Source organism: Oncorhynchus clarkii, chromosome 4 (assembly GCF_045791955.1).
Source record: "Oncorhynchus clarkii lewisi isolate Uvic-CL-2024 chromosome 4, UVic_Ocla_1.0, whole genome shotgun sequence".
Taxonomy (NCBI): domain Eukaryota; kingdom Metazoa; phylum Chordata; class Actinopteri; order Salmoniformes; family Salmonidae; genus Oncorhynchus; species Oncorhynchus clarkii.
The window spans coordinates 9,489,406-9,618,443 of record NC_092150.1 but is presented as its reverse complement, the minus strand read 5'-3'; the positions used below and the strand labels follow the sequence as shown (position 1 = coordinate 9,618,443).

General features: G+C 43.3%; 2 protein-coding genes and 1 long non-coding RNA gene across 3 annotated transcripts in view; all 3 read left to right on the top strand.

Annotated features, from left to right (window-relative positions):
- Nucleotides 1-29,125: 29,125 nt before the first annotated feature.
- On the top strand, nucleotides 29,126-75,278 carry LOC139407554 (uncharacterized). The gene is made up of 4 exons (XR_011634108.1): nucleotides 29,126-29,209; nucleotides 32,391-32,413; nucleotides 40,021-40,131; nucleotides 74,889-75,278. It is a non-coding gene; the product is annotated as an uncharacterized lncRNA (long non-coding RNA).
- Nucleotides 75,279-76,896: 1,618 nt separating this feature from the next.
- On the top strand, nucleotides 76,897-105,467 carry LOC139406426 (very-long-chain 3-oxoacyl-CoA reductase-A-like). The gene is made up of 11 exons (XM_071148985.1): nucleotides 76,897-77,201; nucleotides 88,621-88,667; nucleotides 89,800-89,875; nucleotides 92,403-92,510; nucleotides 94,404-94,468; nucleotides 94,853-94,897; nucleotides 95,525-95,559; nucleotides 96,529-96,610; nucleotides 97,752-97,817; nucleotides 99,933-100,082; nucleotides 103,845-105,467. Exons 1-11 carry the CDS (start codon nucleotides 77,024-77,026, stop codon nucleotides 103,998-104,000), a joined length of 1,008 nt encoding a protein of 335 aa, XP_071005086.1. The 5' UTR covers nucleotides 76,897-77,023; the 3' UTR covers nucleotides 104,001-105,467.
- Nucleotides 105,468-124,792: 19,325 nt separating this feature from the next.
- Nucleotides 124,793-129,038, top strand: part of LOC139407488 (alpha-ketoglutarate-dependent dioxygenase alkB homolog 3-like) — a 60,279-nt gene continuing 56,033 nt past the window's right edge. The window contains exons 1-2 of the mRNA XM_071151284.1: nucleotides 124,793-124,857; nucleotides 128,534-128,631. Of these exons, the coding sequence (XP_071007385.1) occupies nucleotides 124,793-124,857; nucleotides 128,534-128,631 (163 nt within the window). The remainder of the gene's footprint in view (nucleotides 124,858-128,533; nucleotides 128,632-129,038) is intronic.

Sequence of the window (129,038 nt, the reverse complement as noted above, 5' to 3'; positions counted from 1 at the left end):
CCCTTTCTTTCCCTCCAGCTCCCCCAGCGTCGGGACTGAGTGGGGAGAACTGCTTTGAAGTAGGGAGAGTAGAATCTGGCGCCCAATAATTGAAGGAGCTAAAAATAGCGGCTGCCTTGTTAAGAAAGCTCCTTTATTTTACACACCCGGATGGAGTGCCGACTCTCTAGCTCACGCATCGCACACATGCTGGCTCGGTTCGACACGCGCTCACAGTGGGAGCTACAGGTCTGCATGTGGGGACACGTGTGTTGGAGGAGGAGGAGGGGGGCGGTTCTTTCTCTCCCTCTCAAAATTCAGAATCGGGTGGTAGTTTCAATTCCTCACCTCTTTATCTGAATAGTTCGTTTTTCAGTGAATCGGAAGACGACTTGTAGGAAATGCCCGACAACGAACTGATGAACATCAATACCAAGGTGGTTTATTGTGTTCATATTGTCAAGGTGTGGTTTCTATTTTTTAGATTTCTCAATTGAGCTAATTACTTAATATCAAATGTATTATCTTATCAATCATAGCCTCCTGAATGAAGAACTTTCTTGTGATTGAAATCAAACTAGTGTTGGCCACCAGCTAGCTCTCTATTTTACATGCTGTATCAATTAGCCTGAGGACAAGATCAATTAGCCTGAGGACGAGGTTAAGATCAATTAGGCTGAGGATGAGGTTAAGATCAATTAGCCTGAGGACGAGGTTAAGATCAATTAGCCTGAGGACGAGGTTAAGATCAATTAGCCTGAGGAAGAGGTTAAGATCCATTAGCCTGAGGAAGATGTTAAGATCAATTAGCCTGAGGAAGAGGTTAAGATCCATTAGCCTGAGGAGGAGCTTAAGGTCAAACTCACATAAGCAATTTACAATAATGATATCAATCTGAAAGTAAATTCTGAATGTGTTCTCACAACACACACAGCATACTCTTTAAGTGTTCATAGATTCCTAGTCTGCGGTTATTTCTTATTGGGGAACGTTAATTGTAGTAGCAAGGCAAGGGTGCATCCCAAATGTCCCTCTCTTCCCCATTAAGTAGGAAGGGATAGGGTTCCATCCAGGATGCGGCCATCAACATCCGGGCTGCTGCCATCAACATCCGGGCTGCGGCCATGAACATCCGGGCTGCGGCCATGAACATCCGGGCTGTGGCCATCAACATCCGGGCTGCGGCCATCAACATCTGGGCTGCGGCCATGAACATCCGGGATGCGGCCATCAACATCCGGGCTGCGGCCATCAACATCTGGGCTGCGGCCATGAACATCCGGGCTGCTGCCATCAACATCCGGGCTGCGGCCATGAACATCCGGGATGCGGCCATCAGCATCCGGGCTGCGGCCATCAACATCCGGGCTGCGGCCATCAACATCCGGGCTGCTGCCATCAACATCCGGGCTGCGGCCATCAACATCCGGGATGCGGCCATCAACATCCGGGCTGCGGCCATCAACATCCGGGCTGCGGCCATCAACATCTGGGCTGCGGCCATCAACATCCGGGCTGCGGCCATCAACATCCGGGCTGCGGCCATCAACATCCGGGCTGCTGTTGGCCTTTTGACATTTTTATAAAGTATCTCAGAGTAGCTGTGCTGATGCTGCTATGCTGCTCCTAGATCGGCACTCTAAATGTATTCAAATGGACCCTGAAATCCTCCACTAGAGGGCAACACAGACCAGCATTTTGTCCCCCCCTGCCCCTGAACTCCTGCAATAATAATTTAAGTTTTTTGATTCTCTTTGCATTGCAGAATGCATTCTATCCGGGTATGAGAAGCTTTGAGACTTGGGACGCATTCAGTTCGTGAAATGTTTTGCTCCTTTTCACAACGGTGTAAATAGAACATCACATTTTCCGCAAACTATGCTTACCATTCTTCAGCATTCTATAAGGTATGTTTTCTTACGTTTTGTGATCTATATGAGGGTGACCATTTGAAATCACACCACATGTCCACAACATCCCTCTGAACCATAATGACACATGTCCACTACACAACCACTCTCTGGAGCCATCATAAGGACACTTAACAGTTTCTCTTCTATTAAACGTTGCGGCCCATTGAACATGGCCCTGCTAGTCAGGTTGAGAGAATCCCTTTCTCTTCAACCCAGAATGTAAAAATTGTTCCTGGAGTCAGAACATCATAACCACCATGGCTGACATTCCCATTACATGGTTCTAATGAACTGTAGATCTGAGATAAGTGAATACATCTTATTAAATGATTAGGGCTTGGGACTATGGCGACCTATTGAGGTCAACATGACTACCATGACATGGATGGAAACAATACAAAGAGGGGTGTGTATCTGATTGGATGAGTTTGCATTTGTCTCAGGCCGGGCTCCAGAGGGAGGTGGTGTGATAATGGTGTCTCCGGAGGGAGGTTGGTGTGATTATGGGGGGTCCAGAGGGAGGTTGGTGTGATAATGGTGTCTCCAGAGAGAGGTTGGTGTAATTATGGGGGGGTCCAGAGGGAGGTTGGTGTGATTACAGGGGGGTCCAGAGGGAGGTTGGTGTGATTACAGGGTGTCCAGAGGGAGGTTGGTGTGATTATGGTGGGGTCCAGAGGGAGGTTGGTGTGATTACAGGGGGGTCCAGAGGGAGGTTGGTGTGATTACATGGGGGTCCAGAGGGAGATTGGTGTGATTACAGGGGGGTCCAGAGGGAGGTTGGTGTGATTACAGGGGGGTCCAGAGGGAGGTTGGTGTGATTATGGGGGGGGGGGGGGGGTCCAGAGGGAGATTGGTGTGATTATGGGGGGGTCCAGAAGGAGGTTGGTGTGATTATGGGGGGGTCCAGAGGGAGGTTGGTGTGATTATGGGGGGGGGTCCAGAGGGAGATTGGTGTGATTATGGGGGGGTCCAGAGGGAGGTTGGTGTGATTATGGGGGGGTCCAGAGGGAGGTTGGTGTGATTATGGGGGGGGTCCAGAGGGAGGTTGGTGTGATTATGGGGGGGTCTAGAGGGAGGTTGGTGTGATTATGGGGGGGTCCAGAGGGAGGTTGGTGTGATTATGGGGGGGTCCAGAGGGAGGCTGGTGTGATTATGGTGGGGTCCAGAGGGAGGTTGGTGTGATTATGGGGGGGGGGTCCAGAGGGAGGTTGGTGTGATTATGGTGGGGTCCAGAGGGAGGTTGGTGTGATTATGGGGGGGTCTAGAGGGAGGTTGGTGTGATTATGGGGGGGTCCAGAGGGAGGTTGGTGTGATTATGGGGGGGTCCAGAGGGAGGCTGGTGTGATTATGGTGGGGGTCCAGAGGGAGGTTGGTGTGATTATGGGGGGGGGGGGGGGGTCCAAAGGGAGGTTGGTGTGATTATGGTGGGGTCCAGAGGGAGGTTGATGTGATTATGGGGGGGGTCCAGAGGGAGGCTGGTGTGATTATGGGGGGGGTCCAGAGGGAGGCTGGTGTGATTATGGGGGGGTCCCGAGGGAGGTTGGTGTGATTATGGTGGGGTCCAGAGGGAGGTTGGTGTGATTATGGGGGGGTCCCGAGGGAGGTTGGTGTGATTATGGTGGGGTCCAGAGGGAGGTTGGTGTGATTATGGGGGGGGGTCCAGAGGGAGGCTGGTGTGATTATGGGGGGGTCCAGAGGGAGATTGGTGTGATTATGGGGGGGGGGTCCAGAGGGAGGCTGGTGTGATTATGAGGGGGTCCAGAGGGAGGCTGGTGTGATAATGGTAATAGTGTTTATATCCTATTAATGCCAGTCATCCAGGTCCTGAGGCAGTAAAGAATAGAAGGAACCATGAGTTCTGGATGCAAGAGTGGGCCTATATTCCTCCACAGCGATGTGAGCGACTGATCAACAACTACTGGAAGTGTTTGGTTGGAGTCATTGCAGCTAAAGGTGGCACAACCAGTTGTTTGTATTTTTGTATTTATTAAAGATCCCCATTAGTTGTTGCCATGGCAGCAGCTACTATTCCTGGGGTCCAGTAACATTAAGACAGTTATATACAATTTAAAATATTACATGACATTTCATAACACTTTACCCAATTTCGAGTGTATGGTGGCAATTACTTTTTCCCCATAGGGCCATTGCGAGTTGAAGATCTGATAACATTTAGTATTTAAAAGAAAAAATGCAAAATTAGAACAAATACTTTTTCACGGCACTTTATGTATCTACTAACATCCGTCCGTATATGCAAGCATTTCTCCTTCCCATGCAGTAGGGGGTGACATGTTCTTAGCTAAACCTCCCCCCTGATTTATCGTGACCAGGTATTTCCCAAACCCACCATCCGCGGAGCCTGACACCAAAACACACACTGCCGAAAATAACCAGGAAGTGGAGGTGGAGCGCGTAGCAGCAGCACCGGGAATAGAATAGAAGAATAAACATCAGAAAGACTGAGCGTTGAAACGGTTCCTCAGTGAGTAGTCGACTTGAGCAGGAGAGCTAGGTGATTCAACAACAAAAAACATGAAACTCAATGAGCATTCAATAAATGGTTTACATATGTGACTATTGATGGTGGTAGTGTATACTAGAACCCTTATAGAGCCTATTGCTCCCCACTCTGGCTACCTGGGGTTGTATGTATCTAGCATATCAAAGTAGATCTAGGATCAGTTTGGCGCTTTTAAATCACAATGAATAAGATTGCATGGACAACGTGGCCCTGATCCCAGATCAGCACTCATACTCTGAAACGCTTTATGGATACAGCGCTGGTCGTGTACCAATAGTACCCCGTCTCTAAAGCCTTGTGTTCTGATCTTATAGGCATCCAACCCCCTCATTTCGAATCCAAGTCTTTATCCTTACAGAACTGGTCCCCAAATCTCTTCTCGGGAAATGTTGTTGTAGTCCTGAACAAACTCACCTGAACGTAGTCAAGGGCTTGCTTGACAAGTTGAATCAGGTGTGCTAGCTCTGGAATACATCAAATACATGGAGTGGTTAGCGGGTCCCTGATTAGAGGGAAACTTGAATATCCTTATGTTTTAAGGCTCCAGATAAATGTATTTTTTAATAAGACCTCGCCATGGTTTTACAAGGACTGAGAGGGGATTTTATACAATTCAGCACCATGGGATAGCGGCATACAGATAATTACTTGATTCCGAGTGATTGATACATAAGTGATTAACTTATCGATGCAGCAGTTTGCTATGCAAACGAAACAGACACCAGGGCAAGAACGTACCTACACGGAGAAAAAAATGCATCCATTATGAACAAAAACTTTGTATTCTTCCTTTTACTAAAGAAAAGCAACGCCCGCCCCCTCATGTACAATGCTGGGAATAGTAACAGCACGGCGATGAGTGCTATATATAGCAGCCAGTAAGCGCCAGAATGTCAACTTCAGCAGGAGTGCGAGGAAGTAGCTGCTACACGTGTGTGACAGTACTGAATAAACGCAGCTCGCTATAAACAGCAACCTCGCCATAAATTATACATCGAAAAAGATTTGCTGTTGTTACAAATTCAATCGCACGTGAGATTGAGCTCAGAAGACAAACACACAACATGGCGTAAATGTTGCAGCCCTATGCCAATCTATATAAAAGGGATTTATTTGTGTTTATTTGGTTATTTCTGACAAAAAAGGCTCGGTTATATCGTTTTAGTTGTTGTTTTGATGTTATAGCTGATCGACGATTGATATAGCCTATACTGTATGGAATATACACTGAGTACACTAAATATTAGGAACACCTGCCCTCAGAAGAGCTTTAAATCGTCGGCTTGGACTCTACAAGGTATTGAAAGCGTTCCACAAGGATGCTGGCCCATGTTGACTCCAATGCTTCCCAAAGTTGTGTCAAGTTGGCTGGATGTCCTTTGGGGGGTGGACCATTCTTGATACACATGGGAAACTGTTGAGTGTGAAAAATCCAGCAGTGTTGCAGTTCTTGACACAAACCGTGCGTCTGGCACCTACTACCATACCCCATTCAAAGGCACTTAAATATTTTGTCTTGCCCATTCACCCACTGAATAGCACAACCCATGTCTCAATTGTCTCAAGGCTTAAAAATCATTCTTTATCCTGTCTCCACCCCTTCATCTACAGTGATTGAAGTGAATTTAACAAATGACATCAATAAGGGATCATAGTTTTCACCTGGATTCACCTGGTCAGTCTATGTCATGGAAAGAGCAAGTGTTCTTAAATGTTTTGTATACTCAGTGTGTATATAAAGAATTTGGGTTTGAAAGCGATATGGGGGTTGTAGTGTATTTTTATCACCTGCAACATGCAGAAATAGCCAATAAAAATAGACTTCAGTTCTCAACCGAAGACGTTTGTGCAGCGAACCGTGTCTTTATTTGTGATGGGAGGAAGACGTAAAGCCTCGTTATGTAATGTAGCATGTGAACGCGGCGAGAGACAACCAGTTGGAGGGGGTTTAGGGGGAGAGAAGAGTAGACCACCATGATATGTGGTCTATGCATAAAGCGCACCATAAACGAATAACAAGGGAACACGGTGTACTTTTGTGTCCCCGAAGATGTGTGTGTTTGGTAAAGTACAAAATGTACTCAACGTCAGAAGAACAAGTTTATTCCGAAATTCATTCGTCTAGTCATTCGGGGAACTCGGGAGGAATTCTGTGAATGACTGGGTGAAGGGATGAATGAATGAACCCAATATGAGCGCACGCGTGTTTGTGTGTGTGCGCGCAATCCTTGTCAATGGGTGCGAGTTGCAGTCAGCTACAGCTGCACGTTTGCGGGGGCGATATTGCACATAAAGGTTTCGGTTAAAATAAGAAGAAAAAATAAAACATCCACCCACTCCAAACACACCCACGCACAAACTTTGTTCAAACGGGTGTTGCACAGTGGGTAAATGTGACAATGGCAGGACACCCGTCCGTTGATAAATATTCACCGCCTCTATTCATGCACACTCTTGTCTTGAGGTGGTTATTGTGCAGCAGCTCTGAACCACGTGATGCCGAGGGGTGGGTGGGGGGATGCTATAAATAGCTCATATAGCTCTGCTTCCATTGACATCATTTAGGCAGGAGAGATGGAAAATAAACAGGGAGGGAGGGAAGGGATCCTTAATCTGAGGTTGAAATTCAAACAAACCCCCACCATTAATCTCTTCCACTCCCCACATCCCATCCATGCCTTCCACCCCCCGCCCCATCCAGCTCTCAATAGTAAACAACCAAAATCCTGTCGATTTCCTAGAACGACTATGCGTCGCCCGATACGAGATGGAATGGAAACCCGAAGGCAGATGGGAGGGACGGCAAACAAATTCAAATGATCCCTGAATACACACACAGGCACATGTGGGAGACGAGGGGGCCAACCACAAGGCAAATGTTTTGGAGAGCGTAATAATAGAAATGGAAAATGAAACCATGTATTATTGACATGTTTAAAATCCTGCCGGTTTTAGATAGCGGCCGTATTCTAATTTCTTCATCAAGTCATATATGCTTCCGTTATGATGGAGGGAGAGTTTAAACAGGCGGAGAGAGGCGGAGATGGAGAGGAGGCGGGTGGAGTTGAGGTGACTTGTGTGTTTATGTTTTCATAAAGGAGGACAGCACTCTGTTTCCATGGTCGGTGGTTCTTAGTCACCTCCGGAATCGTTCTCTCCAGGCAGCCTTGGCTCTGACCCCTGAGTGCTGCTGCATGACTCCTGATTGTTCCCGATGACGTCTTATGATCCATCTCTGGAAAGGCAAGGACGCCGACGACGACCCATTTGCTTTATGCCGAGAACACCCATATAGGCCTGTCACCCTTGACAATTTTATTGTACATTTCATGATTTATGCAAGTAAATATAAACCTTGCTTATCATGTCTGACATTTGTGTTATTACATCATATGATTCTCCATTTTTGATTCGACTATAGGTCGCCAATAAACCGCCTAGCCTATTAGTTCATCGTTTACTTGACAATATCATTGCGAAAGAAATACTATCATAAAACAGGCTAAGGAAAATCTAATTCACCCCCCATGATTTCATCTCAACAAATTGAGCAACTGCCCCTCAAAAACTACTTATCTAGTAGAAAATGAACTATGTGGCATCGATAAGAGTCAGAAACATCCATTCTACCATCAAAAGTGACTACAAAGTGTAAATAGGATAATTTTGGCCATAAAGTCAGTCTTGTCTACAACTGAGTTTTGTGAGACATTTGGTCGTGACTACATCACAATGTAAATTAAGGTTGGGTTTGTTTCAATCCTGCTCATATGCCCACAGCTGACATCCCACACGTTCGCATAATCATTCATTCGCGACAGAGATCATTATGACTGTGGTAAATTCGGGTGGACTGGATGTCGACAGGGATAGTTAGAGACCATCTGTAAATTACACAATGTACATGGGACAATATGTTAAGATTCCAATACTGCCAAATTTAAATAACTTAAAAACCTCAAACCAACTATAAATTGTAGAAATGTATATACAAATATTTGAAATTATTTAATGAGACAAAAAAAAGTGTGCAACATGAAAATGTCAAATTTACATTGTGTACAACACAATCTCACACTCAATTAGTGCAAATATGTACAAAAACTATTTCAGTAGATTTTGTGCGTTTTTATGTGGTTTAATTCTTCTGAAAATACACACATTTTGTGTGATTTAATTAATAGGAAAATACATTTTGGAAGGTAAAACTTCGGAACAATCTTTTGAAAGTTATTGGGGCAATGCATTTTGGGCAATGGTGTTCTACACTGCCTTTTTTGTGTCTGACATTTATTTATATATATATAATTTATATATATTTATATATAAAAACGTGTTAACAACCTAATATTATTAATCAACCAGGTTGTCACCGAAATACTTATAATAGTAGCGTTTTTATTACATTTTTATTAATGCCAATGTGGTTTTCTATGCTTGTTTTCACTTAATTCTTTGGGATACTGGTGTCAGATTTTTATGAGGGTTGCCAGATTGGTGTAAGAAGCTGTATTTGTCTGTTTTTTGTTGTTGTGGTTTTGATTAAGTTATTTGATTGGGGAATGGGGATACATTTCATGATGGGAAATTAATTCATCAATACATTAGGGGAAACAGAAGACCAGCAAAACACATATATTTTTGGTTTAAATCCCCCTGGTGCAACTGCATGGTATTTGCCACTAAAACGAGTCTGGACTATGATCAATTATGACACATCTATAACAAGTCTGGACTATGATCAATTAAGACATCTATAACGAGTCTGGACTATGATCAATTATGACATATCTGTTACGAGTCTGGACTATGATCAATTAAGACATATCTATAACAAGTCTGGACTATGATCAATTAAGACATATCTATAACAAGTCTGGACTATGATCAATTAAGACATATCTATAACGAGTCTGGAATATGATCAATTAAGACATATCTATAACGAGTCTGACTATGATCAATTAAGACATATCTATAACGAGTCTGGACTATGATCAATTAAGACATATCTGTTACGAGTCTGGACTATGATCAATTATGACATATCTATAACAAGCCTGGACTACGATCAATTAAGACATCTATAACGAGTCTGGACTATGATCAATTAAGACATATCTGTTACGAGTCTGGACTATGATCAATTATGACATATCTATAACAAGTCTGGACTATGATCAATTAAGACATCTATAACGAGTCTGGACTATGATCAATTAAGACATATCTATAACGAGTCTGGAATATGATCAATTATGACATATCTATAACGAGTCTGGACTATGATCAATTAAGACATCTATAACGAGTCTGGACTATGATCAATTAAGACATATCTATAACGAGTCTGGAATATGATCAATTAAGACATATCTATAACGAGTCTGACTATGATCAATTAAGACATATCTATAACGAGTCTGGACTATGATCAATTAAGACATATCTGTTACGAGTCTGGACTATGATCAATTAAGACATATCTATAACAAGTCTGGACTATGATCAATTAAGACATATCTATAACAAGTCTGGACTATGATCAATTAAGACATATCTATAACAAGTCTGGACTATGATCAATTAAAAAATATCTATTACGAGTCTGGACTATGATCAATTAAGACATATCTATAATGAGTCTGGACTATGATCAATTAAGACATCTATAACGAGTCTGGACTATGATCAATTAAGACATATCTATAACGAGTCTGACTATGATCAATTAAGACATATCTATAACGAGTCTGGACTATGATCAATTAAGACATAAAAAATATCTCTTAAAATATCTATTACGAGTCTGGACTATGATCAATTATGACATATCTATAACGAGTCTGGACTATGACCAATTAAGACATCTATAACGAGTCTGGACTATGATCAATTAAGACATATCTATAACGAGTCTGACTATGATCAATTAAGACATATCTATAACAAGTCTGGACTATGATCAATTCAGACATATCTATAACAAGTCTGGACTACGATCAATTAAGACATCTACAATGAGTATGACTATGATAAATTAAGACATATCTATAACGAGTCTGGACTATGATCAATTAAGACATAAAAAATATCTCTTAAAATATCTATTACGAGTCTGGACTATGATCAATTATGACATATCTATAACGAGTCTGGACTATGACCAATTAAGACATATCTATAACGAGTCTGGACTATGATCAATTAAGACATATCTGTTACGAGTCTGGACTATGATCAATTATGACATATCTATAACAAGCCTGGACTACGATCAATTAAGACATCTATAACGAGTCTGGACTATGATCAATTAAGACATATCTGTTACGAGTCTGGACTATGATCAATTATGACATATCTATAACAAGTCTGGACTATGATCAATTAAGACATCTATAACGAGTCTGGACTATGATCAATTAAGACATATCTATAACGAGTCTGGAATATGATCAATTATGACATATCTATAACGAGTCTGGACTATGATCAATTAAGACATCTATAACGAGTCTGGACTATGATCAATTAAGACATATCTATAACGAGTCTGGAATATGATCAATTAAGACATATCTATAACGAGTCTGACTATGATCAATTAAGACATATCTATAACGAGTCTGGACTATGATCAATTAAGACATATCTGTTACGAGTCTGGACTATGATCAATTAAGACATATCTATAACAAGTCTGGACTATGATCAATTAAGACATATCTATAACAAGTCTGGACTATGATCAATTAAGACATATCTATAACAAGTCTGGACTATGATCAATTAAAAAATATCTATTACGAGTCTGGACTATGATCAATTAAGACATATCTATAATGAGTCTGGACTATGATCAATTAAGACATCTATAACGAGTCTGGACTATGATCAATTAAGACATATCTATAACGAGTCTGACTATGATCAATTAAGACATATCTATAACGAGTCTGGACTATGATCAATTAAGACATAAAAAATATCTCTTAAAATATCTATTACGAGTCTGGACTATGATCAATTATGACATATCTATAACGAGTCTGGACTATGACCAATTAAGACATCTATAACGAGTCTGGACTATGATCAATTAAGACATATCTATAACGAGTCTGACTATGATCAATTAAGACATATCTATAACAAGTCTGGACTATGATCAATTCAGACATATCTATAACAAGTCTGGACTACGATCAATTAAGACATCTACAATGAGTATGACTATGATAAATTAAGACATATCTATAACGAGTCTGGACTATGATCAATTAAGACATAAAAAATATCTCTTAAAATATCTATTACGAGTCTGGACTATGATCAATTATGACATATCTATAACGAGTCTGGACTATGACCAATTAAGACATCTATAACGAGTCTGGACTATGATCAATTAAGACATATCTATAACGAGTCTGGAATATGATCAATTAAGACATATCTATAACGAGTCTGACTATGATCAATTAAGACATATCTATAACGAGTCTGACTATGCTCAATTGAGACATATCTATAACGAGTCTGGACTATGATCAATTAAGACATATCTATAACGAGTCTGGACTACGATCAATTAAGACATTTCAATGCAGTTAAACAGGTTCATGTAAAATAATGAATTATGTTGTCTTACACTCATGGCTTTTCCAAGGTCGTTTCATGATGATTAATACGGTCGTGTCAATCATGTTATATACTTAGGCTATTGTGACAAGGCATATGCCAGCATTGTAGCCCTACTGCCTCTGCCCAGAGGCCTACTCGGCTTTCATGACAACTACCATTTGAGCTCACGTTGCCATGTATGAGCCCTGGTTAGAGTCCCTGTTGCAGCTTTTACTTTCTTCCGCTACAGTGGTGGCAGCGTTGGGATTACGTCCATCTCACGTCTAGTCATCCGATCTAGTGGTGGGAAGCATTCTGTTCTTCAACATTGTGTTGGGTGTAATTACATTTATATATCTAGTGAACAATGGATAAGCAACAATGGGCGTGACGGATAGACAGTTGTCAGGTGTGATCAAGCCTTACATCAAAGTAGCCTGAAGCTGAATGGAAAGTGTTATGCCCTGACCAGTTATTCAGAAGGAAATCCTCTTGTGACGGTCTTAAGTTAACTTACCAGTGTGGACCCAAAACAAAACACATTCTACACATTTACAAATTACCTGTTTAAAGTGCTATTACAACCATGGTGTTCTGTTGTTTTACGGAAGTTTATATATCTAATAACCTGACAATGATCCACATCATATGGGTAGACAAATCATGTGTGTTATGCAGCCAAACACAACTATCCTTTTTATAGGATGCATACCAGTAAATGAATCACTATTGAATCCATCCGGTTCTGATTTAATGTGATGTATGGAGGATTTTCTACGGCCTAGAATCAAGGCCTTTTCCAGTCATGAAGGACAAAGCTAGGCCTCTCTTGGTTTTCACTGGTGAAGACTGAACTCAAGATAGAGGTTATATGTCAGACTCTCCTATACTACTTGGCCCAACATGTTATACCCCAGAGGTTCTAAATAAACCCTTTTTGTCACACCCTTATCTGTCACCTGTCTTTGTGCTTGTCTAAACCGCCCTTCCAGGTGTCGTCTATCGTCCCCATTATCCCCAGTGTATTCATACCTGTGTTCTCTGTTTGTCTGTTGCCAGTTTGTCTTGTCTTGTCAAGCCTACCAGCGTTTTTTCCCGTACTTTTCTCTAGTCCCTGTTTTCTAGTTTTTCTGTTTTTTACCATTCTGCCTGCCCTGACCCTGAGCCTGCCTGCCGATCTGTACCTTGTGACAGTGCGCTGGATTACTGATCTCTGCATGCCCTGACCCTGAGCCTGCCTGGGGTTCTGCACCTTTCGGATTCTGCTCTGGATTACTGACCTCTGCCTGCCCTTGACCTGTTGTTTGCCTGCTCCCTGTTTTTATAATAAACTTTTGTTACTTCAAACTGTCTGCATCTGGGTCTTCTCCTGAGCCGTGATACCTTTTAAGGTGATATAACTTGTATCATTATTATAGGGCTGTGTGGCTTCAAACGAATGGCTTCAAACGGAGCATTTCTCACCATTTATTTACATAGAGCAATTTCCTATTTTATAACAGGTAGTGTCCATTTATTTACAGTAGTGTGTTGATTAATTAATGCTTTAATCAGTGGAAATACAGCATATGCATAAAAATGGCACATTTTCCAAAAGATATATCAAGTTTTATGACTATTTAACCATGTCAAGCATTACTGAAACATGCAAACTGCAAACACTTAACCCGTTAACTAGTTACAAATATTTTATAAAATCAAGAGTTGACTATAACAGGAGTACAAACAAAGTATTTGTGTGCGTGTGTGTGTATTATCGTGTGTAATAATAATAATAATAATAATTTCCCATCATAAAAAGTTATCCCCATTCCCCAATCAAATACCTTCCTCAATATCCCCAAAAAATATTATATATTTTTTTTCATCTCCAATCTGGCAACCCTCATAAAATTCGACATAGGCTTGGATACAATGCAATATGAAAGACATTGTTAATGTAGGCTCCACGAAATATGAAATGTGTTATGAAGAAAATCATGTAGACCTGGTGTTGCCTACACGAATAAAGGGCATTTCTGACTACAAGTGCACCAGTATCCCAAAGTATTAAGTGTAAACAAGCATAGAAAACAGTATTGGCATTAATTAAAAATACAACAACATAAGGATACTATTATTACAATTATGTTGGTGACTACCTGGTTGATTAACAATATTGGGTTGTTAACGCGTTTTTTTTAAATATATATATAAATAAATGTGGGACACACAAAAAAAGGCAGTGTAGAACACCATTGCCCATCATGCATTGCTCTAACAACGTTCAAAAGATTGTTCCGAAGTCTGCCCCGCCAAAAAAGTTATTTTCCAATTAATGAAGTCGCACAAAAATGTGTTGTATTTTCACTCTAATTAAGCCACACAAAAATACCTTTTGTACATATTTGAATGAATTGAGTGTGAGATTGTGTTGTTATATTGACAGTCCCTAACTAGCCCCTGAGATAGACTATCCAAAGTCAAACCAATTTTGTCACGGTTGCACACTAACTGGCTGAAGTTACTTGGCGTAAAAGTTTGTCTAACTCTTCCCACCTGCGAACACACACAATAGACACCCACATCAAACCACACCCAGAAACAAACTCACGTTTGGATTCAGTTATGGCCACTAGCATTTCTTAATGAAACAAATATTAAAGGTGTCCAAATCAGGAAGTTCAGTCGCCATTTAAGTCATGGCGCTATCATATTCCATTGAAGCACACCTAGCCTACTCTTCCCTCTTAACTTTTCAGAACAATAGAGTGTCCGCGTCATTCACATAGCCTTTCCCCTCAGACATAATGCTAGAGTAACCCATAGGCTATAGCCTATTGAGACTTTTTAATATGTTGAACGATTCTCTTAGCAACTCCGAGAAATGTCTTCTGCAGGTCATGTGTAAAGGGTGACGCTTACCGTCACCAAGGTTATTAGTCATGGTTCCGTTGTGGTGAAGTCTTTTTACTATTCTCAGCAGGGCCCAACAAAACGAAGTACCAGTGGTGTGTTTGGAGACACTCCTGAGGTGAGGTGTATGAGTGCATCCAAAATAGCATCCTATTCCATATATTTATGCACTAAGTTAGACCAGGCTCTGGTCAAAAGTAGTGCTCTATATAGGGTTCTATAGGGTTCTATAGGGCTCTGGTCAAAAGTAGTGCTCTATATAGGGTTCTATAGGGTTCTATAGGGCTCTGGTCAAAAGTAGTGCTCTCTATAGGGTTCTATAGGGTTCTATAGGGCTCTGGTCAAAAGTAGTGCTCTATATAGGGTTCTATAGGGTTCTATAGGGCTCTGGTCAAAAGTAGTGCTCTATATAGGGTTCTATAGGGTTCTATAGGGCTCTGGTCAAAAGTAGTGCTCTATATAGGGTTCTATAGGGTTCTATAGGGCTCTGGTCAAAAGTAGTGCTCTATATAGGGTTCTATAGGGTTCTATAGGGCTCTGGTCAAAAGTAGTGCTCTATATAGGGTTCTATAAGGTTCTATAGGGCTAAAAGCCGAGAGGTTAAACGTCATTAAGAATACTTTACTTTAAATTACATGAATTCCTTTTAAACATTCATGTCCCCAGGTTTCATTCTAGTTCCAATGTTTGTTCCAGGGACATTCTCAGAACGTTGTGTAATGGTCCCCTTCAGGTTTCATTCTAGTTCCTGGTTTGTTCAAGGGAAGTTCTCAGAACGTTGTGTAATGGTCCCCTTCAGGTTTCATTCTAGTTCCTGGTTTGTTCCAGGGAAGTTCTCAGAACGTTGTGTCATGGTCCCCTTCAGGTTTCATTCTAGTTCCTGGTTTGTTCCAGGGAAGTTCTCAGAATGTTGTGTCATTGGTCCCCTTCAGGTTTCATTCTAGTTCCCGATTTGCTGCAGGGACGTTCTCAGAAAGCTGTGTCATGGTCCCCTAGAGGTTTTTGTCTAGTTGCAGTGAAAATTTGGGACATTTACAACGAGTTACTGTATTTTTTATGTTAAATGACAGTATGCTGATTACTTGGGACTGAACCTCACTTCGGGATTTGAACTCACTACATCTTGGTTACTAGCTACCTGAAGTTCTTGCCGAGCCTCCAGGTCTATGGACATAACAGAGATTGGCTATATATTTCTTGCCAAGAATACATTTTTTCACTTTGCCTTAAGTTGCAGTAAAAATAAAGTAACTAATATACAACAACTTAAAAGTGTTATTTAAAAAAAAAAGAGATATATTCTGATTTCAATTACTGTTAAATCTTTTGTGTTGTGAACCAAATATGTTATGTCCTGCTGCAGGGCAGCTACACCACCAGATATGTGAGTGTAAAAGATATACAGACTTATGGGCTAGAATGCATTTCTGCACTTTGCTAAAAGCCACCCACAATCAAGTAAATAATTGTACAATAATCACCACCGACATTACATCAACATAAAGCTAGCAGTTCTCAAGGACACTTGACGTAGAGTATACAATAATTGTTTGAACTTGCAACCTCCTGATTGGGAGTCCATCAATATTTCCGCAGTGCCACCAAGTTTATGATTGTTGCTTGGAACATGTATGTTACTAACACACTTTCAGGCCGTCATTGTAAATAAGAATTTGTTCTTAACTGACTTGCCTAGTTAAAAAAAAAAATAACTACAGTGCCTTCGGGAAAGTATTCAATTTCCATATTTTTTAATTTATTAAAATAAACGTTTTACTCATCAATCTACACACAATAATGACAAAGCAAAAACAGGTTTTTAGAAATGTTTGCTAATTTATAACAAATAAAACAACATAAGTATTCAGACCCTTTATTCAGTACTTTGTTGAAGCACCTTTGGCAGCAATTACAACCTCGAGTCTACTTGGGTATGACTCTACAAGCTTGGCACACCTGTATTTGGGGAGTTTCTCACATTCTTCTCTGCAGATCCTCTCAAGCTCTGTCAGGTTATATGGGGAGCGTCGCTGCACAACTATTTTCAGGTCTCTCCAAAGAGGTTAAATCGGGTTCAAGTCTGGGCTCTGGCTAGGGCACTCAAGGACATTCAGAGACTGGAGCAGGTTTTCACCAAGGATCTGTCTGTACTTTTTTCCGTTCATCTTTCTCTCGATCCTGACTAGTCTCCAAGTCCCTGACGCTGAAAAACATCCCTACAGCATGATGCTTTCACCACCTTGCTTCACCGTAGGGATGGTGCCAGATTTCCTCCAAATGTGACGTTTGGTATTCAGGCCAAAGAGTTCAATCTTGGTTTCATCAGACCAGGGAATCTTGTTTCTCAAAAGGCACATAAAGGACTCTCAGACCAAGAGAAACAAGAGTCACACACACACACACACACACACACACACACACACACACACACACACACACACACACACACACACACCAACTGATTAATGGACTGCTGAATGTATATGTTTTCTCTTGCTTTGTTTGCTCTTTTCCATATAATGTCTATAATATAGAAAATAATATAGGAAAGGGCTGAAAATAGCCCATATTAATACACTGCTCAAAAAAATAAAGGGAACACTTAAACAACACAATATAACTCCAAGTCAATCACACTTCTGTGAAATCAAACTGTCCACTTAGGAAGCAACACTGATTGACAATACATTTCACATGCTGTTGTGCAAATGGAATAGACAACAGGTGGAAATTATAGGCAATTAGCAATACCCCCCCAATAAAGGAGTGGTTCTGCAGGTGATAACCACAGACTACTTCTCAGTTCCTATGCTTCCTAGCTGATGTTTTGGTCACTTTTGAATGCTGGCGGTGCTTTCACTCTAGTGGTAGCATGAGACGGAGTCTACAACCCACACAAGTGGCTCAGGTAGTGCAGCTCATCCAGGATGGCACATCAGTGTGAGCTGTGGCAAGAAGGTTTGCTGTGTCTGTCAGCGTAGTGTCCAGAGCATGGAGGCGCTACCAGGAGACAGGCCAGTACATCAGGAGACGTGGAGGAGGCCGTAAGAGGGCAACAACCCAGCAGCAGGACCACTACCTCCGCCTTTGTACAAGGAGGAGCAGGAGGAGCACTGCCAGAGCCCTGCAAAATGACCTCCAGCAGGCCACAAATGTGCATGTGTCTGCTCAAACGGTCAGAAACAGACTCCATGAGGGTGGTATGAGGGCCCGACGTCCACAGGTGGGGGTTGTGCTTATAGCCCAACACCGTGCTGGACGTTTGGCATTTGCCAGAGAACACCAAGATTGGCAAATTCGCCACTGGCGCCCTGTGCTCTTCACAGATGAAAGCAGGTTCACACTGAGCACATGTGACACACGTGACAGTCTGGAGACGCCGTGGAGAACGTTCTGCTGCCTGCAACATCCTCCAGCATGACCGGTTTGGCGATGGGTCAGTCATGGTGTGGGGTGGCATTTCTTTGGGGGGCCGCACAACCCTCCATGTGCTCCATATGCAAGACAATGCTAGACCTCATGTGGCTGGAGTGTGTCAGCAGTTCCTGCAAGAGGAAGGCATTGATGCTATGGACTGGCCCGCCCGTTCCCCAGACCTGAATCCAATTGAGCACATCTGGGACATCATGTCTCGCTCCATCCACCAACGCGGAAATTGCACCACAGGCTGTCCAGGAGTTGGCGGATGCTTTAGTCCAGGTCTGGGAGGAGATCCCTCAAAGAACATCCGCCACCTCATCAGGAGCATGCCTAGGCGTTGTAGGGAGGTCATACAGGCACGTGGAGGCCACACACACTACTGAGCCTCATTTTGACTTGTTTTAAGGACATTACATCAAAGTTGGATCAGCCTGTAGTGTGGTTTTCCACTTTAATTTTGAGTGTGACTCCAAATCCAGACCTCCACGGGTTGATAAATTTGATTTCCATTGATAATTTTTGTGTGATTTTGTTGTCAGCACATTCAACTATGTAAAGAAAAAAGTATTTAATAAGAATATTTCATTCATTCAGATCTAGGATGTGTTATTTTAGTGTTCCCTTTATTTTTTTGAGCAGTGTATATTTAGCCTTAGAAATAAGGTTCATGAAATCAATAACTTTCTACATCAGATAACATTCATATATTAGCCATTTCTGAGACTCACTTAGATAATTCATTTGATGATGCAGAAGTAGCAATACAAGGATATATCATCTATAGAAGAGACAGGAATGCTAATGGGGGAGATGTAGCTGTATACAGTGGGGAGAACAAGTATTTGATACACTGACGTTTTTGCAGGTTTTCCTACTTACAAAGCATGTAGAGGTCTGTCATTTTTATCATAGGTACACTTCAACTGTGAGAGACGGAATCTAAAACAAAAATCCAGAAAATCACATTGTATGATTTTTAAGTAATTAATTTGCATTTTATTGCGTGACATAAGTATTTGATACATCAGAAAAGCAAAACTTAATATTTGGTACAGAAACCTTTGTTTGCAATTACAGAGATCATACGTTTCCTGTAGTTCTTGACCAGGTTTGCACACACTGCAGCAGGGATTTTGGCCCACTCCTCCATACAGGCCTTCTCCAGATCCTTCAGGTTTCAGGGCTGTCGCTGGGCAATACGGACTTTCAGCTCCCTCCAAAGATTTTCTATTGGGTTCAGGTCTGGAGACTGGCTAGGCCACTCCAGGACCTTGAGATGCTTCTTATGGAGCCACTCCTTAGTTGCCCTGGCTGTGTGTTTTGGGTCATTGTCTAGCTGGAATACCCAGCCACGACCCATCTTCAATGCTCTTACTGAGGGAAGGAGGTTGTTGGCCAAGATCTCGTGATCTCCTCCATCCTCCCCTCAATACGGTGGAGTCGTCCTGTCCCCTTTGCAGAAAAGCATCCCCAAAGAATGATGTTTCCACCTCCATGCTTCACAGATGGGATGGTGTTCTTGGGGTTGTACTCATCCTTCTTCTTCCTCCAAACACGGCGAGGGGAGTTTAGACCAAAAAGCTCTATTTTTGTCTCATCAGACCACCTTCTCCCATTCCTCCTCTGGATCATCCAGATGGTCCTTGGCAAACTTCAGACGGGCCTAGACATGCGCTGGCTTGAGCAGGGGGACCTTGCGTGCGCTGCAGATTTTAATCCATGACGGCGTAGTGTGTTACTAATGGTTTTCTTTGAGACTGTGGTCCCAGCTCTCTTCAGGTCATTGACCAGGTCCTGCCGTGTGGTTCTGGGCAGATCCCTCACCTTCCTCATGATCATTGATGCCCCACGAGGTGAGATCTTGCATGGAGCCCCAGATCGAGGGTGATTGACTGTCATCTTGAACTTCTTCCATTTTCTAATAATTGCGCCAACAGATAGGTCTGCTGTTAGAACCAGTAAAGGCCGCTTTACCACTCTTGGGTAGTGGAATTACTTTGGCTTCCCTCCAGGCCTGAGGACAAAGACTTTCCTCTAGGCTCAGATTAAAAATATTACAGATAGGAGTGGCTATAGAGTCAGCTACCATCCTCAGTAACTTTCCATCTAAATTGTCAATGCCAGGAGGTTTGTCATTATTGATCAATAACAATAATTTTCCACGTCTCCCACACTAACTTGACAAAATTCAAACTTGCAATGCTTTTCTTTCATTATTAGTTTTTTTATGCATGAATATAATCGCTCACTGTTCATTGTTGGCATTTCCTGCCTAAGTTTGCCCACTTTGCCAATGAAATAATCATTAAAATAATTGCCGACATCAAATGGTTTTGTGATGAATAAGCCATCTGATTCGATGAAAGATGGAGTTGAATTTGTCTTTCTGCCCATCATTTAAATTACTACAAAGTTTTTTTCCATCATTCTTTATATCATTGAATTTGGTTTCATAATACAGTCTCTTCTTCTTTTTGTTGAGTTGAGTCACATAATTTCTCAATTTGCAGTAAGTCAGCCAGTCAGATGTACAGCCAGACTTATTAGCCACTCCTTTTGCCCCATCTCTTTCAACCATACAGTTTTTTAATTCCTCATCAATCCATGGAGCCTTAACAGTTCTAACAGTCAGTTTCTTAATGTTTATGCCAATGCAAGCTGAGCAACTCCTTTGACACTATTCTGCAAGAGAATGGGTCGGTAATGAGCTGCACTGTAAAGAGGTTATTGTCCATTTTCCAGAATGTGTCATTTTTTACTGGAAACTACTTATTAAAGGTCAAAACAACTTACTGGCAAAACGTTGCCTGACACTAGCAATCCGTGACAGTAACCTACTGTGCCTTCACTGACGTTTTGTTGACAACATGCACATCACTTGCTGATTGGCAGCATACTGTAGCAGCATCAGCCTATCAGAAGATTGCAGGAGTGGCTTATTTGAGGTGGGGCTTTTTTGGTGTCCCATGAGAGGGAATGTCATCCAAGTTAACCTACTCTGTTGTAATTCTGTCCATAAACATTAAGCAGGAAATAATATAGCAGGAAATCCAGGGTTATGGAATCCAAGAGGTTGTGAGTTCAAATCCCAAGTGTGCTAATGGATGTTGAAGGTCAATTCCATTTAACTTCCAGTCAATTCAGAAAGTGCACCCAATTCCACATTTTCCAGTATTGAAAATCATTTGAATTTCTGTGTACTTCCTGAAAACAGTTTGTTGTTGTACATACTGTGGAAACAACTATTCATGTATTTCTACAACTGAACTGTATGTTTACGGTAAATATACTGTACAACAAACTGTTTTCAGGAAGTACACAGAAATTCCAATTATTTTCAATACTGGAAAATGATTGAGACAGTAGATCTAGCTGGTCTGTCTTAATATAATAGAGACAGTAGCTCTAGCTGGTATGTCGTAATATAATAGAGAATAGATCTAGCTGGTATGTCTTAATATAATAGAGACAGTAGCTCTAGCTGGTATGTCGTAATATAATAGAGAATAGATATAGCTGGTATGTCATACAATAGTAGAGACATTCGATCTAGCTGGTCTGTCTTAATATAATGGAGAATAGATCTAGCTGGTATGTCATACAATAGTAGAGACATTAGATCTAGCTGGTCTGTCATAACATAATAGAGAATAGATCTAGCTGGTCTGTCATACAATAGTAGAGACATTAGATCTAGCTGGTCTGTCATACAATAGTAGAGACATTAGATCTAGCTGGTCTGTCATACAATAGTAGAGACATTAGATCTAGCTGGTCTGTCATACAATAGTAGAGACATTAGATCTAGCTGGTCTGTCATACAATAGTAGAGACATTAGATCTAGCTGGTCTGTCATACAATAGTAGAGACATTAGATCTAGCTGGTCTGTCATACAATGGTAGAGACATTAGATCTAGCTGGTCTGTCATACAATAGTAGAGACATTAGATCTAGCTGGTCTGTCATACAATAGTAGAGACATTAGATCTAGCTGGTCTGTCATACAATAGTAGAGACATTAGATCTAGCTTGTCTGTCATACAATAGTAGAGACATTAGATGTAGCTGGTATGTCATACAATAGTAGAGACATTAGATCTAGCTGGTCTGTCATACAATAGTAGAGACATTAGATCTAGCTGGTCTGTCATACAATAGTAGAGACATTAGATCTAGCTGGTCTGTCATACAATAGTAGAGACATTAGATCTAGCTGGTCTGTCATACAATAGTAGAGACATTAGATCTAGCTGGTCTGTCATACAATAGTAGAGACATTAGATCTAGCTGGTCTGTCATACAATAGTAGAGACATTAGATCTAGCTGGTCTGTCATACAATAGTAGAGACATTAGATCTAGCTGGTCTGTCATACAATAGTAGAGACATTAGATCTAGCTGGTCTGTCATACAATAGTAGAGACATTAGATCTAGCTGGTCTGTCAGCTGGTCTGCTGACATTAGATCTAGCTGGTCTGTACAATGGTAGAGACATTAGATCTAGCTGGTCTGTCATAGAGACATTAGATCTAGCTGGTCTGTCATACAATAGAGACATTAGATCTAGCTGGTCTGTCATACAATAGTAGAGACATTAGATCTAGCTGGTCTGTCATACAATAGTAGAGACATTAGATCTAGCTGGTCTGTCATACAATAGTAGAGACATTAGATCTAGCTGGTCTGTCATACAATAGTAGAGACATTAGATCTAGCTGGTCTGTCATACAATAGTAGAGACATTAGATCTAGCTGGTCTGTCATACAATAGTAGAGACATTAGATCTAGCTGGTCTGTCATACAATAGTAGAGACATTAGATCTAGCTGGTATGTCATACAATAGTAGAGACATTAGATCTAGCTGGTCTGTCATACAATAGTAGAGACATTAGATCTAGCTGGTCTGTCATACAACAGTAGAGGCAGTAGACATATTCAATCAATCCCTATACCAGTCTGCTGTTCCCACATGCTTCAAGAGGGCCACCATTGTTCCTGTTCCCAAGAAAGCTAAGGTAACTGAGCTAAATGACTACCGCCCCGTAGCACTCACATCCGTCATCATGAAGTGCTTTGAGAGACTAGTCAAGGACCATATCACCTCCACCCTACCTGACACCCTAGACCCACTCCAATTTGCTTACCGCCCAAATAGGTCCACAGACGATGCAATCTCAACCACACTGCACACTGCCCTAACCCATCTGGACAAGAGGAATACCTATGTGAGAATGCTGTTCATCGACTACAGCTCGGCATTCAACACCATAGTACCCTCCAAGCTCGTCATCAAGCTCGAGACCCTGGGTCTCGACCCCGCCCTGTGCAACTGGGTACTGGACTTCCTGACGGGCCGCCCCCAGGTGGTGAGGGTAGGCAACAACATCTCCTCCCCGCTGATCCTCAACACTGGGGCCCCACAAGGTTGCGTTCTGAGCCCTCTCCTGTACTCCCTGTTCACCCACGACTGCGTGGCCACGCACGCCTCCAACTCAATCATCAAGTTTGCGGAAGACACAACAGTGGTAGGCTTGATTACCAACAACGATGAGACGGCCTACAGGGAGGAGGTGAGGGCCCTCGGAGTGTGGTGTCAGGAAAACAACCTCACACTCAACGTCAACAAAACTAAGGAGATGATTGTGGACTTCAGGAAACAGCAGAGGGAACACCCCCCTATCCACATCGATGGAACAGTAGTGGAGAGGGTAGCAAGTTTTAAGTTCCTCGGCATACACATCACAGACAAACTGAATTGGTCCACTCACACAGACAGCATCGTGAAGAAGGCGCAGCAGCGCCTCTTCAACCTCAGGAGGCTGAAGAAATTCGGCTTGTCACCAAAAGCACTCACAAACTTCTACAGATGCACAATCGAGAGCATCCTGGCGGGCTGTATCACCGCCTGGTATGGCAACTGCACCGCCCTCAACCGTAAGGCTCTCCAGAGGGTAGTGAGGTCTGCACAACGCATCACCGGGGGCAAACTACCTGCCCTCCAGGACACCTACACCACCCGATGTCACAGGAAGGCCATAAAGATCATCAAGGACATCAACCACCCGAGCCACTGCCTGTTCACCCCGCTATCATCCAGAAGGCGAGGTCAGTACAGGTGCATCAAAGCTGGGACCGAGAGACTGAAAAACAGCTTCTATCTCAAGGCCATCAGACTGTTAAACAGCCACCACTAACACTGAGTGGCTGCTGCCAACACACTGACACTGACTCAACTCCAGCCACTTTAATAATGGGAATTGATGGGAAATGATGTAAATATATCACTAGCCACTTTAAACAATGCTACCTTATATAAATGTTACTTACCCTACATTATTCATCTCATATGCATACGTATATACTGTACTCTATATCATCGACGGTATCCTTATGTAATACATGTATCACTAGCCACTTTATACTATACTATGCCACTTTGTTTACATACTCATCTCATTTGTACATACTGTACCCGATACCATCTACTGTATCTTGCCTATGCTGCTCTGTACCATCACTCATTCATATATCCTTATGTACATATTCTTTATCCCCTTACACTGTGTACAAGACAGTAGTTTTGGAATTGTTAGTTAGATTACTTGTTATTACTGCATTGTCGGAACTAGAAGCACAAGCATTTCGCTACACTCGCATTAACATCTGCTAACCATGTGTATGTGACAAATAAAATTTGATTTGATTTGATTTAGATGTAGCCAATTCCACATTTTCCAGTATTGAAAATAATTTGAATTTCTGTGTACTTCCTGAATACAGTTTGTTGTTGTACAGTATATTTACCGTAAACATACAGTTCAGTTGTAGAAAAACATTAATAGTTGTTTCCACTCTTTTCACTGCAACTCAGTAGCCAATAACTTACCTTAAAATTACAGGATTTCAAAAATCTGTTTTTGCCATAAGTGCATCTAAACAAGTATCCTGTAAGTTTAAATGCAATTGCAAGTGAGGCGTGCAAAGTTCATTTGCAGGATGGGCAAAAAAGTACCCAAGTGCATTGCTATACACAGTAAATATATAGGGAAACACTATTACTGCAGAAACATACTGTACATTTTCAAAAAATTCTGCCAAATTAAAAGCAATGGCTAACAGTGTAGTTTTATTTTGTCACGTACTGAACCACATGATTTTACATGTGGAAAATCACGATTTCGTACTATGTGAAAAAAAAATGTGTTTTTGAACACTTCTTGTGACATTTCTATATTTTTGGACCACTACACATGTGACATTTCACATGTAAATTCATGTGAAAACGTGTTTTTTGGAATACTTTATGTGACATTTCACATGTGAACATGTGTTTTTGGAACACTTCATGTGACATTTCGCATGTGAACGTGTTTTTGGAACACTTCATGTGACATTTCACATGTGAACATGTGTTTTTGGAACACTTCATGTGACATTTCACATGTGAACGTGTTTTTGGAACACTTCATGTGACATTTCACATGTGAACATGTGTTTTTGGAACACTTCATGTGACATTTCACATGTGAACATGTGTTTTTGGAACACTTCATGTGACATTTCACATGTGAACATGTGTTTTTGGAACACTTCATGTGACATTTCACATGTGAACATGTGTTTTTGGAACACTTCATGTGACATTTCACATGTGAACGTGTTTTTGGAACACTTCACATGTAAAAAATGGTGTTCCTGAAACTTCACATAGAATGCGTTTACACTGTTCAGCGGAAGTATGGCCCATCCTGGGATTCGAAATCCCAACCTCTGGATTTGCGGAACACTGACATTTTTTGCTGAACCACAAAGTCTGTAACATTCTCATATACATTTGTATGTGAGGCTGGGCTGACATTTGTTCACTTAGCAGAAGAGTGACATCTTTATTTAGTTATTCTGACTATTCCTTCATCATTGATTTAATTGAATTATTTCAGCAATTTTAGGCTTTTCTGTATAGTTGTCTAATGCTGGTATGTTATATTATTCTTATTTAATATTACCCCTGAATCATTATTATAAATATAGTATTTTTTCCTGAGCGCAAAAGTCCAAAGTGTGGGAATATTGGCGAAATCAGCTATTGACACAGACGTGGTGGTATGCGGTGACACAAAAGGTTGTCAGTTAAAATCCCAGGTAAGGAAACGTTTGAATAATAATGACTGTATAAATAAACTCATAATATAGTCGTATATGTCAAAGTGGATTAAATATGTACATTGAAAACGCTATGCTAGAAGTGCTGTGTGTGTCAAAAACGCCTGATTTCACATGTGAAAATCCACATCACCCGGAGTGTTCCAAAAACACATGGTTCCACACGTGCAAATGCTACACGTGAAATCATGTGATTTTGCACATGTGAATTCATATTGTTTTTCCATAAGGGGTTGCAAAATTCCATTAACTTTCGCATAATTCCCAGGTTTTGCATGGGATTTTGGGGAAGTTGTCGAAATTGTGCAACCTTAGGGCAAACTAAGACAGAATCTTTGTCCGATTTCTACACAGGGGGCTTTCCAGGTATAAGCAGCAGTCTGGCTGAGATTATGATTCGTGACCAAGTACAAGACTCTGCCTCACCCACATTATCTGAGAGTGAACAACACAATGACACCTGTTGGCGAATAATTGGCAGAAGTTATATCTATAATGTATATAATCTCAATGAAAAGCTTTATGTGAATTAATTCGGTAGTTTGTTTTAGATTTTACAGTCCATCAACAAAGGCTGTCCTACTGAACGTTAAGGTAATGTAACACCCAAATTAGCTCTCGTAAAGGCAAAAGCCTGTAGCATGTCAGTCTTTGAGGCTTCGTGTTCTTGTTCTGTATGTGGCAATTGCACTGTTCTGGGTTTGTGTAGCCTTGCAGAAAGAAGGGTTAAATGCGGAGGTTTTTCAACATACTCTCTCCAGTCAGCTGGAGATGTGCGCTATTTTTAGACCAGGAGAGAGAGAGAGAGAGAGAGAGAGAGAGAGAGAGGGGAGAGGAGAGAGAGAGAGAGGAGATAGAGAGAGAGAAAGAGAGAGAGAGGGGAGAGAGAGAGCTGCCTTTAGTCTGATCGAAGTCATTTATTTTTCATATTTTCGCTCTTCCACAGCTCCACACACAGTAACCCCTCAAAATCAACTGTGGACCTCGAAGCCAGTTACACTGCGTTTTTTCATTGTTCCCCTCTAATTAATTATCAGGTTGAACAGAAAACCAGGAAGCTCCGGACCTCTATTTTCAAAGCAGGGCGTCTGGTAGTATTCGAATGGTCTGGTTTAGGGGGATGTTCTATCGTTCCAATGTTGACCTCCCAACATTTACCCCCTTTCTCTCTCTATCACCCATACCCACCCCTTTCGCCCCACCCTCTCCCGTTGAATTAATTTGATACTATTTTAGAAAGTCTGTGTTTCTAAGGGATACCTAATGACGCAATGACGTCAATGCAGGTCAATAGCACACGGGTGAAATGAACTGGCGGGCTGAGAATAGCCGTGTGCCTGTGGCTGCGCGCGAACTCCTCTAGCTGTCTCCCAATGCCCGGGAACGAGTCTCCGCGTTAAAGCTGTTCGTTTGCACACGGTATAGCCTACTCATTGTAAGAAGGACTGCCTATTGATAATATTCACTACACACAAAACGCTCGTGCTTTTAATGAATTGTTATTGTTGGAGATCCCGTTGCATCCTCGCTGTGTGAAGAGCTGGTCGTCTGACACTCTATGAATGGAGCGGGACAAGTCCCTGTCTCGCTCTGCTTCACAATATCACCGTACACGGTTCATTCACACTTTCCTACTTCCCCCATCTCCAAGTCATTCACATATGTCGCGGTGCGCATCGTAGGAACCACACCAATAATGTTCACCCCAGAGAGAACTGAAACGACGAGCACGGCGTGACCCCCTCCGTCCGTCCTGACGCAAGAGGTGCGTACTGTTCCACTTTGGCTCCTAGAGTTATTTCCCTTTCTTGGTCTCAAAAAGCATCTAATTTAAGACGAATCCCTTTTGTAGGCTACTCGAGCACAGCCAGACAAGACTTCTTAGACAGGTAAGTGCTTTATTTTGTGCCAGCGGGAATCATGACATCTCCAGAGGTGCCACAAGTTGTCTCTTTCAACCCTGGCAATCAGGGTAGGCAGACATGATAAGACTTTAGTTCAGCATAATCTTGAAGCATGCTATTTTATGTAGCCTTAGGACCGAAACATGACCGATATTTTAGCCCATTGCCCTAATGTCTGAGGCATCTGAACACATGCATATGTACAATCGTTATTGTTATAATTTAGGCAATGACAACTAACACTGTGGCTATATGAACGGTGCATATTATTTGGTTAGAGTTACTGTTAGTCCTGCAATTTGGGAGAGATCCAACAATAAACACAGGGAGTTGTAGACAGTGCGGGCTAAGCTAATGCGTAGGCGTATTCACGTGCTGGGGTTCCGTCGCTTAGCCCGGTACTCTGCTGGGATGCCTAGTAACAGCTCTCTGAGAGAGAGAGAGAGAGAGATAGAGAGAGAGGGAGGGGGGGTAGGGATATATATATATATATATATATAGAGAGAGAGAGAGAGAGAGAGAGAGAGAGAGAGAGAGAGAGAGAGAGAGAGAGAGAGAGAGAGAGAGAGAGAGAGAGAGAGAGACAGACAGAGAGAGAGAGAGACAGAGAGAGAGACAGAGAGAGAGGGAGGGGGGTAGGGATATATATATATATATCTATATATATTTATATATATAGAGAGAGAGAGCATGGATGGCACATAGCCTATAGCTGTCCATGGCAGCTCCGCACGTGGCGCGTAATAGACAAAGCTGTAACATTGATTCACGAGCTAAGAGGTAAGCACTTTTTTTGTAGGCTACACTGTTATACTTTGATAATGTGTTCATGTGGGAGTTGCGGCAGCGAGAACTTCTTGTATATTCCGCTGATGTACGTAATCCGAATGACATCGACTGAGTTATTTGAACGTTTAGCCTACCTTCGTAGTTTCGTAGTTTTGGTGACCCTCTTTCCCTTGTCATAGCGTGTGACATTAGGTCTTCAAGAGCAATTATTTCGCTAGGCTGTATGCGTGTCCTAAAGGCACTGTATGGGTGTTGTTATGACGACAAAATAAACAACGACGTTGCAATTGGTCACTATAGGCTATAGGTCTACTCGTTTTTATGGACTCGCATGAGATAAGTAAGCATACATTTTGCGTCTATTAACGTCTCAGCACCATGGACAGCGTCACCTTGCGGCTAATCTAACCACGGTCGGGCAATATTCTACTGCGCCCCTCGTAACTTTTCAGCACCATGGACAGCGCCACTGTGCTGCCAATCTCACCACGTTTTTTTTTTACGCAGTGCTTTTTATTTGCCCCCTTCTGAACTTTACATCACCATTGAGTTCTGATAACTTCAGGAAGATGGCGGATATAAAGCGTGATATTGAAATATCTGGGAGGGCGTTTTCAACATTTGAAGTAAAATATACTTCTCAACATAAAAACAGGGACATTATATAGGCTAGGCAAAGGAATAAAATAGTGTATGCTATGGCAACTAGTTTGGCTTTACATCTGGGCTGGCGCATTGATCTAATATTTTTAGAGTAATTTCCGATGCACTGTACATTATTCAAAGAGTACAGTATCTAAACGGAGGCGCTAGCCTGCATCTACTTTTACCCTCTAGGTTCTGTTTAGCCTACCATTGGAAACGTAGATCGTTTTCAGGGCACGCCTTATGTAGTTATGTTCGAGTCGGGGAGACACTAGCTCGTTAAAACAAATGCTCCAGCTGATATTTTCATTAATCCGAGAGAAATCTCCATTGAAAGCAGTGGAAGACGATGCTCCAGGGTGGATTGGAGGGAGAGAACTCGGGCTGAATGTGGCGACACCGTGCGGCGATCTTGGTGCTCTTCACTGATAGTCCCGCTCATTGATATTTGTTGCTGGTTCACTGATTGAAAGATTGCAGCTGCAGCAAAGGTGGATGAGAGAGAGAGAGAGTAGAGAGAGAGAGGGAGAAAGAGAGAGCAGAGAGAGAGAGAGAGAGAGAGAGAGAGAGAGAGAGTAGAGAGAGAGAGAGAGAGAGAGAGAGAGAGAGAGAGAGAGAGAGAATAGAGAGAGAGTAGAGAGAGAGAGAGAGAATAGAGAGAGAGCGAGAGAGAGAGAGAGAGAGAGAGAGAGAGAGAAGGGTGTGGGCGGGTAAGGGGTGGAGAGAGGGAGAGGAGGGATGGAAGAGATGAGGGAAGAAGGCAAGGGGTAACCTCAAGCAACAATACAAATGGTGCTAGAGTAGTGTTGTAGTAGGTAGCCTAGCGGTTAAGAGCGTTGGACCAGTAACCTAAAGGTCGTTGTTTAGAATCCCAGAATTGACTACATGAAAAAACTGGTCCTGTAAAAAAGTAGTATCCAAGGCTTTTCAACAGTTTATAGGGAGCAAAACAGGAGGTGCCCCAACGTTTATGATCCTACGGTTTCTGTCAATATCTAGTTATGAATGGAACTTCTATAGCTTTCTAAAAGCCCCAGCTCACTTCCACCCCGCCCTTGGTGTCAGGAGCTGCCCCAACTTGCTCTCCGCTGCAGAGTGGAAGCTGCAGCAGACAGCGGAAATACAGTGTACTATTCATCATAATACAAGCCAATACGCATTATAAATAGCATCAACCACTGCGACGGACGCAACCTTTTTTTCCCTCTGAGATGACTTTTTGCACACACACACACACACACACACACACCGGTATCTCGTGACTTTTCACGCTGGTGCATGCTGGCAAGAGGTTAGGGTGAACCCGGGAAAGGAGAGTAGGGGGATGGAGATTGGGGAGGGGGTTAAGGATACGAGAGAGACTATTTAGAGCTAGGGTGTGTGCACAGGTTGTATCTGGCGTGTTGGTGCGCTTGTGCTTGCTCTGCCAGTTTTGCTCTCACTGTGAGTCGATTCCGCTGGTGAGCGAGTCTAGCGCGTGGGTACGGACAGCGAGCGTATAGAGATTGTATTGTTATTGTCACCAGCTCAGATAGAATGCTTGCCTAGCAAATACACGGATGGGAACCAAGCCTCAAGACTACAGTTCATACCAATCTAGTGGACGAGAAACGCGCTTGAGACACAGGGGCGGGGGAGATGGAGAAAATTGTTAATTCGTACTATAGCGCCATATGAGACGCATAGGCTACATGGCCGTTTCTAGCCTCTCCACCCGCCTCTCCACCCTTAATATTACCCAGCCATTTTATTTCCAAAGCAAATTAAAAGATGGACAGACAGCAAATGTCGAGGCGGCGTCTTTAATCAGGCGCTATAGGCTGTAAAGTGGGGAGAATCTAAACGTGACGTCAATGCCTAGTAACTGACGCAGCCCCTCCACAAAAAATAGGGCTTTTTTCTTTTTTCGTCAGCAAGCTTATTTTTTTCCGATAAAAAGCCTAAACCACCGGGATAACGTGGGGTTCTCCATGTTATGTGAAGGGACCTGATATATTTATTATGTATAGGCCTATTTTCTGAATTGCAAATCAACCAACTGCTGTGTAGTGAATTCTTCAGCGAAAGTTGCATGGAGACAGGCGCGAGAAGGCGCCAGAAGAGCTGAGCGAGAGCACGCGAAATCAAATATACATAATAACAATAATATATGACAAGTACGAATGAGAGCGATACGGAGAGGCAGCTCTTGTGCAGAGTTGGTAGATGAGAATGTATGTAGCCTTCATTACATGCGCTCCACGTAACGTTCCTGAGCGATGCCTTTGTGAGTGTTTTTTTCCCGACTTACTGCGACCTAAAAATAGCACCATGGTTTGATCGCGCGCCAGAAATAGACAGAGGGTCTCACTTGTATAAAAAGGAAGCCGATCCTGAGAAAACTTGGACGTGCCATATTAAGGCTATTTATGAAGCATAGACTGAATATTTGTTTATACCCAATGTGTTATTCCATGTGTCAGTAGAGCATGTTTATGAATGCATTGTAAATTTGTTTTTTTTCTTCTCATTCCCTCGGTTCTGCAAGTGGTCCCTGGCCCCTGCTATATGGTAAGTGAGACTTTGAATGTGCGATGTTTTTAATTCAATGTACTTTCTCAGTTTGTCATTTTTGCTCTGTTGCTTGTCTGTTGAGTCTTGTCGTGCTTCCCACCCCATTTAGCTCACAACGTAGTAACCGAAAAAGACTATAGTTCCTGGTCTTATTTTTATCGGTTTTGACAACATTCAAATGAAACCATGCAGCCTTTCTCTGCAGGAAAGGGAATCACCCCACTGGTAAAATAGCAAGTTCAATCTCCTTTGTCTGTTGTTGGCGCTGTTGCGTCTCTTTTCACATCTCTTTCCTCCCGCCAAAAAAACATAAGCTTGCGAGGGAAAATCCTTCTCTGATGAGCCTAATCTGCGCTAATTTCCCCCTTTTTTTTAAGAGGATGCATAAAGACAGGAATGGAGGAGGAGGAGAAGGCGGAGGAGAGGAAGAAAGGAGACGAGCAACGATGAAAAGTGGGAGCTGCAGCCTGAAACGTTGTACCGACTTGGGGAAACCCAGAGCTGTCCAACAGTAATGGTGCTGAAAATAACATCGAATGGCACCAGGGGGGTTCCGTACATCACCAAACCTTAGGCGCGCGTGTTCGGAAACGAAACCAATGGGATTTCAATGAATGAAAACGTTTGCTCTTTCGCGGAGCCTGATCGGAGGCTGAGTCCTTTCCCTCAGGATCAATAGCCTACATGAAACTCCCGATTGTCGTTAGCTTTGAATGAGTTCGCCAGTAGCAGGTAGACTGTAGCAGCAGAGCGTAACATAGGCTATATACAGGGTTGGGTAGGTTACTTTCTAAGTGTAATCCGTTACAGTTACTAGTCACCTATCCCACATTGTAATCAGTAATGTAACTTTGGGATTCCCCAAACTCGGGAATGTAATCTGATTACTTTTACTTGTATTACTTTCCCTTTAACAGGCATTAGAAGAAAACAACAAGGATCCATCAAACGCATTTGGTGTGTGTTCTCTGATTTGTGGTCAGACTAGCTCAGGTGGAACAAATTTAAACTTGCGTCTTTTTTGAATGCTGAATTGAATGTCTTTGAGAAAAACAGAAAGGTGTCATGTATTTTTCCGCAAACATCCTTTCTGAATTGAAAAATAATCCATGTTTTTCAAAGTATCTGTAATCTGATTGCAATATTTTTTTGCTGGTAACGTAACTGATTACAGTTACAGTATTTTGTTGTTGTTGTTGTAATTAGCTTACATGTTGCCTAACTATTGCTACATATCATAGAGTAACATAGTCTTCTTCCCGCCAGCGTCGTTTGGACAGTTTAAACAGATAATGTGTAGGGCTAAAACAGGGAGGCGAGAGGCGGGTAGACTTGGATTACCCTTCTGCACACGTCATGCATTGCCATCTTCAGTGTATCAAGCTATCTATAGGCTATACCGTATGATATGACCGCATACCCATCTTCTGAAGCATCCCCAAAACATTTGTTTCTTCATTCTTAAACAATGTGATCGTCACCATCCACGTTTCATTGAAAAAATAGTCTACCGTTTGCTGCTTTTGGGCAATGCTGCTTTTCAATCCCATATGCATGACTTTATGACAAAGTGAAGACGAACCTCGTTTTTTATTTGAATTAGGGAGCGATTCTAGAGGTCGTGATTTGAGGGCCATAGACCGTACCGCCAAATTCCTGTTTTGGTTAGACTTCTCTCCACAGTAACGTTATACTGTAGATGTGGTAAAGAGGGGGGTCGATATTGATGGTTTGACAACAAGATATTGGGCTGCCAAATGGGCAAGGAATCACCCATACAATTATGAAAGTGTCGAAGCAATCACAGCCAATTTAGCAACGATGTAGGGCCCATAGATTAAAGTAGCCTAAGCAATGTGTCGCATGTCAAAATATTGAATCGAGTTCAACCAACGCTCGTATCTGCCTGCAGTTTCGTTCACGTCACACAATAATCATGCTCACTCACTCATAGCTACAGTCCTCGCACGACTTTTGTCCGATAGCCTATATATAGCATTATTTTCGCCGCGGGAGAAGAGTTTGCAGTACACGACATCTACAGTGTCATATCATGGAAAAATACATCGTCAATGACTGGCTCGTGTTGTGATAGAGTGTGTAACCATTCACCTGTTATATTACTTCCACCTTTCAAAAAACCTTCGCAATTACTCATCCTTTATCCAAAGTCAGCACCAGATATAGAGACACATCTCCTTCCTTCAATAATTAAATGTCGGGCCGTGTAATTTCAGTGGAAACCACGGATTCTCGAGTCGTGACAGCTAAACTGAGTAATGTGCGCGTTGGGTGCGTCAGGAGAGGCAGTCACTGTGCAGTGCAGACGGAGGGAGAGAATCGTGACTGACTGGACAGACGGTCGCAAATGAAAATAGCACCCATTAAAAATACCCAGCAGGGACTGGGCAACGTTTTTGATACATTTTCATTGATGTCCCCCTGAATACTACCTCGTTCCTGTACCCTGCATGCTTTACTAATCGTGGCACCAACTTGATGCAGGAGAAGAGAGTTTCAGGGATAGTGGGGCGGTGGGGAGGAAGAGGAGAAGGAGGGAAGGAGAGGGGGGGGGGGTCTTGGTTTGGGATAAAACGAGACACACATTGGGGAGGGAAGACCCATACATAGAGCGTGACCCAGACTACTACTCGGTACAGTAACTTTCCTTGTTCCAAGAGGAACAAGTACACAGGGAAAAAAACAAAAACAAATTGATGGGGTCTAAAAACAGAGAGACATGGGACTGTGAGAAAATAACTTCAAGGGTAAGTAGAGTTTTGCTATTCTGTAACTTTCCCGATTCATCTAAATGTATTAAGTCCATTAAAGATTGTTTAACCATTAGTGTGTGCAGAGTTGAAGAATTGGGCTAGGTGACTATTGTTATTATTGACGTATTATTATATCATTCTGGTGTTTTGTTCCGACTCTTCTTCTTCTTCTTCTTCTTCTTCTTCTTCTTCTTCTTCTTCTTCTTCTTCTTCTTCTTCTTCTTCTTCTTCTTCTCCTTCTGTGTTGGAGCCTTCATTGTCATTCTGGATAGCACTTGCTATAATTCTGAATCTTTAACATGTGGTACTGACAGCAAGTGTGTTTTGAGAGACCCCCGTGTCCTCACTATCAGTGGTACCATCCAGTGAACCCTCGCTGGTCATACAATAGAATCACTTCAGATGCTTGTCGTGTTGTTGTTATCGCGTGGAGGGCGCTGCAGCGCTTTCCCACGCCTGGTTCACATGCGTTCTGTGGCGCCACATTCATATGAACGTTTCAAAATGGTTCGTGTCTAGTCTATATGCATGCAATTGTATTAACATATGAAGGGTTGTCACTTGGGATGCAGTAAGGATTTTAATAGCTAACCTGTTGTGATGTATTTTTCCATCATTTTAAACCGGATATAATTAATTGTGATCTGATTTGTGTATGCCAACTCGCATTAGCCGTAGGTAAGATGCAATCCATGCACGAATCGAGAATCAATCGATCAATCGATATAAAATCCACCCAGATGTTCTTTGTATAAAAACCTTATTCGGTCGCATTTATCAAGTCTCTTTCACCAGCTAGGACACAATTTGGTTTCCCCTTTCTTTTTCTTTTTTTTTTTCTTTTTTAAAAAGGGGGGTCCCTATATGAGCGAGACACCGATTGGTCGATGACGAGTTTTCGTTTGCTCCAATAAGATCCCTCACTGCTCTCTATTTATTGCGAGCAGATTACTTCTTGCTCCCTCCTTACACAGACCGCTCGAGCGGCTACAGCGAGCTAGTTCTCCACTAGGCGACATCACGAACGAGGGGAATATATATATATATATATAGAGAGAGAGAGAGAGAGAGAGAGAGAGAGAGAGAGAGAGAGAGAGAGAGAGAGAGAGAGAGAGAGAGAGAGAGAGAGAGAGAGAGAGAGAGAGAGAGAGAGAGAGAGAGAAGAAAATAAATAAAAACAGTGCTCCTTCTGATACTCAGCGCCTAAACGACCAAACTGGCTTCAACAATTGTGCATTTGGACCAAATGATATTCGAGAGAGAGAGGGACTGGGGGTGAGAAGGGAGAATAAGGGAGAAGTGGGAGAAATGAAACTACGGAGAAGGAATGAGATTCAGGACCATGGACAGCGGTAGAATGCAGTAGCGTTGGCATTTTGATGTAGCTTCGCATGGAACACCCTCCCCCCTCCCGCCTCGCCTCATAGTGTGTGATTCAGTTGGAGTCACACAGTTGCCTAGGGTTGCTGATGGCTGGATGCACCCAATCCGGGACGGGAGATAAGCGAGGAAGCGACCTTTTTTGATGTCGCTTGCTTAAGACTCACGGACTCTCGACAGGATGTAGAGACAGAAGCCGATCTGATCTGTCCTTCGCGAATCTTTTTGCGGTCTGGGCTTGCTGTACATAACTATCAAGCTGGGAAGCCCTTACCCCAAAAAGCATTGGCGGAGGGCGCATTCGCCGAGTCACATCGCAAGACGTCTTGCAAGCACGCTTCGTGAATTTTTTTTCAACAAAATCTATTTTTAGTCTCTTTTTTCCCCGCTTTTGCTTTTTCACATGATCATTTTTTTGTTGCTATAATTATTGTTCATATTATGTTCATACTTATTTTTATTCGGATTATTGTTATCATTGTTAGTGGGCCTACTTTATATAATTGTTACGTGTTAATTGTACTTGGTTTGTTATTTGATTTTATCGTTAGCCTAAGGTCCCATTTCCAAACTTCGGTGTGCCTCCCAACCCGGGGATACTTAAAAGATTTCTCAGCTCCAGAGTTTCTGAAAATGTTTTTGACTCAACTTGGAGTAATGTGATGTCAATCAGTTCATAGCACCACACCCCCCAGATCCACACCATCAGTACATACTATAGTCCCCTCAGTGGTACGCAGAACGCCCTGCTGAGAAATAAGGCTGCGGCATCCCGAATGATACCCTATTCATTATAGTGCACTATTAACTATACTATTGCTGCCTCACAATAGTGACCGTGCAGCGATAGAGAGAGAGAGAGAGAGAGAGTGTGTGTGTGTGTGTGTGTGTGTGTGTGTGAGAGAGAGAGAGAGAGAGAGAGAAAGAGCTGTGCTGTGTGCAGCCGTGCTCTAATATGAGCGGATAGACTGAGATGTTTTTTTATTTCACCCTGCCGACTCTTTCTCTCTTTCACACACACACACACACACACACACACACACACACACACACACACACACACACACACACACACATACGCGTGTTTCCCCCCAATATTTTGATATGTAGCCTATTCCCCCTCGAGCATCGCCCGCCGCTGCCCCTTTCATCAAGCCTAAAGCATGGAGCACATCCTTACATCTGTGGGCCATATAAGTTAACGTGGAAGCCCAATTTGAATTGATTGATCAGTTGACAAACTCCGACACATTCCTCAAATTTACTTCCAACAGCATGGAGCATCTTTCCCATGCATCACACTTGTGCACATGCGCAAAACCATGAAAACAAAACTCGCAGTTTTTTACTCCTTGTCCAGTTCGATAGAGTAAAATACTGCTATAATGACACAACTCAATTTACACCCGAAAAACAAAGTTAAAAAGCATACACCGGAAGATTTATTATACTCTATTCTCCCTGAGTCTAGGGTTTCCCCGACCATTATGCCTCAGCTCAACCGTTTCAGGGGCAATTACATGAATGTGGGAATAGTATTTAATTGTTTCATTCAAAATAGTTTGCTACTAATCCGTACAGTCAAGTGTTGGCTATTTATAAGAATGATGTAATGGCATTGCAAGACATCCAGAACTCATATCAATAGGCCTACTTCTAGTCTGCGGTGAATGACACCACATATCCTTGGCCTCGTCAAATGACAAGACTTGTAACAACATGCATACAAACTCAACTGAAGCTTCGAGTGTAACTTTATAATGTATAAAATGTGGGAATTATCCCGAGAGGTCAAAGGTTGTTTTCCTATTTATTATGAGAAAGAAACAACGAACTCACCAGTGGCACTCCCGTTCAGTACCATGGACAGTGTCACATGTTCACCAATCTGACGACACTCTGTTCTTCCTCGGCCCTATTTCAGTGCCGTCACACTCTGTCAATCTGCAGCTCAAGTTAGTCACTAAATAAACATAAATGGGGCTTCATGCCACCCATGCTCGAGCCTTTATTTGGCTAGCTCTTGGCATAGGTTTGTTTTCTTATGGTGAAAAGTATTTGAGACAGTAGTGTACGCATATAAAGAGCATACAATAGTTTACACTTGACAGTGGATATTGTCCTACTGAGATAAAACAATAGTTTACACTTGACAGTAGAGATAGTCCTACTGAGATAAAACAATAGTTTACACTTGACAGTGGATATTGTCCTACTGAGATAAAACAATAGTTTACACTTGACAGTGGATATTGTCCTACTGAGATAAAACAATAGTTTACATTTGACAGTAGATATTGTCCTACTGAGATAAAACAATAGTTTACACTTGACAGTAGATATTGTCCTACTGGGATAAAAACAATAGTTTACACTTGACAGTAGAGATTGTCCTACTGAGACAAAAACAATAGTTTACACTTGACAGTAGAGATTGTCCTACTGAGATAAAAACAATAGTTTACACTTGACAGTGGATATTGTCCTACTGAGATAAAACAATAGTTTACACTTGACAGTGGATATTGTCCTACTGAGATAAAACAATAGTTTACACTTGACAGTAGAGATTGTCCTACTGAGATAAAACAATAGTTTACACTTGACAGTGGATATTGTCCTACTGAGATAAAACAATAGTTTACACTTGACAGTGGAGATAGTCCTACTGAGATATAACAATAGTTTACACTTGACAGTGGAGATTTTCCTACTGCGATAAAACAATAGTTTACACTTGACAGTAGATATTGTCCTACTGAGATAAAACAATAGTTTACACTTGACAGTAGAGATTGTCCTACTGAGATAAAAACAATAGTTTACACTTGACAGTGGAGATTTTGCTACTGAGATAAAAGTCAACTTCTTGCTTTGAACCAACCTTGATCAAACCAGAGTTGGTTGTCTCTTATTGGACACACAACCACTGTTTTTCATGGTGTTGTATAGTTGTTGTAATGTGCATTTCGGATAGGTAGCCTACATACTTCCTAATTACTATTTTGGTATTTGAACGCCACTGCATGCATTAAATGCCAATACCATTGGCTAAATATAAACGTCATGTTTTGTAGTTTGTGTGCGTGGAGCAATATGGATAGACAGCGATGCATTGAGTAGCCATGGCCTAACTAGGCATATCTGTGTTCTCTAATAATTGTTAAACTGTCTCGGAAAATATTTGAGCTATATGTAGGAAACAGCCAAGGCAACGTTTACCTGTTTTAGAATCTCTCGAAGCAGTCACTAAATTAGTGTGAATTTAAGACGTTTCACTGCATGTGCATTGTTGACGTATGGCCTTCATGCAATCTCCACATTCTTTCAAAGCCTCTGTATTTGTGCGCACGGGACTACCCTCTTCCACTCAGTTGTTTTATATTTCAATGACAATGCTCTATCAATCTAACAGAACTAATGATACGACTGTTTTTCCGTTTTCTGTAGGTGAGAGCCTGACTTGACGAAGAAGGGTTCTGGCGTTCGTTCCCTACGCCATGTTACACCCTGGCCAGAAACGTCGACTCTCTTGGGATTTCATCATCTCCATTGAGAAAGGTAGCCAGCCTATAGGCCTATCACCCCTGGACCATTAAAATCACCACCTCTTTGTCTGTTCTCGTGTTCAGCGCAAGGTAACAGCTAACCCGAGAGTGTTAACAGAGGCTATGACAGAGGCCACTAGAACGATGACATCAGAAAATCACTTCCCTTTGAAATAGCATTTTGTCGGGGCGTTATCACGTGAACAGAAGTTGACCGTCAATGAATGTTAAACAATGGTAAATCATCGCAGTCCTTTGTTATACATATAGGCTATGGACACGTAATGTCATTAAACATGAATAACTTTTTAGATTTAAGATACAACAAATACAATTGTTCTTTGTCGAGGTTTGACACCGTCCATGTGTATATTTAAGCCCATGGTGTCATCCGTGCATGTGTGTGAAGGGTGTCTAGGCTATGCCTTATTTTACTGATCTGTGATAGCGTGTGAGAACGTCTGGTGTAGGCATACATATAGTGTAGTTAACAAACGGGCCTGTCTGTCATTTTGTATTTATTTAACCTTTATTTAACCAGGTAGACCAGTTGAGAACAAGTTCTCATTTACAACTGCGACCGTGCCAAGATAAAGTAAAGCAGTGCGACAAAAACAAAAACACAGATTCTGAAAGATGTTTTGGTGGTTAATGTGTTACTAATGTGTTATAAATCATGGAAACAAAATCTATATCTCTGAGCTAGTACCAAACAACGTTCATAGACCTATTATGTCATATTTTCTGCAATTAGTGAATAACCCGGAAATAAGCAGTGGAAGGAGGGCTAATGAGGGATCCATGAGCAGAGCCGTGACGTCACATGACAAATTATTCCCGCTGGGATTGTTTACTAAAACTAGTCAAGTTTAGGTCTGGAATGCTGTGAATTAGTGGTATAACCTGTGTCTCTCTGGACATGGCTTTTCAAGGTGTCCTTCATAATATACAAGGTAATAGTGAGATTTTTATGACTACACCGTAAAACATTTCCTGTCATTTTTACAGTCAATTACTGGCAGCACAAAAAGCCAGTAAATTACTGTAGATTTACAGGACCTTAAATGTAACACAAATTTACAGCATATTACTGGAACACCTGATTACAGTAACATGCTGTATTTCTAGAATTTACAGTGCATTTACTGGAAGCACAGTGGTTGGTAAACTGATGCAGGTGTACAGTGCCGGTAACTAGTGCCAACAACGGCAGTATTTCTGTCACATGTATTTGATGTAGGTCTTAAGCACCGTAGTTAGTAAACTGTTTGCAGGATACTTTCAATAACTAGTTTGTAATTTATATTTAACTGGCCTGAACTACAATTCATGTAGCCTATTTTGTAACAGTTTAATTTTTCACATTAATTTTTTGGGGTCATTTAGCAAATGCTCTTGTACAGAGCGACTTACAGTCAGTCCTGTGCATTCAGGTTGATAAAAAACACACATTTCACAGTCACAGCAAGGAAAACGTTTATGTGACCGCTACTGGGAATGTTGTTGTAGTTGAACATACAATGGTCTTCAAAATGACTTGTATTTGTAACTAAATACCTTTTATATGTTTCTTTTCCTGTCTCTGGCTAGTGTAAATTACATTACTGTAAAATTTACAGCAACATGCCACCAGCTTCCTGTAAGGTACTGTAAAATGCTGGGCAATGACATAGTACAATATTGTAAAATTAGCTTACTACACTCATTTAAAGTAAATGCTACTGAAGTCATGTTGGTATTTCACTGTAATTACATAGGACTAGTGCAAGCAGGTTGGCTGCCTGGTATTTGTATATTACAGTATATTTCAGAATATTTGGCATTTGTATCACCTACACGTCTAGAGGCCTAAACAAAAGCATCCGAAAATATCAAAAGTACATGGCTAAAAACTCAAAGACTTGCTGCCACTCTGATCTGTTCTGTATATACATTTAATTGTTAGGGAACCACTACCACATATCACCTAATATAACCAGTATAGCCTTTTACAAGGCATGCCTCAAAATGTGTTAATGAGCCACGACAATACCATGCACCCACAAAAGGTTTTTGGCGCTCCAAAATTACAGGAATTTACTGTATTCTATGGGGGTAGTACTGAATTACAGTAAATGACAGGCAGCACAGTAGCCAGCAAATTACTGTAGATTTACAGGAAAAGGTTTTTTCAGATTCCAAAAATACAGTATGGTACTGTATTCTGTGGGGTGGTAATGAATTGCAGTAAATTACTGCCAGAGCAGTAGCCAAATACTGTACATTTACAGGACAAATATATATAAACAAAAAAAGTATGGTAATGTATTCTGTGGGGCACAACGGGTGCAACAAATATAGCCTTTTACAATGCCGCCCACAGCATTTTCCCACAATGCACCATAATTCACAGTATGCTGCTGTAAATATACGGCAATTGCATAATATATTGCTCCTTTTTTTTACAGCAATTTGTTACAGTGTACAGTATTTCTCATTCTGGGTGCATTTTCTATTGCCTCTGTGAGATATGTGTAGTTTAAGGAAACAGTATGTATGTTTTTAGGAAACAGGAAACAGTATGTATGGCTTTAGGAAACAGGTTATAGTATATATGGTTTTAGGAAACAGGAAACAGTATGTATGGTTTTAGGAAACAGTATGTATGGTTTTAGGAAACAGGATACAGTATGTATGGTTTTAGGAAACAGGAAACAGTATGTATGGTTTTAGGAAACAGGAAACAATATGTACTGCGCCTTCAGAAAGTGTTCAAACCCCTTGACTTATGCCACATTTTGTTGTGTTACAGCCTGTAAGGCTGCTCTGGATAAGAGAGTCTGGTAAATGACTAGCATGTAAACATGTAGCACGTAAATTCAAAATGGATTAAAAATATATATATCTCACCCATCTACACACAATACCCCATAATGACAAAGTGAAAACATGTTTTTAGAAATTGTAGCAAATGTATTGAAAAGGAAAATCTGGAAATATCTAATTGACAGAAGTATTCACACCCCTGAGTCTGTACATGTTAGAATCACCTTTGGCAGTGATTACATCTGTGAGTAGTTCTGGGTAAGACTAAGAGTTTTGCCCACCTGGATTGTACAATATTTGCACATTATTCTTTTAAAAATTCTTCAAGCTTGTCAAGTTGGTTGTTGATAATTGCTAGACAGCCATTTTCAAGTCTTGCCATAGATTTTCAAGACGATTTAAGTCAAAACCGTAACTAAGTCACGTAGGAACATTCAATGCCGTCTTGGTATGCAACTCCAGTGTTTATTTGGTCTTGCGTTTTAGGTTATTGTCCTGCTGAAAGGTGAATTTCTCTCCCAGTGTTTGTTGGAAAGCTGACTGAACCAGAATTTATTTTAGGATTTTGATTGTACTCTATTCCATTAGATGCAGCCACCACCATGCTTGAAAATATGAAGAGTGGTACTCAGTGATGTATTGTGTTGGATTTGCCCCAAACATAACGCTTTGTATTCAGGACATAAAGTTATTTTCTTTGCCACATTTTTTGCAGTATTACTTTATTGCAAACAGGATGCATGTTTTGGAATATTTGTATTCTGTACAGGCTTCCTTCTTTTCACTCTGTAATTTAAGTTAAGGTATTGTGGAGTAACTACAATGTTGTTGATCCATCCGTTTCTCCTATCACAGCCATTATACTAACTGCTTTAAAGTCACCATTGGCTTCATGGTGTAATCCCTGAGCGGTTTCCTTCCTCTCCAGCAATTGAGTCAGGAAGGATGCCTGTATCTTTGTAGTATCTTCGTAGTGACTGGGTGTGTTGATATACAATCCAACGTGTAAGGGATATTTTTTTCTTCTCATCTACCAATAGGTGCCCTTCTTTGCGAGGCATTGGAAAACCACCCTGGTCTTTGTGGTTGAATCTGTGTTTGAAATTTACTGCTCGACTGAGGGACCTTACAGATAATTGTATGTGTGAGGTACAGAGATGAGGTAGTCATCTTAAACACAATTATTGAACACAGAGTGAGTACATGCAACTTATGAAATTTGTTAAGCAATTGTCTAATCCTGAACTTATTTAGGCTTGCTATAACAAATGGGTTGAATACTTATTGACTCAAGACATTTCAGTTTATCATTTTTAATTCATTTGTAAACATTTCTAAAAACACAATTCCACTTTGACATTATGGGGTCAAAGGCCAGTGACACAACCTTGACATTTGATCTGTTTTAAACTGGGGCAGCAGGTAAGCCAGGTAGCCTCGTGGTTAGAGTTTTGGATCAGTAACCGAAAGGTTGTTGGATTGAATCCCTGAGCTGACAATATACAAACCTTTACAAAACTTCACTCACAAAAAATATGCCTCCGTAGTTTTCTTTTGACCTTTACCACAATAAACCAGAACATGTAGGAAAAAAACAATTTCTAAAAATGTTCTTGAATTAATCAGTTCATGTACTGTAGCATTTTCTATCTATGACATAAAGGACCACTTTCTACATATACAACTGTATAGGACTCAACATCTAGAAATTCCTGTTTATGTCCTCAAGATGCCTGATTTGTATGCCTAAAGGGGTAAGGGGACTGTCTGGCCCTCTAAACAGAGATAAGAACGGGGACTATTTTCTTGAATGGAAGAACGTCATCACTCACTTCTGTCGTGACTCATATCATCACAAAGCTTTTTTCTCTCATTTCAAATGTCTTTGTTTATTTTTAAGGGAAAAGTGTTCTGCTCATATACGAACATAAGGCTGGTGGACACACGCAGACACACACACACACACACACACAAACACACACGCAGACACACACACACACAAACACACACGCAGACACACACACACACACACACACACACACACACACACACACACACACACACACACACACACACACACACACACACACACACACACACACACACACACACACACACACACAGACAGACACACACAGACACACACACACATGATGGAAGCACACAGAAACACGCACACACACACACACACACACACACACACACGCACGCACGCACGCACACACACACACACACACACACACACACACACACACACACACACACACACACACACACACACACACACACACACACCAGGATTGGGGTCCTCAAAATTGAAATCAGTCAATTCAGAAAGTAAACTTAAATTCCAATTAAATAATTTAGTATTATATTTTCAATGATTTCTCAATGAACCGAAAAGGACCAGCTACTTACAGTTTTTTACAGTCACTTTGGCACTAATTTCAGAACCTTGTGGTCATTTTTCAAAATTCTAGGCGCAAAACTCAAAACAGTCCTCACTTGTAACACAGCTGTCCAATGTTCAAAACATTGCATTGTACATTCATATCTTCAAAGAAACCTTGCACTTGCAGAATCATTGGTTCAAATAACAAATGTATCATGAAATACCATAGGAACATTCATTTAAGTCCCCCACACACAAGATACAAGTAGTTTCACTGTGTAGTTGTTCGTACAATCATTAAATATTGTAGTACTGTCACATCTGCTCCTGCCACACCCTCTAGTGCTCACCCGGTGTCTCCTTGATCTGCCACCACTCCCCTAGTGCTCTCTCTCTCCCTCTCCCTCTCCCTCTCTGTGTGTGTGTGTGTGTGTGTGATTGTGTGGGCGGAGACAGGTGTGCTGGAGTCAGAGCAGATTCCCACCAGCTGCAACCTGTTCCATAATCAAGACCTCTTCGAATACTCAGTCCTGCCACTTCCACACTGCCAGATCATAATCTCTGTCCAGTCAGTCCATGGTTCTAGCCGTTTGTTCCTGTTGTTCCTGGTTTCCCTTGCTCAACGCTGTTTTCCGCTCCGCTACAGTTATGCCCGCTCTGACTCTGGTCCCTGTCTCCAGTCTGACTTCTCGTCAGTCCTGCTACTTTGTCCTGGATTCCCCACTCTACACTCCCTTAGATTCTCCTCCGGATCTGCTTACCCTGTCCCCCCACCTTTCGCTACCGCCTCAGATTCCGCACCTGGTTTCCAGCAACCCGCCCGAGCTTCCCCTGGCCTGCACTCAATCTTCCCCCCCGTGTTTCAATAAATACATTGGTTACCTCAACCCAGTCTCCTCGTCTGAGTCTGCTCTTGGGTTCACCTGTTCCGCTCCGCGCGACAGTACGATCTGGCTAAAGACATGAACCCAGCAGACTCAGATCCTCTCCACCAAACCCTCGCCGGTCAAGACTCCCTGCTCGAGCAACATGACCAAGCCCTGAAAACCCTTCTGGAGCACATCAAGGAGTTTTCACAGAGCCTGTCTGACCTACAGGGCCGACCCTTTGCCCAGAGCTCACAACCAGACCCTAGTTTGCCTCCTCTGCTCTGTGAGCCATTCCTTCCGGCCCCTGAGCGTTACGACGGCAACCTTTGAGCTTGCAGAGCCTTTTTGTTACAATGTTCGCTGGTATACGAACAACAGCCCTACGCTTATAACTATCAAACGGGCCAAGATTCCTTCCTGATTGGCAGCCTCTGTGGAGCAGCGCTTTCTTGGGCCATGGCTGTGGGGGATATACTGTTGAGCCAAGCGCCGGTTCATCTTCCTCCAGACCCTTGCAAGACGGCCCTCTTGTATGGCAAAGCCAGGCCTTTTCTCTACCTGCCATCATCGACTTGGGTGCCGATGAGAGTTTCCTGGACCGAGGTGTTGTTACCCAGTTGGGTCTGGACACTGTTCCACTCGATTCACCCATCGATGCCAACGCTCTCAATGGACAGCTCCTCGCCCATGTCAGTGAGAGAACCGTGCCGGTCATCCTGCGTCTCTCTGGGAATCACCAGGAAAGGATCAGTCTCCACATAATCGACTGCCCTAGATTTCCCCTGGTTCTTGGCCATCCTTGGTTCAATCTGCACAACCCACAGATTGACTAGCCCTCTGGAAAGGTCACCACCTGGAGTACATTTTGTCACTCTAATTGTCTACATTCTGCCCTTCCCCATGCCTTGTCTGTGCCCCAGTCCATTCCAGAACCCCCGGACCTGTCATCAGTTCCTCCAGAGTATCACGATCTAGCTCTTGTGTTCAGCAAGCACCACACCCTGGCTCTCTGCCGCCTCATCGGCCGTATGACTGCGCTATTGACCTCCAGCCTGAAGCTCCTTTCCCCTGTAGCCGGTTGTTTAACCTCTCTCGACCCCGAGCAGGAGACTATGGAAGAGTGCATCCATGATTCCCTGGCTGCAGAACTGGCCTACTTTCTCTCCGGGAGGGGCTGGTTTTTTCTTTGTCAAATAAAAGATGGGTCACTGAGCCGTGCATAGACTTCCGTTGGCTGAATAGTATCACTGTTAGTTACAAGTACCCCTTGCCACTAATCAGTTCTGCTTTTGCCCCCCTCCATGGTGCCACGGTGTTCACTAAACTGGACCTCCGGAATGCCTACCACCTTGTCCGCATTTAGAGAGGGGGACGAGTAGAAAACGGCATTCAACACACCACTTGGACACTGAGTATTTGGCCATGCCGTTTGGTCTCACTAATGCTCCTGCTGTTTTGCAGAGCCTGGTTAATGACGTTCTGAGGGATGTGATTGGACAATTTTTTGTCTATGTGTTACATAATTTCACAAGGACAGTTACGGATGGACCCTGCCAAGGCCAGGGCAGTCGCCTGTGTCCTCGAATCTGAAGCAGGTACAGCGTTTCCTGGGGTTTGCCAATTTTTACAGATGTTTCATCCGCGACTACAGCCATTTGGCAGCCCCTCTCACCTCCACCTTCATTCCACTGGTCCCCTGAGGCAGTGGCAGCGTTCCGGGGATTGAAGCGTCGCTTCACTTCCGCTCTGATCCTCACCCAGCCAGACCCAGAACTCCAGTTTGTCGTCGATGTGGACGCCTTCGACACTGGGGTAGGTGCTGTTCTGTCTCAACGTTCCCCCTGTGATGTGAAGCTCCACCCATGTGCTTTCTTGTCCAACAAGCTCTCACCTGCAGAAATAAATGTTGTCATAGGTAACCGGGAACTTCTGGCTGTGAAGCTGGCTCTTGAAGCGCGGCGTTCCTGGTCGGAGGGCTCGGTTCTCCCCTTCATCGTGTGGACGGACCATCCTACATCCAGACGTCTGAACTCCTGGCAGACCAGGTGGGCCATGTTCTTTGGAATATTCAACTTCACACTCACTTATCGCCTCGGATCGAAGAATAACAAGCCTGACGCCCTCTCCCTTCAGTTTCCCCGTTGACAACACAGGTTCCGACACAGAGACCATTATGCCATCCACCTGCATCATTGCCCGCTGTCTCCTGGGAGATCGAGTCCTGTATTCGCCAGGCTCAGCAGAACGAGCCTAACCCAGGTAACGGTCCTAGAAAGGCTCTGTTTGTTCCAGATTCAGTTCGCTCTGAAGTTCTTCAGTGGGCCCATTCTACTCACCTCACCTGTCGCCCTGGCATGAACCGGACTGTCGCCTTCTGAAATTACTGCTATGGGGTATTGTGTGTAGATTACTGAGGATGTTTTTTAATAATTTAATACATTTTAGAATAAGGCTGTAACGTAACAAAATGTGGGAAAAGTCGAGGGATCTGAGTACTTTTCGATGGCACTGTACGGTGTTTGTTCTCTGGAGAGTCACAATGGGAATCTAATCAGAAGCTCATGGCCCAATTCATGTCTGTCTTATGCTGAGCTGAGGCAATGGCCTCTCTTTGTGCAAACTGTTCCTCTTTATGGTCCTGTGTAAATGGTTGTTCACATTCATTGTTAATTTTCAAATGCATATTCATGTTCCTGTCTACTCACTGTTACCTCATGATTATAGCCAGTCTCATGATAATAGCCAGTCTCATGATTATAGCCAGTCTCATGATAACAGCCAGTCTCATGATTATAGCCAGTCTCATGATAACAGCCAGTCTCATGATTATAGCCAGTCTCATGATAACAGCCAGTCTCATGATTATAGCCAGTCTCATGATAACAGCCAGTCTCATGATTATATCCAGTCTCATGATAATAGCCAGTCTCATGATAACAGCCAGTCTCATGATTATAGCCGGTCTCATGATTATAGCCAGTCTCCTGATGAAAGCCAGTCTTATGATAACAGTCAGTCTCATGATAACAGTCAGTCTCATGATTATAGCCAGTCTCATGATTATAACCAGTCTCAGGATTATAGCCAGTCTCATGATAACAGCCAGTCTCATGATTATAGCCAGTCTCATGATAAAAGCCAGTCTTATGATAACAGTCAGTCTCATGATAACAGTCAGTCTCGTGATAATATCCAGTCTTATGATAACAGCCAGTCTCATGATTATAGCAAGTATCATGATAACAGCCAGTCTCATGATTATAGCCAGTCTCATGATAACAGCCAGTCTCATGATTATAGGCAGTCTCGTGATTATAGCCAGTCTCATGATAACAGCCAGTCTCATGATTATAGCCAGTCTCATGATAAAAGCCAGTCTCATTATAACAGTCAGTCTCGTGATTATAGCCAGTCTCATGATTATAGCCAGTCTCATGATAAAAGCCAGTCTCATGATTATAGCCAGTCTCATGATAACAGCCAGTCTCATGATTATAGCCAGTCTCATGATAACAGCCAGTCTCATGATTATATCCAGTCTCATGATAATAGCCAGTCTCATGATAATAGCCAGTCTCATGATTATAGCCAGTCTCATGATTATAGCCAGTCTCATGATAAAAGCCAGTCTCATGATTATAGCCAGTCTCATGATAACAGCCAGTCGCATGATTATATCCAGTCTCGTGATTATAGCCAGTCTCATGATAACAGCCAGTCTCATGATTATAGCCCGTCTCATGATAACAGCCAGTCTCATGATTATAGCCAGTCTCATGATAACAGCCAGTCTCATGATTATAGCCAGTCTCATGATAACAGCCACTCCTCAGTAGGATAACAGCCAGTCTCATGATTATAGCCAGTCTCATGATATCAGCCAGTCTTATGATAACAGCCAGTCTCATGATAACAGTCAGTCTCGTGATAATAGCCAGTCTTATGATGACAGCCAGTCTCATGATTATAGCCAGTCTCATGATAACAGCCAGTCTCATGATTATAGGCAGTCTCGTGATTATAGCCAGTCTCATGATAACAGCCAGTCTCATGATTATAGCCAGTCTCATGATAAAAGCCAGTCTCATTATAACAGTCAGTCTCGTGATTATAGCCAGTCTCATGATTATAGCCAGTCTCATGATAAAAGCCAGTCTCATGATTATAGCCAGTCTCATGATAACAGCCAGTCTCATGATTATAGCCAGTCTCATGATTATATCCAGTCTCATGATAATAGCCAGTCTCATGATAATAGCCAGTCTCATGATTATAGCCAGTCTCATGATTATAGCCAGTCTCATGATAAAAGCCAGTCTCATGATTATAGCCAGTCTCATGATAACAGCCAGTCGCATGATTATATCCAGTCTCGTGATTATAGCCAGTCTCATGATAACAGCCAGTCTCATGATTATAGCCCGTCTCATGATAACAGCCAGTCTCATGATTATAGCCAGTCTCATGATAACAGCCAGTCTCATGATTATAGCCAGTCTCATGATAACAGCCACTCCTCAGTAGGATAACAGCCAGTCTCATGATTATAGCCAGTCTCATGATATCAGCCAGTCTTATGATAACAGCCAGTCTCATGATAACAGTCATCTCATGATAACAGCCAGTCTCGTGATGATAGCCAGTCTCATGATAACAGTCGTCTCATGATAACGGTATGATTATTTTCACTGTACTACAGGTGTATATATTGATACATTAATGAACCTACAGCACTGTGTTATGAGCCTGGTGTTCTGTCTTATTAGAGCTGGTCACAGCACTGTGTTATGAGCATGGTGTTCTATCTTATTAGAGCTGGTCACAGCACTGTGTTATGAGCCTGGTGTTCTGTCTTATTAGAGCTGGTCACAGCACTGTGTTATGAGCCTGGTGTTCAATCTAATTAGAACTGGTTACAAGTTGTTTCTCTTTGTGTTGCTGTAACTTCTCACCCTGTTTTCTCTCCCTTTCTCCCCTTCCTCCCTCTCTTTTTGTCTGTCGTTCTCTATCTGTCCTCCTCTCTTTCTCTCACTCTCACCTTTTCTTTCTCCATCACTGTCTTGTTCTCTCTCTCACTCTGTCACTGTCTCGTTATCTCTCTCACTCTCTTTCAGTCTCTCATTCTCTCTTTCTCTCAGTCTCTTTCACTGTCTCATTCTCTCGCTCACTCTCTCACTCTCGTTCTCTCTCTCACTCTTTCCGTGTCTCATTCTCTCTCACTCTCTTTCAGTCTCATTCTCTCTTTCAGTCTCTCATTCTCTCTTTCTCTCAGTCTCTTTCACTGTCTCATTCTCTCTCTCAATTTCTTTCACTCTCGTTCTCTCTTTCTCTCAGTCTCTTTCACTGTCTCATTCTCTCTCTCACTCTCTTTCACTCTCGTTCTCTCTCTCACTCTTTCCGTGTCTCATTCTCTCTCACTCTCTTTCAGTCTCATTCTCTCTCTCATTCTTTTTCACTGTCTCATTCTCTTTCACTCTCTTTCAGTCTCTCATTCTCTCTCATTCCCTTTCACTGTCTCGTTCTCTCTCATTCTTTCACTGTCTCATTCTCTCTCTCACTCTCTTTCAGTCTCTCATTCTCTCTCTCACTTTCTTTCAGTCTCTCATGCTCTCTCGTTCTCTGTCACTGTCTCATTCTCTCTTTCACTCTCTTTCAGTCTCTCATGCTCTCTCATTCTTTGTCACTGTCTCATTCTCTCTTGCACTCTCTTTCAGTCTCTCATTCACTCTCTTTCAGTCTCTCATTCTCTCTTTCACTCTCTTTCAGTCTCTCATTCTTTCTTTCTCTGTCTTTTGTTCTTTTCTCCCCATTTCTTTCTCCTTCTCATTCTGTCTGTCAATCCCTCTATATATTTTGTATCTTTTCTCTTGTAAGAGGGAGTCCTGAGTGACGTCCTAAATTGAATGACTCACTAAATGACGCTATGACGCCCTACTGTCCCTCCTCTTCCAACATTTCAAATACTTACAAAGGGTCCAACTATATTAAGCACTTTCCCTCAAATGTTGCCGCCCTGAAAGGCCCAAACAGAAGTCATTTTATTTCTTCTGTCCCATACCTTGGAACTTAACGTACTTTAAATGATTCCACAGTGTAGGTTCCAACCCTGTGTAGTACAACTGTGTTGGCTGGCTGCTATCCAGTATTCAACTATGTTCAAATGGTTGTTTCTTGTACTCTTACAATACAGCACGGGCAGCCCAGACTATCCCTGTTACACTGTCACCTGATTGATTAGATATGAAAGGACTCATTCCCTTCCTGTATGTGGCCAACCTACACTGAACCTTGGCTGTGGTCATTAGGCACCAAATGGAAGAAAGTGTACTGAAACGCAGCAGGGACTACCTGGTGTGTATTCAAGAGTAATACACCGTAGCAAAATGTTTTGCAACGGAAATTGTTTTGCAAGGAAAACTACAGTTTCTATTGGAAAAATGTTGGTTCCGTTTGGTTCCTAGTGAATAACACCCCTGGATTTGTCCAATAACAAACGCACATTTTTTGTTTTCCGTTGCTTAAAGTTTCCAAACATTTTCCATACTGTTCCCTAATAAAACACTACCCAAATGAACACCTTGGGAGTGTCATGTCTCATATCCTGCTGTAGATTTTGTGACTAGTTATCATGACAGGACACTTAACTTCACACTACACCTTGTCCACGACACACTTTGCTCCACTAAATATGTCACGTAGATGCATCTTATCCATGCATACAGTACATTTGGAAACTATTCAGACCCCTTCACTTTTTCAATATTTTGCTACGTTACAGCCTTATTCTAAAATTGATTAAATATTTTTTCCCCTCATCAATCAACACACAATAGCCCATAATTACAAAGCGAAAACAGTTTTTTTGATTTTTTTATGCTAATTTTTACAAATAAAAACAGAAATACCTTATTTACATTAGTATTCAGACGTTTTGCTATGAGACTTGAGAATTTAGCTCAGGTGCATCCTGTTCCCATTTATCATCCTTGAGCTGTTTCTACAACTTGATGGGTACCAACACATTTCTGCAGCATTGAAGGTCCCCAAGAACACAGTGGCCTCCATCCTTCTTAAATGGAAAAAGTTTGGAACCACCAAGACTTCCTAGAGCTGGATGCCCGGCCAAACTGAGCAATCGGGGGAGAAGTGCCTTGGTCAGAGAGGTGACAAAGAACCCGATGGTCACTCTGGCAGAGCTCCAGAGTTCCTCTGTGGAGATGGGAGAACCTTCCAGAAGGACAACCATCTCTGCAGCACTCCACCAATCAGGCCTTTATGGTAGAGTGGCCAGACGGAAGCCACTCCTCAGTAAAAAGCACATGACAGCCTGCTTGGAGTTTGCCAAAAGGCACCTAAAGGACTCTCAGACCATGAGAAACAATATTCACTGGTCTGGTGAAACCAAGATTGAACTCTTTAGCCTGAATGCCAACCGTCACGTCTGGAGGAAACTAGGCACCACTCATCACCTGGCCAACACCATTCCTATGGTGAAGCATGCTTGTGGCAGCATCATGCTGTTGGGATGTTTTTCATGGGCAGCGACTGGGAGGCTAGTGGTACACCTCTATGTTTAATTTTATCCGAGCTGGTCACAGCACTGTGTTATGAGCCTGGTGTTCTATCTTATTAGAGCTGGTCACAGCACTGTGTTATGAGCCTGGTGTTCTGTCTTATTAGAGCAGGTCACAGCACTGTGTTATGAGCCTGGTGTTCTATCTAATTAGAACTGGTCACAGCACTGTGTTATGAGCCTGGTGTTCTATCTTATTAGAGCTGGTCACAGCACTGTGTTATGAGCCTGGTGTTCTATCTTATTAGAGCTGGTCACAGCACTGTGTTATGAGCCTGGTGTTCTGTCTTATTAGAGCTGGTCACAGCACTGTGTTATGAGCCTGGTGTTCTATCTTATTAGAGCTGGTCACAGCACTGCGTTATGAGCCTGGTGTTCTGTCTTATTAGAGCTAGTCACAGCACTGTGTTATGAGCCTGGTGTTCTGTCTTATTAGAGCTGGTCACAGCACTGTGTTATGAGCCTGGTGTCTGACACACACACACACACTTCACACATTGTCCGTGCTGTCTCTGTGGTTGCTCTGACATCACCAAGTCTCTCTCTCACACACACACACACACACACACACACACACACACACACACACACACACACACACACACACACACACACACACACACACACACACACACACACACACACACACACACACACACACACACACACACACACTCACACACACACACAAACTCTTGACTTTCACACACACACGCATGCTCGCACACACAAATCAAATCTAATCACATTTTATTATTCACATGCACTGAATAAAACAGGTGTAGAACTTTCCCGTGAAATGCTTAATTACAAACCCTTAACCAACAACGCAGTTCAGGAAATGCGTAGGTATTAAACAGTTAATAGCAGCAGTGTAAAGGAGGGGGTGGGGGGTCGATGTAAATAGTCATGGTGGCCATTTGATTAATTGTTCAGCAGTATTATGGCTTTGGGTTAGAAGCCATTTAAGGAGCCCTTTGGATCTAGACTTGGTGCTCCGGTACCGCTTGCCTTGCAACTGTAGAACCTTTTGAGGATCCTGGGACCCATGCCAAATCTTTTCCGTCTCCTGGGGGGGAAAGGTGTTGTTGTGACCTCTTCACGACTGTCTTGGTGTGTTTGGACCATGATAGATCATTGGTGATGTTGACACCAAGGAACTTGAAACACTCATCCCGGGTTAGGGCATCTACTTTGTGCATGACACAAGTCATTTTTCCAACAATTGTTTACAGACACATTATTTCACTTATAATTCACTGTATCACAATTTCAGTGGGTCAGAAGTGTACATACACTAAGTTGACTGTGCCTTTAAACAGCTTGGAAAATTCCAGAAAATGATGTTATGGTTTTAGAAGCTTCTGATAGGCTAATTGACATAATTTGAGTCAATTGGAGGTGTACCTGTGGATGTATTTCAAGGCCTACCTTCAAACTCAGTGCCTCTTTGCTTGACATCATGGAAAATCAAAAGAAATCAGCCAAGACCTCAGAAAGGAAATTGTAGACCTCCACAAGTCTGGTTCATCCTTGGGAGCAATTTCCAAATGCCTGAAAGTATCACGTTCATCTGTACAAATATAAACACCATGGGACCACGCAGCCGTCATACTGCTCAGGAAGGAGACGTGTTCTGTCTCCTAGAGATGAACATACTTTTGGGGGATAAGTGAAAATCAATCCCAGAACAACAGCAAAGAACCATGTGAAGATGCTGGAGGAAACAGGTACAAAAGTATCTATATCCACAGTAAAACTAGTCCTACATCGACATAACCTAAAAGGCTGCTCAGCAAAGAAAAAGCCACTGCTCCAAAACCGGCATAAAAAAGCCAGACTACGGTTTGCAACTGCACATGGGGACAAAGATCATACTTTTTGGAGAAACGTCCTCTGGTCTGATGAAACAAAAATAGAACTGTTTGGCCATAATGACCATCATTATGTTTGGAGAAAAAAAGGGGAGGCTTGCAAGCCGAATAACACCATCCCAACCATGAAGCTTGGGGGTGGCAGCATCATGTTGTGGGGGTGCTTTGCTGCAAGAGGGACTGGTGCACTTCACAAAATAGATGGCATCATGAGTCAGGAAAATTATGTGGATATATTGAAGCAACATCTCAAGACATCAGTCAGGAAGTTAAGTTTGAGGTGAGAAATTGCTGTTCTGATGCCCAGAAGCTCTTTTTCGGTCATAAGTTGCAAACATTGTGAAAAAAAATATAAAAATAGCACAGTTGGTTAGAAGACCGTAAAACGGCAGCCATCCTTTCCGGCACCGTCATTATTCTCCAGTATGCCAAGAATTAGTCTATTTCAGCCACAACCGTTGCTGACAGGTGTATAACATCGAGCAAACAGCCATGCAATCTCCATAGACAAACATTGGCAGTAGAATGGCCTTACTGAAGAGCTCAGTGACTTTCAACGTGGCACCGTCATAGAATACCACCTTTCCAACAAGTCATTTTATCAAATTTATGCCCTGCTAGAGCTTCCTCGGTCAACTGTCAGTGCTGTTATTGTGAAATGGAAATGTCTAGGAGCAACAACGGATCAGCCGCAAAGTGGTAGACCACACAAGCTCACAGTGCTGAAGTGTGGAGAAAATCCTCTGTCCTCGGTTGCAACACTCACTACCGAGTTCCAAACTGCCTCTGGAAGCAACGTCGGCACAAAAATTGTTAGTTGGGAGCTTCATGAAATGAGTTTCCATGGCCGAGCAGCCGCACACAAGCCTAAGATCACCATGCGCAATGCCAGGCTGCTAGAGAGGTGTAAAGCTCGCAGCCATTGGACTCTGGAGCAGTGGAAACGTGTTCTCTGGAATGACAAATCACGCTTCACCATCTGACTGTCCGACAAACTAATCTGGGTTTGGCGGATGCCAGGAGAATGCTACCTGCCCGAATACATAGTACCAACTGTAAAGTTTGGTGGAAGAGGAATAATGGTCTGGGGCTGTTTTTCATGGTTCGGGCTAGGGGCCTTAGTTCCAGTGAACGGAATTCTTAACGCTACTTAATAAAATTACATTTTAGACAATTCTGTACTTCCAACTTTGTGGCAACAGTTTGGGGAAGTCACTTTCCTGTTTCAGAATGACAATGCCCCAGTGCACAAAGCGAGCTCCATACAGAAATAGTCTGTCAAGATCCCCATCGAACAAGTTTGGGACGAATTGGGACGCGGACTGAGAGCCAGGCCTAATCGCCCAACATCAGTACCCAACCTCACTAATGCTCTTGTGGCTGAAGTCCCCGCGGCAATGTTCCAACATCTAGTGGAAAGTGTTCCCAGAAGAGCGGAGGCTGTTATAGCAGCAAGGGGATGGGGGACCAACTCCATATTAATGCCCATGATTATGGACAACAAGCAGGTGTCCACATACTTTTGGTCATGTAGTGTAAATTGATTTGAAACTTCATACTTATGACGACGACTCTCAGGTTCACACGTTGACCCCACTCTATAGAACACACTTTCACTCTATAGAACACACTTTCACTCTATAGAACACACTTTCTCTCTATAGAACACACTTTCACTCTATAGAACACACTTTCTCTCTATAGAACACACTTTCACTCTATAGAACACACTTTCACTCTATAGAACACACTTTCTCTCTATAGAACACACTTTCACTCTATATAACACACTTTCACTCTATAGAACACACTTTCACTCTATAGAACACACTTTCTCTATAGAACACACTTTCTCTCTATAGAACACACTTTCACTCTATAGAACACACTTTCACTCTATAGAACACACTTTCTCTCTATAGAACACACTTTCACTCTATATAACACACTTTCACTCTATAGAACACACACACTCTATAGAACACACTTTCTCTCTATAGAACACACTTTCACTCTATATAACACACTTTCACTCTATAGAACACACCTTCTCTCTATAGAACACACTTTCACTCTATAGAACACACACACACTCTATAGAACACAGTTTCACTCTATAGAACACACCTTCTCTCTATAGAACACACTTTCTCCCTATAGAACACACTTTCACTCTATAGAACACACACACACTCTATAGAACACACACACACTCTATAGAACACACACACACTCGATAGAACACACACACACTCGATAGAACACACTTTCACTCTATAGAACACACTTTCACTCTATAGAACACACTTTCTCTCTATAGAACACACTTTCTCTCTATAGAACACACTTTCACTCTATAGAACACACTTTCACTCTATAGAACACACTTTCTCTCTATATAACACACTTTCACTCTATATAACACACTTTCACTCTATAGAACACACACACTCTATAGAACACACTTTCTCTCTATAGAACACACTTTCACTCTATATAACACACTTTCACTCTATAGAACACACCTTCTCTCTATAGAACACACTTTCACTCTATAGAACACACTTTCACTCTATAGAACACACTTTCACTCTATAGAACACACTTTCACTCTATATAACACACTTTCACTCTATAGAACACACCTTCTCTCTATAGAACACACTTTCACTCTATAGAACACACTTTCTCTCTCTTGGACACACACAAACACACACACGCACACACACACAAACACACACACACACACACACACATACTGAATTTGTCAAATAGAATAAAATAGAATGTATGATTCATGTATTTATTCATTATGATTTTATTATAGTTAAGTACTCATTGCTGCGGAAATAAATGTCTATCAAAACAAAATCACTAAATGATATCTAACTTATCTATCTTTAATCTTTCTGAAAAGATGACTGTACTGAAAAACAGCATTTAAAAGAGTTCTTAAATGAAAGAATAACATTGTTTTATCACCTTTTTGTTTTTTCAACTTTTAACAATATTAGTGATGAACAGAAGATACTTTTATAAGTTTGTTTAGACTGTAGATGTGTAATTTGTTCGAGTTTTAAATATTATAATATTTTCATTTTCCAAAATAGATTTTAAAAAATGGACTCATGCAATTGACTTACTTTTATCACACGAAGAAAGGAGTTTTGTTGTATTCCAATAATGTTTTGTGGCCTCATTTGAGAGGGAATATGTCTTTACATTACAGTAAATTCAGACAACAAGATTGTATGATATGGAAAATGAACAATAAGCTGTTTCCTCTTATTCGGAAATATGTTAGATGAAAATAAACACTTATTTGTTAAAGGACTGAGACATTTTTATCTTACTACATAATTTCATTGGATACAATAAATAGAAACTTGCGCAGATTAAATCAGTTTGTAATTGTTAAATAGTAGAAGGGATCAAATTCATGACTTACCATTGAGGCTGAAATTAGCAACATATCAAATATCTATTGAGACAATTGTTCTGACAGAAAATAAAAAATTGCAGAATTCTGTGTAAATTATGTAGAATGAAATGTCAGAATATTCGTCATTCCATTGTATCTTTGTTTTAAATCAAGGTCAAGCGTTCTCTGCTGCTAGCTGCTCGACATTGTTACAATGGAAATAAATTCCAATAGACTGTAGATACAGCATTACATAACATGACATTAGTCAATAGTTGAAGATAACAAACTGTGGTTAGTTTACTGTTACTTATTCTATCGCCACCAAAAAAAAACAGACAGGTTCTGTTGAAGCAACAGGAAGAATGAATTAACCGGGCAGGTGAGGTAATATAGAGCTAGAATATGATGGGTGGAGTAAGAGTGATGCAGGATATACATGGTCTTACTTCCTCCTGGATTGTGTGTGTGTGTGTGTGTGTGTGTGTGTGTGTGTGTGTGTGTGTGTGTGTGTGTGTGTGAAGGTGTGTAAAAGCAGTATATTGTTAGTTTATTATTCCACCACTAAGGAATCAACATAATTTCAAGTAAATTTCTGTTTTTACAAACCAACATATACAAAGATGCAACCAGATGAAAATAGAGAAATTAGATGGAAATAAACAGACAGAGATTAATACAGACTAATACAGATAGAGACTAATACAGACTAATACAGATAGAGACATACATACTAATACAGATAGAGAGTAACACAGACTAATATAGATATAGACGAATACAGATAGAGACTAGTACATATAGAGAGTAGCACAGACTAATACAGATAGAGACTAACACAGAATAATACAGACTACTACAGATAGAGACTAATACAGATAGAGACGAATACAGACAATTACAGATAGAGACTAATACAGCTAGAGACTAATACAGACTATTACAGATGGAGACGGATACAGACTAATACAGATAGAGACGAATACAGATAAATATGTATACAGATAGAGACGAATACAGACTATTACAGATAGAGACTAATACAGCTAGAGACTAATACAGACTATTACAGATGGAGATGAATACAGATAGAGACGAATACAGACTATTACAGATAAAGATGAGTACAGATAGAGATGAATACAGACTAATACAGATAGAGACGAGTACAGACTAATATAGATAGAGACGAATACAGACTAATACAGATAAAGACGAATACAGATAGAGACGAATACAGACGAATACAGATAGAGACAAATACAGACAAATACAGATAGAGACGAATACAGACTAATACAGACATAGACGAATACAGATAGAGACGAATACAGACAAATACAGATAGAGACGAATACAGACGAATACAGATAGAGACAAATACAGACTAATACAGATAGAGACGAATACAGATAGAGACGAATACAGACTATTACAGATAGAGACTAATACAGATAAATATGAATACAGATAGAGACGAATACAGACTATTACAGATAGAGACTAATACAGCTAGAGACTAATACAGACTAATACAGATTGAGACTAATACAGATAAATATGAATACAGATAGAGACGAATACAGATAGAGACGAATACAGATAGAGACGAATACAGACTATTACAGATAAAGATGAGTACAGATAGAGATGAATACAGACTAATACAGATAGAGATGAATACAGACTAATACAGATAGAGACATACATACTAATACAGATAGAGACGAATACAGACTAATACAGATAGAGACGAATGCAGATTTAGATTTAGAGTGGTAAAGAAATCAAATAAAGACAGTAGATGTAAAGGATGTTGAACCTGTTTCTCGGGATACATGGTGTACTCAACTATTTCAACTTTTTGACCCATTCCAAATAATTTCTTTATCTACCAATTTGTGCACAGCTTTTCATCGATTTTAACTGTTACGTTACTTTCCCAAAGACTTTCAGGCATTTAAAACATTCTAAATCGTTACTTTGTAGGCCTATAACAGATTGCTACAGGTTTTAAGTTTGATTTTAGTCAAAGACAGAGCAAGATCCCATGAATGTCAATGGACCCTCAGAAAAGTCCTGTTTTTTGGTGTTGTTGTTGTTGTACCTTTTAGCGGAGACGTGAAATATTCTGACAGGATGCCGTGTCTGGACACCAGCTTGTATAAAAACAAAAGGAGACGTCTTTTTTTTTAGGGAAATTGGAGCTGTAAACAGTTTTAATGAACGGTGGTGCCTGCGTGTGTGTGTGTGTGTGTGTGTGTGTGTGTGTGTGTGTGTGTGTGTGTGTGTGTGTGTGTGTGTGTGTGTGTGTGTGTGTGTGTGTGTGTGTGTGTGTGTGTGTGTGTGTGTGTGTTTCCACCAGACGGATGTGGTCGCTCGTAAACAAATGACAGAGAATGTCTGTGCAGTCACTGGGTTGTGAGTGTGTCTGCAACATTCAATAATACTTTTGAGAAACTTGAAGCCTTGTTGCTTTGGTTTGAAAAACGACATAGGATAGTATAGTATGTTAAAAAAAAGAAGTGATAAAATATCACGTATGTCACTAATATAGGACGTTTTAATCCAATCTCACTGCACCTGATGTTGTGCTGTGGGTTACCCACTTCAACAGTGCCCTTCTTGTTGAAACATGCTAGCGTACACCCCGTGTTATTTAAGAAATATGTTACCTTCAACAGTGTTATCTTGTGATCAAGACATCAATGTCTTGTGATTATTGGTGTCGTAATAATGTTAGCTAACGGGTTAGCAATTAGCATGTTTGACATTTCAGTGGAGTTAGGGGGTGTCCCTTTGTTGGGAGGAAAATTAGCTAGCCATTTGTGTGTGCGTTTATGTATTTGTGTTTTTGAGTGTGTACTCTTACATACACATTCAAAAACTGTGAACAGTCTGTCCAGAGATGCCTGTGGGCTGGTGAGACTGTAACACCCAACATCAAGAGTCCCAGCCCAAAAGGGAGCACTACTCCTCCTACCAGAAACACAATGGTGCTCTGTTAATTACTGTCTACCCATGTAATATGTGCTCTGTTAATTACTGTCTACCCATGGAACATGTGCTCTGTTATTTACTGTCCACCCATGGAACATGTGTTCTGTTATTTACTGTCCACCCATGGAACATGTGCTCTGTTATTTACTGTCTACCCATGGAACATGTGCTCTGTTAATTACTGTCTACCTATGTAACATGTGCTCTGTTATTTACTGTCCACCCATGGAACATGTGCTCTGTTATTTACTGTCTACCCATGGAACATGTGCTCTGTTATTTACTGTCCACCCATGGAACATGTGTTCTGTTATTTACTGTCCACCCATGGAACATGTGCTCTGTTAATTACTGTCCTCCCATGGAACATGTGCTCTGTTATTTACTGTCTACCCATGGAACATGTGCTCTGTTATTTACTGTCTACCCATGGAACATGTGCTCTGTTAATTACTGTCCACCCATGGAACATGTGCTCTGTTATTTACTGTCCACCCATGGAACATGTGCTCTGTTAATTACTGTCCACCCATGTAGCATGTGCTCTGTTAATTACTGTCCACCCATGTAGCATGTGCTCTGTTAATTACTGTCCACCCATGTAGCATGTGCTCTGTTAATTACTGTCCACCCATGTAGCATGTGCTCTGTTATTTACTGTCCACCCATGTAGCATGTGCTCTGTTATTTACTGTCCACCCATGTAGCATGTGCTCCTTTAATTACTGTCCACCCATGTAGCATGTGCTCAGCTCAGGGCAATGGCAGAGTTCCTAAAGCAATGTGAACAGAGTGTGACAACACCATGTGTGGGCCCTAACTAGGGTTTGAAAATTCTGGTAACTTTCTAGATTTCCTGCTCATTCCCTCCTGATTCAGAGAATCTTCCAACTGGGGTTTCTGGGAAACCTGGGGAACCCTAGGCCTACCGAAACGCTGTTGTTTCTTTCCTTATCTTCAGTATTTTACTTCATTTGATTTCAGGCATCAATCCCAATTATACTAAAGTATCTCCAATTCCCAAAATATTTTTCATATAATTGTTAATGGTAAGAGTGCTTTAAGACAACCAGCAACACCCAAATGGTTTTGGAGAAATTGTTTAACAAATCGGATGCTCTGTTTGTGTATATTTTAAAGACCCAAACTGCTTGAATGGCGAGATGCGCACGTGTGTGTGTGTGTGTGTGTTTGTGTCTCTGTGTGTGTGTGTGTGTGTGTGTGTGTGTGTGTGTGTGTGTGTGTGTGTGTGTGTGTGTGTGTGTGTGTGTGTGTCTGTGTGTGTGTGTGTGTGTGTGTTTGTGTGTGTGTTTGTGTCTGTGTGTGTGTCTGTGTGTCTGTGTGTGTGTGTCTGTGAGTGTGTTTGTGTGTGTTGTGTGTGTGTGTGTGTGTGTGTGTGTGTGTGTGTGTGTGTGTGTGTGTGTGTGTGTGTGTGTGTGTGTGTGTGTGTGTGTGTGTGTGTCTGTGTGTGTGTGTGTGTGTGTGTGTGTGTGTGTGTGTGTGTGTGTGTGTGTGTGTGTGTGTGTGTGTGTTTGTGTCTGTGTGTGCGCACACAATATCATTTGCTGCACATGTGAGTTTTACAGTGTGTTTGTCCCTTTGTCCTCATAGCAATAGTAGTGTGTTGCTCCCATTGTTATGAGCAGAGTCTCGTAGCGTCTGTGTCTTCATTACTCCCATTGTTATGAGCAGAGTCTCGTAGCGTCTGTGTCTTCATTACTCCCATTGTTATGAGCAGAGTCTCATGGCGTCTGTGTCTCCATTACTCCCATTGTTATGAGCAGAGTCTCATGGCGTCTGTGTCTCCATTACTCCCATTGTTATGAGCAGAGTCTCATGGCGTCTGTGTCTTCATTACTCCCATTGTTATGAGCAGAGTCTCGTAGCGTCTGTGTCTCCATTACTCACATTGTTATGAGCAGAGTCTCATGACGTCTGTGTCTTCATTACTCCCATTGTTATGAGCAGAGTCTCATGGCGTCTGTGTCTCCATTACTCCCATTGTTATGAGCAGAGTCATTGTTATCGTAGCGTCTGTGTCTTCATTACTCCCATTGTTATGAGCAGAGTCTCATGGCGTCTGTGTCTCCATTACTCCCATTGTTATGAGCAGAGTCTCGTAGCGTCTGTGTCTTCATTACTCCCATTGTTATGGGCAGAGTCTCATGGCGTCTGTGTCTTCATTACTCCCATTGTTATGAGCAGAGTCTCGTAGCGTCTGTGTCTTCATTACTCCCATTGTTATGAGCAGAGTCTCATGACGTCTGTGTCTTCATTACTCCCATTGTTATGAGCAGAGTCTCATGGCGTCTGTGTCTCCATTACTCCCATTGTTATGAGCAGAGTCTCGTAGCTTCTGTGTCTTCATTACTCCCATTGTTATGAGCAGAGTCTCATGGCGTCTGTGTCTCCATTACTCCCATTGTTATGAGCAGAGTCTCGTAGCGTCTGTGTCTTCATTACTCCCATTGTTATGAGCAGAGTCTCGTAGCGTCTGTGTCTTCATTACTCCCATTGTTATGAGCAGAGTCTCATGGCGTCTGTGTCTCCATTACTCCCATTGTTATGAGCAGAGTCTCATGGCGTCTGTGTCTCCATTACTCCCATTGTTATGAGCAGAGTCTCATGGCGTCTGTGTCTTCATTACTCCCATTGTTATGAGCAGAGTCTCGTAGCGTCTGTGTCTTCATTACTCACATTGTTATGAGCAGAGTCTCATGACGTCTGTGTCTTCATTACTCCCATTGTTATGAGCAGAGTCTCATGGCGTCTGTGTCTCCATTACTCCCATTGTTATGAGCAGAGTCTCGTAGCGTCTGTGTCTTCATTACTCCCATTGTTATGAGCAGAGTCTCATGGCGTCTGTGTCTCCATTACTCCCATTGTTATGAGCAGAGTCTCGTAGCGTCTGTGTCTTCATTACTCCCATTGTTATGAGCAGAGTCTCATGGCGTCTGTGTCTTCATTTCTCCCATTGTTATGAGCAGAGTCTCGTAGCGTCTGTGTCTTCATTACTCCCATTGTTATGAGCAGAGTCTCATGACGTCTGTGTCTTCATTACTCCCATTGTTATGAGCAGAGTCTCATGGCGTCTGTGTCTCCATTACTCCCATTGTTATGAGCAGAGTCTCGTAGCTTCTGTGTCTTCATTACTCCCATTGTTATGAGCAGAGTCTCATGGCGTCTGTGTCTCCATTACTCCCATTGTTATGAGCAGAGTCTCGTAGCGTCTGTGTCTTCATTACTCCCATTGTTATGAGCAGAGTCTCATGGTGTCTGTGTCTCCATTACTCCCATTGTTATGAGCAGAGTCTCATGGCGTCTGTGTCTTCATTACTCCCATTGTTATGAGCAGAGTCTCATGACGTCTGTGTCTCCATTACTCCCATTGTTATGATTAGAGTCTCGTAGCGTCTGTGTCTCCATTACTCCCATTGTTATGAGCAGAGTCTCATGACGTCTGTGTATTTCTCTTGTTTTCAGAGGAGATTTATTAAAGGATGTTGTGAATGGTGAGTGTTGAAACGGAGAGATTTGTACATCCTGGGAGAAGAAGAGGAGAGGAAGAGGAAGATGGAGGAAAGAAATGGATTAAGAGTACGAAACAACTGGGGAGGGGGGGGGGGGGGCTCAAATTGAAGGAGAATAATCCAGAAGTTCAATAGAGGAGGTATCAGGAGGTATCAACCAGAGAGGAGGTATCAGGAGGTATCAGGATATATCAGGAGGTATCAACCAGAGAGGAGGTATCAGGAGGTATCAGAAGTTATCAGGAGGTATCAGAAGTTATCAGGAGGTATCAGGAGGTATCAGGAGGTATCAGGAGTTATCAGGAGATATCAGGAGGTATCAGGAGGTATCAACCAGAGAGGAGGTATCAGGAGTTATCAGGAGGTATCAACCAGAGAGGAGGTATCAGGAGGTATCAACCAGAGAAGAGGTATCAGGAGGTATCAGGAGGTATCAACCAGAGAAGAGGTATCAGGAGGTATCAACCAGAGAGGAGTTATCAGGAGGTATCAGGAGTTATCAGGAGGTATCAGGAGATATCAACCAGAGAGGAGGTATTGGGAGGTATCAGGAGGTATCAACCAGATATCAACCAGAGAGGAGGTATTGGGAGGTATCAGGAGGTATCAGGAGTTATCAGGAGGTATCAGGAGATATCAACCAGAGAGGAGGTATTGGGAGGTATCAGGAGGTATCAACCAGAGAGGAGGTATCAGGAGGTATCAGGAGTTATCAGGAGGTATCAACCAGAGAGGAGGTATCAGGAGGTATCAACCAGAAAGGAGGGATCAGGAGGTATCAGCCAGAGAGGAGGTATCAGGAGGTATCAACCAGAGAAGAGGTATCGGGAGGTATCAGGAGTTATCAGGAGGTATCAGGAGTTATCAGGAGGTAACCAGAGGGGAGGTATTGGGAGGTATCAGGAGGTATCAACCAGAGAGGGGATATCAGGAGGTATCAACCAGAGAGGAGATTTCTCGAGTTATCAGGAGGTAACAACCAGAGAGGAGTTATCAGGAGTTATCAGGAGGTATCAACCAGAGAGGGGATATCAGGAGGTATCAACCAGAGAGGAGATTTCTCGAGTTATCAGGAGGTAACAACCAGAGAGGAGTTATCAGGAGGTATCAGGAGGTATCAACCAGAGAGGAGTTATCAGGAGGTATCAACCAGAGAGGAGGTATCAGGAGGTATCAACCAGAGAGGAGGTATCAGGAGTTATCAGGAGGTATCAGGAGGTATCAACCAGAGAGGAGGTATCAGGAGTTATCAGGAGGTATCAGGAGGTATCAACCAGAGAGGAGGTATCAGGAGTTATCAACCAGAGAGGAGGTATCAGGAGTTATCAGGAGTTATCAGGAGGTATCAGGAGGTATCAACCAGAGAGGAGGTATCAGGAGTTATCAGGAGGTATCAGGAGGTATCAACCAGAGAAGAGGTATCAGGAGGTATCAACCAGAGAGGAGGTATCAGGAGTTATCAGGAGGTATCAACCAGAGAGGAGGTATCAGGAGTTATCAGGAGGTATCAACCAGAGAGGAGGTATCAGGAGTTATCAGGAGGTATCAACCAGAGAGGAGGTATCAGGAGTTATCAGGAGATATCAGGAGGTATCAGGAGGTATCAACCAGAGAGGAGGTATCAGGAGTTATCAGGAGATATCAGGAGGTATCAGAAGGTATCAACCAGAGAGGAGGTATCAGGAGTTATCAGGAGGTATCAGGAGGTATCAGGAGGTATCAACCAGAGAGGAGGTATCAGGAGTTATCAGGAGGTATCAGGTGGTATCAACCAGAGAGGAGGTATCAGGAGTTATCAGGAGTTATCAGGAGGTATCAGGTGGTATCAACCAGAGAGGAGGTATCAGGAGTTATCAGGAGGTATCAGGAGGTATCAACCAGAGAGGAGGTATCAGGAGTTATCAGGAGGTATCAACCAGAGAGGAGGTATCAGGAGGTATCAACCAGAGAGGAGTTATCAGGAGGAGGAGGTATCAGGAGTTATCAGGAGGTATCAACCAGAGAGGAGTTATCAGGAGGTATCAGGAGTTATCAGGAGGTATCAACCAGAGAGGAGTTATCAGGAGGTATCAGGAGTTATCAGGAGTTATCAGGAGTTATCAACCAGAGAGGAGGTATCAGGAGTTATCAGGAGGTATCAGGAGTTATCAACCAGAGAGGAGGTATCAGGAGGTATCAGGTGGTATCAGGAGGTATCAACCAGAGAGGAGGTATCAGGAGTTATCAGGAGGTATCAGGAGGTATCAACCAGAGAGGAGGTATCAGGAGGTATCAACCAGAGAGGAGGTACGCTGAATGACGGCCATTTTGGGCGGGGCACATGCACTATGAGAGAACAAGAGAGAGAGCGAGCGAGAGATAGGGAGAGAGAGAGAGAGAGAGAACAAACTTGGAGGGAAAAAAGATCGAGTTCTAGATTGTGTCTAGATACATAACGAAATTGCATACATTTTGTCCTAATCTGTTCCGAAACAAATCTCAAAAGCTGACAATACTGCCGACCGCACTGTTTTCTGAGGAGAGTCTCTCAAGCAGAACTTAACATTTCATTGGAAGTAAAACCATGAATACAGTGTATTCAGTGTCAGGGGGAACAAGATCATGCATATCATATTAGGAGTGCTGTTGTAGGCTCATTTTTGTCTTTGGAATCCCAATGGATAAGATTATATGGACAGCTGACACCCACCTGATCCTAGATCAGCACTCTTAGTCTGACATTTACGGTACCAGAGGTCAGGGATAGAAACAAGGCTTAGGGTTCCATCCTCTCTGTGTCTTGTTAGTCATTGTCTCTGTGTCTTGTTAGTCATTGTCTCTGTGTCTTGTTAGTCATTGTCTCTGTGTCTTGTTAGTCATTGTCTCTGTGTCTTGTTAGTCATTGTCTCTGTATCTTGTTAGTCATTGTCTCTGTGTCTTGTTAGTCATTGTCTCTGTGTCTTGTTAGTCATTGTCTCTGTATCTTGTTAGTCATTGTCTCTGTGTCTTGTTAGTCATTGTCTCTGTGTCTTGTTAGTCATTGTCTCTGTGTCTTGTTAGTCATTGTCTCTGTGTCTTGTTAGTCATTGTCTCTGTGTCTTGTTAGTCATTGTCTCTGTATCTTGTTAGTCATTGTCTCTGTGTCTTGTTAGTCATTGTCTCTGTGTCTTGTTAGTCATTGTCTCTGTGTCTTGTTAGTCATTGTCTCTGTGTCTTGTTAGTCATTGTCTCTGTATCTTGTTAGTCATTGTCTCTGTGTCTTGTTAGTCATTGTCTCTGTGTCTTGTTAGTCATTGTCTCTATGTCTTGTTAGTCATGGTCACCTGTATCTTGTTGAGTGTGTGCTTCTTTAAAAAAGGAGCCTTTTACCCAGCATGCTTTGTCATGAAGAATACTCAAATGAACAATGGTTAAAGTAAGGTGTCTCATGTAGACCAGGCAGACGTGGGTAGGTGCCATTCTGGTGTCAGATTCGGTCATTTCCTAGTGCTATAGATGCCATTTATGAGATGATACTTAGAACAAGCCAAGGAAATCATGCATGTATTTGTGAGCAGACAATATGTATACATTTCCAAAACTTTGTTTGATATCAATGACTGTATATAAATCCACATATAAAGCCACACATTTACAACTGCACATACTTCTGTTCTCAACATATTATATTGTTTTGGCCATTGATTTAAAGCTCTTGTCCTCTAAAACTAGTATCTAGTTTGATAAAGAGATTAGAACAGAACAATGAGTATTTTTAGAACGGAAAAATGACCGTGAGTATTCTCAGAACAGAAAAAATACATAGTATTCTTTGAATATAAACATCACAGATTATTCTTAGAACAGAAAAATGACAATGAGTATTCTTAGAAAATACAAATTACAGAGTATTCTTAGAACAGAAAAATTACAATGAGTATTCTTAGAATATACAAATGACAGAGTATTCTTAGAACAGAAAAAGGACAAAGAGTATTCTTAGAATATACAAATTACAGAGTATTCTTAGAACAGAAAAATTACAATGAGTATTCTTAGAATATACAAATTACAGAGTATTCTTAGAACAGAAAAAGGACAAAGAGTATTCTTAGAACAGAAAAAGGACAAAGAGTATTCTTAGAACAGAAAAAGGACAAAGAGTATTCCTAGAACAGAAAAAGGACAAAGAGTATTCCTAGAACAGAAAAAGGACAAAGAGTATTCCTAGAACAGAAAAAGGACAAAGAGTATTCCTAGAACAGAAAAAGGACAAAGAGTATTCCTAGAACAGAAAAAGGACAAAGAGTATTCCTAGAACAGAAAAAGGACAAAGAGTATTCTTAGAACAGAAAAAGGACAAAGAGTATTCCTAGAACAGAAAAAGGACAAAGAGTATTCCTAGAACAGAAAAAGGACAAAGAGTATTCTTAGAACAGAAAAAGGACAAAGAGTATTCTTAGAACAGAAAAAGGACAAAGAGTACTCTTAGAACAGAAAAAGGACAATGAGTACTCTTAGAACAGAAAAAGAACAATGAGTATTCTTAGAACAGAAAAAGGACAAAGAGTATTCTCTTTGTATCTTCCTGTTCCATTTGCGACGTATCCCATTGATAATTTAATGTGAGAGGAGAAAATAGTTTTTTCTTTGTTCCAAGAGACATGTTAGCACACATTCAATATCTTTAGCAGCTGATCTTTAATCCTTATTTTGCTCTTGACTTGTCAGTGTTCTTGAAGCTCTAAGATTTACTTAGAGAAATTGTAGGTTAAAGTTTACAATAGTTGTACTGGTAATGATTGTCTTAGTTGAGGTGAACATTTTCAACTCCAACATGTAAAGATAAGTAAGGGTGTGTGTGTGTGTGTGTGTGTGTGTGTGTGTGTGTGTGTGTGTGTGTGTGTGTGTGTGTGTGTGTGTGTGTGTGTGTGTGTGTGTGTGTGTGTGTGTGTGTGTGTGTGTGTATGTGTGTGTGTGTGTGTATGTGTGTGTGTGAGAGAGAGATAGAGGATGTGTATGAATATATTGATTGAAAAAGATTTTATGTCCCCCTAAGAAATGTAATACATTTTAGCATTATATAGTTAGACTCTTTTGCTTGCAAAATCATATAGCCTATAAGTAGGACCTTGTGTGGCCTACTGATTTGATTTAACCAGATATTATCATGGTACTGTAATTTTTCTAAATATTAGAAAGCCGTTAATTACTTATCAAAATGTCTTATGTTCTGTGTCATCAAAGTAAGACATTAGTAAATTGCTTGTTAGTTTTGTTAGGGAGTGTTTGATGAAGTTAGAACTGAAATTCTTGATACAAACATGGTAAGACTGTGCTTGGGCTCTGTAAAGTATTGCTGTTCTTCTCAGTGTGAACACGCTCTACTCGTTTGTGAAGGAGCGGGCGGTTTGATGGTATATTTGAAAACTGTGGTACTGTGACAGAATCATACGTGTGTCAAGAAACCGGGTAATTTGTTCCTTTACTCTTACACAGATATTATATTGTGTATTACAAATGTTGTCAAAGATAAGAGCAATTAGGTTGCCTTAATATGGCAGTTTCAGTGTGGAATTGTGACCAGGTTAGAATTGATCCGATTTTTTTAAATGCAAGGTCTGTAAATTCACGTTGTATTGTGTTGCACATACAGCATGTGCCAGCAGGGAAGAGCTTGAAAAATGTACGCACAGCTGTATGCATATTTGTACATACCTTGTATGTGGAGAAAAAGTTCCCTAAACATCATGGACAATTGCTTTAATATTGAGAGGACATAATATTGGAGCGCATGAGCAGCCGAGCTGGGGGCTGTTAGGTGAGTGTCGCTGTCCACTGAACGGTGGTGCTGAACTGTTGCGCTCTCTTGTATGACTTCAAGGGGCCATTTTAAACACTTACACATCAAATAATTTATTGATTGGCATATTTTTTATTACAAATGTCAAATGTGAACTTTAAGTACAAAACAGAGATAAACATACACATGGTGATTGTTTGAAATGGGGGGAAATGTATATGCACTGGACAAAAGAGAGGGGAAAGTGTAGCAGCCCACATGATACTAGTGTAGTAACTGTGTGTTTCAGGGGAAATGTATGCAACACCCAGGTGTTTCAGAATATTGTCAAGATGAGAGTCCATATATTTTCTATAATTCCGAATGAGTTGTATGTCCCATTCCAACTGCACACGACGCTGAAATGTGTTTAAGTCAAATAGGATGCATTTGACTTGAAAGAAAAAAACGTAAGAAAAAGCCGAATTTTACATCATTACAAATAGCACTGAAAATACATACTACTTGGCCTAACTAGAAGACAGGACAGTTAAAACATATTACAGGACATGTATTTATTGAAGACATTGAAGAGCTAGAGGGACTGTCTGACAGCAGAGTAGTATTTCTTAGACGATTCATACAGCCAGTTATACAGATGATGCAGGATTAGACCACTACAATATACAGACGGCCTTTGAACTCCCAAAAATGATTGTGTGTGTGGTGTGAGAGAGATAAAATAGTGTGTTTGTCTGTTTCAAGAGTGTGTGTGTCAGTATACAGTATGTAAGAGGGGTGTCTGGAAGGGTGTGTGTGTGTGTGTGTGTGTGTGTGTGTGTGTGTGTGTGTGTGTGTGTGTGTTTGCACGTGCGTGTGTGTATGTGAGAGAGAGATAGAGGATGTGTATGAATATATTGATTGAAAAAGATTTTATGTCCCCCTAAGAAATGTAATACATTTTAGCATTATATAGTTAGACTCTTTTGCTTGCAAAATCATGTAGCCTATAAGTAGGACCTTGTGTGGCCTACTGATTTGATTTAACCAGCCAGATATTATCACGGTACTGTAATTTCTCTAAATATTAGAAAGCCGTTAATTACTTATCAAAATGCCTTATGTTCTGTGTCCTAAAAGTAAGACATTAGTAAATTGCTTGTTAGTTTTGTTAGGGAGTGTTTGATGAAGTTAGAACTGAAATTCTTGATACAAACATGGTAAGACTGTGCTTGGGCTCTGTAAAGTATTGCTGTTCTTCTCAGTGTGAACACGCTCTACTCGTTTGTGAAGGAGCGGGCGGTTTGATGGTATATTTGAAAACTGTGGTACTGTGACAGAATCATACGTGTGTCAAGAAACCGGGTCATTTGTTCCTTTACTCTTACACAGATATTATATTGTGTATTACAAATGTTGTCAAATATAAGAGCAATTAGGTTGCCTTAATATGGCAGTTTCAGTGTGGAATTGTGACCAGGTTAGAATTGATCCGATTTTTTAAAATGCAAGGTCTGTAAATTCACGTTGTATTTTGTTGCACATACAGCATGTGCCAGCAGGGAAGAGCTTGAAAAATGTACGCACAGCTGTATGCATATTTGTACATACCTTGTATGTGGAGAAAAAGTTCCCTAAACATCATGGACAATTGCTTTAATATTGATAGGACATAATATTGGAGCGCATGAGCAGCCGAGCTGGGGGCTGTTAGGTGAGTGTCGCTGTCCACTGAACGGTGGTGCTGAACCGTTGCGCTCTCTTGTATGACTTCAAGGGGCCATTTTAAACACTTACACATCAAATAATTTATTGATTGGCATATTTTTATTACAAATGTCAAATGTGAACTTTAAGTACAAAACAGAGATAAACATACACATGGTGATTGTTTGAAATGGGGGGAAATGTATATGCACTGGACAAAAGAGAGGGGAAAGTGTAGCAGCCCACATGATACTAGTGGAGTAACTGTGTGTTTCAGGGGAAATGTATGCAACACCCAGGTGTTTCAGAATATTGTCAAGATGAGAGTCCATATATTTTCTGTAATTCTGAATGGGTTGTATGTCCCATTCCAACTGCACACGACGCTGAAATGTGTTTAAGTCAAATAGGATGCATTTGACTTGAAAGAAAAAATAGAAGAAAAAGCTGAATTTTACATCATTACAAATAGCACTGAAAATACATACTACTTGGCCTAACTAGAAGACAGGACAGTTAAAACATATTACAGGACATTTATTTATTGAAGACATTGAAGAGCTATAGGGCCTGTCTGACAGCAGAGTAGTGTTTCGTAGCCAGTTCATACAGCCAGTTATACAGATGATGCAGGATTAGACCACTACAATATACAGACGGCCTTTGAACTCCCAAAAATGATTGTGTGTGTGGTGTGAGAGAAATAAAATAGTGTGTTTGTCTGTTTCAAGAGTGTGTGTGTCAGTATACAGTATGTAAGAGGGGTGTCTGGAAGGGTGTGTGTGCGTGTGTGTGTTTGCACGTGTGTGTGTGTGAGAGAGAGATAAAATAGTGTGTTTGTCTGTTTCAAGAGTGTGTGTGTCAGTATACAGTATGTAAGAGAGGTGTCTGGAAGGGTGTGTGTGTGTGTGTTTGCACGTGTGTGTGTGTGTGAGAGAGATAAAATAGTGTGTTTGTCTGTTTCAAGAGTGTGTGTGTCAGTATACAGTATGTAAGAGGGGTGTCTGGAAGGGTGTGTGTGTGTGTGTGCGTTTGCACGTGTGTGTGTGTGTGTGTGTGAGAGAGAGATAAAATAGTGTGTTTGTCTGTTTCAAGAGTGTGTGTGTCAGTATACAGTATGTAAGAGGGGTGTCTGGAAGGGTGTGTGTGTGTGGATTAGACCACTAGAATATACAGATGTCCTTTGAACTCCTAACGCTGAAATGTATTTTATATTTTCCATCAAATGGGCTGTTGCAATGTCAATAAATGCCTTATTTTTAATGTGTTTACCGGGGACACTATTTCTGTTGATGTATAATCAATCGGTGTGTGTCTGTGTATAGGTCTTTATGAATACATACCTGCCTAGAATTCATCACGTGATGTTCCATTAACAAAAATGCATATGCAAACACACACACATATATATATATATTTATATATATATATATATATATATATGTATATATTCTCTAAAAGAGAAAATGTTGTTGCGTGGCATGATGTATAGAATTGTTGCTCAATAAACTGCTGGGTGTTTGAGTAGCTGACACGGTCGTGTAGAATATTTACTTACAATTGTTTTGTTTATTGTGCATTGTCATATTTGAAACCATGGCAGAAAATCATAATGACAGATTGAGGAAGTTGTTGTGAGTAATTGTATAACTACTTCTTCATTGGAGACGAGGTGTTGGATATTTTCAGCATTGATGTGATTGTTATGAAATCATTCTGAAATATCTGTGCGTGAACGGGATGATGAATTGTTGATTTCACCTCTTATTTTTGGGCCTTTAAAAAAATATCTATTTTTGGCTGGGGTGTCATTGTGTATTGCTAATGTTATGGGCTGACGCATAATCACTGTTTTTCAGATGTTCGTGGTGGGGGCTCAGAGCAGTGTGAATAACCACTACTGACGTAACTCACAAAACAGATGGACGTGACATATGAAGAGTGCTGAATGTATTTCTATCCTAATTTACAATTACATGTGGTATTGTTGTATTCATTTGATGGGTATAGACTGTAAGTCATGTCCCTTTGATGCACGCTCATAAGATCTCAAATGCTGAGATATCTTTTCAATATACTCATTGGTTGTAAATGTTTTGCCCCTTTTGTTGTTGTTGCTGTCTTTAATTTAGAGATTAATTCTGATGGACCTTTATAAAATGGCACTATAGTTGGTAAAGTTAAATCATAAGCTATCTAAGCAGGATGATAAATAAAATAGGCTACCTCTTAATGAATAACCCCTGTTTGAGTAACCTGAAGAGATATATTAATAATGTAAGAATATTCTGTAAATTTGCTACTATGCCAAATAGGCTACGTTACAAAAGTGAGATGAACGTCTGAAACGCCAGTTCATCCAAGCCATAACGTAGGCGCTACCTATCACGTATATATCGAATGATCTTCACTTCTGTCAAAGAATGCAAATGGTTGAATGATGACTTGTCAAAAGTCAATCGTTTTTTCCTACTGAGCACATTTTGCTGAGCACATTGCATTGGTAAAATGTTCTAGGGCATTTGTGGTTTGTTCATATTTCATGTTTAGTTTACATGTCGGTGCAGGCATACAGCTAATAGACTATGGCGACAGCGGGGTGTCTTCAAGGCAAGAATATCCAAGGATACACTGTTGTGAGACGCTCTGTCTGGATTGCAGGCTGACGCACTGTACATCAAAATGCCCAACGACAAGTCTACATTTTTCCACAGTCGTGACATTATGCAAAGGAGACGCATATTCTCTCAATAATCATGTTCGAGATATCATTGTGGCTCACAAATGTACAGTGCAACGGAATAAAATGTTAGAAATTCACTGACTGTCTCTCTGTTTATGTAATCACACATCCGCCCCTCCTCTTCCGTGTTTGGAAATTTTACTCAGAGACAGAAGAGGAAGCGAGACATCTCACTCTCTCATTTTCTCTGGTTCATGTTCAACTGAGCAGACCAGACACAGCTGCTAATGCATTGGTGCTAATGAGAGACCCCTTAAGCAGACCGGAACTTAGATTTTTTTTGTCACAGTTGTGGGAGTGGGACATCTTTATTCATCCACCATCTTTGATTTACTATGGCGAGACAGTAGTCTCGCGAAACATGAGAATAGAATGAAATCGGCCAGATGGGGTTTGTAGTTTTTATGGGGGGGGGGGGGGGGGGGGTTGCTATTGTTCACGCGCGCCACTAGCTCTCATGTAAGCAAAAAAAACACGCGTTTGCTTATAAGCTTTAACTATGAAATGTCAAATAAAATACAATTGTATTCGTCACATGCTTCCTAAACATTATGTTTAGACTAATAGTAAAATGCTTACTTACACATACCCTATCACATGTTGTAATTATCAATATAATGGTACCAGGGTGCTTAAAATAGGCGAATGAGTCATGTCCAGAAGGGTGCGCGCTGATACCAATGATAGACATTTCTTTATCGAATGGCGTCTTTCCAAAAGCTCTCCGGGAGGCTGGTGGATAGATTATTGTTCGACCAATCGGAGCATCCTTCCATTCATAAAGTGGTGTGGACAGTTGTTTTTTTGAACGCGTGGATTTGGAGGGTTTCATAACCCTGACTGAAACTGAAAAACCTGTTCGACTAGAGCCAATAAAAGGCTCGGAAAAGAAGTTGCCGTAATGTGCGCCCAATCGTTCCTCACCTAGGACCTACATGTGACCCCCCCCCCTTCATACACAAAATTGCATGAATGGAAATAGACTCTTCGTGATTGACATGTAAATTCACCAAAGTGTGGGCCGTTTCTATTGGTAGACAGCTGTTGTAGCCAATCAGGAGTGGAGGTGGGTTGGCAGGCAGCCGTTGAGTAGGTGGTGGGCGTGTGCTTAAATCTGGATAGACGAGTGTTGGGGGAGTTGTGGGAGTGTGACGCTACAACCACCTTATAAAGGGACTCACGGTGTGTCTTGAAATTAGAGCACGTTGCCTAAATTTGAGGTCTCCACACAGTCACTGAAAAACCGCTGTCATGCATTCGTTGAAGTTGGACGACATGCTTCATATGACCGAGACGCCGCTCTTCTGGGTCGGGACATTCACCGTGGCCTCACTGTCTTTATGGGTGCTCCACCGACTCCTCCAGGGTTTTCGGATTTGGGTCTTGGGAAATGGACAGTTGCTCTCTCCGAAATTGGGCAAATGGGCAGGTGAGTTGGTCACACGAATTCCTTACGAAAAAACCCAAGTCACGAATGCTGTTCAATAAGCCCTGAACTCGACAATAAAATGTCAACATTGGGATATTTCAGGGAAACTTTGCAATTCCCCCCAAAAAAATGTATTCTCATAATTTTTGACGTATCAGCGACATTAGAAAGTTGAGTTGTGTAACAGGGCTATCGAGTAAACGCACTAACTGGTTAACAAGATCATGCTTATTGGCTAAATGTGTGTGTGTGTGTGTGTGCGCAACACCCGCACTTCAGCACCTCTGACTGATGTTCCAGAACCCAAACCAGCGTTGTTTTTCGCCCTCCTTTAGAATCTACAAAGATGTCCAGTACAGATGAACCACAAACCAATTTGCGCAGGTTGTGCACTCATTCAGAGCTCTGTCATGTGTTGTGGGTGAGCATTCATCCAGCGGCACACTGGGCAACAATTGCCCATCCACTTGCTGTAGGAACAACCTGCCCAATTCTATAAATATAGATTCCTAATGTTGACATCGTTAGGTTATTCAACAGTTTTATATATTTGGTCATGCGTACTGTTACCATGTTTTTTTTTTTTTTTTTTTGACGCAATGGGTTATCAAATGTATTGATCTTTGGTTATTAGTTTCTTTGCCTCTGACTGTATTTGGTCTCATTCGTATCCAGACAGTTGTCTTGTTTCAAAATTGTTTTGTTTGTGTGTTTAAAACTATAGGGCTTTCTGTCGCCGTTTTGGTAATCTAGAAGTTTGTCTTCGCTGTGTAGACATTCGAGAATCGTGTCTTTGCATAATGCGGAGACTTGTCTCGTTGGAATAGCTTTGGCCTAGCTTGACCCAGTTATCCAGTCTCCTCTTTCGAGTATACTACTGCGTCTGGAGGAGAAGCGCGTTTTCGTCTTGCTGCGCAATTGGCCCAGCGTGCACTCCATAGCATCCGGATAGGTTTTATCTTAGACGTTCACATATGCAAAACGGCCACATCTTTCTCTGCATCATGACGCACGTTTGTCAAAAAAAAAACAAAAAAAGGTCTGGGTTTGGAATTATATTTTAATTTGATACAAAATTAATGCCATGTGCGTTTAAGGAATCGGACACGTGTCACATTGATATAATGCATAAGGACATAGTTTGATCTACTCGGTTTCTATGCCTCGGGGTTCGGGTTTGTCTGCGCTCTAGCTCTGTAATCGGTTATTGCCTTGTCATAGATTCAAAAAATAATTCTCATGTTGCGTGGACGTTCGTATGTAACCATTTATAATAGGTATTTAGTCAATCTCCACATTGATTGTTTCACATTGAGGTTTGGCAGGCTGCCACTAGCCTACCTCACTGTACAACAGGTGATATTAATATGATTGATAATTAGGGTTTAATTAGTTTTTTGGGGGGGGGGGGGGCGTGGCGTTTCTTATATGCCACCCTGGCAATTTTTCTTTAAGTGGTGATGTGAAATATGCATGCCTCGCCCTGAAACCAACCCTCAGCCTCTTCTCATTCATTTCCAATGATAACAGTCCTCAGTATGTATAGCGGTAGTGGGGGTGAGGTCGGTGTAGAGGTGACTATGTGCCAGGGTATGGGTAAACTTGTTACTCTCCCTGAAGCGCAGGTCTTGCAACCAGGTTGAGCAAGACTCACAAAACAGACTGTTGCCAACTCTTATGGTCATTGTCTAAATAACACAAACAGACCTGGGACCAGGATACGCGGGTGGGGATGTGGAGACGCAGGGGGTTGGAGATGCGGGGGGAGTGAAGACGCTAGTAGAGAGGGTTGGAGCTGCAAGGGGGGTGGAGACGCGGGTGGGGGGGTGGAGATGCCAGTAGGGTTGGAGACGCAGGGGGGTGGAGACGCAGGTGTGGGTGCGGGGGGAGTGAAGACGCTAGTAGAGGGGGTTTGAGACGAGGGTGGGGGGAGTGAAGACGCTAGTAGAGGGGGGTGGAGACGCAGGTGGGGGTGCGGGGGGAGTGAAGACGCTAGTGGAGGGGGTTGGAGACGCGGGTGGGGGGATTGGAGACGCAGGGGGGTGAAGACGCGGGTGGGGGGGGAGGAGACGCGGGTGGGGGTGCGGGGGGAGTGAAGACGCTAGTAGAGGGGGTTGGAGACGCGGGTGGGGGTGCAGGGGGAGTGAAGACGCTAGTAGAGGGGGTTGGAGACGTGGGTGGGGGGTTGGAGACGCAGGCGGGGGAGTGAAGACGCTAATAGAGGGGGTTGGAGACGCGGGTGGGGGGGTGGAGACGCGGGTGGGGAGCGGGGGAGTGAAGACGCTAATAGAGGGGTTGTAGATGCGGGTGGGGGGGTGGAGACGCGGGTGGGGAGCGGGGGGAGTGAAGACGCTAGTAGAGGGGGTTGGAGACGCGGGTGGGGGGGGTTGGAGACGCGGGTGGGGGGGGTTGGAGACGCGGGTGGGGGTGCGGGGGGAGTGAAGACGCTAGTAGAGGGGGTTGGAGATGCGGGTGGGGGGGTGGAGACGCGGGTGCGGGGGAAGTGAAGACGCTAGTAGAGGGGGTTGGTGACGCGGGTGGGGGGGTGAAGACGCTAGTAGAGGGGGTTGGAGACACGGGCAGAGTGGGGGGGTGGGGACGCGAGCAGAGTGGGGGGATGCGGGTGGAGATGTGGGGGGTTGGAGACGTGTTGGAGACGCAGGTAGAGTGGTGGGAGTGAAGACGCTAGTAGAGGGGGTTGGAGATGCGGGTGGGGGTGTGGGGGGAGTGAAGACGCTAGTAGAGGGGGTTGGAGACGCGGGAGGAGTGAAGACGCTAGTAGAGGGGGTTGGAGACGCGGGTGGGGGGATGGAGACGCAGGTGGGGGGATGGAGACGCAGGTGGGTGGAGACGCAGGTGGGGGTGCGGGGGGAGTGAAGACGCTAGGAGAGGGGGTTGGAGACGCGGGTGGGGGAGTGGAGACGCGGGTAGGGGGGGGGAGACGCAGGTGGGGGTGCGGGGGGAGTGGAGACGCTAGTAGAGGGGGAGTGAAGACGCGGGTAATAGAGGGGGTTGGAGACGCGGGTGGGGGGGTGGAGACGCGGGTGGGGAGCGGGGGGAGTGAAGACGCTAGTAGAGGGGGTTGTAGATGCGGGTGGGGGGGGGTGGAGACGCGGGTGGGGGTGTGGGGGGAGTGAAGACGCTAGTAGAGGGGGTTGGAGACGCGGGTGAGGGGGTTGGAGACGCGGGTGGGGGTGCGGGGGGAGTGAAGACGCTAGTAGAGGGGGTTGGAGATGCGGGTGGGGGGGTGGTGACGCGGGTGGGGGTGCGGGGGAAGTGAAGACGCTAGTAGAGGGGGTTGGAGACGCGGGGGGGAGTGAAGACGCTAGTAGAGGGGGTTGGAGACACGGGCAGAGTGGGGGGGTGGGGACGCGAGCAGAGTGGGGGGATGCGGGTGGAGATGTGGGGGGTTGGAGACGTGTTGGAGACGCAGGTAGAGTGGTGGGAGTGAAGACGCTAGTAGAGGGGGTTGGAGATGCGGTTGGGGGTGTGGGGGGAGTGAAGACGCTAGTAGAGGGGGTTGGAAACTCAGGTGGGGGGATGGAGACGCAGGTGGGTGGAGACGCAGGTGGGGGTGCGGGGGGAGTGAAGACGCTAGTAGAGGGGGTTGGAGACGCGGGGGGGTAGTGAAGACGCTAGTAGAGGGGGTTGGAGACGCGGGTGGGGGTGCGGGGGGAGTGAAGACGCTAGGAGAGGGGGTTGGAGACGCGGGTGGGGGGGGTGGAGACGCGGGTGGGGGGGAGGGAGACGCGGGTGGGGGGAGTGGAGACGCTAGTAGAGGGGTTGGAGACGCGGGGGGGTGGAGACGCGGGTGGGGGGGTGGAGACGCGGGGGGATGGAGACGCAGGTGGGGATGCGGGGGGAGTGAAGACGCTGGTAGAGGGGGTTGGAGATGCGTGGGGGGGGAGTGAAGACGCTAGTAGAGGGGGTTGGAGACGCGGGTGGGGGAGTGAAGACGCTAGTAGAGGGGGGTGGAGATGCAGGTGGGGGTGCGGGGGGAGTGAAGACGCTAATAGAGGGGGGTGGAGACGTGGGTGGGGGTGCGGGGGGACTGAAGACGCTAGTAGAGGGGGTTGGAGAAGCGGGTGGAGGGGGTGCAGACGCGGGTGGGGGGGTGGAGATGTGGGTGGGGGTGTGGGGGGAGTGAAGACGCAAGTAGAGGGGGTTGGAGACGCGGGTGGGGGGGGTGGAGACGCGGGTGGGGGGGTGGAGACGCAGGTGGGGGTGCGGGGGGAGTGAAGACGCTAGTAGAGGGGGTTGGAGACGCGGGTGGGGGAGTGAAGACGCTAGTAGAGGGGGTTGGAGACGCTGGCAGAGTGGGGGGATGCGGGTGGAGACGTGAGGGGTTGGAGACGTGTTGGAGACGCAGGTAGAGTGGTGGGTGTGGAGACACTGGAGGGAGGGGGTAGTGGTGGTGGGTGTGGAGACGTAAGTAGAGGGGGTTGGTGCTGCAGGTAGAGTGGAGACGCGGGCAGACGGGGGGATGCGGGTGGAGACGTGGTGGGGGGGGGGGGGGGGGGGTGAAGATGCAGGTAGAGTGGTGGGGGTGGAGACGCCGGTAGAGTGGTGGGGGTGGAGACGCCGGTAGAGTGGTGGGGGTGGAGAGGCCGGTGTGGGGGGAGTGGTGGTGGGTATGGAGACGCCGGTAGTGGTGGTGGATGTGGAGACGCCGGTAGAGAGGTGGGGAGTTGCTGGTAGTGGTGGTGGTGGGCGTGGAGACGCCGGAGGGGGGGTAGTGGTGGTGGATGTGGGGTGGTAGTGGTGGTGGGTGTGGAGACATCGGTAGAATGGTGGGGGTGGAGAGGCCGGTGTGGGGGGTAGTGGTGGTGGATGTGGGGGGGTAGTGGTGGTGGTGGTGGGTGTGGAGACGCCCGGTAGTGGGGGGGTAGTGGTGGTGGGTGTGGAGACGCCGGTAGAGCGGTGGGGGGGGGGGGGGGGGTGTTAGAGCAGCATTTCATTCATTGTAAGGAACATGCACATATGGGAATGAAATGTATCTCCAGTGTGTCTGTTACTCAGGAATGGTCTGCAGCTCCATCTATGCTTGTGAATGTGCTTCCCCCTAGTGGTGTGTGTGTGTGTGTGTGTGTGTTTGAAAGAGTTGTGCTAGAGAGAGAGAGAGAGAGAGTGCGAGAGCGGCGTTGCAGTTCATGTGACGAACATGCTCCGGGTAAAGAATGCTGCAGCTCCTCATTTCAAGCTCCCCCCACCAGCACCCCTCTCCTCCACTCTTCTCTGTCCAGCAGCATCTCTCAGCCCTCCATCCTGCTCTTGATCTTTTTTTTTTTATCATTCTCTCACCTACACTTTGTCACCACGATAAAAATAATCCCACAAGGTGCTGTTCCTGTCCACTTGTTCTGTTTAGTCAGTCTGAATGGTTTGAATTTAACTCTTTTCTATAGTCTTTTTGTTTGGAGATCCCACCTTAGCAGTGTAGCTGTTCTGTAATGGGGGTGAACTGAATATGATTCACTGTAGAAGACTGCCCAATAAGTGTTGCTTTATATATTTAACACAAATTTAATGACCGTAAGTGGCTTTAATTTAGAATTGTGTTCAAGAATCTGCAGTTAAATCATTCTTAAAGGAATGCCTGTTCTGAACGGGGGGGGGGGGGGTTTAACAGGTAGGAATGCCTGTTCTGATTGTTTTGATATATCAGCTACAGTTAAATAATTCTTAAAGGAATGCCTGTTCTGATTGTTTTTATTTCAGTTACAGTATGTTATCATTTGAAATGAAATCCTATTTATTGATGTCAACTTATTAAAGATTCTTTCAATGCACTAACTAGGCATCAATTGGGGGGGGGGGGGGGGGGATTAGAAAGCTACAAGTTGACCTAGAGTTTCCTTGAGTTGAGATGTGAAGAAAAATAAACTATTGATTTTTCTATATTTTTGTGACCTAAATATAGATGCTATTTTTGGTCCTGTGTGGCTCTGAAGTAGACTCTAATAAGATGTATTTTCTCTCTGCAGTATTTTTTTCTTCTATGTTTTGTTTGTTCGCCCATGTGACTTTCTTCTTCTCCTGCTATTTAAAGCAGCGTGTGTCTGAGAGGGTGGTGGTGGTGGTGGATGGAGGGCACGTTGGCTCTTCTACTGCAGCCCTCACCCTCCCCACCACACACTCCTCTCTCGGGAGGGGGTGGATTGTTGATGGGTGGGACAGTTTATGTAATGAGAGGAGAGAGGCTCGCTTCTCCTCACAGAGACAGGGATCCACTTGTAGTTTGGTACCCATATTTAATTTGCTACAGCGCTATATTGTATACAGCCATGTATGCTATATTGTATACAGCCATGTATGCTATATTGTATACAGCCATGTATGCTATATTGTATACAGCCATGTATGCTATATTGTATACAGCCATGTATGCTATATTGTATACAGCCATGCATGCTATATTGTATACAGCCATGTATATTGTTTTCTACCCCCCCCCCCCCACCCCCCTTTTCAGTGTCAATTCCTTGACAAGGTCTAAAGAATCTCTGTTGCATGAGACTCCAGGCTACAGTATGTGTTTTCAGTTTCCTGAGACCCTATGTGTTTTCCAGGTTGCTTGATGCGACTGGGTAGCCATAAGGGGTCTGTGAAGGGAAGAGCTCAGCTTGTTGCGGCAGGGGCAGCTCCGCTGTGCGGCCGAGGGGGGGAACGTCAATATACAGCAGCTACCTCTGTTACGTGATGTGCAGCACTCTGCGCTGAGTGCAACTGATGCCCTCCCCACTCGGGGCATCATTGAGCCAAAATGGCATTTAGGATAATTTTCTGTATCTTGAAGGTAGATAAGATGGGAGTGAAACATTCGTGCCAATGAGGCGTTCTACATTTCAATTCAACACTTAAAAAGGGCTCTATGGATCCACACACAGTAACCCCTCCCCCCCACATGGTTGTCATTGTTTCTGTCCTCCCAGTAGAGAAGCGTCAGCTGCTGTGATATCACTCACGGCTGCTTGCCCCTTTCTGTGAGGATTGTCACCGACGTAACTCTCCCCTCACGTGAGGGGAATTAACCATTCTTCGTGTGTGTGTGTGTGTGTGTGTGTGTGACTGAATTTTAACAATGAGAAGTTTGGACACAATGTTCCTTTCTGGGTTGACGAGTGGAATTGTTGAATGAAGGATTTTCCTGCATCTTTTTCATCTATTGTTTTATTCCATTTCACAAGAGTACAACACAATGGGGCAGTTTGAACTGGATCCTATTCCCTATAGCAGTCTATGAATGGGTCTGAAATGGCCCCTATTCCCTATAGCAGTCTATGAATGGGTCTGAAATGGCCCCTATTCCCTATAGCAGTTTATGAATGGGTTTGAACTGGCTCCTATTCCCTCTAGCAGTCTATGAATGGGTCTGAAATGGCCCCTATTCCCTCTAGCAGTTTATGAATGGGTCTGAAATGGCCCCTATTCCCTCTAGTAGTTTATGAATGGGTCTGAAATGGCTCCTATTCCCTCTAGTAGTTTATGAATGGGTCTGAAATGGCTCCTATTCCCTCTAGCAGTTTATGAATGGGTCTGAAATGGCCCCTATTCCCTCTAGCAGTTTATGAATGGGTCTGAAATGGCCCCTATTCCCTATAGCAGTTTATGAATGGGTCTGAAATGGCCCCTATTCCCTCTAGTGTGCTACTTAGGTATATTTTAAATGTATTTAACCTTTTATTTAACTAGTTAACTACAAATTTAACTACACATTTTTATTTAAAATGATAGCCTACCAAAAGGCCTCATGCGGGGACGGGGGCTGGGATAAAAAATACAAAATTAATTTAATAAAAAATATAGGACTAAACACACATCACGACAAGAGACAACACAACATAAAGAGACCTAAGATGACAACACAACATGGTAGCAACATAACAACATGGTAGCAACACAACATAACAACAACATGGTAGCAACACAACATAACAACAACATGGTAGCAACACAACATAACAACAACATGGTAGCAACATAACAACAACATGGTAGCAACATAACAACAACATGGTAGCAACACAACATAACAACAACATGGTAGCAACACAACATAACAACAACATGGTAGCAACACAACATAACAACAACATGGTAGCAACACAACATAACAACACAACATAACAACACAACATGGTAGCAACACAACATAACAACAACATGGTAGCAACACAGCAACAACATGGTAGCAACACAACATAACAGCAACAACATGGTAGCAACACAACATAACAACAACATGGTAGCAACACAACATAACAACAACATGGTAGCAACACAGCAACAACATGGTAGCAACACAACATAACAGCAACAACATGGTAGCAACACAACATAACAACAACATGGAGGCAACACAACAGAAAGAGACCTAAGATGACAACACAGCATGGTAGCAACACAGGGTACAAACGTTATTGGGTACAGACAACAGCACAAAGGGCAAGAAGGTAGAGACAACAATACATCGCGCAAAGCAGCCACAACTGTCAGTGTCCATGATTTGCGTCTTTGAAGGAAGAGATTGAGATGAAACTGTCCAGTTTGTGTTTGTTGCAGTCGTTAGCAGTTGCTACTATATTGGACCCGGGTCAAACGCGGTCCACCATTTTAGGTGATAAAAGTACATCTGAAATGTAACATCATTCCACACACACTGATTTGCACCCTATGCGTTGAGACATGGGATCAATATACGTTGCATCATTTCAGGGAGCCCTGAATTCTCTCTGTCTCTCACTCTGTCTGTTTTTCCTGTAGAGGGATGGACTGTTAACATAGTGTTTCTTTCTCTAACTCCATCTTGTGAATACCCTCCTCTCCATCTTGTGAATACCCTCCTCCTCTCCATCTTGTGAATACCCTCCTTCTCTCCATCCCTCAGACTCCACTTTTTTTGTCATTTTTGTTTTGTTTTGTTTTTTGTCAACCTGATGTGATACAGTCAAGTTGCCCATTGATGCTTTTCTGCCCAGGAGTGTTTTAATTCTTAAGATGGCCAGGGACTCTGCTTCTCTTTTCACTCTGTGCTGTGCTCTCCCTCCTTTTTTGTTCACTTTCCCTCTCCCTCTTCTCATTATTCTGCTCTCTTTCTATTTTTAGCCACCCCTAGGATCCCTGCTCTCCCTCCCTCTTGTGCTTCTTGTTCGTCATCCCCCCCCCCCCCCCCTCCAGCTCGGTGCTAGATAATAATGGCTACTGCCTGCATGAATCTTTCATCATCTGTGGGTTGGTTCCTCTGCTACAGTGCTACTCATGGTGCATGATGGTTTTGGGGTGGGGTGATGGTAAGCATTGGTACCCACTTCCCACCCTGAACATCCTGCATCTGATGGCTTTGGGTAGCGAGAGGTGTGTGTGTGTGTGTTGATCAGTCAGGCAGGGACTAGGGGGTGAAGGGCAGAAGCTGTCTAAAAATAGCAGTGCTCCCTCCTGACAAGGAGAGCAGAGAATGTCACTAGAACATCAGTCCGGACTCCTTGTACATCCACCTATCCTGCTTGGGCTCCGCTGTCTTTAGTCTTTGTTATAACCACTCGTTTAATAGACCTTTCTCTTCAGCCAACTGTAAAGACCATTTGTCAAGAGGCCTCGTTTTAAAATGAGTCAGCGTAGCTTATTGATAACGTTGTAGAATTTATACTAGTTTATTTTCTTTCAGTTCCACGTTTGTGCGTTGTCATGTGGATTAATAACGTTGTTGGGTGTGTCTCCTTGACTGATTTGCTGTTGACACAGATGTTCTATTTGAACCGATTGCCATCCAGTCACCTGTGAAGGCTCCAGTCACCTGTGAAGGCTCCAGTGCTGTGAAGGCTCCAGTGCTGTGAAGGCTCCAGTGCTGTGAAGGCTCCAGTGCTGTGAAGGCTCCAGTGCTGTGGAAACTCTGTTGCTCCACTGTTGCTGTTTTGATCATCCGAAAAGCAGTCTGACCAGAAATTATGGCGTCACAATTTAGCTAAGATAAAGGAATTTTCTCTGCAATGAGTTTCTTTTGAAAGCCTTGACAGGAATTGCATGAGGACACTTCATGTTAATGTATACTGAACAAAAATATAACATGTTGGTCACATGTTTCATGAGCTGAAATAAAAGATTTCAGACATTTTCCATATGCTTATTTCTCTAAAATGTTGTGCACAAATTTGCTTACATCCCTGTTAGTGAGTATTTCTCCTTTGCCAAGATAATCCATCCACCTAACAGGTGTGGCATATCAAGAAGCTGATTAAACAGCATGATCATTACCCAGGTAATGCTGTGCTGGAGACAATAAGGCCACTAATGTGCAGTTTTGTTGCACAACACAATGCCACCGATGTCTCAACTTTTTAAGGGAGAGTTCAATTGGCATGCTGACTGCAGGAATGTCCACCAGAGTGGTTGCCAGAGAATTGAATGTTAATTTCTCTGCCATAAGCCGCCTCCAACACAATTTGAGAATTTGGTAGTATGTCCAACCAGCCTCACAACCACAGACCACATGTAACCATGCCAGCCCAGGACCTCCACATCCGGCTTCTTCACCTACGGGGTCATCTGAGATCAGCCACCTGGATGGCTGATGAAACTGAGGCGTATTTCTGTCTGTAATAAAGCCCTTTTGTGGGGAAAACCTCTGACTGGTTGGGTCTGGCTCCCCAGTGGGTGGGCCTATGCCCTCCCAGGCTGCACCCCTGCCCAGTCTTGTGAAATCCATAGATTAGGACCTAACTAATTCAGTTCATTTGACCGATATCATTATATGACCTTTAAGTCAGTAAAATCGTAGCAATAGTTGCATGTGGTGGTGATTTTTGTTCAGTATGTTAGACCCCCAATATATTGGTTATGTCATATATTCCCCACTATATGTTAGCAGTCCATACAGTTTGAAGTGTGGTGTATAGTGATTTGGCACCAGGCTGAAATGTTATGAGAACCTGTACCGGCCTCCCTGTACCGGCCTCCCTGTACCGGCCTCCCTGTACCGGCCTCCCTGTACCGGCCTCCCTGTACCGGCCTCCCTGTACCGGCCTCCCTGTACCGGCCTCCCTGTACCGGCCTCCCTGTACCGGCCTCCCTGTACCGGCCTCCCTTTACCGACCTCCCTGTACCGGCCTCTCTGTACCGGCCTCTCTGTACCGGCCTCTCTGTACCGGCCTCTCTGTACCGGCCTCTCTGTACCGGCCTCTCTGTACCGGCCTCTCTGTAACGGCCTCTCTGTACCGGCCTCTCTGTACCGGCCTCCCTGTACCGGCCTCCCTGTACCGGCCTCCCTGTACCGGCCTCCCTGTACCGGCCTCCCTGTACCGGCCTCTCTGTACCGGCCTCTCTGTACCGGCCTCTCTGTACCGGCCTCTCTGTACCGGCCTCTCTGTACCGGCCTCTCTGTACTGACCTCTCCTCCCCATTTTCTCTTTTTTTTAATCTCCAGTTGTGACGGGAGCCACAGACGGAATCGGGAAAGTCTATGCAGAGAAGGTGAGTTTCCTGCATGGGCCCATTATTTAATTTCCTCCATAGAAAAACACACAAGAGCAGTGGTTCCCAGGCTTCTACTCAGTTCCTCACACACACAGAGTTCCATGTTGAGTTGGAGAACCCTTGTCATTGGGCCATGTGTTTTAGAGTAGTAGTAAAAGCCCAGACATAGTAGTTGGTCGGCCCGTGCAACCGCTCTCTCTCTCCCAGTCAAGACGTGGTAGTTGGTCGGCCTGTGCTACAGGTCTCTCTCCCAGTCAAGACGTGGTAGTTGGTTGGCCCGTGCAACCGCTCTCTCTCTCCCAGTCAAGACGTGGTAGTTGGTCGGCCCGTGCTACAGGTCTCTCTCTCCTAGTCAAGACGTGGTAGTTGGTTGGCCCGTGCAACCGCTCTCTCTCTCTCCCAGTCAAGACGTGGTAGTTGGTTGGCCCGTGCTACAGGTCTCTCTCTCCCAGTCAAGACGTAGTAGTTGGCCCGTGCAACAGCGTAGCTTGATTCCTATTGAGTCTCCCATTCAAGTTCAGTATGGTCTTCAGTAACTGGAGTGGTGGTGTTCAGTAACTGGAGTGGTGGTGTTCAGTAACTGGAGTGGTGGTGTTCAGTAACTGGAGTGGTGGTGTTCAGTAACTGGAGTGGTGGTGTTCAGTAACTGGAGTGGCGGTGTTCAGTAACTGGAGTGGCGGTGTTCAGTAACTGGTGTGGCGGTGTTCAGTAACTGGTGTGGCGGTGTTCAGTAACTGGAGTGGCGGTGTTCAGTAACTGGTGTGGCGGTGTTCAGTAACTGGTGTGGCGGTGTTCAGTAACTGGTGTGGCGGTGTTCAGGTATACTGGTGTGACGGTGTTCAGGTATACTGGAGTGGTGGTGTTCAGGTATACTGGAGTGGTGGTGTTCAGTAACTGGAGTGGTGGTGTTCAGGTATACTGGAGTGGTGGTGTTCAGGTATACTGGAGTGGTGGTGTTCAGGTATACTGGAGTGGCGGTGTTCAGTAACTGGAGTGGCGGTGTTCAGTAACTGGTGTGGCGGTGTTCAGTAACTGGTGTGGCGGTGTTCAGTAACTGGTGTGACGGTGTTCAGGTATACTGGAGTGGTGGTGTTCAGGTATACCTCGTCTTCTCGCCCCTCCTTCTCAGCTTGCTGGAAAAGGGTTTGCCATGATGCTCATCAGTCGCTCCCAGGACAAGCTGGATGACGTTGCCAGGCAGCTTGGTAAGTGTGTGTGTGTGTGTGTACCTCTTTCTGACTGTCTGGCAGTCATCCCAATGCTAATGGGTGGATCACTATATTCATTTTAATAACGTCACTTTAATAATGTTTACATATCTTGCATTACTCATCTCATGTGTATATATGTAGATGTGTATATACTGTATTTGACCATCTCCTGCATCTTGCCTATGTCGCTTGGTCATCCATATATTTATATGTACATATTCTTATTCCATCCCTTTAGGTGTGTGTGATTGTTAAATATTACTGCACTGTCTGAACTAGAAGTACAAGCATTTCACTATATTTGCATTAACATCTGCTAACCATGTGTATGTAACCAAGACAATTTGATTTGGTGTGTGTGTGTGTGTGTGTGTGTGTGTGTGTGTGTGTGTGTGTGTGTGTGTGTGTGTGTGTGTGTGTGTGTGTGTGTGTGTGTGTGTGTGTGTGTGTGTGTGTGTGTGTGTGTGTGTGTGTGTGTGTGTGTGTGTGTGTGTGTGTGTGTGTGTGTGTGTGCGCGCGCGCGCCAGGTCTGCTGACATGTAAAATTTAAAAAGATTCCCCAGCCTTTACTAAAGGCTAGCCTGTACATCATTACAGGAACTGTATATAACATGGGGATACACACTCCTGTCTGTGGAAGCCTGGAATCCCTTCAGATCGTCATGAAAAGCTGTCGGGTTGAGGGCACGGTGTGTGGGAAGATGAAGATGTCTGCGTGGGCAGGCCTGCGTTGTACACCACGTGTCCAAAAGTATGTGGACACCCTTTCAAATGAGTGGATTCAGCTGTTTCGGCCACACCCATCGCTGACAGATGTATAGAATCGAGCACACAGCCATGTAATCACCATACACAAACATCGGCAGTGGAATGGCCCGTACTGAAGAGTTCAGTGACTTTCAACATGGCACCATCAGGATGCCCTGCTAGAGCTTCCCCGGTCAACTGTAAGTGCTGTTATTGTGAAGTGAGAATGTCTAGGAGCAACAACAGCTCAGCCTGCTAAGTGATAGACCAAACAAGCTTACCAAACGTCACCGGTGAGTGCTGTAGCGCGTAAAGAAAATAGTATCCTCCGTTACAACACTCACTACCGAGTTCCAAACTGCCTCGAAGCAACATCGGCACAATAATTGTTCGTCGGGTGATTCATGAAATGGGTTTCCATGGCTGAGCAGCCGCACAAAAGCCTAAGATCACCATGTGCAATGCCAAGCGGAATTGGTGTAAAGCTCGCCGCCGTTGGACTCTGGAGCAGTGGAAACTCATTCTCCGGATTGATGAATCACACTTCACCATCTTGCATTCCGACTGACTAATCTGGGTTTAGCGGATGCCAGGAGAACACTACCTTCCCGACTGCATAGTGCCAACTGTAAAGTTTGGTGGAGGAGGAACAATGTTCTGCGGCTGTTTTTCCATGGTTCGGGCACCTTAGTTCCAGTGAAGGGAAATCTTAACGCTACAGCATACAATGGCATTCTAGACAGCCCTTTCCTGTTACAATCATGACAATGCCTCTGCACAAAGCAAGGTCCATACAGAAATGGTTTGTCGATCGGTGTGGAAGAACTTGACTGGCCTGCACAGAGCTCTGACCTCAACCCCATCGAACACCTTTGGGATGAATTGGAAAGCCGCCTGCAAGCCAGGCCTAATCGCCCAACATCAGTTCCCGACCTCACTAATGCTCTTGTGACTGAAGTGGAAACGAGTCCCCGCAGCAATATTCCAACATCTAGTGGAACGCCTTCTCAGAAGAATGGAGGCTGTTACAGCAGCAAAGGAGGGACCAACTCCATATTAATGCCCATGATTTTTGAATGAGATGTTCGACGAGCACGTGTCCACATACTTTTGGCCATGTATGGGTATCTGTCCAAGGCTTGTACTAAAATGTCACCCCTTATCCAGCAGTGGTGACTCCTGGCTGTGTTCAGAAATGTCCCTCTCTGTGATTGGCACATCCCCCTGAATTTTTCTCTCGTATCTTACCGGGGCGCACATCAGACAAATGAGTATTCTACAATCTAATTGCGGCAAGAGTGTTAAAGGAGAAGTGGGAAAGGAGGGTTTTTTTGGGGGGTTTGTATACATCGCCCACTCCTGTTTGAGTCGGTAAAGTTGTGTATTTTCATACTGATGATTTCATTTTTTTTTTTTTCAATGGAATTTTTGTTGTTGAAAGAGGGATCGATCTCCTGTTGGATGGGACATGGAACGTGCTTAGTGCAATCAGTGAATGGGCTGACTGATGATAACGTATGAATGTGTGAGTATGTAGGCCATAGGAAGTGGAGACTACTTGATGGGCGTTTTTTTTTTTTTTTCAGGTTGTCTCTACATAACATTAGAACGCAAAGTTAGCTTTGCTGCCTCCTGTCTGCACTAAAACTATAACTGATAAGGAAAGCATTGAAACACAGCCAGACAACCATATAAATCTCTCCTCCAATATGTACTGCTCATCATTAATGGAATATTGTATTAATGTCCCACCGTTAACATCAACTGTTTACAGAGGAGCAATACAAGGTGGAGACCAAGACCATCGCTGTGGACTTTGGTCTGTCGGATATCTACCCCAAGATCGAAGCTGGACTGGCAGGCCTGGAGATCGGAGTGTTGGGTAGGTGTTCCTCGCTCTGTGTACCACAACTTCAACACACCACGTTCTCATCTGTTTCACAAAATATCCTCACAAACCACATACTGAAATCGGTCTCATAATCTACACAGATAAACGACTCGCGCGCGCACACTTTTGACATTGCACATTTTGTTGTACCGAGGTAAACGTGTCAGTTTAAAAAAAAAAAAAAAAAAAAATTCCCAGCAGCACATACTGATACGATGGTGGCATGCTTGTTTACACTTGTTTAACAACACATGCCGCTGGTCCACGGACTGTCGAGCCGCTGGTCCACGGACTGTCGAGCCGCTGGTCCACGGACTGTCGAGCCGCTGGTCCACGGACTGTCGAGCCGCTGGTCCACGGACTGTCGAGCCGCTGGTCCACGGACTGTCGAGCCGCTGGTCCACGGACTGTCGAGCCGCTGGTCCCTGGACTGTCGAGCCGCTGGTCCCTGGACTGTCGAGCCGCTGGTCCCTGGACTGTCGAGCCGCTGGTCCCTGGACTGTCGAGCCGCTGGTCCCTGGACTGTCGAGCCGCTGGCCCCTGGACTGTCGAGCCGCTGGTCCCTGGACTGTCGAGCCGCTGGTCCCTGGACTGTCGAGCCGCTGGTCCCTGGACTGTCGAGCCGCTGGTCCACGGACTGTCGAGCCGCTGGTCCCTGGACTGTCGAGCCGCTGGTCCCTGGACTGTCGAGCCGCTGGTCCCTGGACTGTCGAGCCGCTGGTCCCTGGACTGTCGAGCCGCTGGCCCCTGGACTGTCGAGCCGCTGGCCCCTGGACTGTCGAGCCGCTGGTCCCTGGACTGTCGAGCCGCTGGTCCCTGGACTGTCGTGCCGCTGGTCCACGGACTGTCGGCTACTTAATGCTACTTAATATAATGTTTACATACCCTACATTACTCATCTCATATATGTATATACTGTACTCTATACCATCTACTGCATCTTTATGTAATACATGTATCACTAGCCACTTTAAACTGCCACTTTGTTTACATACCCTACATTACTCATCTCATATGTATATACTGTACTCGACAGATCTACTGCATCTTGCCTATGCCGTTCTGTACCATCACTCATTCATATATCTTTATGTACATATTCTTTATCCCTTTACACTTGTGTGTATAAGGTAGTAGTTTTGGAATTGTTAGGTTAGATTACTCGTTGGTTATTACTGCATTGTCGGAACCAGAAGCACAAGCATTTCGCTACACTCGCATTAACATCTGCTAACCATGTGTATGTGACAAATAAAATGTAATTTGACTGTCCGGTCGTGCTGCTGGTCCATGGACTGTCGTGCCGCTGGTCCATGGACTGTCGTGCCGCTGGTCCATGGACTGTCGTGCCGCTGGTCCATGGACTGTCGTGCCGCTGGTCCATGGACTGTCGTGCCGCTGGTCCATGGACTGTCGTGCCGCTGGTCCATGGACTGTCCTGCCGCTGGTCCATGGACTGTACTTTGACTCCTTAGAAAATAAGATGCAGTCAGTCCTGGAGTTGTGACCCTAAAACAGTAGAAGTGTTACTCTATTCTCAGTGTGGTCATTCAGAATGAACCGCCTACTAGTACGCCTTAGGATGTACCTACAGAGTTGATTAGTTTTCAGATGTCACTCTCCGTCAGTCCACATTCTTGCTGTGTGACTGTCACTTTCAGACAAGACCATTGTTCTTTGTGTCAGAGCCCATAAGTACATGTGCTGCTTGGCTTGCTCTTCCAGTTTAAGGTGTGGTTGTGTGCACTTTTTATGAACACCTTGCTCTCATAAGGTCATGCTGCCCCCTGGTGGCTTTAAAGTGTAACAGCGGCAGTTTTTAATTTATTTATTGCCAATAACTATGGTCTCGTCTGCTTTTAAATAAAAACAATTATTCAACAGTGAACAATGTTGGAATCTCCTATCCCTACCCTGAGTACTTCCTGCATATTCCTGACCTGGACAACGTGAGTATTTATAAAAAATAATAATAATAATAATTTTAAAAAAAATTGTGAGTGAAGCATGGGCTCACCATCAGTTACTTCAGGGGGACTGACACCTTTTGAAACCAGTTAAGTTCCGGAAGGTTCCTAGCGTTACTTTATCTGTAGAAAATAAACTAAGACTGTTTGCATTCGGAATGATTTAAAGATGCAATCTGGAATCTTAAGCACAACAAATTCGTAACATATCACACTATTTGCAAAATTGGTAACGCATAGTTAATGACGTAGTACACAACTGGGACCTGTTTTGGCTCTTCAGAACCACTTTGAAAACTGTTTGAAATTATTCAAGTTTGAGAGGAGTTTTTACACTTAAACTAATGTTTTTCTTCTACATTCTAGTTCATCACCAACATGATCAATGTCAACATGACCTCTGTTTGCCAGGTAAGAGTTCTCTCGTTTCTGGAGCAGTTCTGAGTGTATATGTATACCATAGATTTATCATCTAGTATATATTTTATCAGTGACGCTGTGCACTCTGTCTTTGAGGCAAAGTTCAGGGTTTTCAGTGGTAAGACGACGTCTTGACGACACGCTGGTATCACTGGCACAGACGGCATGTAGACGGGCGTCCATCTTTCTCTTCCTCTTCACCCACCCATTCTTTCCTCTCCTCCTTCACTGTTGCTGCTGTGCCTCCTGCAGGTTCCCAGAGCAGCGGTGAACTACACAACTGTCATTGTTCACCCATAGACTACCCTTTCTTACCCTTCTTACCCTTTTTTCTTACCCTTCTCTCTTTCTCTCTCGCCCTGCCTCTCATGTGGCTGAAATGTACCAGTGTGCCATACATCTCCCATAATGCCACTGGGGTAAATCTGTAGTGGGATCTAAAGTTCATCGCTGGTCCTGTATAACTTTAAATGACAGTATTTTTTTTTAGAGACAACTTTCTTGTCCAATCAATTTTGTCTGGAAATTTGCATAAAGTGTGATCTGCAGCCACTGATTCCTGACCTGTTCTGTCAGATCGTTGACCTGTTGCTCAGGAGTTGACCTTTGCCTTTTCAGATGACCCGTCTTGTCCTGCCCAGAATGGTTCAGAGGTGAGTTGGTTTCCTTTTTTAGAAGTGCTGTTGCCACATTTCATAAAGAAACGTACATTCAGTTTTTATTTGCCTTAGTGCCAAACTAGGTATTCTGAGGCAGTTCTTTATGGGGTTTTACGTCTCAGTCAAATTCTTGTCATGACAATGCGGTGCTTCACCATAAAACTATAAATTCTAAATAAAATCCTTTGTCAACCTGAGTGGTTGATTTTTTTTCACCCACCTCCCTCTAATGCTGGTGTGAGTACTAGTCTGAGCGATCATTCCACTCCTTGTCACTCTAAATCCATAAAGAGTTTGCAAGAGGGCAGAAACGGGCTGTGGCACTCAGGCTATTCCAATGCTGGAACCTACATCAGAAAAGCCTAAATGTGCTCTATTAGAAGGACCATGATATGAAGACGGGCTTGATATGTTTAGAACAGGAGACCAAGGGTGTTATCCAGAGGATACACTAAAACACAGCTCCTTCTCCCAGCTGCGGCTACGCCATCCCCTTCTCCCAGCTCCCCCACCACCCAGCTGCGCCTTCCCATTCTCCCAGCTCCCCCACCACCCAGCTTCGCCTTCCCCTTCTCCCAGCTCCCCCACCACCCAGCTGCGCCTCCCCTCCTTCTTTCTAGCCCTCTTTCTTTGTTCCCCATTCTGACCAGCTGTTTTTCAATTCGCACAAAGTGCGCCCTCGGATTGGCTCGGACGAATCACATGGGATCTCTGGGCCAATGGAAAGGTGAGGGGCCAACCAACCCCATTTTCACTACATCACTGCAGCAACAGGGGCACAAACTACGTCAGCAAGCGACTGCCATGGCAACCCACACAGTGACTTTGATTACTGTGTGTGGCAGTTTACAGTGGAACTAGTCTGCTTGTACTCTGACAAACAGACCACGGCACCTTCCAGCGCGCCATAGCAGAACAAGAGGAAAGTCCTCTCATCCCCTTTTTTTGTTTTGTGTGTTTCAGGTCCAAAGGTGTGGTCCTCAATATCTCCTCTGCTAGTGGCATGTACCCTGTCCCACTCCTCACTGTATACTCCTCTTCCAAGGCAAGGGCCACTCATAGACCTCTGTATACAGACCTGCACCACCCGCAGACCGACAGATACAACACGTGTTTATAAAATGTTCCATAGTAGGATTTGTTACATATAGCGAAACCTTTTGGTTCTCCAGCTGTAGTTCAGTAGGGGGCGCTCTCTCTCATATTCAAAGGGATTTATTGGCATGGGGAAACATATGTTTACAAAGCAAATTATAAACAATCAGTAAACATTTACACATAATATAGACATTTCAAATGGTATATTATTGGCCATGTACAGTGTTAAAGTATGAAAGGGAAAATAAATACAGATATTGGTTGTATTTACAATGTTTGTGCTCCTCTGGTTAGCCTTTTGTCATGGCAACGGGCCACAAATCTTACTACTGTGATGTCACACTGGCATTTTGCCTAACAGATATGGGACTTTATCAATGTTTTGATTTGTTTTCAAAGTCTTTATGGGTTTGTGTTCTGTGGGGAAATATGTGTCTCTATTGTGGTCATACATTTGGCAGGTTAGGAAGTGTAGCTCAGTTTGTACCTCATTTTGTGAGCAGTGGACACAGGCAGACGTGGCTCTCGAAGACAGCGAGGCTATGGTCAGTCTGTAGACAGTCCCTTGACTTAATTTGGGGTCAGTCTATGGTCAGGTATTCTGCCAATGTACTCTCTGTTTAGGGACAGATAGCATTCCAATTTGCTCTTTTTTTTATTGATACTTTCCCTGTCAAATAGTTATTTTTGCTTTCTCAAAATTTGGTTTGAACCAGCTGGCTGAGGGGACTCTTCTCTAGGTTCATCTCTCTGTAGGTGAGGATTTTGTGGTGGAATGTGTGCATCACTTTCTTTTAGGTGGATGTAGAATTGAACAGCTCTTTTCTGGATGTAGATAACTAGCGGGTATTGGCCTAATTCTGCTCTGCATCGTTTGGGGTTTTCCATTGTACACAAAGTATATTTTTGCAGAATTCTGCATGTAGAGTCTCAATTGGGTGTTTGTCCCATTTTGTGAATTCCTGGTTGGTAAGTGGACCTGTTCATTAACTGATTTGAAGTATTATTTTTTTTTTAATGTATTTTGTCACATCCTAATTGAGATGATGATGATGATGATGATGATAATATCTCTTGGTACCTTTTAGGCTTTTGTGGACTTCTTCTCTCGTGGACTTCAGGAGGAGTACAAGGCCAAGGGAATCATTGTCCAGGTAGGAACTCTTCCTGTTTACCTGGGCCACTTTCAGCAGGACACCACGTTGGGCAACGTTCAGGTACAATTGTGTTATGTAAAACAAACATGCCTCTCTAGCAGGTAGAATATGATAAGGGATCAGCTCTATTCATGGAATTTCTATCGGCAATGTTTGCACCACGTTCTACAACGTTTGCATACAAAACATGACCCTGTTCACTACTTATTTCCGTAGGACTTATTCTCCGTCAGTTCCACAAAGATAGCTATGGCTACACCTTACAGTTCTACAAAGCTAGCTATGGCTTGTTGGAGAATAATCAGAATTAGTTGGTAACATGGGTAAGATGTTTTATATTCATCATATGTTTGTAAGTTACTTCTCATCAGAATGTGTTTGTATAATACTGTGGCGGGGTTGCAGTATCTGTTCTCTGTCAGAACTAAGTTACTTGGGCCGGGGAGAGGTCAAGCGTGTATCTCTTGGCTCCACAATGTCTGTGTGCCAGTCAATGTGTCTCTGATCTTGTCAAGATAGGATGGATTTGATATATGGCTGTTGATATGGAGGATTGGTTTATGGTTCTGAGTTTGAGAAAATAACATAGTTTAGGAGACAAAGCTGAACGATGAATTATGCCTATGCTGTCTGGCTATGTGTCTCTTTGCTATAAAGGATCTCAGTTGCAATGTGTAAGGGACTCTCAGAGAATTCATTGATAGACACTGAATTGATCTGAGAGTCACAGGGTTGTGATAGAGCTCATATAATTAAAGATGGACTTTGTGATAACTAACTCTGACTTGTGTGTGGTTTGCTCTCATGATTTGGTAAATAGAGGAAATTTCCACGACAGGCTACACCTTACAGTTCCACAAAGCTAGCTATGGCTACACCTTACAGTTCCACAAAGCTAGCTATGGATACACCGTACAGTTCCACAAAGCTAGCTATGGCTACACCTTACAGTTCCACAAAGCTAGCTATGGCTACACCTTACAGTTCCACAAAGCTAGCTATGGCTACACCTTACAGTTCCACAAAGCTAGCTATGGCTACACCTTACAGTTCCACAAAGCTAGCTATGGCTACACCGTACAGTTCTACAAAGCTAGCTATGGCTACACCGTACAGTTCCACAAAGCTAGCTATGGCTACACCGTACAGTTCCACAAAGCTAGCTATGGCTACACCGTACAGTTCCACAAAGCTAGCTATGGCTACACCGTACAGTTCTCCAAAGCTAGCTATGGCTACACCGTACAGTTCCACAAAGCTAGCTATGGCTACACCGTACAGTTCTACAAAGCTAGCTATGGCTACACCGTACAGTTCTACAAAGCTAGCTATGGCTACACCGTACAGTTCTACAAAGCTAGCTATGGCTACACCGTACAGTTCTACAAAACTAGCTATGGCTACACCGTACAGTTCCACAAAGCTAGCTATGGCTACACCGTACAGTTCTCCAAAGCTAGCTATGGCTACACCGTACAGTTCCACAAAGCTAGCTATGGCTACACCGTACAGTTCCACAAAGCTAGCTATGGCTACACCGTACAGTTCCACAAAGCTAGCTATGGCTACACGTACCTCCAAAGCTAGCTATGGCTACACCGTACAGTTCCACAAAGCTAGCTATGGCTACACCTACAAAGCTAGCTATGGATACACCGTGCAGTTCCCAAAGCTAGCTATGGCTACACCGTACAGTTCCACAAAGCTAGCTATGGCTACACCGTACAGTTCCACAAAGCTAGCTATGGCTACACCTTACAGTTCTCCAAAGCTAGCTATGGCTACACCTTACAGTTCCACAAAGCTAGCTATGGCTACACCGTACAGTTCTACAAAGCTAGCTATGGCTACACCGTGCAGCCCTGCAGTTCCACAAAACTCAATCTAATCCTGGTCCTGAGGACCCAACGTTTGTTTTGTTTTTGCATTAGCACTCATACACTTGATTCAACTATTCTAAATGTGTACCCCTTTGGGTTCCCAGGTCCCAGATTGGGAAACACTAACTCAACAGGTCTCAAGTCGTGTTTTTAACGTGGATACTGTTGCTGTATATACATTGTTTAATTTTCAGCTAAACTTTCTCTCTCTCTTGCATATTTTGTTTTCTAGAGTGTACTGCCCTTCTTTGTGGCCACCAAGATGACCCGTATCAAGAAGCCCACCCTGGACAAGCCCACCCCTGAGCGCTATGTGGCCGCGGAGCTGAACACCATCGGACTGCAGGGCCAGACCAACGGCTACTTCCCCCACGCTGTAATGGTACGGACCCCCCCCCCCAAAAAAAAATCTCCCTTAAAATGTACGTTTCTTTTTGGACAAGTCGAGGTAGTCCTTCCCAGTTTGTGTACGTTTTCTTCTGTTTGTCATGTAGAAGTATTTTGCTTCACGTCACTGAATAATGAATGCACCCTCTGTGTACAGTGCATTCGTGAAGTATTCCGACCCTTTGCTATGAGACTTTAAATTGAGCTCAGGTGCATCCTGTTTTCATTGATCATCCTTGAGATGTTTCTACAACTTTATTGGAGTCTGCCTGTGGTAAATTCAATTGATTGGACATGATTTGGAAAGGCACACACCTGTCTATATAAGGTCCCACAGTTGACAGTGCATGTCAAAGCAAAAACCAGGCTATGAGGTCAAAGGAGTTGTCCATCGAGCTCCAAGACAGGATTGTTTTGAAGCACAGATCTGAGGAAGGGTTTCAAAATATATCTGCAGCATTGAAGGTCCCCAAGAACACAGTGGCCTCCATTCTTAAATGGAAGAAGTTTGGAACCACCAAGACTCTTCCTAGAGCTGGCCGCCCGGACAAACTGAGCAATTGGGGGAAAAGGGCCTTGGTCAGGGAGGTGACCAAGAACCCAATGGTCTCTGACGGCGCTCCAGAGTTCCTCTGTGGAGATGGGAGAAACTTTCAGAAGGACAACCATCTCTGCAGCACTCCACCAATCAAGCCTTTATGGTAGAGTGGCCAGAAGGAAGCCACTCCTCAATAAAAGGCCATGACAGCCCGCTTGGAGTTTGCCAAAGGGCACCTAGAGGACTCTCAGACCATGAGAAACAAGATTATCTAATGAAACCAAGATTGAACTCTTTGGCCTGAATGGCAAGTGCCACATCTGGAGGAAACCTGGCACCATCCCTACGGTGAAGCATGGGGGTGGCAGCATTATGCTGTGGGGATGTTTTTCAGCGGCAGGGACTGGGAGACTAGTCAGGATTGAGGCAAAGATGACCGGAGAAAAGTACAGAGATCCTTGATGCTCCAGACCGCTCAGGACCTCAGACTGGGATGAAGGGTCACCTTCCAACAAGACAATGGCACACAGCCAAGACGACGCAGGAGTGGCTTTGGGACAAGTATCTGAACGTCATTGCCCGTCATAGTCCAGAGCCCGGACTTGAACCCAATCAAACATCTCTGGAGAGATGTGAAAATAGCTGCTCAGTGTCGCTCCCCATCCAACCTGACAGAGCTTGAGAGGATCTGCAGAGAAGAATCTGAGAAACTCCCCAAATACAGGTGTGCCAAGCTTATAGCGTCATACCCAAGAAGACTTAAGGCTGTAATTGCTGCCAAAGGTGCTTCAACAAAGTACTGAATAAAGGGTCTGAATACTTATGTACAGTGCCTTGCGAAAGTATTCGGCCCCCTTGAACTTTGCGACCTTTTGCCACATTTCAGGCTTCAAACATAAAGATATAAAACTTTATTTTTTTGTGAAGAATCAACAACAAGTGGGACACAATCATGAAGTGGAACGACATTTATTGGATATTTAAAAAAGTTTGAACAAATCAAAAATTGAAAAATTGGGCGTGCAAAATTATTCAGCCCCTTTACTTTCAGTGCAGCAAACTCTCTCCAGAAGTTCAGTGAGGATCTCTGAATGATCCAATGTTGACCTAAATGACTAATGATGATAAATACAATCCAACTGTGTGTAATCAAGTCTCCGTATAAATGCACCTGCACTGTGATAATCTCAGAGGTCCGTTAAAAGCGCAGAGAGCATCATGAAGAACAAGGAACACACCAGGCAGGTCCGAGATACTGTTGTGAAGAAGTTTAAAGCCGGATTTGGATACAAAAACAATTCCCAAGCTTTAAACATCCCAAGGAGCACTGTGCAAGCGATAATATTGAAATGGAAGGAGTATCAGACCACTGCAAATCTACCAAGACCTGGCCGTCCCTCAACTTTCAGCTCATACAAGGAGAAGACTGATCAGAGATGCAGCCAAGAGGCCCATGATCACTCTGGATGAACTGCAGAGATCTACAGCTGAGGTGGGAGACTCTGTCCATAGGACAACAATCAGTCGTATATTGCACAAATCAGGCCTTTATGGAAGAGTGGCAAGAAGAAAGCCATTTCTTAAAGATATCCATAAAAAGTGTCGTTTAAAGTTTGCCACAAGCCACCTGGGAGACACACCAAACATGTGGAAGAAGGTGCTCTGGTCAGATGAAACCAAAATTGAACTTTTTGGCAACAATGCAAAACGTTATGTTTGGCGTAAAAGCAACACAGCTCATCACTCTGAACACACCATCCCCACTGTCAAACATGGTGGTGGCAGCATCATGGTTTGGGCCTGCTTTTCTTCAGCAGGGTCAGGGAAGATGGTTAAAATTGATGGGAAGATGGATGGAGCCAAATACAGGACCATTCTGGAAGAAAACCTGATGGAGTCTGCAAAAGACCTGAGACTGGGACGGAGATTTGTCTTCCAACAAGACAATGATCCAAAACATAAAGCAAAATCTACAATGGAATGGTTCAAAAATAAACATATCCAGGTGTTAGAATGGCCAAGTCAAAGTCCAGACCTGAATCCAATCGAGAATCTGTGGAAAGAACTGAAAACTGCTGTTCACAAATGCTCTCCATCCAACCTCACTGAGCTCGAGCTGTTTTGCAAGGAGGAATGGGAAAAAATTTCAGTCTCTCAATGTGCAAAACTGATAGAGACATACCCCAAGCAACTTACAGCTGTAATCGCAGCAAAAGGTGGCGCTACAAAGTATTAACTTAAGGGGGCTGAATAATTTTGCACGCCCAATTTTTCAGTTTTTGATTTGTTAAAAAAGTTTGAAATATTCAATAAATGTCGTTCCACTTCATTAATGTGTCCCACTTGTTGTTGATTCTTCACAAAAAAATACAGTTTTATATCTTTGTTTGAAGCCTGAAATGTGGCAAAAGGTCGCAAAGTTCAAGGGGGCATAATACTTTCGCAAGGCACTGTAAATGTGTTTTTTAAATTATTTTTATTATACATTTACAGAATGTCTAACCCGTTTTTAGTTGTGACATTGTGGGGTATTGCAGGGGGGGAAACTATTTAATCCATTTTAGAATAAGGCGGAAAAAGCCAAGGGGTCTGAGTACTTTCCGAATGCACTGAGTGTACTAAACATTAAACACCTTCTATTGAGTTGCACCTCCACCTTTTGCCCTCAGAACAGTCTCAATTCATTGGGGCATGGACTCTACAAGGTGTTGAAAGCGTTCCACAGGGATGCTGGTCCATGTTGACTCCACTGCTTCTCACAGTTGTCAAGTTGGCTGGATGTTCTTTGGGTGGTGGACCCTTATTGATACACACGGGAAAACTGAGCGAGGAAAAACCCAGCAGCGTTGCAGTTCTGGACTCAAACCGGTGTGCCTGGCACCTACTACCATACCCCGTTGAAAGACACTTAAATATTTTTCTCTTGCCTATTCACCCTCTGAATGGCGCACACACACAATCCATGTCTCAAGACTTAACGATCTTTCTTTAACCCGTCTCCTCCCCTTCATCTACACTGATGTTTGAAGATTTAAGAGGTGACATCAATAAGGAATCATAACTTTCATCCGGATTCACCTGGTCAGTCTGTCATGGAAAGAGCATGTGTTCTTAATGTTTTGTATAGTATGTCCACACTGAGTGCTAACTAACCTCTTGCCACTGGGCTGGCTGACCACTGTCCTGGTGGCTATTAACCTGGTCCTCTGTTGTCTTCAGGGCTGGCTGACCACTGTCCTGGTGCCTATTAACTTGGTCATCTACTTCGGGGCCAGGATGAACCGAGCCCAACGCACCGGATACCTGAAGAGGAGGAAGCTGAGGGAACTGGCCAACCAGAGCAACGGGAAGAGTGACAGGCTGAAGAGCGAGTAAAACCAACTCCATAGCAACGAATGGAGACTAGAAGCTGACCATAGAACTTCCATTCAACTACCCTGGACTGTCTGTCTTGATCAGCCCCCCCCAGACGTTTCACATTGTTTAGTTTTAGCCATAAACTGGCACACCTGATTCCATTAGTTGACTAATGGTGTCAGGTGTGCCATTTTAGGGTTAAAACCATGTGAAACGTCTGGGGAAGCCTGATTAGAGGGTTGGGCAACGCTTCATTAGATAATGTTGTTGAATTGTCACTATGAGTCCATATTGATGTAACTTTAGCAAGTCTCTCTGAATGAAGTGGGAACTGGCCACAGTGGCAGGAACCAAAAAATGAAAGGAAAATGTCTTTGTTCTCAGCACAGGGAATAGTTATTTTTCTATGTAAACAAAAATGAATTTGTGATAAGAATCTCAAATATATTTTTATGTACGTAAAAGCAAGCTAGATCTTCAGGTACTTTACGAAGTTGTGTTTATACGCTGTGGCTGAAAAGTGTACAAGTGATAATCTTAATCCCTCCTGTCCTTGATTCCTAATTTCCTTAACACCTCTCTAAGCTCATTGGCGGACAGGCTCAAAGGTCCCACCCCTCGAACCCCTTCCAATGAGCTTCCAGAGGGAGGAATCAAGAACCCGGATAGTCAGTTGATGGCTTGTACACGTTTCAGACCTTAGCCCATGTAAGGATCTCTCTCCAGCCTCAGCTTGTCTTGACTTTAGCTGAGTTGTTGGCTTTTTTTGTGTGTGGTTGTTTTTGTGGATTTGTTTTGTTTCCTGGTTTTAAGTTGTCCAACCGCAATCTTGTAAGGTTGTTTTATGGATTTGATGGAGGGAAACAAAAGTACATTCTTTTCTCTCATTTCTCATCCAGTGCATGTTGGTTTTGGTCCAACGAGGGACTCTGGCACATTTGAAGTCCTTGTATGGAGCTCTGAACGAGTGACAATAATAGTTGAAAAGCTGACCGTACACGCTGTTGGCTTACAGCTCATACACTGTATTGCAGATACCAAAGATTGTATGTATTATATTGTGCAAGATTGCCTCTTTGTACAACGAGCACAACTCTTTCTGACTGTGTTTGTATGGGGGTTTGACTGTGTTTGTATGGAGGTTTGGTCTGTGAGGGCCTTGGCTCTCTGTATGCCTTGTTCAGACTTTAACCGTGGTGCCTTTTTTAGAAGAGTTCTCAGTGTGAAACGCCCCCAGTTTTACATGATCAGGGATGTTGAGCAGTGAATTGCCATGAACTCCTGCTACTTTGCACCTGTATAATATTCAGAACTTTTCTATGATTTTATAACTTTAAAAAATACTGTGCAATGTGCTCTGTAGTTTCACTCCAACTTTTTGTATGATTTTTGGATATTATTAATGAACATGTACTATGCTGTTTAAAAGGGATTCAAATGTTAAGTTCATATTCCTCGTGTGTTAAAAAAAAAAGTTTATAACAACATGGCGTATGCTTTTCTCCGGTATTCCTTTGTGGTAAGATTAATTCCAAATGGCACCCTGTTCCCTACTCAAAAGTAGTGTACTATAGGAAACAGTGTATTGTTTGGGGGCACAACCAATGTGTTCCCCCTCCCAGCCTCCATCTTTACTAAGATTTTGGGGCCAAGACTATCTCTCTTATATCACTTTATGATGTCACAACCGGTAATCCACCATTGTCATAGAGTTCCAAGAACAACAACCAACAGCTGTCTGCATGTGGAATGACCAGAGACTAGGCAACAGCTGTCTGCATGCGGAATGACCAGAGACTAGGCAACAGCTGTCTGCATGCGGAATGACCAGAGACTAGGCAACAGCTGTCTGCATGCGGAATGACCAGAGACTAGGCAACAGCTGTCTGCATGCGGAATGACCAGAGACTAGGCAACAGCTGTCTGCATGTGGAATGACTAGGCAACAGCTGTCTGCATGTGGAATGACCAGAGACTAGGCAACAGCTGTCTGCATGCGGAATGACCAGAGACTAGGCAACAGCTGTCTGCATGCGGAATGACCAGAGACTAGGCAACAGCTGTCTGCATGCGGAATGACCAGAGACTAGGCAACAGCTGTCTGCATGTGGAATGACTAGGCAACAGCTGTCTGCATGTGGAATGACCAGAGACTAGGCAACAGCTGTCTGCATGCGGAATGACCAGAGACTAGGCAACAGTTGTCTGCATGCGGAATGACCAGAGACTAGGCAACAGTTGTCTGCATGCGGAATGACCAGAGACTAAGCAACAGTTGTCTGCATGCGGAATGACCAGAGACTAAGCAACAGCTGTCTGCATGTGGAATGACTAGGCAACAGTTGTCTGCATGCGGAATGACCAGAGACTAGGCAACAGTTGTCTGCATGCGGAATGACCAGAGACTAAGCAACAGCTGTCTGCATGTGGAATGACTAGGCAACAGTTGTCTGCATGTGGAATGACCAAAGACTAGGCAACAGCTGTCTGCATGCGGAATGACCAGAGACTAGGCAACAGCTGTCTGCATGTGAAATGACCAGAGACTAGGCAACAGTTGTCTGCATGCGGAATGACCAGAGACTAAGCAACAGCTGTCTGCATGTGGAATGACTAGGCAACAGTTGTCTGCATGTGGAATGACCAGAGACTAAGCAACAGCTGTCTGCATGCGGAATGACCAGAGACTAGGCAACAGCTGTCTGCATGCGGAATGACCAGAGACTAAGCAACAGCTGTTTGCATGTGGAATGACCAGAGACTAGGCAACAGCTGTCTGCATGTGGAATGACCAGAGACTAGGCAACAGCTGTCTGCATGTGGAATGACCAGAGACTAGGCAACAGCTGTCTGCATGTGGAATGACCAGAGACTAAGCAACAGCTGTCTGCATGTGGAATGACCAGAGACTAGGCAACAGCTGTCTGCATGCGGAATGACCAGAGACTAAGCAACAGCTGTCTGCATGCGGAATGACCAGAGACTAAGCAACAGCTGTCTGCATGTGGAATGACCAGAGACTAGGCAACAGCTGTCTGCATGTGGAATGACCAGAGACTAAGCAACAGCTGTTTGCATGTGGAATGACCAGAGACTAGGCAACAGCTGTCTGCATGCGGAATGACCAGAGACTAGGCAACAGCTGTCTGCATGCGGAATGACCAGAGACTAAGCAACAGCTGTCTGCATGTGGAATGACCAGAGACTAGGCAACAGCTGTCTGCATGCGGAATGACCAGAGACTAAGCAACAGCTGTCTGCATGCGGAATGACCAGAGACTAAACAACAGCTGTCTGCATGTGGAATGACCAGAGACTAGGCAACAGCTGTCTGCATGTGGAATGACCAGAGACTAGGCAACAGCTGTCTGCATGTGGAATGACCAGAGACTAGGCAACAGCTGTCTGCATGTGGAATGACCAGAGACTAAGCAACAGCTGTCTGCATGTGGAATGACCAGAGACTAAGCAACAGCTGTCTGCATGTGGAATGACCAGAGACTAAGCAACAGCTGTCTGCATGTGGAATGACCAGAGACTAAGCAACAGCTGTCTGCATGTGGAATGACCAGAGACTAGGCAACAGCTGTCTGCATGCGGAATGACCAGAGACTAAGCAACAGCTGTCTGCATGTGGAATGACCAGAGACTAGGCAACAGCTGTCTGCATGTGGAATGACCAGAGACTAAGCAACAGCTGTCTGCATGCGGAATGACCAGCAACAGCTGTCTGCATGCGGAATGACCAGAGACTAGGCAACAGCTGTCTGCATGTGGAATGACCAGAGACTAAGCAGCAGCTGTCTGCATGTGGAATGACCAGAGACTATGTCAAGACGAATGATAAGTGGCTACTTCTCTGGATATTTAAATAGTTTACTTTATTGCTTCTTACTGTGTTTCATTTGAGACCTTCACACGGAAATGAGAATAATTGGATAAAACTGATATGAGTTTGAACTTTTTGCTATAAATAACTTTTTCATGTTAAAGAAGGGACACATTGAATGAAACACCTGCCACTAACATTTATATGAGCTTATGTTTCATTGTGTCTAGTTGTGTGAGGAATACCTAGATCTTTCTGGGTTTAATGATTTAGCTTGGAAGGTCTAATCGGAGACATTTCAAAGCATCCACATGGCTTTCCACCTATTCTACTGAACAAAAATATTAATGCAACAATTTCAAAGATTTCTTATGCGGAAATCCTTCAATTGAGAAATTCATTAGGTCCTAATCTATGGATTTCACACGACTGGTAATACAGATATGCATCTGTTGGTCACAGATACTCCCCCCCAAAAAAAACACGTTGGGCCTCAGGATCTCGTCACGGTATTTTTGTGCATTGAAATTGCCATTGATGAAATGCAATTGTGTTAGTTGTCAGTAGCTTATGCCTGCCCATACCATAACCCCACCGCCATCATGGGGCACTCTTCACAACGTTGACATCAGCAAACCACTCACCCGCACAACGCCATATACGTGGTTTGCGGTTGTGAGGCTGGTTGGACGTACTGCCAAATTCTCTAAAATGACGAAGGTGGCTTATGGTAGAGAAATTTACATTCAATTCTCTGGCAACCACTCTGGTAGACATTCTTGCAGTCAGCATGCCAATTGAGTGCTCCCTCAACTTAAGACATCTGTGGCATTGTGTTGTGTGACAAAACTGAAAATGTTAAAGTGGCCTTTTATTGTCCCCAGCACAAGGTGCACCTGTGTAATGATCATGCTGTTTAATCAGCTTCTGGATATACTACACCTGTCAGGTGGATGGGTTATCTTGGCAAAGGAGAAATGCTCACTAACATGGATCTAAACAAATTTGTGCACAAAATCTGAGCGAGGATTTTTGTTCATATAGAATATTTCTGGGATCTTTTATTTCAGCTCATGAAACATGGGACCAACACTTTAAATGTTGTATTTAGATTTTTTTTTCAAGTTCAAAGCAGCCACTGCGGTAGAAGATATTTCAAAGTAGGTTTTCCAAGTATGTTAGGCACGCTACTAAAATTGGTAAAAGCTTGTTTAGTTTGAAGAAGCAGGATTGGGTGGCAGGGTGAGGATCAATAATATATAGCCTATGTATTGTAGCCTACATTTGTACTACACTGTGTTTTATAGTAGGTTGGAATGATAATGCCATTGGTTAAATAGGAGATAAAAATATCTGTTAACATAGGCCTACTGCTAACAGTGGGTGATGTCACAGAGGGGTCATGACATGGAGACAGACTACCATGGCAATTTGAATTTTCTGAATAGAACATATAGCATGTGATGTCATAAAGGCTGTTTTCCTGAGGGAACAACAATAATAATAACAATAGGTTTATAGTGCTTTTCGTTACTTATTTCAAAGCTCTATAGAGAAAATAAATTATATATTTATTCAAAACAATGCAGTTCTAGGTTAAGCCCCAACCCAGCCCTAGTAGCCATGACTTTAGCCCCTCGCCTAAACGTACATGTACATCTAATGGTCCACTGGAATGTCTGGGCCTTCTCCATTCAGGGTCATGTTCAGTTGTAAAAAAAGAAAAACACGTGCAACAGACAGGCGCAACCTGAACTTGTCCAAGAGAGACTAATTTTCATTTATTTTTATCCTGCTGAACACGACTACCGGTAAATAACATGCTGCTGAACACGACCCAGGTAAATAACATGCTGCTGAACACGACCCCGGGTAAATAACATGCTGCTGAACCCGACCCAGGTAAATAACATGCTGCTGAACACGACCCCAGGTAAATAACATGCTGCTGAACACGACCCCGGGTAAATAACATGCCGCTGAACACAACCCCGGGTAAATAACATGCCGCTGAACACAACCCCGGGTAAATAACATGCTGCTGAACCCGACCCAGGTAAATAACATGCTGCTGAACACGACCCCAGGTAAATAACATGCTGCTGAACACAACCCCAGGTAAATAACATGCTGCTGAACACGACCCCAGGTAAATAACATGCTGCTGAACACGACCACGGGTAAATAACATGCTGCTGAACACGACCCCAGGTAAATAACATGCTGCTGAACACGACCCCGGGTAAATAACATGCTGCTGAACACGACCCCGGGTAAATAACATGCCGCTGAACACAACCCCGGGTAAATAACATGCCGCTGAACACAACCCCGGGTAAATAACATGCTGCTGAACCCGACCCAGGGTAAATAACATGCTGCTGAACACAACCCCAGGTAAATAACATGCTGCTGAACACGACCCCAGGTAAATAACATGCTGCTGAACACGACCACGGGTAAATAACATGCTGCTGAACACGACCCCAGGTAAATAACATGCTGCTGAACACGACCCCGGGTAAATAACATGCTGCTGAACACAACCCCAGGTAAATAACATGCTGCTGAACACGACCCCAGGTAAATAACATGCTGCTGAACACGACCACGGGTAAATAACATGCTGCTGAACACGACCCCAGGTAAATAACATGCTGCTGAACACGACCCCAGGTAAATAACATGCTGCTGAACACGACCCAGGTAAAGAACATGTTCAGTTGTCCCATTTAAGCTCATATAACTGCGATTTTATCAATGACGCTTGGAATCTAACTAAGCTAGGGTGTGGATTACCAAGCAGATCCTGTATATATGATTCTACTGTTCATTTCTCTAGTGGAGAATAAATGTTTGCTGTATGTTCTCCTGTGTTGACTCCATCCAGGATGAGTGAGGAGAACAGGGTGTTCATCATAGAATTAGGAATTTGAATACTAGAATTAACACAAGCTTTCTTATGAAGCTCCTAAGATGTTAGTCAGGGAGTTGGTCAACCACGGCTTGCCAGTGCTGTGATAAGATACAGTGCCTTGCGAAATTATTCGGCCCCCTTGAACTTTGCGACCTTTTGCCACATTTCAGGCTTCAAACATAAAGATATAAAACTGTATTTTTTTGTGAAGAATCAACAACAAGTGGGACACAATCATGAAGTGGAACGACATTTATTGGATATTTCAAACTTTTTTAACAAACCAAAAACTGAAAAATTGTCCGTGCAAAATTATTCAGCCCCTTTACTTTCAGTGGCGCAAACTCTCTCCAGAAGTTCAGTGAGGATCTCTGAATGATCCAATGTTGACCCAAATGACTAATGATGATAAATACAATCCACCTGTGTGTAATCAAGTCTCCGTATAAATGCACCTGCACTGTGATAGTCTCAGAGGTCCGTTAAAAGCGCAGAGAGCATCATGAAGAACAAGGAACACACCAGGCAGGTCCGAGATACTGTTGTGAAGAAGTTTAAAGCCGGATTTGGATACAAAAAGATTTCCAAAGCTTTAAACATCCCAAGGAGCACTGTGCAAGCGATAATATTGAAATGGAAGGAGTATCAGACCACTGCAAATCTACCAAGACCTGGCCGTCCCTCTAAACTTTCAGCTCATACAAGGAGAAGACTGATCAGAGATGCAGCCAAGAGACCCATGATCACTCTGGATGAACTGCAGAGATCTACAGCTGAGGTGGGAGACTCTGTCCATAGGACAACAATCAGTCGTATATTGCACAAATCTGGCCTTTATGGAAGAGTGGCAAGAAGAAAGCCATTTCTTAAAGATATCCATAAAAAGTGTCGTTTAAAGTTTGCCACAAGCCACCTGGGAGACACACCAAACATGTGGAAGAAGGTGCTCTGGTCAGATGAAACCAAAATTGAACTTTTTGGCAACAATGCAAAACGTTATGTTTGGCGTAAAAGCAACACAGCTCATCACCCTGAACACACCATGCCCACTGTCAAACATGGTGGTGGCAGCATCATGGTTTGGGCCTGCTTTTCTTCAGCAGGGACAGGGAAGATGGTTAAAATTGATGGGAAGATGGATGGAGCCAAATACAGGACCATTCTGGAAGAAACCTGATGGAGTCTGCAAAAGACCTGAGACTGGGACGGAGATTTGTCTTCCAACAAGACAATGATCCAAAACATAAAGCAAAATCTACAATGGAATGGTTCAAAAATAAACATATCCAGGTGTTAGAATGGCCAAGTCAAAGTCCAGACCTGAATCCAATCGAGAATCTGTGGAAAGAACTGAAAACTGCTGTTCACAAATGCTCTCCATCCAACCTCACGGAGCTCGAGCTGTTTTGCAAGGAGGAATGGGAAAACATTTCAGTCTCTCGATGTGCAAAACTTATAGAGACATACCCCAAGCGACTTACAGCTGTAATCGCAGCAAAGGGTGGCGCTACAAAGTATTAACTTAAGGGGGCTGAATAATTTTGCACGCCCAATTTTTCAGTTTTTGATTTGTTAAAAAAGTTTGAAATATCCAATAAATGTCGTTCCACTTCATGATTGTGTCCCACTTGTTGTTGATTCTTCACAAAAACATACAGTTTTATATCTTTATGTTTGAAGCCTGAAATGTGGCAAAAGGTCGCAAAGTTCAAGGGGGCCGAATACTTTCGCAAGGCACTGTACATTCTTCACATTCCTTGTTTTAAAACAGTATCTGCACTGTGTGTGTTAGCTAGCTTGCCAGCCAGTTTTAGAGGAATGATTCCATTCCTTTTTCAAATGAACTATGAATTTGCCAACAATCCATTGAAAAGATGGAACGGCACAGCCAGAGGAGGACTGGCCACCCCTCATAGCCTGGTTCCTCTCTAGGTTTCTTCCTAGCTTTTGGCCTTTCTAGGGAGTTTTTCCTAGCCACCGTGCTTCTACACCTGCATTACTTGCTGTTTGGGGTTTTAGGCTGGGTTTCTGTACAGCACTTTGTGATATCAGCTGATGTAAGAAGGGCTATAGAAATACATTTGATTGATTTGATTGAAAAGATGCAGTCAATCGACAGTTATACAGAGGCTGAAATCAGTTGATGATACGACAAGTTGTGAATGCACAGGTACTGATATTGCATCATATAATAGCCCTCACAGATTTCCCCCAAAAAAATAAAAATTATGGTCTGTTTACATATTTTTTAGAGGCTATTTATACAGAAAATTGGTGAAAAAGCTGTTTAAACTGTATTTAGAATTATATGACAATAGGTTGACTATAATTACATTACACACTTTCTGATACATCTCATGACACTTGACTTGTATTTTCCTGCATCAGTTAAAGCTCTACTGTCATTCATTCCAATTACACTGTTTCTGGATTTCTCCCTGACCAAGATGGCTGCTATTTTCAACCCAATATGGCACTTTGAGGGTTTATGACATAGCTTCTCTAGTAATTTAATTGGATCTCTATGGCTTTCATACTTAAGCAGCTCCATAGGATGTAGGACAAACTGATTCAGGCCTGCATTGAGGCCTGCTTCAGTGAGCTGCGGCAGGAGTTCCCTATCAGGGAGCAACCTCAGAGAGAAGAGATATATAAGCTACTGGACTCAGTCAGGCTTCAAAATGGCTGCTGTGTTGCAGGAGCAACAGAAGAGGTGACTGGACCCTTAATATATTTGATTTTTTCTATATATTTTTTGTAGGCAGATAGGCAGACTTATTTACTTTTATTTCATCTTGTACACATTTGCAGCTAAAAATTGCAGTATACAGACAAAGGAAAACATTGATAGCTAATAATTGTAGACAGCCTACAGTATACTGCTATTATGTTACTGGTTTAGGCCATGGACAGAAATATGGGGTTTAATCAATTCAATCATTCAACCCATCAGGTGAGAGGAAGTCAGTTTTGGACATCAGGTCAAAGAAAGAGAGGAGTCTGGAGGATGAATTAGAGGAGGAGCATTAGAGAGAAGCAGAGGGCCAGATGATCTGAGGAAAGTGAAAAATAGAGGAAAACGAGAGAAGGCTGAGACGGAGAGGGAGCAGAGGAGAGAAGAGGGAAGAGGCGGGGAGAGGGAAGAGGCGGGAGAGGGAAGAGGCGGGAGAGGGAAGAGGCGGGGAGAGGGAAGAGGCGGGGAGAGGGAAGAGGCGGGAGAGGGAAGAGGCGGGGAGAGGGAAGAGGCGGGGAGAGGGAAGAGGCGGGAGAGGGAAGAGGCGGGAGAGGGAAGAGGCGAGGAGAGGGAAGAGGCGAGGAGAGGGAAGAGGCGAGGAGAGGGAAGAGGCGGGAGAGGGAAGAGGCGAGGAGAGGGAAGAGGCGGGAGAGGGAAGAGGCGGGGAGAGGGAAGAGGCGGGAGAGGGAAGAGGCGAGGAGAGGGAAGAGGCGAGGAGAGGGAAGAGGCGGGGAGAGGGAAGAGGCAGGGAGAGGGAAGAGGCGAGGCAAGGGAATGAGAGAGGTGAGAGGAGAGGGAATGAGGGAGAGGGAAGAGGAGAGGGAAGAGGCAAGGCGAGGGAATGATAGAGGGGAGAGGGAAGAGGGAATGAGAGAGGGGAGAGGAGAGGGAAGAGACAAGGCGAGGGAATGATAGAGGGGAGAGGGAAGAGGCGAGGAGAGGTAAGAGGCGAAGAGGCGGGGAGAGGGAAGAGGCGGGAGAGGGAAGAGGCGGGGAGAGGGAAGAGGCGGGAGAGGGAAGAGGCGGGGAGAGGGAAGAGGCGAGGAGAGGGAAGAGGCGAGGAGAGGGAAGAGGCGAGGAGAGGGAAGAGGCGGGAGAGGTAAGAGGCGAGGAGAGGGAAGAGGCGGGGAGAGGGAAGAGGCGGGCGATGGCAGTGGCGGGGAGATGGAAGAGGCGAGGAGAGGGACGAGGCGGGGAGAGGGAAGAGGCGGGGAGAGGGAAGAGGCGGGAGAGGGAAGAGGCGAGGAGAGGGAAGAGGCGGGGAGAGGGAAGAGGCGAGGCAAGGGAATGAGAGAGGTGAGAGGAGAGGGAATGAGGGAGGGGAGAGGAGAGGGAATGAGGGAGAGGGAAGAGGAGAGGGAAGAGGCAAGGCGAGGGAATGATAGAGGGGAGAGGGAAGAGGGAATGAGAGAGGGGAGAGGAGAGGGAAGAGACAAGGCGAGGGAATGATAGGGAAGAGGGAGGAGAGGAAGAGGCGAGGAGAGGTAAGAGGCGGGAAGAGGGAAGAGGAGAGGGAAGAGGCGGGAGAGGGAAGAGGCGGGAGAGGGAAGAGGCGAGGAGAGGGAAGAGGCGGGGAGAGGGAAGAGGCGAGGAGAGGGAAGAGGCGGGAGAGGGAAGTAGCGGGGAGAGGGAAGAGGCGGGAGAGGGAAGAGGTGGGAGAGGGAAGAGGCGAGGAGAGGGAAGAGGCGAGGAGAGGGAAGAGGCGAGGAGAGGGAAGAGGCGAGGAGAGGGAAGAGGCGAGGAGATGGGAAGAGGCGGGAGAGGGAAGAGGCGGGGAGAGGGAAGAGGCGGGAGAGGGAAGAGGCGAGGAGAGGGAAGAGGCGAGGAGAGGGAAGAGGCGGGGAGAGGGAAGAGGCGGGGAGAGGGAAGAGGCGGGGAGAGGGAAGAGGCGGGGAGAGGGAAGAGGCGAGGAGAGGGAAGAGGCGGGGAGGCGAGGCAAGGGAATGAGAGAGGTGAGGGAATGAGGGAGGGGAGAGGAGAGGGAATGAGGGAGAGGGAAGAGGCGAGGCAAGGGAATGAGAGAGGGGAGAAGCAAGGGAATGAGGGAGAGGGAAGAGGCGAGGCGAGGAAATGAGTGAGGAGAGAGGAGAGGGGAGAGGCGAGGGAATGAGAGAGGGGAGAGGAGAGGGAATGAGAGAGGGAAGAGGAGAGGAGAGGGAAGAGGCGAGGGAATGAGATAGGAGAGGAGAGGGAAACATTACTGTTGATAAAGGAAAATGAGCTGAAGGATGAGAAGCTGAAAGAGGAAATTAGGAAGGAAGAACAAGAGAAAGGAGTGGAAGAGAATGAAGAAGAAAAGCAAGAGAGAGGGGGAGAGAGGAGGGACAGTTGAAAAATAAATAAGTTGATGAAAAGAGGCCCTTAGCCAACAATACAGTTTAAGAAAAATACAAAAAAATATATATATAAATAAAAGTAACAAATAATTAAAGAGCAGCAGTAAAACAAGAGAAATACAGGCTATATACATGGGGTACCGGTACAGAGTCAATGTGCACCAGTTAGTTGAGGTAATTGAGGTAATATGTACAAGTAGGTAGAGTTATTAAAGTGACTATGCATAGATAATAACAGAGAGTAGCAGCAGTGTAAAAATCCCAGATTTAATAAGGTTTATCTTAGTCTATGATAGCATGACTACAAGTTTCAAGTTGCTAGGCAACTGTGGATTTACGGCCATATTTTTACAAATCCCTTAGCTAAGTTAAGAAATGTACCATGGGCCTCCTACATTACAAAGTTGGTGAAATTCGGTCCTATGGTTCATGAGAAAAAGAGTTTTGAAGTCAACGATATTTTCTCAAACTCTGTAGGGACTATGTGATGTGTCCAAAGACAACATTTGGAGTGAATCTTACTTGTAGTCCATCAAATCAAATCAAAATGTATTTGTCAAAGTGCGCCGAATACAACAGGTGTAGTAGACCTTACAAAAAAATGCTTTTTTAATGATTTTTTAATTATTATTTTTAGTGTTACCGTTACATAGTCAAAAAAAGTGAATTGTTAGTTTCCTTATTCGTTAAGATGTCAATGCCAAACGTAACATGGTTCATGATGGACCTTACCAAGTTTCATAGGCCACTGTGAAGAGAATTGACAAAAGATTTAAATGGGCCCGTAAAATCTGATTTCCTGATTTATAAATAACTCAGCCATCTCATAACCAATCCCTTAGCTTTCCTCAAACTAAATTAAGAGATGTAACATTGGCCTACATTTTTTTGGGGGGGAGAGAATATGTATTTCAAAAGGTTTTCCAACATTTCCAAGATGAAGGAAAATCGATCTTGACAAACCTCATGGGTCCTTGAGGCTAATTTGTTCAGCACGAGGAAAAACACCTACATACAAAGTTCTAACTCAAACGGGGCAGCGGATATGAGGGTTTTAGTGTGACTGCTTATAAACAGCGCTGCCTACAGGCCAATCAGCGCCATTATTGTTGACAAAGTTACTCATGGCCTCAAGTTTTTGTGTGCCAATTTAGAAAACGTTACCAATCTATGCTTGAGTTATTTGACCATGGCAAGGAAAAATAAATATTCTAAGAAGAATAGCGTTGCTGTGAACCCATAATAAATCATATGAAATACATTTTATGAAAAGGAGAAAAAAGCCTTTCCATGTGAGCTTCCACAAACAGAAAAAAAATATGTCTCAATATTTTTCTGGATATTCATATAGATCTTTTATTTTAGCTGCCAAGCTATTGTTCAGTAGGTCTTTGTAGCCTACCCATGTACAGACCCTTTGACTTTTCCACATTGTTGTTACGTTACAGCCTTATTCTAAAATGTATTAAATTGTTTTATCCCCTCATCAATCTACACACAATACCCCATAATGACTAAGCAAAAACAAGTTTTTAGAAATGTTAGCTACAAGCTTGGCACACCTGTATCTGGGGAGTTTCTCCCATTCTTCTCTGCAGATCCTCTCAAGCTCTGTCCGGTTGGATGGGAAGCGTTGCTGCACAGCTATTTTCAGGTCTCTCCAGAGATGTTTGATCAGGTTCAAGTCCGGCCTCTGGCTGGGCCACTCAAGGACATTCAAAGGCTTGCCCCGAAGCCACTCCTGCGTTGTCTTGGCTGTGTGCTTAGGGTAGTTGTCCTGGTGGAAGGTGAACCTTCGTGCCAGTCTGGGGTCCTGAGCGCTCTGGAGCATCAAGGATCTCTGTACTTTGCTCTATTCATCTATGCCTCATTCTGGACCAGTCTCCCAGTCCCTGCCGCTGAAAAACATTGTCACAGTCTTCAGGTGCCTTTTGGCAAACTCCAAGTGGGCTGTTATATGCCTTTTACTGAGTAGTAGCTTCCGTCTGGCCACTCTACGACAAAGGCCTGATTGGTGAAGTTCTGCAGAGATGGTTGTCCTTCTGGAAGGTTCTCCAATCTCCACAGAGAAACTCTAGAGCTCTGTCAGAGTGACCATCCAGTTCTTGGTAACCTCCCATCAAAGTCAAAGAGCTCAGTGATACCTGAGCTCTGTGGACAGAATAGAGACATATTTGATGGACATATGAACCAAACCGAGAGAGCCTCACAATGTAACATTCTGACTATTTGTTATATATGATATAACATTTATGGCTTTAAATAGATCATATTATTTTGGGACTACATTGTAAAATTGTTGGACTGTTGAGGACTGCAAAATAAGTAAATAGGAACCATGAATTTGGTTGATGTTCCAGGGGGACTTATTTCAAGTAACACATGACAGAGCTGTTATTTAGCTAGCCAGCTTTTACTTTTCTCTAATACATTTGGTAAGTAACAAACAAGCAAGGAAGTTATATTTAAGTCATCCAAAATATGTTTGGAGACCTTCATAGACCATGTTCGAATCGAGTGATACATTTTACTCAAGCTGTAAGTCAGTAGCTAAGTAGCTAGCTAAACATGCTAACTAGCCACCATGCTATTTGTGTCACAGATATAACAATGAGACAGCTATTTCACTGGACGTGTAAATGTGAAGCATCCGCTTGGCGTTTACACGACGAAGCCCATTGGCGGACAGTGGGAGAAGATGGAACGAGATGGATTTTGGCCGAAATTCTGCACATATTCTCATCAATGAAACATTTGATCTCAATACAGTGTTCTGTTCCCAAAACTAGAATATGTGCTGAACAGACTGTACGAAGTTTTTTTTTTTTTAAATTGCGTTGTTTAGGAGTGCAAAGGTGAATTGAGTTATTGCACACGCACTTCACAGAGTAGGCGTTCCCTAACTGAAATATGCAAATATTTATTAGAACGCGTAAATAGGATCTCGCTAGCTTGTGCTTTGCTCTGCCCACCTCTTTGCTTGTTCCCATTGGAAGCGACAGGCTGTGGTCTATTTTTAGTTATACAAATATTTGTTTTTTCCTACTAAGTCCTAGCTAGTTAACTTGTAGGTAGCTGATAAAAGAAAGCAATTTATACAATGCATTTTTATTCTAAACTGTGTTCTTGTCTGTCCAAATACATTTAAATACAACCGGCTTGCTAGCTTCAGAGAACTTGCAGTTTGATGTTGTTACCCAAAGTTGACCTCTGGGTGGGGGTATATGCAAGCTAAAAAGTGACTTGTTTCAGACTGGTTTCAACCCTCTTGGGACCTCTAATCGTGATCCTCAACCAGAGGTGATAAACGTCAGCATTCCAGGGTTCGTGGGCCAAACCACTGCCCCCAAAAAACACGTTCAACAGGTCCCTGCCACACTGACTAAATTAAACCAGGGCCCATATTCACAAAGTGTTTCAAATAGTCTGCTCTAGGATCAGTTTTACCTTTCAGAATAGAATAATCATAATTAATATGATTATTTTGACAGGGTGGGGGCAGATCCTAGATCAGCACTCCTGTTCTGAGACACTTTGTGAATACAAGTCCAACTCTTCAACTGTTAATGGAAGTTCTATCCATGGTCATATGATTGTTTTTAAACAGTCATATGGAGGCATAATTATACATTTTCTTTGGTAGGAGCAGTTCCCACCAGCAGTGTTGTGAAACCAAGTGCCAATCCACCACCTGCAGCGAGGGGAGTGGAACAGCAGATGTTTTAGCATCAACCTTTCTCATCGTCACTCAATGCCTAGGTTTACCCCCCCCCCCCCCCCCCCCCCCTGTACACACACCCTACCATACCCTTGTCTCTACATTATGCCCTGAATCTATCCTACCATGCCCAGAAATCTGCTCCTTTTATTCTCTGTTCCCAACGCGCTAGACGAGCACTTCTTATAGCCTTAAGCCGTAGCCTCATCCTACTCCTCTGTTCCTCGGGTGATGTGGAGATTAACCCAGGCCCTGCATATCCCCAGGCGCTCTCATTCTGCAACCGTAAAAGCCTTGGTTTCATGCATGTTAACATCAGAAGCCTCCTCCCTAAGTTTGCTTTATTCACTGCTTTAGCACACTCTAGCCAACCCTGATGTCCTAGCCGTGTCTGAATCCTGGCTTAGGAAGGCCACCAAAAATTCTGAAATTTCCATCCCCAATTACATCATTTTCCGTCAAGATAGAACTGCTAAAGGGGGCGGAATTGCAATCTACTGCAGAGATAGCCTGCATAATTCTGTCATACTATCCAGGTCAATGCCAAAAAAGTTAGAGCTTCTGCTTTTTTTGATCCTTCTCTCCAGAAATAAGTCTCTCGCTTTTGCCTCTTGTTATAGACTCCCCTCAGCTCCCAGCTGGGCCCTGGACACTATATGTGAATTGATTTCCCCCCATCTATCATCAGAGTTTGTACTGCTAGGTGACCTAAATTGGGATGCTTAACACCCCGGCCGTCCTACAATCTAAGCTAGATGCCCACAATCTCACAAAAATGATCAAGTAACCTACCAGGTACAACCCCAAATCTGTAAACATGGGCACCCTCAAAGATATCATCCTGACCAACTTGCCCTCTAAATACACCTCTGCTGTCTTCAACCAGGATCTCAGGGATCACTGCCTCATTACCTGCGTTATGAGTTATGGGTCCGTGGTCAAACAACCACCCCTCATCACTGTCAAACGCTCCCTAAAACACTTCTGCGAGCAGGCCTTTGTAATCGACCTGGCGCGGGTATCCTGGAAGGACATTGACCTCATCCCGTCAGTAGAGGATGCCTGGTTGTTCTTTAAAAGTGCTTTCCTCACCAACTTAAATAAGCACGCTCCTTTCAAAAAATGTAGAACAATGAACAGATATAGCCCTTGGTTCACTCCAGACTTGACTGCCCTTGACCAGCACAAAAACATCCTGTGGCGGACTGCACTAGCATCGAATGGTCCCCACGATACGCAACTTTTCAGGGAAGTCAGGAAACAATACACACAGTCAGTTAGGAAAGCTAAGGATAGCTTTTTCAAACAGAAATTTGCATCCTGCAGTACTAATGACACTGTAAAGTCCATGGAGAATAAGAGTACCTCCTCCCAGCTGCCCACTACACTGAGACTAGGAAACAGTGTCACCACTGATAAATCCACAATAATCGAGAATTTCAATAAGCATTTCTCTATGGCTGGCCATGCTTTCCATCTGGCTACCCCGGCCAACAGCTCTGCACCCCCCGCAGCAACTGGCCCAAGACCCCCCCACTTCTCCTTCACCCAAATCCAGACGGCTGATGTTTTGAAAGCGCTGCAAAATCTGGATCCCTACAAATCAGCTGGGCTAGACAATCTGGACCCTCTCTTCCTAAAATTATCCAACGTCATTGTTGCAACTCCTATTACTAGTCTGTTCAACCTCTCTTTCGTATCATCTGAGATTCCTAAAGATTGGAAAGCAACTGTGGTCATCCCCCTCTTCAAAGGGGGAGACACTCTAGACCAGGGGTGTCAAAGTCAAATGGACGGAGGGCCAAATAAAAAAATCAGCTACAAGACGAGGGCCGGACTGTTCGAATGTTCATTGAAACATTTTTAAATGACGCATATAGTCTAGTGAACCTAATTGAACCTACTGAAAACCTAACAAATATATTACAATATGATCAGATAAATAAAGCAATATTTTCTTATGGCTCTGTCAGTAATCTTTAATTTTCAACAGACACAAAAGACAAATTTCCTTTATATAAATATCCCCATAACATGAACATTAAATGAAAGAAACCGGTATTCAAGGCACCATCAGTAGACTATATTTTCTATTTTAGCAAAAGTGGGCTAAATTTACTTCAAAGAAAAAACAATAATAGCAATTTTCTATCATCCACTCAACTGAAATATTTTTAAAATATAATTGGATTGAAATACAAAAAAATAAAGTGCAAAAATCTATTAATCAAAAACAACACTTTGTTTAAGGAGAAGTAACATGCAGTGAAAACAAATATTAAATTTTAACTTTTAAACTTGAACTGAGTAAAAACTCTAAATATGTGATTGCACAGTAATGTTCACTTGTTTGAGGTTGAGGGTGATACTTGGTGGTGTCCCATCTTTTCCACAAGTTCATCAATGTTCGGGGTAAGGCTCTGAGCTGAAGAAATCCTCAGAATTGAGTGGAGGTGTTCAGCAGTAAGTCGACTTCTGTGTGATGTTTTGTTCAGGTTCATCAAAGAAAACAGTTGTTCACACAGGTATGTGCTGCCAAACATAGACAACGTTTGAGCAGCCTGGATGCGCAGCTGGGGCATTGTGCCGGGGAGGAAACGGGCGAACTCCGCAGCACCCACTGCCGCATATTTTGCCCTCAGTGCATCATTGCATTGGAGGTCAATCAACTCCATTTGGAGGTTTGGTGGTGAGCTTTCCACGTCAACAGCAAATGGGTTACCGAGCAGTTCCAACCTGCTTTTTTGTGCTTCAAAGTCAGCAAATCGGCGTCGAAAGTCAGCGGCAAGCATACCTATTTTATCAGCCAACTGTGTGCTCGGGAACGCACTGGTAGAGAGCTTCTCTTTCATGGTCTGGCAGCTGGGAAAGTGGCTCAAATTTTCTTTCCGCATCTGCGTCTCCCACAGAGTCAGTTTGGTTTTAAATGCCTTCACTGTACTGTACATATCAGAGATGACACGATCCCGACCCTGCAGCTGCAAGTTTATTGCATTCAGATGACTCGTAATGTCACACAGAAAAGCCATTTCACACAGAAACATTTCGTCTCGGAGTTGTGTTGTGTCTTTCCCTTTGCTGTCCAAGAACAGACAAATCTCCTCACGAAGCTCGAAACATCTTTGAAGCACCTTTCCCTGGCTTAGCCATCGCACCTCTGTGTGATAAGGCAAATCACCATGCTCCGTTTCTAACTCCGTCAGAAATGCCTTGAACTGGCGGTGATTCAAACCTTTGGCTCTGATAAAGTTAACTGTGCGCGTGATGATGCTCATTACATGCTCCATTTTCAAGGCTTTACCGCACAACGCTTCCTGGTGTATGATACAATGATAAGCTGTCAGCTCACCTGTCGCGTTTTCCTCTTGCATCTTTTCCCGTATCTTCGCCACCAGTCCGCTCCTGTGTCCACACATCGCAGGTGCTCCGTCGGTTGTCAAACCCACAAGTTTTTCCCAAGGCAGCTCCATCTCATTTACACATCTTGACACCTCTTCATACAAATCATGCCCCGTAGTTGTGCCATGCATAGGACGTAAAGCCAAAAACTCCTCTGTCACGCTTAGGTTGGAGTCCACTCCGCGGATGAAAATTGACAACTGGGCAATGTCAGAAATGTCGGTGCTCTCATCCACAGCCAAGGAATATGCAATAAAATCTTTTCCCTTTTTCACAAGCTGCTCTTTTAGATTGATGGACAACTGGTCTACTCTCTCGGCAATGGTGTTTCTGCTCAGACTCACATTTAAAAAGAGTTGCCTTTTTTCTGGGCAAACTTCGTCACAAACTTTAATCATGCAGTTTTTGATGAAATCCCCCTCCGTAAATGGCCGGGCTGATTTAGCGATCTCTTCTGCCAAAATAAAACTGGCCTTGACAGCAGCCTGGCCTTGTGATTTGGCTTTTTTGAACAGAGCCTGTCGAGATTTGAGGCCTCGTTTTAATTCCTCTGCCTTTTGTAGCCTTTGTTCCATGTCCATATTCTTGTTTTTGTCCGCGTGTTTCGTTTCATAATGTCGTCTCAGATTATACTCTTTCAGTACCGCCACACTTTCTCCACACAGAAGACACACAGGTTTTCCAGCTACCTTCGTGAACATATACTCCGACTCCCACCTTGTTTGAAACCCCCGGTTCTCAGTATCCACCTTCCGTTTTGCCATTTTTGATGGGTATCTGAAAGTTAATTTTACTGTGATGCTGACGACTGCTGTGCCAATAAATATTGAAATGAAGCAGCCTACTGCTCGGTGCGTCACCTTTGCATTGTGGGAAATGTAGTATTGGTGCGTGTAAAAGATCTGCGGGCTGCCGGCTTGCTGCGGGCCGGTTCTAATAATAAATCAAGATCATCCCAGGGGCCGTAAAAAACCTTCTTGCGGGCCGGATGTGGCCCGCGGGCCTTGACTCTGACATATGTGCTCTAGACCCAAACTGTTACAGACCTATATCCATCCTGCCCTGCCTTTCTAAAGTCTTCGAAAGCCAAGTGAACAAACAGATCACCGACCATTTCGAATCCCACCGTACCTTCTCTGCTATGCAATCTGGTTTCCGAGCTGGTCATTGGTGCACCTCAGCCACACTCAAGGTCCAAAACGATATCATAACCACCATTGATAAAAGACAGTACTGTGCAGCTGGGGTATGTACACACCTCATCCCCATATTTGTTTTCGTTTTTCTGTTCTTTTTTTGCACACCAATATTTCTACTTGCACATCCTCGTCTGCACATATATCACTCCAGTGTAAATTGCAAAATTGTAACTACTTGGCCAGTATTTATTGCCTTACCTCCTTACTTAATTTTCACACACTGTATACAGATTTGTTCTATTGTGTTATTGACTGTACGTTTGTTTATCCCATGTGTAACTCTGTGTTGTTTGTTTTTGTCGCACTGCTTTGCTTTCTCTTGGCCAGGTCGCAGTTGTAAATGAGAACTTGTTCTCAACTGGCCTACCTGGTTAAATAAAGGTGAAATTAAATCAAATAAAAATCAACAGCCGTCTAAGGTAAAATAAAGAAGTATTTGACTTAATCCTATTAGTAATAGATGTTTTCCAAACGAACGAAGTTCGTGAGTATAAGGTGTCCTCTCTCTCCTCTTCGATCTTCTATTTCTCTCGCCACTGCTCAGCCATTTAGAGATGTCCCTACAGAGAAGGTGATAGAGTGAGTTACTTGGATCGAACAACTCTCTCTCCTCACCCATATCATTTAAAACAATCCAAAATGAAAAATCACTAACTGATCGTTTGACTACTATGTCAAATGGAAGTTAAAAAAAACAACTCTTTACACAAGAAGATCAGCCATGGCCCATCAGGAGTGTCCAGGTGAGTTCTAAACTGAGTGGTCCTGTGTTGCTTAGTTGGTATGAGCAGGGTCCAGAGCCCATATCCACAAAGCATCTCAGATGAGTGCTGATCTAGAATCAGTTTATCTTTTTAAATCATAACGAAAAATATTATTAGGACAGATGCTAGATCAGCACTCCTACTCAGAGATGCTTTGTGGAAATGGGCCCTGGGTTTAATTCCTACAAGGGTCACAATCGGGTTTCGGGTTTCAATTGGCCTCACCCCAGTTGAATTTCATTTCAAATAAAGGAAGTAGAATTTTAATTAAATTCAATACAATTATAATGGATTATTATTATTTATTCAACACATCCCCATAGTAATGTTTATTTTGACATCATAAATGGTTACCAATCATATGTAGCATAAGGCTGGAACATTTTTATGTGTACAACTCAAATAAAAAAAACTACATTTTAAATAATTATAGTGGTCTGGAAATACTCTAAGATCATGTTGTGGGTTGTCTGTAATAATTCATCATTCTCTTAATGTTTTTAAATATCAGAAAAAAATACATTTCCCAGAATGCATTAGATCTTTGAATTGAATCTAACATACAAATCAAATTGTATTGGTCACTTACACATATTTATCAGATGTTATTGCGGGTGTAGCGAAATGCTTGTGTTTCTAGCTCCAACAGTGCAGTAGTATCTAACTAAATGCTTGTGTTCCTAGCTCCAACAGTACAGTAGTATCTAACTAAATGCTTGTGTTCCTAGCTCCAACAGTGCAGTAGTATCTAACTAAATGCTTGTGTTTCTAGCTCCAACAGTGCAGTAGTATCTAACTAAATGCTTGTGTTCCTAGCTCCAACAGTGCAGTAATATCTAACTAAATGCTTGTGTTCCTAGCTCCAACAGTGCAGTAGTATCTAACTAAATGCTTGTGTTTCTAGCTCCAAAAGTGCAGTAATATCTAACTAAATGCTTGTGTTCCTAGCTCCAACAGTGCAGTAATATCTAACAATTCACAAAAATACACACATCTAAAAGTAAAATAATGGAATTTTAAAAATATATAAATATTAGGATGAGCAACGTCAGATTGGCATTGACTAAAATATAGATAGTATATACAGGTGAAGTCGGAAGATTACATACACCTTAGCCAAATACATTTAACTCAGTATTTCACAATTCCTGACATTTAATCTTAGTAAAAATTCCCTGTCTTAGGGCAGTTAGGATCACCACTTCATTTTAATAGTGTGAAATATCAGAATAATAGTAGAGAGAATTATTTAGTTAAGCTTTTATTAATTTATTCACATTCCCAGTGGGTCAGAAGTTTATATACACTCAATTTGTATTTGGTAGCATTGCCTTTAAATTGTTTGACTTGGGTCAAACGTTTCAGGTAGCCTTCCACAAGCTTTCCAGAATGAGTTGGGTGAATTTTGGCCCATTCCTCCTGACATAGCTGGTGTAACTGAGTCAGGTTTGTAGGCCTCCTTGCTCGCACATGCTTTTTCAGTTTTGCCAACAAATATTCCATAGGATTGAGGTCAGGGCTTTGTGATGACCACTCCAATACCTTGACTGTTGTCCTTAAGCCATTTTGCCACAACTTTGGAAGATGTTTGGGGTCATTGTCCATTTGGAAGACCCATTTGCGACCAAGCTTTAACTTCCTGACTGATGTCTTGAGATGTTGCTCAATACATACACATAATTTCCCTGCCTCATGATTCCATCTATTTTGTGAAGTGCACCAGTCCCTCCTGCAGCAAAGCACCCCCACAACATGATGCTGCCACCCCCGTGCTTCATGGTTGGGATGCTGTTCTTCGGCTTGCAAGCCTCCCCTTTTTTCCTCCAAACATAACGTTGGTCATTATGGCCAAACAGTTCCATTTTTGTTTCATCAGACCAGAGGACATTTCTCCAAAAAGTATGATCTTTGTTTCTATATGCAGTTGCAAACCGTAGTCAGGCTTTTTCATGGCGGTTTTGGAGCAGTGGCTTCTTCCTTGCTGAGCGGCCTTTCAGGTTATGTCAAGATAGTACTCGTTTTATTGTGGATATAGATATTTTTGAACCTGTTTCCTCCAGCATCTTCACAAGGTCCTTAGCTGTTGTTCTGGGATTGATTTGCACATTTCGCACCAAAGTACGTTCATCTCTAGGAGACAGAACGCGTCTCCTTCCTGAGAGGTATGACAGCTGAGTGGACCCATGGTGTTTATACTTGCATACTATTGTTTGTACAGGTGAACGTGGTACCTTCAGGCGTTTGGAAATTGCTCCCAAGGATGAACCAGACTTGTGGAGGTCTACAATTCTATTTTCTGAGGTCTTGGCTGATTTCTTTTCATTTTCCCATGATGTCAAGCAAAGAGGCACTGAGTTTAAAGGCCTTGAAATACATCCACAGGTACACCTCCAATTGACTCAAATTATGTCAATTAGCCTATCAGAAGCTTCTAAAGCCATGACATCATTTTCTGGAATTTTCCAAGCTGTTTAAAGGCAGTCAACTTAGTGTATGTAAACTTCTGACCCACTGGAATTGTGATACAGTGAATTATAATTGAAATAATCTGCCTGTAAACAATTGTTGGAAAAATGACTTGTGTCATGCACAAAGTAGATGTCCTAACCGACTTTCCAAAACTATAGTTTGTTAACAGGAAATTTGTGGAGTGGTTGAAAAACGACCTAAGTGTATGTAAACTTCCGACTTCAACTGTACACATGAAATGAGTAAAGCAGTATGTAAACATTATTAAAGTGTCTAGTGTTCCATTTTTAAAGTGACCAGTGATTTCATGTCTATGTACATAGGGCAGCAGCCTCTAAGGTGCAGGGTTGAGTAACCGGGTGGTAGCCGGCTAGTAATGGCTATTTCATGACAAATAATGGCCCATCTCATGACAAAGAAAAATACTGTGTGACATCTTTGAGTTATTATCAAATTAATATTTGAAATCTTATGTGTATTCTTTGCATGAATAAGTAGCATATCATTTTAACAAAAGATTTGTGAAATGAATGAGGCTTTCATTTTTCACCACTCAGTTGAATTGCTTCATATTAAATTCTACTTCCTTCAATTCAAATTATGCTTCCTGTGAGGTGTGGCTAATTGAAATTAGTTGTTTGAAATGAATTAGATTCAGTAATTCCAAATTGAGCCCAACTCTGATCACAATACTAAAATGTGTGCCCTTGCTTTGGAGATAAGCATCTGTTAAATGGAATTGAAAAGAAAAATTGAATCTAATGCATATGGAGGTCCAATAGAAATGACATCCAAATCTGCCTTCTACCCATTTAAACTGCCTCCCCCTTCAACGATCTGCCTTCTACCCGTTTAAACTGCAATCCCCTTCAACGATCTGCCTTCTACCCATTTAAACTGCTTTCCCCCGTCAACGATCTGCCTTCTACCCGTTTAAACTGCTTTCCCCCTTCAACGATCTGCCTTCTACCCATTTAAACTGCTTTCCCCCTTCAACGATCTGCCTTCTACCCATTTAAACTGCTTCCCCTTCAACGATCTGCCTTCTACCCATTTAAACTGCCTTCCCCTTCAACGATCAGCCTTCTACCCGTTTAAACTCCTTCCCCCTTCAACAATCTGCCTTCTACCCATTTAAACTGCAATCCTCTTCTCCCCCCAGACTGAGGCTGATCACTCCCCCCAGACTGAGGCTGATCCCTGGGTTGCTACCATCAGAGGAGGCTGACTGGACCTTCAGTAAACTGCTAGCAGAGCTGCCCTGGTCTCAGAAGACCAACTTACAGACAGGGTATATCAACAGTCATGATAGTCATGTCTCTTAAGTGTTACAACATGCAGCCATTCATATAGCCTACAGAGGTGAGCAAACTGTTTATGGAATGGGTGCCATGTTGGCATTGGAATGTTATTGTCATGGAGACCATACCTGTACGGCTGACCCAGGATTCGATCTTGAATAACCCTTCCTATGTTGGCATTGGAATGTTATTGTCATGGAGACCATACCTGTACGGCTGACCCAGGATTCGATCTCGAATAACCCTTCCTATGTTGGCATTGGAATGTTATTGTCATGGAGACCATACCTGTACGGCTGACCCAGGATTCGATCTTGAATAACCCTTCCTATGTTGGCATTGGAATGTTATTGTCATGGAGACCATACCTGTACGGCTGACCCAGGATTC

Excerpts from the sequence above, each read along its gene's own strand:
- LOC139406426 (XM_071148985.1), top strand. The coding sequence starts at position 77,024 with ATGCATTCGTTGAAGTTGGACGACATGCTTCATATGACCGAGACGCCG. Across the intron at positions 92,511-94,403 it reads CCTGGAGATCGGAGTGTTGG|TGAACAATGTTGGAATCTCC; the intron begins GTAGGTGTTCCT and ends ATTATTCAACAG. Across the intron at positions 100,083-103,844 it reads ACTTCCCCCACGCTGTAATG|GGCTGGCTGACCACTGTCCT; the intron begins GTACGGACCCCC and ends TGTTGTCTTCAG.